The sequence below is a fragment of the Cyanistes caeruleus genome, chromosome 1 (genome assembly GCF_971803275.1).
Source record: "Cyanistes caeruleus chromosome 1, bCyaCae1.hap1.1, whole genome shotgun sequence".
Taxonomy (NCBI): domain Eukaryota; kingdom Metazoa; phylum Chordata; class Aves; order Passeriformes; family Paridae; genus Cyanistes; species Cyanistes caeruleus.
Genome location: NC_141701.1, coordinates 47586274 through 47702612, shown reverse-complemented (window position 1 = coordinate 47702612; position 116339 = coordinate 47586274). Strand labels below are relative to the sequence as shown.

The following is a 116339-nucleotide window of genomic DNA, read 5'->3' as shown; positions in this document are numbered from 1 at the left end:
GAAGGCTTCTAAATGCATATCCACTCATTTGACTGAAAAGTGGCATTGGGTGTTGATGATTAGAGAAAGCCTTTGAGTCATACAAACCCAGTAGTTTAATGACTTGATCAACAATCAAGAGAGATTGAATACCTGAAAAACATCCAGACACAAAGGTTGATGAGGTTTATGTAGTCTTGGGCTACCATCTATCCTGTGTTGGTTACTCATGGGAATATTAATAAGGTCAGGCACATGTGACATGCCACAGGCAAACTGAAACAAAACATGTACTGAGAGGGGCTGAGGGGTTTGGGTTTTTTACTGTGTAAACATGTTGCTGCATTGACAACAGCAGTAATGTTAATAACTTCCTTCTGTTTCTGGTTCTGGTGTTGGGTTTTTTTAAGTCTTTAAAAGGTTGTCCTTTGGCCTACAACGCATTTTGCAAAGCTGATAAAGAAAAGGCCCTATTCTGCTCATATTAGAACCACTTCCAAGTGATTGAGTCATTGCAAATTGTGCATGTGTGAAAAAAACGAGGTGGTCACTATGGTGTTTTGAACACTTGCTGCATTTTTTTTCAGAGAGTCCACATTCCCAGAGAGAGTTCCTGTTTGCAATATGCTCTCTTCTCTCCAAGTGCTTCATAAAACAATTGCATCAACCCATTAGTAATGGATTATAGATTAAGCAGAAACGAAAGGGCACAGGACTGTTCTTTTATATTGTCTCCCAATTTATTTTGTTTAAGCAATAGGTAATAATTGACAGGAGCAATTGAGGAGTCACAGGTTGATTTGCTTTTATCACTAGAAGGCTGCACTATGCTCATGTTATCTCTTGTGTATGGAGATGGTTCCATGATCATTTGGGGTTTGGGACAGAATCATTATGTTCTTACCAACTTTCCAATGGACAGTTGCAAGCTGGTCCCACTGCAGTTCTCTGTAGGCCCACTCTTGGAATGGATTTCAATGAGCAGCACTTCTGACGAGGGGCAAAGTTTTGACTTTTAACCTCAGAAGTTTAAATTCAAGGTTCTGTTTGATTACATTCTTTTAATGTTTGTTTAGCTTTAGTATTCATCTAACAAAGTGGGAAAAATACCTTTGTGTCAGCATAAACTATCTTGGGATACTTAAAAAGTGTGAAGTCCATGCATAAAACATCTGAAAAGTTTTCCATTAACACAAGTATCCAGTGTTGGTGATATTTATTATCAGTAAGGGAATGGGGAAAAAAAAAGTGCATTTGAAAAATTCAGTTCAGCATTTCTCAAGACTTCCTCATGTTTATTATTTATTTGTCTTTTCTTAAAATATGAATGAAGTCAGTGAAAATGCTCTGTGTTGGAGGCTTTTCAAATTTCAGATGGAAAAAGCCAGGCTATGTTTGTGTTTGTACTCTTGGTGCTCATGAAAAAATCAATAATTGTGTCATTAGGAATGGCTGCTTCTGTTGTCCCTTTCTTAAGCTTTGCTGCTGGTACTATTTTCTTCATATTCCCCTGCATCCATATCTTTTTCTTCCATGGTTCTTCTCTTCACTCCCTCAAGAAGTATTTCTCAGCCCTTCCTGGTGGTAAAATTGGAAGGAACAAAGGATTAAAAAGTAATTATTTGGGACATATATTGGTGGACGAGAAACTCAACATGGCCTGGCAATTGCTTGCAGCCCAGAAGGCCAACAGCATCCTGGACAGCGTCAAAAGGAGTGTAGCTGGCAGTGAAGGGAGGTGATTCTCCCCCTCTGCTTTGTCCTTTTGAGAACCCAGCTCTAGAGTCCTCAGCACAGGAAAGATGTGGACCTGTTGGAGGGCCACAGAAATGATCAAAGGGGTGGAGCACCTCTCCTCTGAAGACAGACTGAGAGAGCAAGAGTTGTTCGTCCTGCAGAAGACAAGGCCCTGGGGACACTTAAGCAGCCTTTGAGTACTTAAAGGAGGGCTGCAAGATAGATGGAGAGGGACTTCTTACAAGGGCTTGTAGTGGTAGGACAAGGGGGGATGGCTTTAAACTGGATGACAGTAGATTCAGAGATTTCAGAGAAGTTGTGGATGTCCAATCTCTGGAGTGTTCAAGGCCAGGGTGGGTGAGGCTTTGAGCAACCTGGTCTAGTAGAAGGTGTTCCAGCATATGGCAGGGGGCTTGGAACTAAATGTTATTTATGGTCCCTTCCAACCCAGACCATTCTATGATTCTATGATAATTTGATTTACCTTCTTCCCTTAACTATGTTTTCTTCAAGTAAATGTATTTCAATCAGCAGGCATAGCAGGTATTGTTTTATTCTCCGGGTGACTGAAGATACCTTCAACGGCTGCTGCAACAAGAAGACTGTTCAATATTTGTCTCCCTCAGGATGACTTTTGCAGGATCTGATCTGCATGAAATCAGTTCTCTGCCTTCGACTACAGCTGGCAAACTGCTAAATAGAAAATCATGGTTAATAGAGGATCAGAACCATTTGACTCATCATTGTAAAAACAATAAAATTTAGTATTTAAGTAATAGTGAAAACTTTGTTTTGACTCACTTAAAATATTCACAGAAGAGTTAAAATGAAGGATAGAATTCTGTGATATATATAACTGAGTGTAATTCTCAGAATTGTGAATTAATTTAAAATTGTGTTTTTCAGAAATCAGAGATACAGGGCATGCTGAAAACTGTGAATATGAAACAGTAAAGTATAAAATTTGGAAGTGAGAAACTATACTGAAGACATTTGTCTTATCATTTTTTTTTCATTAAAGATATTAACATAAGCTGCTACAGAACTTGGGGAATTTTTGAAAGAGTACAGTAGAGCTGGATGTTGAATCCACATTAAATTTCTTCCTGTCTTCAAGGAAGATTTATTGCAGTAAAGCATTCTCAGTTTTATTTGCCTGTTTTAAATTTTTCATAATCACTTCAACAAGAATAAAAGAATAAATAGTTGTATTTCACACAAAAAACCAAAATACCTTAGAATGCTTTATAATAATGATAACACCTCCCTCCCCAGTGAAATAACTGCCGTATACATTTGGTAAACTCTTTTTCTATGTACATCAGCAGTATTGTCCCAGCTGAGTTCAGTGGAGTCAGAAATAAACTCAATGAATCTTTGTCCTTTAGGCAATTTGTCAGATTTTCTTTAGCATGTTAAGAGTGAAATTTTTTTATAAGAATTATATACAAATTTAAATGAAATGTATATTTTAAATGTTTACTTTATGCAAAGCGTTTTGTCATGTTAAGCACCAGATTTTTTAATTTACAAAAAAAAACTCTAGCCATGTTTTTGATAAATACAGATTTCAATAAGTCTGTCAGAGTGTACTGCAAATATTACTTGTTAGAATTTAGGATTACATGATGTTATGATTGGAACAATTTTCTTATGACAAAACATAGAAAATGGAGTTGCTCAATGCTTGTTACTATTTTGGAGGATTGTTAAAATTAAACAGAGGTGTCTTTTGGTACTGAAGCCATCTTTCAGGCATTACTTAGTGAATATTGAATGCCTTTGTAATACAAGACAAACCTGTACTTGACACAGGACACTGTATGCACACGATTGGCCCCATTAATTGCAATAAAAATTACCATTCACATAAAGCAGGAATATTCTTAAAATATCTTGATGACTTGTGGAGATATAGTTTATTTTCCTATCAGTCTAAAAATATGACCTAGCTGGTTCTGATTACATCTTAGAATTTCAAGTACATAAGTACTTTCTTTACAATCTCTGCAATCAGGAAATTTAATACCAGGAAGAAATTAATCCCTCCTTGCAAAGCATCACCTAATTTAAAAATCATCTATGAATTAAACAACACTATTTGTCTAAACCCTTGGAAATATCAGGTAAGTATACATTTTTGAGTCCTCTAAGGTGTGCTAAGTAGGAGAATTTTTATAGATATGCAAACATCAGTATTGTAGTGTGTATGCCCTAGATTGCTACATAATTTTTAGTTACTTTATCTTTGAATATTTAAAACATCAGGATTAACTTCACAGGTTTCTTGTTTTCTCACCACTCAAAAGAGTTCAGCACAGTAAAACTTAAAACCTTTACCAAGTAAGAAGATTCAAGGATGCTCATTATTATTATCCTAAAACACTTTTTTCAACATATTGAGGTTTTTAGCTACATACAGAAAAAAAAAAAAAATCTTTTTTAGCAGATCTCCATATGAGTGCTTCTATTTCACAGCAGGAAAATTAAATAATGTATTTTTATTCTGTTCTCTGCTCAGCTGTTTTTCTTTTCTAGAAAAGGAGATAAAACTCCTTAGAAAAAAAATCCAGTGTTACGGACATTGTGGGTTAATACATCTGTTGTAATTAACAGTTTCATAGAGGATGCCACTAGTATGGTGAAAACCAAGCCCACAAAAACAATTTACTCTGGTGCATGACAACTTGCTCACCATCTGACATTAAAAGTACTTTAATCTGCAGAAACTAGGGAAAAAACAAATGCCAATTATTCGTGACATTTCTGAAAATTGAGGAAGAAAATTGGGTTGTGCTGGGGTAAAGAATCTGGTAAATAAAGTGGAGGAAGTAGAATGTGACAAGTTAAGAACACGGGTGAGTTTTGGCATTAATGAGAGATGTGTCACGGCCACGCGATGGCAGCAGAGGCTGCGGAATTAGGGTTGTTTTTAACACTAAACCACGGATAAACAGGATGTGCCCTGAAGTTCCTAACTGCTACTTCGGGTTCTAGAAAATATACATTATGTATAAGTGGTATGTTCATCAGGCCAGAAGTTTCTGTGGAGTGGAATTACATAGTATTCATTTAAAAAAACCCACAAAACCAAAACCAAACTAAACCAAACCAAAACAAAACCAAAAAGCCCAACAAAACCGAAAAAAACCAAACCAAACAAAAAAACCTCCAAAAAAACTAAACAAACAAAACAACAACAAAACCCACCATGTTTGAGGCTTTTTTTTTTTTTTCAGTAAGACAGTATTTTTTATCTTATTTGCCAGTATTTCTGTCTTCCTCAGTTACTTAAGTTACAGAGAAGAATAGGCCTATTTTGTTAAAAGCAAGACAGTTGCTTCCTTATTCCCAGGTTCTTTTCCCAGTACTTTTGTCCACAGGAAAGAACTGTGGTACAAAATCCCTTTTGGGGAAAACTAATTTTGGAGAAAATTAAAGTCTACAACTCTTTCAGTTTTCAAGAGGAGGACTAAAAAACTGTGCCTGCTCTAAAACAGTCTTGAACTAAGGAAGCAGAACTTTTTGCCTCAGATCAGTATAAATTAATAAGCTCTACCTCTGTAATTTAAAAAGAAAACTACAATGTTCTCATTATATCCAAACTAGATGTTCTTTCTGAAATCATACACAGCTATTTATATGTATCCTTCATATGACAAGTTCTAAGAAGTCAGGTTTGTGCAAGATAGTAAACAAAACCTCATCATTCCAGAAGTTAAAAATTATCTTCCCAAGAAGTTGAGATTTTTTTCTTCTGAAATGTATAAAAGCAAGTCTTTAATATAGAATTCTTTCCTGGAAAAGGCACAGTCCCTTTTCTGTGTTCCAGATAGCACCGTTCGCTTTCTGTGGTCTGTTTCCATTATGTGTTCCAGATACTACACTACAAGTTCAGCTTTAATCAAACAAGACAGTCCAGAGAAACCTCCATCAAAGCCTCTCTTCAATCCAGGCAAATACTTCCATTAGAATTTCCTGCTGGAGCATGACATTTTGCAGATCTGAAAGGCAACCAGGCAGAGTTTAGACAAGTAGCTTTCTGGATGGCTTTGATGGACCGGAGCATGGGCTGAACATTCTCCAAAGTCCTGTTTCCTGTGACTATGAGAGTTGTCTTGAGAGTTGCCCTACCCTTCAGAAGGGTGGCAGCTGCTCTTAGGAAAAGTCACTCTTATAAAAGTGTTTGTTTTCCAATGAAACCAATGAGTCTACAGGGTATGCACAGACCAGAGGTCTTCTCTCTTGGCCCCTGACTGGATTGCTCCAATATGGCAGGAAGTGGTGAGGAAGACCATAATCATCAGCTGGGAGATTGATTCAGCAATATGCATAATTTTGGGTAGCCAGAAGAAAACTCATTCACTAGCTCATTTTGTGCAGCCAGACTCCTGCACTGGATGAATGAGTCTTTGCAATTAGCGTGAGTTTGCCTAAAGCACTGTGGATTCCCTTCCTCTGGGCTGTGATTCAGCTGCTCTGTCAGGACTACCTGAGGTGTTCAAAGCAAGCACTGTCTCACAGGGCCAGCAACACCATAAATAAGCCTTTTGCAGATGAGCCTTGCTTGCTCCTGATGCAGCAATTGAAGGTGTTACTGCTCTGCCAGTCTTAATAGTGCAAAAACCCCCACAGTCCCATTCCTCTACTGGTCCTAGGTTTGAGGGGGGTTGTCAGTATAATTTTTAGATTGTAGACCTGAAAAGCAAAGAAATAAATTGTCTGATAACTCCAGTAGTGAGGGTTTAGATGGCATTTTCCCCCACAATCTGAGGACTGATAGATTAAATTACCTGGAGTGTGAGCACATGGATTCACAAAAGACAGTCCTGTTTTACCAATCTGGTATCTTTTTATGATACAGTCATACATCTAATGGCTGAAGGAAGGACAGTGAACACAGTTTTTTCTGTAGGAAAGCAAGGCTTTCTCCTTTTGGACAAGTTATCCAAACATGGGATGAGCTGGTTCACAGTGCTGGTGAAGAACTGGCTGAAGGACAGGACTCATGGGGTTGTGGTGATGGGGTCACATCTGGCTGGTTACTGGTCACCATCAGTGCTCCTCAGGGCTCAATCCTCTTCGCTTCCCTTCTCTTCTGTAGAATGGCTGTTCTGTGCAATTAGGGGCAAATGCCAGTTCAGGAGATATGAGAAGGTCTCAGCACACATCAGGAGAAGACAACAGTCTTATTGAGGGACCAGAGATTTGTTAGAGACAACTGAAAATCTGCATGCATTTATTCTGTGTACAACAGACATCCAAGGAGCTAACTCCTTCTGCCTCACTAAAGGCCTTAAGCTAACAGGGGTTTTTCAGCTGAAAAATTAATATGAGTTCTTTCCCTAAGGTGTTACTGTGGCTAGTTTCCCAGTTTCTAAAGAAAATGTTGACACATATATCAAAATGTGGTATCTGTCACTTTTCTTGTCAAAATATGTTAATTGGACACAACTTCCTATAGAATCTCTATCTTGTTTATACTTTTGCTTGTTTTATTTCTAATCTTAGATCAGCTTCTTTTCAAAACTCAAAGCTCTCTTTTTCCTTTCTCCCATTACATTCTGATTCTTTTATCTACACCCTTCTGTGAGTCTCCAATAGTCTTCCAGTCCTTACTCAGAATTAGATTCTCTTGCTTATTATTCTAGCACTAATGCTGTTGAATATTCTTGTGGCTGATACCAAAAAAAATCAAGATAGGACCACTAACTGTCCAACATAACTTGAAAATCTTTCCCCAAAGCTATATCTTTTTTCTATGCCCTGCTGTCACTTGTTAAATCTCCATCTGAAAACAGTATTTACTGCTTATTTTGAAGGCTAATTCAAATAAAAGATTAAAGAGCTAAAAATATTTTTTCATTACTAGTTGGTTAAACAGGTCCACAGAATGTGGAATATAATGTATGATTCAAAGAGATAATACAATAAAAATATTTGGGATTCTGGAAAACTGAATCATGTAGCCAATAACGATTTTGCACCTTCCACAACTATATGTGGCCATATAGGAGTAGAAATGATAGGAGATTAGAGTGCAGAAATTAGTCATGTAGTCATTGGCAAGTGAATGTATCAGATCAGTCTATCCAGCCTTTCTTTTCTACCACACAAATAAAGTTGTACAAGTCTCTGTATTTTGAGCTGGTAAAGAACACACTGTCAGCTGTTGAGGGAGCAGTCATATTCAGTCCAATACATACTGGGTTCCAGTTATTACTTATGTGTCCAAGACACCTCTGAAATGATCCAGGCATCTTTAGAGGTTCTGTTTTTTTCAAGTAAATCATCTGATAGAAAAATCAGATGAGTGGGAGGAGAGGCAGAGGTTATTGTGATAGACAGAGCATGAGTTGTCAGAAGGATTATGGGGAGAGGAGCTCCAGGATAATATCTACCCACAGGCATAGCTGCTGAACTGCAGAAGCAGTAGAATATCTTAAGGTGTGTAATTTAGGATATAGCCTTTGTGGAAAAATTAATGTACGGGATGAACGTCTCAGATTGTCTCCAAGAGAACTAATTCTGATGTCAGACTTGATCAGTTATTTCTGGCATACCTTTCCTGACTAAAAAAAGCCTTTTTTATCTAACTGTACCAGAGAGTAATAGAAAAACATGCTCTGGGTTATCCTTAGGCATGTGCAAACCTTATACTTGTCCATAACTATCAAAGCAGGAAAAAGTGAAATGAGGCAGATGGGCAAATTATTCCAACAAGAGCCCAGCTAGATAATTTGATATACCAAGAAACCTCCAGAATTTCTGTGAAAATCTGACATGTACAAATGTAATAAGTACAAGCTGTGGGTAGCTTTTGTATAAGGAGAAGCATCTGCTATAAAACCCACACTGCCTGGCAACTGTGTGGTATCTGACGGGCTTTGAGGTTTCCACTGCAGGAGCAGAAATTGGATACTGCTTGGGATTGCCTATTGTCAGGGCAAAATGTCATGTTCGAGGTAACATTCTTTGGCCTTAGCAGGGGTTAAGAAGGAATAAATTATGTGAGGAATGTGGTGGCCTGGTGGTTACATGTTCCTATTATTCTGCTGAGTTATGCCTTTTGTAAAAAACTACACAAAAGAAGTCAGGAGATGACCTCACAGACTCATCTAGCTGTACTAATAACCACAAAGGTGGAAGGAAGCACAGAAACAGTAAAAATACCCAGAACATAAGGTAGCTGGGCTGCCTTTTTTCAGCCATATCCCTGTTGACTAAGAAATAGTTTTCTTTTGTCTGGTTCAGACTTGTCTATCCTTTAGGACAGATGCTTTTAAAAAGGTGACCAAAAAAAAAAAAAAAAAGAAAAAAAAAAAAAAAGGAGAGATAAAAATAATGGAGGGGCCATTTTTGAAATAAAGGATTATATTGTATAAAAGATTAGCAAGGATGTGTGGAGTTAATGGAAATCTTTGAGTGTCTTGAGAGTGCTAACAAAGAGGGTAGTTTATGAAGAATTGCATTGCAGGTATTGGCTCAAAGTTTGCAGGTACATCCCCCGTGAAGGATCCTCCGAGGTGGGAAGGGCAGGGGGAGGTACTGATTCCTCCCTTTGGCAGACCTGAACATCAACTTCAAACGCTCCTGGGTACAAAAGAACGGCACCACCAACCTCACCTCGGTAGTATGCAAGCCTCACATCCACAATTTGAAAAGAAAATGGGATGTGAGGACACAAAAGTAAATCGAAAATGAGAAAACCACTACACAGGTTTCAGGTTTAGAATCGTAGAACTGTAGATTCATAAAATGTCCCGTCCTTGGAAGTGTTCAAGGTTGCGTTGGATGGATGTTTGAGCAACCTGGTCTATTGGAAGGTGTGGCAGGGGGGGTTGGAACCATATGATCATCAAGGACCCTTCCAGCCCAAACCATTCAAAAATTCTATGGTTTACCTAAGGTAGGTCGCTACAATTGAATTGATAATCCCTCTGACACTGAAGCACAGGCGACAGGAACAACTTGTGGATGGAGAAGGAGGGGGCGGTTCGAGAAGCGCGGCCGAGGAGCGGCTCCCGCCGCTGCCACCACACCATCACCTCAGGGCCGGCCGGGGCGGCGCCACAGCCCTCGGCGGCAGGACGCCGCGATTTCAGAAGGAATGGCCAGGCTGGCGACATGGAGAAGCCTCCGGCAGCGCTGCCGGCAGCGACTAACAACCCCGGTTCGCTCCTCGGCTCCCTGCCCTTCCCTCGGGCGCAGCCCCGGGGCCGGGCCGGGGCAGGGCGAGCGGGGCAGTACCCGCCGCGGCTCCGCAGGGGGCGCTCGAGCGACGCTCCCGCCGCCGCGCCCGCGCATGCGCAGCGCGGCGGGGCGGGGGCGACCCCGCCGGTCTCCCTGGAGCCGCCGCCGTCGCGGCCGCAGGTCCCGGATGTAGCGGCGGGAGCGGGGCTGGCGGTGGGAGCGGGCGGGGGGCGCCGCTGGGGCCGGGGAATGGGCGTGTAAGGAGCAGGGAAGGAAGGAAGGGAACGAGCGAGCGAAGGAGGAGAAGAGCCGGACGGAGATTCCCGCCCGGCGCCCGAGGTAGCCGCCCCCATCGGGGTCCCCCTCCGCCGCCTGCGGGCTGCGCGCCCCCTCCATCCGCCTCAGGGCGCCACCGCCGGGATGAGCAGCTCGCGGAACAACCGGGTGATGGTGGAAGGAGTCGGGGCCCGGGTGGTCCGCGGCCCGGACTGGAAGTGGGGGAAGCAGGATGGCGGCGAGGGCCATGTGGGCACCGTGCGCAGCTTCGAGAGCCCCGAGGAGGTGGTCGTGGTGTGGGACAACGGCACCGCCGCCAACTACCGCTGCTCCGGGGCCTACGACCTCCGCATCCTCGACAGCGCGCCCACCGGTGAGCGGGGAGGGAATGGAGGCTCCTCCACCCCCACGGCGGTGGGTCCGGGGGCAGCACCCCGGGGTGCTGGGGGGTCCCGTCCTGGGGAGCGGATTGCGCCCTTCCTTCTCCTTTTAGAGGTGCGCCTTTGCCTTGGATTTGGGCGGGGGGGAGTCAGGCACCCTCCCCCTCCCCGCGTGGTGTGTGTCTGTGCGCGTCCGTGTGTCTGTGTGTGCACACGCAAACTTGGGACAAATGTACAGCGCGGGGCCGCGGCCACAGAAGTTGTCCCGGGACTGCTAAATTGGGGTTGACAAAGCAAAAGTGATCTGCCACAGACTGCAGGTTCCTCTTGTGCTGGGCAGGAGGTGGAGAGTGGAAGCCGAGAGGGTGATACACCAAGGTTTGGGTTTGCTTTCACACCCCGATCCCCACCTTTTGAATTTATATTTCAGAACAATTTTGTAAAATAGTGTCAGTTATCCTTGAATCACTAGTATAGGGATAATTGCAGAGGAGATGTACTACCTTTTTACTAAAGGTTACACTAAGTGGTTGAAATACTGTGGTTTTGTGCCTGTAATCTGCATGTTGCCTTTTATCTGTATTGCCAAAGCTACTGTAAAATAGTAAAGGTACTGGGAGGAAAAAAGTGCATGGGTTCATTCTTTTAATTACTTGGCTGCTTGATATTTGTGCTTTAAATCCAGTCATTTTGGACAATGGAATTTGATCTGGACAGATATTATGCGGCAGTGTTACTGTTGCAAACACTGCAGGGAAATGTTCATTTTAGCACCTGTTTTTACAGTGAAAACTCACACAGAAAAATATAAATTTTGTTAAGTTTATTCAGAAATATCGTGAGGTGGCTTTTGAGCCAGTTAGGATTGCCTCAGTAATGAGATGTTTGCACTGATTTGTTGAGGCACTTGAGCTTTACTCTTTTGTAATGTGTCTTTCACTTATGATGGAGAGACCATCTTTGTGCCACCTATGTGTAGTGTTACAGCAAGGAAAATTATAGCAGTAGATTGAAGCTAAAAGATCTGAGGAGACAGAATCATGGAATTCATTCCGACTAATTAAAAACACGTTAAAACCACGAAAAGAACCCCAAATATTGCATGGTTATCCTTTGAGATGGATTTAATTTTTCAGTGGCTGGGTACGTTCCTCTCAGTTGGCATGATGATGATATTTTTTTTGAAAATCCTTTTGCATTGGGCTTTTAAAGCAAGAAAGGGGAGTCTTTCAAGTTGTGCTTGTGTTGCAGATGTTTATGCTTAGAAACTTTCACCGGTGTTTGATGTCCTGTAGAAACCAGTGGGACTGCTTCTGCTTAGAACTGAAGCGTATGCATAAATGTTGCATATGAGCCTCAAATACTTATTGTTCTGGCCCCGCCTGACGTATTTGCAAGCAGATGGTGTCCTCTTAACTGTATCTGGAAGCCCAGGCTTAATACTCAGTTTTGAAACTGTCATAGTTTTATTCCTGTTTTTTTGCTTTATTCCTTCTGAATTTTCGTTTCTGTTCATATTTTTGTATTCGAATTTTAACTTCTGTTTCAGATAAAACTGTGTACACTGTGTCACACACATTGCTGTTGTCACACTTAGCAAAATGGTGTCTCTTCCTGAGGTTTCTGGTGAGCATCATCCTCATGGAACTGTTGCGTGGATGTACTTAGGGTTGCATTTTGCTAGAGGAAATTTACGTTTCAGGTCTTTATTCCCTGGAGATAGGAAGAGTAAAAATCTGTAAAGTAGTTGTAACAAAAGGGTAAAGTTAATAGAGTTAAGGTGCTGTCAGTTTGGACTGAAATCCTGGGTTTACTGCTGATTCACTTTGTAGTCTTGTCTAAATCACTTCCCTTCTTTACTTTTTGGTAATACTTTGTTTTTTCTCTATAGTGGTGACTGTCCATTGTTTAGAGTAAGGGAGTATGACTTTGGATGATCGTTTGATACTTCTCTAGGGACATTAATGTAAGTGGGATTAGGTGACAGGAATTTATTGTTGTAATATTGATGATGTTGTTGAGCAAGGAAATGTTAAAAGGCATGGGGTGGCTTTTTGTTTGATGATACTAAGTGGAGTGTGTGTCATGGCTTTTACAGTTTAAAATGAAAAAAGTTCTCTGGTTCATGGATTTCCAGTCACAATATGATTGTAAGTTTATAGTGAAAATAAATATAAAAATACAGTAGTAAAAATAAAAATTGGTTATTGCTGGGAGTTTGTTCTGTTATGTATTCAAAACCAGTCTTGATTATAGGTTCTTAGAAGTAGTGCTGGCAGCCAGAGTTACTGTGTTGAGTTTGAGGCCTGTGCAGCTGGGAACAGTAGTTCAGTAGGTTCCTTCAGAAACTTACTGTGTTATAGAAGTAATGTTTGAAGTTCATTCTATTATTTTTTATTTTTTATTTTTTTTAAATGGCAAATTGAGTTTGGTTTGTGTATGTGCATATATATGTGTATGCCAGAACTATGCTTCATAGACTTAAAAAATACACTGTTCTTGTCTTTCAGTGGTTGTAGGCTATTACCAGCATTGTGACACTGTTAACATCTTAGAAAACTTGAATAGCCTTAGTGCTAAGATACTAGGATGGTCTTCTTAAAATGAAAACTCATTTACATGAGTAAGAAGAATGTCTTATAAATACTTTGCTCCAGATGTAGTCACCTGGGTCATGAGGGACTTGTGATACGAAGTTTGGGATTGTTTTGGTTATGTCTACCAGGCTTGCTGTATTAGCTGTCCTTTGGTGTGATCATATTTACATTGCCCTAGATTGCTTTAAGTGAGACAGGGCACTTGAGAGGGATTGGTAAAGCAAACATTTGAAAAGAATCAAAATTTCACATAGAAGTGAAACTTAAGTAGGTCCTGTGTAGGTGGCTTCTCAGTGGAACAAGTGGTCAGATGTGATGCATCAGTAGTGCAGTGTGGTTGTTCAATTACTTGCAAATCTGTTTTTTCTGTGAAGTAGCCTTTTGCCAGGATCTACAAGTCTTGAGTGTCCCCCTTTTTTGGTAGTGTTGTGGAAAAGAAACAGAAAGGAGTAGTTTTCTGAGTTGCTGAAGAGAAGCAGGAAAGTTGTAATCCAAGCTTTTTATTTAGTAAGGAAGGCAGCCTTTTACCTGAGGTAAAGGCCAGACAAGTAGCATGTTTGTAGAGAAAAATCTGGCTGTATTCACATAATAGTCATGAACATTACAGAAACTTTTTCTGTTTATTCTCTTTTTGAAGATTTGCTTTCTATAAAGCTTAGAATTCATTTGTCATTCATTTCCTTTCTTATACAGTTGGTTCAGAGTAACAATTATTTTTTTCCTGCCAAAAATGTTTACCAAATTGTGTTTGAATGAGGGGAGGTGGTGGAGGGGATCAGGAAATAGAAATCTTGATACAGAATTATCCCCCAGCTGGAGTGTGCAGCAGTGCAGTCTGGAAAGCATTGTGTGCTGTATTCTGGTAATATTGAAAATCTAGGTGTTACCTGTGGAAGATGAGTGGCTTTCTGTACTTGTATTAATAGGTTTTTGTACCTCAAAAGTGGCATAATTGATCATGAAGTCAGCTATGTTAAAACATTTTAAAAGACAGAGCACTTATGATTTATCCTGCATATTTATTTGTTCTTGCTTTTAGAACATCAAGTGTAATATATGGCAAATTGTCTTAGTCAAGATTTTTTTAGTGGCTACTTGTAAATATTTACAGGAGCCCTCACAAATTAAAAAAAAAAAAAATAATAGCTTCCTGATAATACACTATCCTGAGTAGTGATATTTGGGAGGCCTGTTTTTTTTTAAATAAACGTGTTCTTTTTTCTTCCTGCCCTTCCCCTTGTCTCCTACACTATAATCCTCTCCCTTCCTGTGTATCTTGTGATTCCCTTACCAGATAGGACACATGCTTTAGCAAGTCTGGCATTTTGCATCTATAATAATAATAGTTGGTCAGTTGGCTACTTCCAAATGGTGTATTTAGTAGAAGAGTTATGTTTGTGGGAACACTGGTTGGAGTTTTCATGCAGATTTTCAGAATCTAACTGGTTATCTCTAAGAATTCTTTGTTTTCAATTTACCTGGAGTCTGGCTGTAGTGTAAAAATAGTCTGGAGTGAAGGAATAGGAAGAACAAAATACTGTTACTGCTTTTTAAGTCAGTGTGTATACAAACCAATTTTTTAAGTTGTTTACAGAGTCCCATACCTGATGGTAGTATTGTCATGATATGCACGGATTTTGGTTCATTACAGTTGAGTAGAGAGTAACGACTCCATTGGAAACCAGATTTTGTTTGTTCTGAGAAGGGAAATAACTATTGGTGTCTTCTGTGTTTAGCAGTGAGTGTTGTGGATACCTTTTGTACATCTGATTTTACTGTTAAAATCCCTTTATTGGACAGCTGTAGATTACCACCTAATTATCTTCAGTACAAAAGAACTATTTGTAACAAATTCAAATAGCAATTTGAGCAACACTGCTTTTATTTCCTTTCGCAGCTGTAAGAGTGAGCATGGGTTTCAAAAACTTGTGAAAGGCTGTAAAATTGATGTATAAATGAGTAGACAGGAATGGTAGGCTAGGTAATCCAGAGAGGATTTGGGAAGAGATGAGAAAATTGAAGATAACCATGACATTAAGGTGAAAAACTAATATGAAATTCAAATAGTAAAAAGCATTAATGACAAGTGGACATCAGGAATATTGGATTTTGTGGTCTACTAAAGGTGAATGTACATAAGGAAATGGCCGCTATTTAAAAGTCATTAGGCATGGTGAAAGTACGCTTCTCATTACCTGGTTTGTTTTGGTTTTTAAAGTGTATATGTCACAACACCTGTTTAATTTTGAAATACCCTGATTCTAGGAAATTTTGAAGAATATTTAGAAGTTTTGTTTTTTTTTGTTAGTCTCAGTTTAGAGAGCTAAAGCGCTCTTTTGGTGCACAGCTGGTCAGCTATAGTGCTGCTGTTTGAATTTTGAAGTTTTTATGGCACTTTAATTTATTCCAATAGTTTAATGAATGCATTCTTTCCTAATATAATATAAACTTTGTAACATTTGTGTTTCTCAAGCTTTCTTAAACACCCTTCCTTTTGAAGACAGATTATGTGACAGATTTTGCTTTTGGGGCAGGGTTTTAGTTTGGCTCCAGAGCCTACACTTGATGCGGTCTCCTGGTTGTTCTTACATACTGTGCTTTGATTTTACATAATGGATGGTTTTGAAGTGCATAAAGTAAAAGTAAAAATTTTTTTGGTAGAAGTAAATTGAAATACATGATCTCGATGCTGATGAGCCTTCAGTCCGCTGGGATAGAACTAAACTAGTTTGAAACACTGCACATAGTATCTCCTTCCCTCCCCCTGAGTATGTGTAGTGACACCGTCAGGTCCTCAGTGCTGAGTTTTGGTGTGTGGATGGTTAACCAGCATATGGACACCTCGGTGATGCACGTTGTCCCCGTGCCACCCATAGAATGCCACAGAGGAGCAGGAATCCTCACTGCAGCCCATGGGGGAGCCCATGCTTAAAGAGTGTTTTCCTGAAGGGGTAAAGTTTGTGGAGAGGACCAATAATGGGGTAGGGGAACAGTATAAGGAGCTGTTACAGGCTGACCCTCCATTCCCCATCTACATGAAAAAGGTTGCCAAGCACTGGGACAGGCTGCTCAGAGGAGTGGTTGAATAACCATTTAGAAGTATTTAGAAGATGTGTAGGCACCACGGTGCTTAGGGATGTGATGTTGGCAGTGTTAGGTTGGATGGTCTTAAGGGCCTTTTCCAACCAAAAAGACTGTGAGTTTAATCTACCCTGGGAAAAAGCAGGGAGATAGAGGAGTTTGGAATGAAGGAATGCAGTTGTCTCTGTGAAGAAGGTGAAGTATAGGGAGAAGGTGTTTTAGTTTTTGTTTTCCTCACCATTCTCTCTTTTTTTTTAATTAGCTATACATTTTCCCCAAATCAAATCTCTTTTGCCTGTGATGGTGAATAATTTAACTTTTAGCTTGACCTAAGCTGTTTCATTTTGTTTTCACTCTTTGTCCTGTTGAAGAGGGAGAGTGAGAGACTGATTGGGAGGACACCTAACAGCCAGGCAAGGTCAACCAACCACCCTTGTGTACCTATAATATCTAATCAAACTTTAATTCTTCCAGTAATCTTTAACATGTATCATTGATCTAATTTTTTTTGTATTATGACCATGAGTAAGAGTTTAGTATCACATTATGTGATCAGTAGTAGCACCTTCTTTTACCTTTTTTTTTAGCATTGGAAGTTCAAGGTCTCTTAGTCCACTGTGACCAGAAGCTTACAAATCTGCTTCTTCCTCCAGATCTCTGGTGCAGTGGTTAGACATTGTGTAAGAGGATTACTTGCCTACTCCTGCCTTCCAGTTCTTTGTTTCTCATGGCAGTAGTGTTGTGCACCTCGAAGAATGAGGCTGGGAAATCAGTTCAGCTGAATATTTTTCCTCCTGGCTGTTTTCCAGCCTGGTATGTTTCTTGGTGCAGTTTGCATCTCAGCTCTGCAAAAGCCTTTTGCTCACATAATGTAAAGAATGGAGTAGCATGGTCAGGTGAAGCATGCGCTGAAGTGGCTGTTGCTGCTGGAATCATGTGTCAGGGAATGGATGAAGAAAGGCCATATCTATCAGGATGTTGTTTAGGGATCTGTGAGATACAGGTATGTCCCTTTAGAAAAGACACTTCAACTACAGGCATGCACTCTTCTGTTTTTTAAGTCCAAGATGCTATGGTCAGTAAAATTACTTGAGTCAAATATCTTTGTACAATGTTTTTCTTAATCTTTGATAAAGAAATTTTGCTGAGTTTTGCATAGCTGCTTTTGCCTTACTGTCAAGAAGTGTTTAGTTTTAAGTTTATAGTGAGATGACCTATTCTGTATCAAGTGATTCCTGATTATACCTCTTTTGTCCTTTTTCCTGGTGTTGGGTCAAGTGAAAGAATCCTACAGCATCCAATTCCTTCCCAGAAGTTCAACAGACATTAAATAATATAATCAAAAAATGTGTAACTTCTGTGTGAAGTGCCAATTTAGAAATCAGTTAGAAATAAAACAAAAACAAATACTACCTCTCAACCCCAAGTATATATATATAGTTATATACTATATATATAGTCTAACTATAGTTATATACTATAACTAGTTAGACTTTTTAAACAAGGTGACAAAAACACTAACAAGGTATTTCAGTGCTCTTATTGCAGCCACTTTTGAAGACTTTGGCTTTGAAACAAGAAAAAAAAAAAGAGTAAAATGCTTCAATACTATCCCTAGAGCAACTGTAGTCCTACTGAGAGTAAAGGGAAGGGCTACAAATGTGTTGCAGAGTTTTAAGGGCGTCTGTTACAGGAAGAGAATGAGGGATCTATCTGCTGGTGCTTAGTCTGGGGAAGAGAAGGCTCAGGGAGATCTTAAGGGTGTATATAAATACCTGATGAATGTTCTAAAGAGGATGGAGCCAGGCTCTTTTCAGCGGTGTCAAGTGACAGGGCAAGAGGCAACGAGCACAAATTGAAGTACAGGAATTTCCGCTGAAACAGAAGAAACATTTTTGTTCTAGGGATGCTTGAACACTGGAATATGCTGAGTTGTGGAGTCTGTTCTTGGTGGTGCTCAAAACCTGACTGGATATGATCCTGGGCATACAGCTCTCGCATACCCTGCTTTGAGCAGTGGTTGTTGGAACAGAGAATTTCCAAATGTTACTTCCAACCTTGGCTATTATATGTTTCTGTGAAATGATCAAATATGAAGGCATTTCCTTCAGTTTTGCCTTTTCAACTGTTGATTTTTCTTTGCTACAGATGGTTCAGCTGTTGGGTGTAAGTGACTAATAGTGATTTTATAGTGAATTTGGCAGTCATTTCTGAAAGCATCCCTTCTGGAGGGGGCAGAATCCATTCTTTTTCCTCACTTAATTTCAGACTGATCTGGGTTTTTTTTTAAGGGGAAGTGACTGGGAAACTTCTGTGATACTTTAGTTTCTTAGTGCTCATTTCTGTCTAGTGCTACAGACTGAATGCTAGTGCTTCTCTCTTCTATTGCTCAATTTTTTCCAAACAGCAGCAGAATTTGATTTTTTTTTTTAAATAAACTTGAGGCTGTTCACTCTATTCAGAATGGGTCGATGAAAATTTTGTGACATCATTTTCACTCTGCTGTAGCTTGGCAGAGCTGTAAGACTAAAGTCATACGAAGTGGATCAGTTTTTGTGGAAGGCTTGTGAGAGCCCATGCTGGTGAGTTACATCTGGTCTGTCTCTGACACATTCTTTTTAAAAACAAAATCAGAATAACAGTAAAATGCTTCAAAAATGGGAACAGATTTTCATCAAGCTAATGGCATCTCTCCAAGAGAGCTTAATTCTTTTCCTGTATAAAAAAGAATAGAGACAAACACTTACATTTTCCAGTGTACAAAATGTGTAAGTCAAACCAGTAATTTTCAAGCTGTCAGACACAGTGGAGCACAGTAGCCTTTGTGATAGAATGTGTGTTGATAGCTGTACTCTAGAGATAAAATTCTAGATTGCCCTGTGTATTTTGATAAACGTTTCTTATTCTTCAACTTTTAGTGAAAAGATTTCTCATTTTCTTTTTCTCCTTTGTATAGATGGAAGGAAGCAGACATAGCCTTCTCAGCTTTTTAAGCTTTGAGAATATAGAATATTTCAGGAGCAAACTGACAACTGGAGATACAAGGCAAAGTCCTCTATCTTTTCCCCTCAGTGATATAGGCTGATAGGGTATAAGCAGCAGCTTTTCTTTATTGTTGACTTTCTAGTATATGGTTTCAAATTATAATGGTGTGCATCAGAAGTCTGTGTAGCAATGCAGCAAAGATTTTAGGTTTGTTTGTTTTTTTGGTTTCCCTCTCACAGGTATCAAGCATGATGGGACTATGTGTGATACTTGTCGACAGCAGCCTATCATTGGTATCCGATGGAAGTGTGCTGAATGCACAAATTATGACTTGTGCACAGTTTGCTATCACGGGGACAAGCATCACTTGAGGCATCGTTTTTACAGAATTACTACACCGGGAAGTGAAAGGTAAAACCTAACTTACTCCTTCTGAAATCAAGTAGGAACAGGTATTTGTGGTGAACTTTTAAACTGAATATTTGGTTACTGAAATTTGGGTTAGGTAAGAGAGTGGCTCAAGGTTAGATTCTGTTTCTGGGAGGAGGATAACTAGCATAAGTCTTTGGATCTTGGAAAACCTGGAAACTTTAGGAAGAATGTAGTACAGGAAAAAGGATATGATTATTCAGTTTTGCTTAATCTCCTTGAGGCTTTCCTAGTTTTTGTGTTATCATATAGCAGCTTTAAAACAAAGGCAATTACCTTTACATTATGTGTTATCATAAAAAGATTTGTTAATGAATTCTGAATATGAAGGTTTAATTAGGTTCAATAGTGGTGTGGACAGACTGAGGGAATATACCTTCCTTGAAGGTTATGGAAAACAGAATGATCTGGGAATAAAAACTTGGACTTGAACTGTTTAAACTGCTCACTACAGGAAGCAGAGAAAAGATGCTATGCAGGGTTGTTCTACCCTTGCCTTGGTTTTCATGTTCTTAAACACCTGTTATCACCTTTCAGTGGAGAACTCTGAAAAAAATTGCATTTAGTGTGTGCTTGCATAGGTGTTCTTGACTTTAAATAATTTGTCTCAGTCCAAAGCCCCTCTCTGTTATGATTTATCTACCAGATAAGTGAGAGCAGTGATACTTGCCTGCTGCTAAATAGTTGGAGAGCCACAGAAAAACACTGCGTAAAGGCTAGACACTGTGGTGTCACCTCTGTGATGTTTCCTGAATGTTCTTTCATGAAATCATCAAAATATTTTCTTTTTCGATATGGTACTCATTTGAATGTGACGTGTGAGACAACATCTATATCTTCTTCTTGGAGAAGTTAGATTTACAAGGATTTTGTAAATTAGTGGTGTGCTTTAAACAGTTCTTTCACGGTTCAGGGAAGTGGCTGGAGCACACAACCTGAGGTCTCAAATTGTGTCTTATAGGGTCTGTGTTTAAGTTTTAACTGTGGCTCAGATGGCCAAGTCAGTGGGTTATTCAAAATGTAAGAATTTTTTTTTTTTTTTTTTTTTTTTTTTTAGCTTTAGGTACCAAATAGGTATCATAAACTTATTCTCAATTGGAATGTTGAATACAGAACAAGATTTAGAAGCTGGACTTAGAAATGCTGGCTTAGTGTAGTTAAAGTAGAATAGGTGACAAAATACATATGTTCTCTATTTCTTTTTTTTTGAAGTCTTGTTTCTTTGAGAATGCTTGCCAGGCTTTCTTTTCTTTCGTAGGTTGACGTTTCCTTTGTAGTTTTAAGAGGTTGGTTATGGTGAATACAGCACAAGTTTTAGTTTTGAAGATCGATTGTACACTGTGTAATATTGCTGGAAATTTTTTGCATCTTGTCACTTTCTTCCTTTCTTTGTTTACTCTCACTGAGCTCTTATCTAGAAGGCAGCTTCTTCTGCCAAGGAGCTGTATCTATTGGATCAAGCTTAGCTGAGAAAAAAATGATGGAAGTTAACTGTTTTAGGGCGGAGAAAATAGCAAAACAGTGCTGTTGAATTTGAGGAATGTCTCACAGGAAAATGGCAAAAGACATGTAAGAACGTTTTGATGAAGGGAAGCATATGCTCTTACTATTTTATTTTTGAGTTTGGGATATCATATGGGTAGCATGATGAAGTAATGTGTGTAGGTTTGTGTCTCAGTTTTCTAGGTGTTGGGAACTTTTTAAGAAGTTTCTCTAAACAAGATTACCTTGTGTTTTCAATAACTTTAATTTTTCTCAGGGAAAAAAAGTGGTCAGTATTTTCACATTCTCTTTGCATTGATTGTAACAGTTGAACTTTTCCCTTGTGTGCCATCTGCTGGATGTTAAAAGTTAGCAGGAGGCTGAGAAATTTCCTGAAGTGGTCAGGAAACATTCTGAATGTCAGCTGAAAAATTCTTTTGTCTGGCAACGTTCCTGGCATGAAGTAAGAAGTCTCGTTGCATGAAAATTGGTGGCTTTTGAGATGATGATTTCTAGTTAAACAATCGTATACTGTTCTGTTTAGGCTTATCTACTTCAGTCCTGTTGAAGTCAGAAGGAAAAGAAGAGTTTGCTTAAAAAAAAATGCATAATATGACTGAAAAAATGGATGCTACTATATTGACTTAAATTTGCCAAGAGATGCAATAAAAAGCAAGTAGAAAAACTGAGGGAGGGGGGGAAAAGAGATGCTCTAAATAGCATAATTCTAAATAAAAGTGACAGGGCAGTTGTGGGACAGAAGTATTGGCTCAGAGTGCATCTAAGAGAAACTGAAATATGTTTATATGGCTCTGCATGTACTTTAATGATCTTAATATAAATACAGATCTATATGCAAGCATTTACAAGATGAATGCTCCTACTAGGAAGTCTGGAGAAAAATTGTTAAAATTAAAAAACTAATTATGAATATTCAATAAATCGGATGTTGGAAGAGTGCGGGTTTTTGTCTTGTGTGCTGCTTGTGTGATTCATGCACTGAAATCTGCAGTTGTGGGTTGTTTTTGTATTAAGATGCTCTCCTTCCCATCCCCAAAGATTTGTTTTGGACTTCCTTTATTATCTTGACATTTGTGGGTTCTTCTTTTAATAACTTCAGGGTATTGTTGGAGTCTCGACGTAAATCAAAGAAAATTACAGCAAGAGGAATCTTTGCAGGTGCCAGGGTGGTGCGAGGAGTTGACTGGCAATGGGAAGATCAAGATGGTGGCAATGGGCGTAGAGGAAAGGTAAAAATAAAACTGGTTTAAATAAAAAGCTGCACCTTTTTGTTCATGTGATGGACTCAGTGGCCTTTTAATTGTAGAGCAAAAATACAATCCTGAAAGCTACTATTTTAATTGGCTGGGCATTTTTAAATCTTATTTTGTAATTCTTAAGTGTTTAGAAAGAGGAGGGTGTGTCTACCATAGCCAGTATTTTACATTTTAGTACATCTTAATTTGCATTTTTTTACAATATCAGCACAGAATCGTTTTAATTACGAATTTTTTGTCATGGCTGTCTGCTTATGGTTGACTTGTAGCAACATTAAGATCTTGAGCTTATTTCAGTATTGCTAGAGAGCTGGTATAAAAACAGAGCTATCAGGAGTAACCCTGTCTAGTAATCACTGCATTCTGTAGTCTTACTGCTTGTGGGCCAGCACATTTGTGTATCTCTTGCTCTTGGTTTTCAGCGCTGGTACCCTCGGGTTTTGTTTTTCACCTAATGATTATAGGGACTTCTCCAGTTTAAAATTAAAAATCTTCACAAGTTTTGGGTGTGGATATTATGTTACTGGCTTAGGACAATATAGGAGTGCTTTTGATGCAGTGCTATAGTGAAAATATTTGTATTTATTGAAAATTATACGGAATGATAAGTTACTAATCATAACCCTTGCATATTTTCCTTTTACAACTTCCATTTACCTTGAGAACTAATGAAAGTTTGATATCAGTATGAACATACAACAGGCATTGTAAAATATACTGTTACTTTTACCACCAGATTTGAGAACTGGATGCCCTTATGTCTTGGTGACCTGGTCTTTGTTGAATTTATTTTTAATACACTTAAACAGCATTTAAAGGAGAGTGAAAAGTTCCTGAATATGATATTTAGCCTATTTTTTATTCTTGTTCAGATTATTTTATATCCTAGACATTTATGGAAGCCTTAGGACTTCTGGGGATTTAATTTTGAATTTTGCTGAAAGGCAAAGTTTAAATCTCTTAAAGCAAGATATATATAAATGCGACTTTTTTCATCTCAATTATTTACCTCTTCCCATGTCAAGATACAGTGAAATCTCTGAAACTTCACAAAATGAATCTTATCCTGCATGGTCTGCTTTGTGTACTAAATTTGTATTAGGGTGATTGTTTGCCTATACATCTGAAAATATGTGTGTGTGTATATATATATATATATACATACGTATATATATATATATACATACATATATATATATACACATACACTAAATTAGATTTTGCATATATAAATTCATATAAATATTTTTAAATGAGGAAAAGTACATCATATATGGAAGAAACACTGTTTAAATAAATATAAATAAGAGTGAAAGCAAATTCTGGAAACTGATTTTTTTTTTTCCTTTTTTTAAATAATGGCAGTGTTTTCAGAATTTGGTGCATGGTCTCCTGATTTCAGAAATGTCAGCAAAAGACATTTTCACTCTCCTTTTGTACTGTTAAACATAATGGCTCTGCAAATAAAACTTTGTCTCTTAACAGTGCACAGCCAGCAGGCTAATGCAAGTTAAACCAGACATATTGAAACAATTAGAAAAAATTTTGTCTTGTTTGTCTTAGAATCTGCTTCTGGTAAGAACATTTCAGAGCAGTTCAGATTTTGTTCTCTGCTTGTGTAGTTAGATAACCTCCAAATATACTAAAGAAAAATAGGCCTATGAAGTATATATTCAGACTTCTACCTTAACACACCTAGGGAACACTTGCATAAAGCAGAAAACAGCTTCAGAAAATTTTATCAGGTTTAGTAAAGCTGCAATATCATTAATTATTTTGAAGAAATGAATAAGTTCAAATTGAGCTTCTGAGTCTTTGCTCTAGGAACCATTTTCTTATTTTCACAACTGAATAGGTAACTGAAATCCAAGATTGGAGTGCGTCGAGTCCACATAGCGCAGCATATGTTCTTTGGGACAATGGTGCTAAAAACCTTTACAGAGTTGGCTTTGAAGGCATGGTAAGTATAAAAGAATACAAAGGGTAAAATGCATGAAGGGGGAAGGGTAGTAAGAATAACTTGTGCTTTATGGTCCTGCTTTTGTAATATGCTTTGTCAGTTTGCATGCTGGTAGTCAGGTCATTGTGAATCCAGCTGTAAGGGTCATGCATATGTATTAGTAAGAAAGTCTGATCTGGGAATTTATTTAATGTGAATAACTAGAAGTTAAGAGCTGCTTCCTGCCACAGTAAATATTTGCATCACACACATTTATCTTTCTGTGCTACTGTTGTGTTTAAATTAAAATTCAGAAAAGACTGGCAAGCGTAGTTACAAACTTTTTAAAAAATCCCGTTCTTCAACTCCTGAACTCTTCAGCAGAGTTCAAAATTTGGTGTGATTACTGCAAGATCTGCAATTTTTAAATTACTGTCAACACTTGGAGTGCTATTGAGAGCAATTTTCTTTTTGCAAATGGAAAGGTGTTGAATTAAATTACGACCTTAATTTGCTTTAGTGGTAAATTTTTCTGTTTCCTTTTGAAGCTTCTCCAGCAACTTCTTTAGCTTTAGAGAGAAAATGGGTCAGACTCTAGCCTAAGTGCCTTCTGTTGCTTGGTTTTCTTATCCTAATGTGGGTCAAGGAAAGGTTACTTTGATTATCAACTGCTTAAAACATTTTAATTAGCATTTTCTCTGCATGATTTTTGTTTGATTGTGCAGAGGGAAATCATGTTAATTTAACATTGAAGTGTCATTTTGTCAGATGTGTAACAGTATAAAATGTTAGACAATGACCAGTTACTTTTTTGAATGTAAACTATTTGACCTTATATAGCCTCACTTCAAGTTTATTTTTATACTTAAAATGAAATAAATACCACTTTTGTGGTAAATACAATAGTGTTACTTTTAAAAAGAATAAACTAATTTAGTGCAGGTCAGCTTTTCTGATGCATTAAGATCCTAGAGATAAAATATGAATCAGTATTAAATCATGTGCTTCATGGTGTCCTCTAGTTTTAAGGAAAATTCTTTATATACTGGCAAAAATGAATGTGTGTTGTATTTTGTAGTATAACATTAAATTAATGTTTGGTATCTTCCTTCTTGTGATACATGGGAAAGAAAGAGTTATAAGATCTGGATAGAACAGGATACAGATCAGCTGATTTTTTTTGTTGTTGTGTCTGTTATGACTTCAGTTGCTATGTTAAAATTTTTGATCTATGTAGTAAAAGTGCTGTGGAATCATTGAAGATTCCTTCAGGAAAAAAGTATATTTGAGATAAGTTATATTCTGCTTTGAAACAGTTATTCCCTTAAAAAAATATATATTATTATTAAATCAACTACATTCTGTTTCCAAACTTTTGTCACCTCTGAAAGTGTTAAATATTTCTAGAAAACTCCATTAAATACTGCAGCTATAAATTTGACAGGGTGATGGTGACCTTTCGCACAAGTTTTGTAGAAATGCAAATATTTGGTCAATTAAAAAAAAGAATCCCGTTAAACTGTGTGTGAGAGTACATACAAAGATGTTGTATTTAGGAAAATAGAGAAAATATATGTACATGTGGACATACAGAAAGGATAATTTGAGGCTGTGTAAGTAGTGCTTACCTGATTGTAATCCATTCTTACACTAATTGTATCTTTGGTGTTCTGATCAAATGCAATTTTCACTTCAGACAGAATGGATTCTTGGATATCTATGGGAGTCATTTGAATGTAATGCTTAATTTTATAACTGATTAATAATTTGTTAAGTGTACAATTCATTATTATTCTTTACAACTATTTGTGTGCTGTTACATAAAGCTAAGACTGCCAGGAAGTTCACATAAAGTTGGGGCAAACCTGTTTTGGTACTTGGAAATTGGTTTTAAAGGTCCAAAAAATGTGGAATCAACAATACTCAAGAGTGTGTACCCATGTAAATACAGCTGGGAAGAGACCCTGACTTGCAAATGGATAACACTTGACTCTAATGCTAATGTAGCTGATTAAAGAAACACAGCTCATTATTGTAAGTCAGTGTTCTTGTTTGATAGCTGATAGGCGGCATCTGGTCCTCAAAATTAATCTATCTGGCCTGCCAGCCTCGGGGGGGATGAGGTTTGGCTGGTGGGGTAGCAGGTGCTGTCTGAAAACATGCATTTATTTGTGGTCAGATACTTGGAGGTTTTATTTGTGTTTGCTGTGTTTACTGTTTATATATGAAGTGGCTGAGAAGTGCATCTTGCCTTTTTTTTTTTTTTTTTTGTGAAGTCTGACATTTAAATCTGGGAGTTTCTGTTGCCACAGGCCACAAATTCCCAAAATGTATGATGCTGTTAGATCAGATAAAATGTTAGCTACATCCTTAGTAAGAATGAACTACTGTTGGCTTATCCGGTTGGTTACTCTAATCACATTTCTTACCCATGTGTATTCAGAGTCCTGAGCCAAACTGAGCTGTTAACCACATAACCTGCTTTAAAAATGTTTGAACATATCCTTTAGAAATAGAGGTCATATGGAATTAATGGGAAGATTGTGATTTTGTTTTTGGGGCTTGTGTCTGGATTTTATTTCTTTGTATCACGTGAGCTGAGGATGTAAAGCTGGCAACTTCCCTTGGTTTTCAGTGGAAAATAGTTCCATCCACAGAAGTGTCCTAAATCAGTTTCATTATTTAGGAATATTTTTCTTTCAGAATTTCTTTGCTCTGTACCACTTGCCTTTTTTTTTGCTGCAATTAGCCTCTCCTTGTTTCTCGTTACGTAGGATTGTGCTTTCATGTGTGTAGCCTCTGAAAGAAGTATCTGTAGTTGTCACCATCATTGTCACAGTGATCTGTAAGTCATGGTATTGTCACACCATCTGTGTTGGTGTACTTTTTTTCCACAATTCCGAATAGTGAGTTCATAAGGGAAGTTGAGATTGTGTGCCTCTAGGTGATTGATAGTTAATGTCTTTTCATCAACTTTTATTTGGATACCCATGAAATTATTCTTTGAAATTGCTTTAGAGGATTTTAAGAATTGCTTGTTAACACTTTTCTTTTTAAATAAAAGCAATGTAGATTTCTTGGTATACTAGGCATTATATGTGAGTGTTACAAAATATACAGAAATATGCCTTCCACTGTAGTTAAAACTGTCAGATCTTAATGTCAGTCAGATCATCAGTCCTCTAGTCATTTATCTTGTCACCACAACAATTAAAATAAGATACTTAGGAAGGAACAACAAGAATATTTTCTTAGTTTAGTGTCCTTCTGTTTCTTTTCAGTGCTGACCATAATTGTTTTTAAAAAACAAATTCAAGAATTTTTGGACACCTTTATGCAAGCAGGAGGTGTTTTTTAATACATTACCTGTAGTATAAGTTAGATGTCAATAAGAAAACTTAGGTGGTCAGTTGTTTTTGAATCCAGAGAGGAAGGAGATATTTATATTTACCTTGTGCATTTATTTGCATTTGTCAGTAGATTGTTTTGCTTCTTTTTGATGTAGTTACATTTCTCCTGTCCTCTCAACCAAGTTTTCATCTTTCTGTGTTGTGAAGAAAAATATTTCCATTAAGCAGAAATGTACCTATTGATCATATTGCAATTTTATTTAAAGGATTAACTGACAAGGAAGACTGTATCTTCCTTTATGAAAAAAAGTTACACATGCAAAGCTTTTTTTAAGTGCTTATAATAAATAGTAAGATTACAAACCATTCACTCAGGATTTGCCTGAGATCTGGTTTCCTCTGTAAGAAATTGTTACTGCTGTTTCTGTGTCTCACACTTTGTCATTTGAGTCACTTTCTCTACTATCTTCTACCTTCTCCATTTATTACTTCACTTTTCCCAGCTTCTTAAAGCTGAGAAGGATTTGAGTTCATGAAATTTGAAATAATGGTATTTCTTATAAACTTTTAGCTAAAACTTAAGGATTTATCCAGTCTCTTCTTGCCTTAATCTGGTGACAAAGCAGCATGCACTGAATTTTTTCCATTTGCCTCTGAAGGGCTGATTTCCTTGCCAAAAGCTGCTGTAAGTTTGAAGAGTTACAGTGACCTTTACTGTATGTATTCATTGCTACCTTAAAAAATGGCAGCTGTGGCACTATTCCTGCTGGTGTATCTGTAAGATCAGTATTAATTTCTCCCCTGGTATTTGCTGCTGATGTTAGGTTCTGTAACAGTGCATCTGGATCAAACATTGCTTTTTTTTCTCAGCAGCACCACTAGTTTTCTTATCAAGTCTGTAGACCCTCCCTCCCTGTTTTTGATGGATGGCATTCCATATTGATCGGAATAACTTGATAGTTATTTCTGTAGTCAGCTGCTCCTTCAGCTTTGTTTTCCTTCTCAAGGTCGGGGATAATGGTGCTTTTACACCATCTGCCAGCACTGATGGCCTTGCTCTACATTTTCTAATTCTGCGCAGTTTTATGAAGATGACATTGCTGCTGTTTATTTTATTGGTGTAATTGGATGGTATGTCAAAGTAAAGTGTTACATTTACTGTATTTCCCATTTGACTGGGCATATTGTGAGATCTCTATGTAATACAGTCACATACTGCTGGAATGAAGATTTTTGGTAAGTTAAAGTGTGGATGCTAGAAGACTGAAGTTCTTCATTGTAGGCAAAAACCAATTACTGCCCATTGGTCATGTGCATCAGCTGTTAGTACTGACCTGGTAGTTGTGCTTTACAGTGTCTGATTCCTTAAGTTCTCACTGATTGCCTGCTTAACTGGGCTTTTTGTCTCTAATTGTACAGAAATTCTACAAAATCTATAGCTTATTTTTCTCTTTTTTGTAAGAATACTATTTGGGGTTTATCAAACAATTTCTCCATCAAGTCGTTGTGGAAAAGCTGATTTGTTTCTCTTTACCAGATATTTACATTACACCCAGCCTCACAGTTGTTACTTCTTTTTCTGGTGGTGTCACTGTGAGTCTAAAACTTGTATTCTAACATCCCTTGTTTTGGTACTTTCCTTCGTACACTAGCACATCTCATCTCCAAACAATCTGCTATTTTGATTGATTTTGAAGTCTCAGGGTGACTCATAACTTTTAGAAATCCCAGTGGGGTTCTCTATAGTGCGAAGCCTGGTGCATCCAGGCACCATCCATGTGTGTTTTTGCTCCGTGTGCACTAGGGGGGCCTCTTGCCATGCAGTCCTCAGAGTAGGGTGACCAGGAGCTTACCATCATCCCTGATTTTTTACTTAAATTACTTGAGCAGGACAAAGCTTATTTTCCTTTTCTGATAAGTAGAACAGCCGAGTGCTAGAAGGAAAATCGTAGTTGCTTACCCAGTTTTTGTGGCACTGAAGTACAACTAAGTACAGTTTTCTGTCTTAAAACTCCAGAATCTTGTTTGGGTTTGGTTATATTTTAAAGGCATTTGCAGGCCTTTATCATGTCGATAGTGCTATTCTTAGTATTGCTGTTTGCCCGGTTGCTGAAGGCACTCTGCTTATATGCAGTATATAAGTTTCTTTTGTACTACCTTAGCATCTGTCAGTGTCTCATCTTTCTGTATGTTTTGGGTACTCCATTATTTTGTTGAAGGCTTCTGGGAAAAAAAAAAAAAAAAGACGTTCTCTTGCTTTTCTGCAATATCAGAACTTGATCAGACTCTTGTTTTATTCTTTAGCAATAAAACATTGACTACATCATGTAAGAGAAAGGAAGACAGTTGTGAAGCTGAGGTTGGATGCCAAGCTACCACTTAGTTTTTCAACCAAACATATCATTATACTCCAGAAATAAACTGTGTGCAGGGCATAGGCAGGGCGAGATACAAGTGCAAGTTTCTGAGTGTTTTTTTTTCTATAAAATTGGTGATACTGTAACAGGCTTCCTAGTAATGTCAGCTGTAAAATAGTAATTAGGTTTTAATGAACATTTTGTTTCTTCTGCTAGGTTTTAGCCGACTGCTCAGCATTAACACTTTCTGTAACACAAGCCATTTTTCATCCTGATTTTGCCTGGCAGGGAGGAGAGCTTTTGAACTCTCATGCACTCTATTCTTAGTGTTCTGAAGAATGTGACAGCAGCTCTTGCATGTGCACCCCTCCTTGTCTCCTTCACAGACAGCTGGTTGTTGCCTGACACGGAGGACTTGTATTCAGTGGGTGAGACCCAGTGCTCCCGGGCACATTCAATGTCCCTCATTCGGGGATTGAATGAGTTTGCCATCTGGGATGGTCCGCACAGCCCTTTTGTCTGCGGCAGGGCTAAACCCAGCACCTGCCCACCGGGTGGCAGCATCCTGTCGCAGGCCTTCTGCTGCCGCGCTGAGCAAGCTCTTGCTCTGGTTTCTCTGGGGATTTGAAGAGCGGCTGAAATCTCATTGTTTTCCTTTGGCTGTCTTCATCATTTTTCCAAAGTGGTGGTACATTCTTCGTAGATCAGGACATACACTGAATTTTGTATTGTTTCTTACTGCTTACCAGTTGCCAAGGGTGGTGTTGTGCTCATCAGAGCCTTGATGATTTGAAAGAGTTCAGAGTTTTCATTTTAATCCTTTTGCAGGAGGACAGTCTGTTAGTAAATCTCGGGCATGAGTGAAAGAATTGTTCAAGTATTTGTTCAGTTGTGGTTAATTATATCATTACCACCACCTGTCCTGCACTTCCTCCCCCATGCCATAGAATATTCTGACACATTTTACAGTTTCTGATCTCCTTCCTAATTTACTTTGCACACAAAAATGCCCTTTGTTTAGTTAGAATCATTTCATAAGGATCAATGGCAGATGATAGCTATTTGGAATTAAGCATTGCACAGGGAAAAAAAACTAAAGGAAGGGAGAATTATAGAAAATCCTCTGGCTTTATGAACAGGAGTTGGTTACCACACTTGAAATTTCTATTTCTCATAATATGAAACAGTTTTATGAAGGATGAGCTTTAGAACTTTTCTCTTTAAAAAGAACATTTTTAGCTCAGTGTAGTATTTTGTTGGCTTTTTTGAAGTAATACTCTTCTGCATATTCTTAATTGAAAAGTTTTCATTTTATAGAATCTGAGTGACAAGTTTTCTTCAAGTTAAACATGGATCTGTCAAAAAGTGTTGGGAAGAGTGGGCAGCACTGGCAGGCATTAAATGATGTTTCCTTGCTTGTGTTCAAAGAATTATTTTTTTAAAGGAAAAATAAGTTATTAGAACAATGCAAAGGTGCTTTGTGTTAATTCCTGTTTATGAACTAAAAATTTATCATCCTTTATAGCCTCTTATATTTGTAAAGGTTATTAAAGTCTTGAGAATGTCACGGCTGATAGATTGGAAAGTATTTGAGATTGTGTGCGTAATGGAATGTGTTTTTTGTACACATAATTTTCAGTCTTTCTTAATTAAATATTTCAGTTCTAGTTTCACTGACCTGGAGACTCAGTCACTGAGGACTAAAGTTGTCTCAATCTCTCTCCGTAGTCTGACCTGAAATGTGTTCAAGATGCAAAAGGAGGCTCTTTCTACAGAGACCATTGTCCTGTGTTAGGTAAGTTGAAGATGAAGTAAATTTATGTTGATTTGTATTAATTTTACTCACTCTGGATTTCCATTTCCTTTTTAAATGTCATCCAAAAGGACTGTCCTTACTAGTGAAATGTGAATAGTGTAATTTCTATGCACTAATGATAAACTGTCATGCTTTTCTAAATTGCGTTTGCTGTCAGTGTGCCAAGGGGATGGCAAGGGAATTTTTAAGTGTTCATTAAGTTACAAATTGTGTTGTGTATCCTGTGCACTATATTTCTAAAGAGCCAAACGTAGCTGCTCATTCTTACAGAACTGGCTTAAATATTAAGAGATCTAATAAATCTAACTCCTTGCACAAAAACACTGTTGTTTTATTGACACCAGAGCTTTTATGTGTCCAGTTGTCTAACACCATAGTTTCTAAGATCCCAGTTAGAGCCCATAGTGGAATTTGTCACAAGTATTTAGCATTTGCCAGTGTCACTGATACTTGCCTTGAAAACTCAAAAAGAAGCATAAAATTCTGTTGCCAGAGGTTCCAAAGTTTATTTGTTGGCCACTACTGTTGTGGAGGCATTGGTGTGGAATCACCATCCCTGAAGTGTTGAAAACATGTAGATAGGGTACTTGGAACAGGGTTCAATGGTGAACATGTGATGGTGCTAGGTTGGTGGTCAGACTTGAAAATCTCAAAGGTCTTTTCCAACTGTAACAATTCTGTGAGTCTCAGAAATTCTGTTCTTTAAATTGCCTGGAAAATTAGTATGATGATGTAAATTTTTTTTTTTTCTTGCTCCCTTTCAGGTGAGCAAAATGGTAACAGAAACCCTGGTGGGCTGCAAATAGGTGACCTTGTAAACATTGACCTCGACTTGGAAATTGTGCAGTCTTTACAGCATGGTCATGGAGGATGGACTGATGGCATGTTTGAAACTTTAACAACAACTGGAACAGTCTGTGGCATCGATGAGGACCATGACATTGTAGTACAATATCCAAGTGGCAACAGGTTTGTTCTGTAGCCTTCATTGTTGCTTCTAACAAACGTCCCTTGCCTTCAGTGCTTGTGATTGCTTGGTGCCAGAAGCTTTCTCTTCTCCTTTTGTGTCAGCATATTAAGATTTCCTTCTAGCTGAGTAATGAGGACTTAACTTTGAGGATGCTTTAGTGGGAGTAGAAATTTTGCTGCCTCTCTCACGTGGTAAAAATTTGAGTCCAAAATAAGAAATTATGTTCTAGACTATTTTATTTGCAAATTGTAGTGTTTTAAGCAGTAACTTCATTTTTAATAAAAAGCTATATATCCCATAGTTTCAAAGGCAAGGTAATTGCAATTCATTGTGGATTTTCAGGAAAATAGTTTAAGAGGACAGGTAACAAACTTTGAGGGGATCTTGTCTAAACTAGAGTCACCTTGGCATGATCTGTATCTAGTCTTATTCTTCAAAGGAATGTTTGTTTATGTAAATACAGACCAAGAATAGGAGGTGTTGGACAAGCCAGAACCACTCCGTGATAGTAGTTTAGGTTTGAATTTTGCTTAGCTGCATCCATGCTAACAAGGCTCAAACCTGGCTGTGCAGTCGGGTTTGAATCTGATACGGCCACATGGCTTTCTGTTCTCTTGCTCTCAAGTGTTAGGCTTATCTTTAAGAAGTTGCTGATGAATATCATTTCAGTTGTATATGGAGTTTGACCTGTTCAGTTTGTCCAAAAAAAATTAACAGTATATTGTTCATTCAGGATTTCCCTCAAGATGTTTGTTAATATTGCAAAGTAATGCAAACAAAGCTGTTTCCCCAGTTAAAGGGATGCAAATGGCTTTTCTTCTGGCAGTCATGTCAGCAAAGTCAGTGGCAGGAGCTGCTTTGTCTTGTGGTCTCCTCCCTGACAAAACAGCTAAATGTCTCTAAATCAGTGAAATTTATACTACCAATAGGATAATTTGATTGAAAAATGAGGTATGTCTGGGACATCCATTTAATTGAAAAGTATTGTTATAACTTAATATTGTATCTTTTGATCTGGGGGAGAGGCCAAAATTCTGTTTTCTTCCCATGCTGTTTCCTGACAGTTCAATCCTTGTGAGACAACTTGGATGTGCTGCTTTTCAACCAGTTATTTCCCGTCTCTGGAAAAATAAAGCAACAGTATAGCTACTTTCGGGACTTTAACATTGCTGTCAGCTTGCTTCCCCTTAGGCAGGATATTTCTTAATTGCCTTTACAAATGTATATCTCTAAAGATTATCCTTGAAATTAATTAATGAGCCACAATTAATGAATTAATGAGCCACAGGCAAGTTTATGGACAAAAAATGAGTAACAGCAAATACAGTACCCATAGTTTCCAGTCACAGAAAGTTTGTAGGTGTACAAGCAGAAGTTTACCCAACAGATATTTTTTAAACATATATTTCACTTGGTGTGTTCAATATCTACTCTAAATGATTCATTCTTTAGGTGGACATTTAATCCAGCTGTTCTCACCAAGGCCAATGTTGTTCGAAGTGGAGATGCTGCTCAAGGTGCAGAAGGAGGAACCTCTCAGTTCCAAGTGGGTGATCTTGTTCAAGTATGTTATGACCTGGAGAGAATCAAGCTTCTTCAGAGAGGTCATGGAGAGTGGGCTGAAGCAATGCTTCCGGTGAGTAGCTGTGTGTTTGCATTCATAGAATGGTAAAGCTTGTACAGTATTTCTGATTATTATTGGTAATATACCTGTAAGCTGCAGGAGTCTAAAAGGGATTTTCTTCTAAGTTTTCGTCAAATGCAGTGTAGTACTTGTTCAGGTGTAGCAGTTTATTTAGCCTAATGAAACCTATCTAAAGGTGGTAGTGATTGTACTGCTAAATAATGGACTTCATAAAATTTGTATAATACTAAAAATAAAATATTTAGAAATCTGAATGTTTTAATTGCATTTGATGTTTTCTTGAATCCAGACTTTAGGTAAAGTTGGTCGGGTTCAGCAGATCTATTCAGACAGTGACTTAAAGGTAGAGGTTTGTGGGACATCTTGGACCTATAATCCAGCAGCTGTCTCAAAGGTGGCATCAGCAGGATCTGCTATAAGTAATGCATCTGGTGGTAAGTTTGAAGAATAACCAGTAATATAATAACCAGTATGGCAAGTAATTGTGTTAATTAAAAAAATGTTACTAGGTACTAATACATCGTTTGTATGCAAGGTTAATAATAGACTTGGAGTTTAGGTAATTGAAGTTGTACTTAAGAAAGACAAGGAAAAAAGCTTGGGGTCAATATGGAGATGTTGTTATATTGATCAGGTGCTTCTGTTTGGTCACAGTGCAGGGGTGACTTTGGAGGTCCGCTCTAAGGACTTCAGAGTGGTTGGAAGGGACGTAAGATTGAAATAGGGACTAAGGCATGAAGAGAACGTCACTGGCAGTAACAAGCAGGCTCCTTGTTTAATAGGTGGTTTAAGATAGCAGGCATAGGTGAAGGATCTGTTGCAGGTGGTTATTATAACTCAGGATATTTATTTCTTTAAAATTTTTGTCTTAAAATTTAGACAGACATCCTGTAATTACAGTGGGATTTTTTGGTGTCTATGTAATCACACTACAGTTTTGTTGAACATGCTGTCATTCATATAATAACAAGGCAGAAAGACTGTCCAGCATGTTTTGTGTTATGTTGGCAGTTTCATAGGTCAATTGAAACTAGAATTTTCCCTCTTTTTAGTCATAGCTAGTTGTTCTTTCCTCTTCACATATTTGCTTTAATGCCAAGAAAACTTTCTACATAGTTTCCTAGATTGTTTCCTAAGGAGGCATAGATACAGTGAGTTTTCTCCATAAAGATCTGAGTATAGTGGCCATAAAACTATCTAGAAGAGTAATACAACTTAGTGTTTCAAATGACAGAAGACAGGCTATACCTGATGTTAGAAAGTCTATTATAGGAGTACATAAGTTCATGTTTTTATGTTGTCCCACCTTTTTGTATTTTGCGGAAGAAAAGCTATTTGTGGTTCAACCATCTTTCTTCTGAAGTGTCTCATGTGGCAGTCTCCACTGTGTCAGGGGTACTGGAGTGCAGCTCTTATTTCAAACTCAGTAACTTTACAGCTGCTATTTTATGATCGTTAGTGTATTACTATGTACATGGCCTTAGAAACACAACAAATGTAGCTGGGTTTTTTTTTTTCTGTTCTTGTGCAATTAGGATTGTAATCTTAGTTGTCCTTTGGTTAACAATTACAGAGAGATTGTCCCAGCTATTGAAAAAACTATTTGAAACACAAGAATCTGGAGATCTCAATGAAGAACTGGTTAAAGCTGCTGCCAATGGAGACGTTGCTAAAGTGGAAGACTTGCTAAAGAGGCCAGATGTAGATGTAAGTGTTCTGTTTTGGGAGTGTCTCGTTTGGGGGGTCTCTAGTAATAAAGGAAGTGCAGCTGTTCTGAATAGTTCTTGCCAGTTTGTAGTGTGTCTTCTGAGAAGTAGTACAGCTACTTCCAGTGTCTCTCCTCTCATTTGTTGTCCTATGAAATGTGTGTGAGCTGTGTGAACACAGAGCTGTACGTACTTTCTTGCTGGACAGATTTTGTATTCTTTTGTCTACCATGAATTAAGATACTTTTCAACCTCTGGCTGCCAGAGTTGGTGCAGAGATCCAAACGGTCACAATTACTGAGGAGTCTTCAAATTCTTTTTTTCAAGGGGGATAGAAGGAAGGAGGGTAGATTTTTCAGGATGTTTTTGCTGTTATTGTGAGTTTGTTTTGTTCTATTAACTCACAAGGTAGTTCATCTAATCTGTGCTCTATCAGATTCCTTTTACCAACTTGTCTAATAGTGAAAAGTCGAAAAGAAAATGCTTAGTAATTATAGGAGTTTGTTTAGGGAACATATTTTAAAGTTACAGACTTTTTCACTACAGCAGCTGTAATGCTTGCAGTTAAGAGTCTGAACTTCTTTGATTCTGAGCACTGATTTTTAGCTTAAGATTTTACAAAACACGGGTTCATACTCTCTCCTGTTGTTGCCATAAATTTGGCAAGGAAGTTATATGAATGTGGTAGTTTGACATTTAGGGAAAGCAGTAAGAACCACCCACAGAAGTCATTTCTTCGAGAGAAGCTGCTGGGAGCTTCTCCTCTGCCTGAGATAGTACTGAGATAGTACCATAGAGCAAAGGACTAAATCCTACATAGAGCAAAGGTATAAATCTGAGACTTGTTCTCAAAAATCTTGTTTTTTTGCAGGAGTCACCCAAAGATGAATGTTTTTAATCCAAGTATCATTAATGTCTTAATATTAGTTATGAATCCATTTCTTCCTTTTTCCTTCAGTCTAGATACTGTAGAAATGAAATAGACAAGACCTAGGAGATCTATATATGCTAAAAAGGCATCTTAAAATTGTTAATTTGAAACTATGTTACTTGTGCTGTTGCTTTAAGTTTTCTGCTGCTAAACAGCCTCACAGCAGGTGTGTGTGTGTGTGTGTCTTGAAATTCACCTGCAAGTGTTGACATTCCAGGTGAATGGGCAATGTGCTGGACACACAGCTATGCAGGCTGCAAGCCAGAATGGCCATGTCGACATTTTGAAGTTGCTTCTGAAACAGAATGTGGATGTAGAAGCAGAGGTAACATAAAAATTTCAAAATATGATTTGTGTATCCTTAAACTTTGTTACATGCATGACAATTCTATTCAACTTGCCTTTTTAAATGCCAGAGAGAGTGAAAAAATTGCTTTTATTGTGTACCTAAATTAGACTCCTACTAAATCCTATTGTAAAGGTTCAATATCTAATTCTTTAACACTTCTTGTTAAATGAAATGTAACAACTAACATAATAGAGCTATGTGAGCTATAATGCGATTAAGCCCCTTCTTTCTTTCCTTCCTTTGGTTTCATTTCAACAGTAGAATGGGAAAAAGATGTCAGATGCTGCACCTTCAGCTTCAAATGCTTGCCATGCTTCTAATATATACAAAGATCAGTTAGGAGAAATCTTTCAATTTGTAACTGAAACAAGGTGTTAAGCAGAAGGCAGTAGCAGTATCTTTGGGTGGAAACTGCCAGTTCTCCTTCCAGTTTTTCAGTGCCATTTTTTTAAACTTCACTGAAAACGGAAGGGTGTCTCTTGTTTAGTTTTTTTAGAATAATTGTTTGTAAAAGTTATCTATCAGCATACTGTGATATTTGCATTTTGAGTTGATTTTTACTCAATTATTTACACAGAATGCACTGATATTGCAACCATTTCTCGTTTTGTGAGGCACAAGAAGCATCTGTCAAATTTGATTTATTAAGAAGAAAAACTGAAGCCTAGTGGGATGCTGAGAAATTAATTGTGCACCCAGTTGTTGTTTGCATAACAAAAAAATAACTTCACATGCTTGGGCATCTAGCATTATATTATATTTGATATGCAGAAGTTATAGAATGTTAAAACATTAATGAGGCAATGTAATTCTTGAAATTAAAATTATTTTATATTTACAGATACACCATTAACTTATAATGCTTTTCATGCTAGATTCTAAAGATGGCTTAGATTGATGCAATACATGCTTGCTGTGGTCTGAGTTGTGTGAAGTAACTTCATGTTAGAGGTAGTGCTTTCACTGCAGTACAAAGCAAATACTGTTAAAATTAGACTGAACTGCTTTTTGTCTGTACTGTGGTGTTCAGAGCTGTCATGTTTTACTCTAGTAGTGGACTGAAGGGAGGGTTAGAGGCATTAAAGAGGTAGGTAGAAATACTACTTAAACAGTTTGAAGACAATACACCTGGTAATGTGCTAGCACTAGAATTATGAAAAAAATTCATGTTTGCTCAGGCTTCAGAAGTGCCATCACACTAGCATAAAAAAATTACCAGGGATTTTACTTGACTTTTAAAGCCGTCTTCACACATCTGTGGTGCTTAAGTGAAGGCGGTATTCCCACTTGATTATATAATTGCCTTGGTTATTATAATATTAATAATTTTCATAATATTTTTAGATTACTAGTTATATTTTTCAGACTTTAAAAATCTGTTTGTCAATATTTATATCTATATACACATATAGATAATGTTTATAAACATAATTATTTATAAAAATGCAAAAATTCAGAAGAGTCATCCCATTAAGCAAAGAGCAAAAATGTAATCCATTTAGTTCACTGTTGTGGTCAGAGGCATAGAAGCAATGGATAAAAATCCTTACTTTCCTTGCTTTATAGCTAAGTCAGACATTTTTACACTTTTCAGTCGTTACTGCAGAGTATATACGTTCATGATGATATTTTCTAGGCATATCCTGATTTTTGTCTCGTGTGTTTTTCTCTGATGTCTTCATGTAGACTACAAGTGGCCTCTGTTTAGTCAGAGAATAGTTGGTTATTGACATAGCTCAAAAAACCTGATGTAGATATTGCATAGTAAAAATATGTAGCTGCAGGCAGTAATGGTTGTCAGTTATATTAACAGTACTGACAATATTATACTGTTGGCATGTATAAAAATGTAGTGCTTTTAATATTTATGTTTATATCTAAATGTAAGTCTTAAGAACAGATGATTTATTAGTTGCTAGCTTTTTCTAGATGAATTATTGCTGTTGGGTAGGATTTAATTCCTGAGATGATTTGTTTTGATGCTGAGCTAAAAAAAGGCTTGCATGATCCTGGACCTCTGCTCATTTAAGTAGGAATTCTATACATTAAGACTTAATAAAATCAGGCTGTTGTTGAAATTGAAATATGGTAAAATGAAAACATTCAATAATTATATAGGGTTTCATCCATAAATGTCTTGGTGTACTTTTCAGACTGCAAATACGAAAAGACAGATTGCTATACCTCTGTGAAACCAAGTGCTCTGTAAATACAAGTCTTGAACCAGTTTAGGAGTATTGGCACACTCTTAATAAGATTTGCCTCATAATGATCCTTACAACCAGATGAAAAATACAGAGAGGAACCCCTTTCTGATCCTTTCCCCTTCCAAATGGCTTCTTTTGACTGTTCATTCATGTTAGGTGTGCCTGAGAAGGAATCCTGCTATCTGAGAAGGCAACTTTGTAGCATGAGTTGGTTTGGAAGGAATAAAAGTATCTTTTCAAAATCTGTTGACCATCTTGAAAACCATATCCATGTTTTCAAAAAGGTGCATTTGATAATTGGGGGATAAATCTTCTTCCGCCATTTTAAATGCTATAATTAGTCTCATTGTGCAAATACAGTTTATGCTAAAAGCTACTAATTTTTGAATTGGTTTAAAATATATTAGAAATTTGTTATAGAATAAAAAAAAACTTTACTTTTGAAAGATGTTGCCAAAGAAGCAAATTGATGAGAAGCTAGCTGAAGAGAGGCAGTGAGCCCTTGATCATTCATGATTTTATTTTACAGTTTTCAGTGTTTCTCTGTTTTCAAAATTCAGTCCTACAAATGCATGGTCATATAAACTATGCACAAATATTCAGAAACTATCTTACGGAAGTAATTTCATCATGTGTAACTTCCATTTTAGTTTTATCTTTTGTATACTGTTATTAATGCTGAAATGACTTGATTGATATTTTAAAATGTTTCATGTTGTACAGTCAACTTCTATGAGTGTTAAAATAGCCTAAACTGACAAATTTGACTTTCACATTTTAATTCTTAATTTGGGTGAAACTGAAACAAACTGAATCAGAGTTTTAACACTGTGAATCATCAACACAGAATCAGAACTTCTAGTTAATGTCAGCATCAGTCACAAATTTCCTTCGTAGAAGGTTTATTTAAGTGAAAACTAAGACACATAATAAATCCTAATAAATACTAATTGTATAAACAAGGAAATACTCGTGTTGCGCTGTGGTTTGAAATCTGTAACACTTGTCAGGTTACAGGAAGAACTACCCCAGGAGAGTAAGTGTTATACTGTTCCGGCATTGGATTTTGTGTGGGTTCTTTGGTTTGGGTTTTTTCTTGACAGTGGTTGTTTTGTAGTCAGAACCCAAATGAAGCCATTTGAGTTTGATGAGCAAACCACAAAAAGATTCAGGGCAATAGTTCTATATGTTGTAGAATATCATATGTTGTAGAACATGTGTGTTCATATATGAACTGATTCTTCATCCTCTATTGCTGCAGTTTGAGCAATTATTTAGTTAGGTATTTTAATGGTATCATGGTAGTTTATTTTTCTTATTACATCAAATATGGGCTGTTGTTAGTTGAAATAATCTTGTTTAAATGCAAAGGAAATGTGAAATATACCAGGTAAATGAATGTTTCCACTTTAGGACAAGGATGGAGACAGGGCTGTCCATCACGCAGCTTTCGGTGACGAGGGTGCTGTGATTGAGGTTTTGCACCGAGGCAGTGCAGATTTGAACGCTCGCAACAAGCGCAGGCAGACTCCACTCCATATTGCTGTCAACAAAGGTCATCTGCAAGTTGTCAAGACTTTACTGGACTTCGGCTGCCACCCCAGTCTCCAGGTAAAGTAAACTTTCAGTGTGGGATCACTTTTCAGCTACTGAATTGCATGATTTGCTGGAAGTAGGTGATGGAAAAACTATGGAAAATGGGATTGAAATGAACAGACATTGTAAAGTTGTCTGTCTCAACCTTTAACTCACCATGTGATCAACTGTAACCAAAATTCTATTAAGTCTGTTTGTTTCCTAGACAGTTAGATTGACACCTGTTTGTTCTAGACAGTTGATACTAATTGGTATTTTCACAGTCTGTAGTTATTTCTAATTGTTAACTTTCCTTCCTGATTAATTACTCCTATATCTAACCCACAACTCCGTCCTCCTTCTGCAAGCTACAGTTTAGCAGACTGGTGATACTGTGGAATGCTTTGTTAAAAGAAACCTTTTATTTCTTTTCCAAAGTTGATTTATCATTGACAGTACTATTTAGTCAGATTCATTTTCAAATATTCAGCTTTTTATCTAGAAAGCCCTCATGTGTAGGCTCTCAAGTACCATAATTTCACAGGGAATTTCATCTGTAATTGAATGTGATGGAAGCTTAAGTACAATGTCCTGTTTGGAAGGTAGTGTGGAGCTGTGCTATCCAATAAGCAGGTATCCACACTGCTGAATGCAGCTTCATCAACTGCATTAGTAAAACAAATGAGAATGGGTGAGTTTGAAGAGATTTGCATCAGAAAAAGCTGTAGTGGCCTGGGAAATCAAGATGTACAGTAATAAGATATTGCCTCCTTATTTTGCAATGCCAATAATCAGATTTTCTTGGAGCTGTATATCCACATAAAAGAAGATGAGCAAAATCTTCATTGAAATTAATTAGTGATTTTTTATTTATCTCCTTGTGCCTAACTTTTAAGGTGCTGCCTTGATCTTGCTGAGGTTGATCTGTTATATCCATCCAGATCCTGTTTAGTATTTGTACAGTATTATATGTAATAATTATTATGTAACAGTAGGTATTATAAGGAATCTGATGTGCTAACATCAGTTAAGGGTGACTGTAAATCGCATAGGAACATATAGGTAGCCAAAGTGGATTTTCTTAAGTTGAAATTACAGAATTTTGTTACTGTTGAAAAATCAGTAGAATGGTGCAAAGATACTCCATCTGGAAAATATAATTGCTATTGAAAGAAATGAACTTTCAGATTCAGCATGTGTGCTGAGGAACTGTGATGTGCAAATATGAGTAGGTGAATGATTTTGTCAATGAGAGCAGAGGGGAGTAAGTCTGAGGCATGACTGGAATTTAACTGGCCAGCAGTCTACTACTGTGGCCACTTCACAGTGCAAACAGAAACATATGTTAGTTTGTAAACTGGAAATTCAGGAAATATGATCAATTAAACCAAATAAAAGCTACATTATTTAGTTCTGGCAAATTGGCTCACACTGGTTCAAGTGTTTCCATATTCTGGCACTTTTTGTTTGGCAGATTTTGATTCTCACTGTACAAAAACAGAGATCTGTTTTCGTACTAATGTATTGCTAAAATGTTCAGTTTCTGTGTTAGTCAGCTTGCAGTTGAGTCAGTGTTGGTGGCAGAAGACTTCCTGACTTACATGGTGCAAGAATTTTACTTGAAGCATAAATCTGGAGATTTTGCCTATGTAGCTGCAAATTAGCTTAAGTAGATGTGTTTTCTTGCTGTTAGTCTAGGGCATTTCTCTTCAGTCCAGCCATTTGAGTTATTGAATAAGTAATGTACAAAATTCTTCTTTGGTAAAAAGTATTTTTTCCTTATTTGGGATATTTGAAAAATAAAACATCAAGCTAAAAGTTTAAATTTTTTACCTGTTCAATTGTGCAGTAAAGTATTATGTACCTTGTGTAATATAACCTTGTATTAGCCATAAAAAGTTAAAAGCTTAATTTTCCATTATGACATTGGCTTTTCCATCATGGAAAATTATATGCTTCAGTTGAAATAACAGATATGCCTGCTTTTGGTACCTGGACTGCATTTTATTTTGATTTGCCTGTGCTTTAATTTCACAGTGTAATTTTGGTATTGTCTTCTATATGGTTAACTGCTGGATGAACTTAGCATTTATTACTCAAAATTCCATTCCTCCTTCCACCTGGTTAGTCTTCCCTCTGTCACATTTTAGTTTTTGTTGCTGTCCTTTTACTCATAAATTGTAATTTGGGCATCAATGCCATCTGGATAAGAAGCATAGAGAAGTTATTATCTACCCCAGTGTCTTCAGTACTGTGGGATGCAAAGCGTAGTTTTGGCAGCAGTGTGACTGTAAAATGGTGGAGCTCAGGGTGGGGTTTCCCACTGAAGCATTTGCAAAACTGGAACAAGACGAGAAGAAGCAGCTTGCTCTGAACTCTGCAGTATAGCAACACTCGGGTCTGGAAGAGCTGTTTTGTGTTTGTGTAGTCAATTTTTTTAGTGATATTTTAGCATTTTTTTAATGTGGATGTATGCAAAAATTGACATAAGCTGTTTCTGGTTTTAGGATTCTGAAGGAGACACTCCACTTCACGATGCAATAAGTAAAAAGCGTGATGATATACTTGCTGTACTTTTAGAAGCTGGAGCAGATGTTACTATCACCAACAACAACGGGTTTAATGCTCTTCACCATGCTGCACTAAGAGGAAACCCGAGGTACAGATTCTTTTTAAAGATTATTTTTTATCATATGTAAAAGGAAAAGAAGTGCACATGAGGGTAGAACTGTGGTATTCTTTCAGAAGATCCGTAAATCTGCATGCAGTTGTATTTCCTAAATGTCGATGTTGCTTAGCTGTGCGTCTTTCTAATGCTGGAAGACCTTACTAGAATGAAGCTAGAAGTCTGCTCAGTTTAATGCTGTATTCAGGTAACTCCAAATTCCTAAGAAATTCCCTGTCATGGCTGTAAAATATTGCCAATAAAATTTTTGATAAATAAGTTAGATCTTGAAGATGGAATCTTTTATCCTTGACATAGGATAAAAATAGCAAATACTTCAACATTTCGTTTCTTGACTGTTTGAATTGATAAAGGAATTTGAGTTTTTTAGAAATACTTATTTCTGGATAATTGTTAAGTAAACCATACAGTTCTAAAGTACTCTTAGGGTTGTTGTATTAAATTGTATTTGTCAATATATGCAACAGTTAATTATATCTTAATAGAAGTATATCTAGAAGGAAGTTTGTATTTCAGCTATTATATAGCAGTTCAACTGTAAAAGTTCATTTTAATGCATAGTTTGTTTTATACTAGCTGCATTCTGTATGTGTGCATTCAATTTTCAGTTAAGATAGCTTTTGAAAACTACTGCATAGATAGAACTTTAAAGAAAAGTTGTGTTACTGTTTCCTTATTACACCATGGATAAATGGTATTTTTCAAAGCTGTCATACTAACAAGACTTCAATAATACTTTATCCTGGGGTGGAGTTTTCAGTATAGTTTACACAAAAGAAGAAATGTGTGTGTTTGCTACTAAATTCAGCTTTTCATTTGAGAGAAGTTGGAAAAATAAGGCTCTAAATTTGTGTAAATTCCACCTATTATTAATATATAGGATTAAAATCTAGGTTAGTCCCTTAGAACATAGCTATCAAGACTGATAGTTAAAAAGTAAACATAATTAATTATCTATGTTTGTGGAATGGAATAATTTCACAAAGTAAAAGTGGTGGTTGGAAGTATTGATAGGATAAATAAAAGTTTACCATTTTCTACAGTACTTATAAAAGGTCTTTAAGAGAACATGTCAAGGACCAAGTGAAGGGAGCGTATTTTTGGCATTCAGTAGACAATTCTTTCGAGTCTGACTTGGTAACTTCTTTCTTTAAAGTGAATTCTTCCTACTTATGTAACAGCATTAGCCAGGAGCACTGTTTCCTGTCTGTTACCTAGGTGTGGAATATTTTTGGTTAGGTTTTTCCTGCAGTGCTTTTCCTCAGCTCTTGTGGTAGTTGGTTTGTGTGACCATAATCTCAAGGTGAGATGCAGGGATCTCATGGGGAAAAGATCTTTTTCATAGGCATGTGCTGGAGATTTTTTGGTGGGTGAATGTTTTAGGAGTGACAGACCATTCCTTTGATGGAGGGATCCAAGTTGTAGTTCAGACTGGGTCAGTTTGACAGTTGGTAGAATGTGAGGTATTGTGTAGTTTTAACCAGAATCCTCCCTCCTTTACAAATTTTTTCTTGGAAGTATTGGAAAATGTTTCCAGTATTAGCGATTTGAATGCTGTGTGGGTTCCTCCCATACATGGGGTTTCACTTAAATCTAAAACAGATATTTAATTTTCTTTTTTGGTTGCAGTTCCATCTGAGCACTGCTCAAGCATGCAGAAAAGGAATTTTGTCTCCCATCACAGAAGGAGTAGTTTCATCTAAAATATCTAATGCGCACAGAATTAGATATTTTACCTATCAGCCTGGGAAGAAATGGTTGAAAATGAAACCAGTATAAATGTTTCGATTTCTCCCCCTGTCCAAAGGTGATCGTAATAGTTTCATTCATCAAAGAGTCGAGTTTTATATTCTTCAAGACTTCAGTGATTCTCATCTCTTTTATTGCTGATCTTGTAATTCTGCCACTTGCCTCTTTCTGAATGAAACTAAAGTTTCTGTATTTGCTACTTTGTTTTTCTAATCTGATATAGAACAATGATTATTACTGATCTGTTAAATGCACTAAGTGCATTAAAACACGGTTAAATATAACCCCTCATCTTTAGCTTGTTGCTGCTGTGGGTCACAAACAGTGCATAATAGGTTGTGCTTGAAACCTCAAAGACCTATCTTTCCTCATCTAAGCTTCCCTGCTCCACCTAAACTGGAGTTTTTGTAGCTTCAGGATGTGGTGCCTTGTATTAATACTAAATTCCCCTAATATTCAAATACCTAGATATATTATGTAATTTTTATATTATTTTATAAAAGTTATGCATGTATTTATAGTATATAAATGTGGATGCATTTGTGTGCATAGCTAGAATTGTTAGAAATGTGCTATGTATGCAAGAATTAATAAAGTTCACATACATCTTCCTTGGTGAGGATAATTAAATGAATGTGGTAAGTGCATGGGTACCACAATAAATGGAGGTGGATTTCTATAGTATTTTTTTTAGTTGGTGTTAAATAGGTATTTGGAACCAATTTCATTTTCAGAGGAAAACCTCTTGTTTCTTGAGTTCTGACCTGTATAAATAATAGGGAGATAAATATCCCAAGAAAAAACTTAAAAATTGTGCTGAGAAGAGCATTCCAAAGTTTTAAATTTTTCATATGAAAACAAATGCATTCTATTTTAAATGTTTTAATATTGTATAAATATAATAAGAAAGATAGTGATTAATGTCAAATAGCTTAGCTTTTCTCAGCACTTTATCTTCCATGGTAGTTTGGCTTTGTTTTCCATGTCAAGGTACAGTGTGTTTCTGAGAGCATCCTATTCTTAGTAGAATATTTCTCCTTTTCATGTTTTGCTTCTCTTTGTACCTTGTGAATTGGTACAGAGAACTTTCGGGTTTTGTGCTGATGTATAATGTTGAAATGTAGAATGGATGTTAGTTTATGCTGTAGGTAGCTTTAAACTTGTGCATGGGAAATAGAGCTAAAAATTTTTTTAAATTAAGTGTGGGGAAGTTAAACTTTCATTTAATACATGGATCTTGTTCGTGATTTTTAACTGAGTCAGTCATATTAAAAGTGCATTTATTTTGGACTTGTTTCAAAAGTGAGCCTCAAAGCTTGGCAGTCTTTGCCTCTTTAGTGTTAATGAGATTTTTTTCAGACAGAAAAAAGGAGAGTAAAATTTGAAAATACTGTACAGATTGGTTATTTTTGCCATGTTATCATCTCTTGCTTATGTTTGATCTATTCGCATACCTGTGACTTCAGATTTTTGAGCTGAAGACATGACTGTGAAGTGTAGGCGTATTTTATATCCGTTGCCCCAGTTAGTTTTAGATTTGCATTGTATCTTGTGAAGAGAGCTTTATTCACTCTGCAGCTAGCATCTTAAATAGAGGCTGCTCTTGGAGCTGACCTGACTTCACACACGTGTATGATTAGTTCTTCAGAGCAATAAATTCTGCTGGACTTTAAATCAAAAAAATCGAAGTCCTGGAGTAAGATACAGATTTCACGTATTGCTCTCCAATAGCAAGAAGTATTATCATCTTTATGTTCATAAACTGGCAAGGAGGACATTGTGGTTTAAAATAGAATTGTAATTTTTCCCCATGGTTTTCTTATTATTTGGGAGATACCCATTTGTTTTTAGATTTGCAGATGGTTTGAACGTGTTGGCAGTGAAGTTTCTAACTGTAGCAATTTAATTGTGAGGTGGTGTTTCTCACTTTTAAGTAGTGTTAATGAGTGTCTTCAGGAGGTGTCTGCAGGACTCACAGGCTGTTTTGTCATGGAGGTCCTCAGAGAGACAAGTTCTGAGGTTATGGGAGTGGTACAATTATTTTTTACACCAGTCAAAGTGGTTTTTTTTGCTTTTGTATTTGCAGTTCTGACAGTAAGTGTAGGTTAAGCTTAGTTGAAACTGAGTGCAAAGAGAGCCTGTTTTTAAAACCTCTTATTAAAGTATTATGTCAGAAAAGGCTTTGGAGAATACTTTTGTTCAAGTTGATTTGGAGGAAGAATATAGTCTCTGTGAGCAGACCTATTATTAGATGGTAGATTAGCCTGTAGCTGTTGAGGTCAGTGACAAATATATTATCTCTAAATAGTAAATAATGTGCCCGACAGATACAAAATGGCAAATACAGTTCCTGCCCTGTGGAGTTTCCTTCCTTGTGCAATGAAAAAAAAGGGGACAGGGGTGCCCAGAGAGTAAACCTGCCCTGCCAGTACTGTTCATGATTATTTCCTTTTGGGCTTTGGGTTTTTTTGGTCAGTTCTGCTAGAAAGGGCACCAGACTTGAAGAATACAAGAGACAATATATTATTGGGAAACATTTATTTCATTGCTTACCTATCTTCTTTATAAATGTTGTGAAAGATGGTTTTCACTGCATATGGACAAAACATTAAATACCAGTAGCTATTTATTTACAAATACAAACTTGAAATTTTGGAATACAGAGTATACTACACTCCTGGTTACCTTCCATCTTCAGGCTGCCTAGAAGTAGAGCTGGACTGCAGAGAGGACTACATAATTGCTCTGAGCAGGTTTCGTGTCCAGTTTTAAAAACATGAGAAATCTTGTAGTGATCAATGCATAGCTACAGCTGGTTGAAGGGGACCAAATCCATTGAAGAGGTGATTTGGTTCCATTTTACCAGCTTTAGCAAAGCATTGGAGTGCAGGAAGCTTATAATTCAGTAACACATTTTAAAGCACATGAGCAGTGCACAAAGAACACAGGGGTTTCTTCTGTATTACACAGCTTATTTCTTGTCAATACAGATTTTTAACTCTTTCCTAATTTGGAGATTTTTAACTCTTTCCTAATTTGGAGATGGCACAATTAAAAGCTGCATACCAGAAAGGCCTGTACAGGTTTGTTCTGTCCTTGAGTATTTCCTTGAGGATCTTTGGATGAGTCTCAAATCAAATCATAGTTACTGTTTTAACTTTTTCCTGTCTAGTGTAATCAAGTTTTAAAATAGATTAGAAATTGTAGTCTTAAGTTTTTTATCATATAGGGCTCCCTTACTTCTTTTTGTTAAACTTTACTGGGGAAGAATGTTTCAGTTTCCTTGTCACCCTCTACCCTCCCTTCCCATCATTCATTTTCTGGCAGGTTCCCCTTTGCAGCTGCTTTTATGCTGTAGCTGGTTAGCACAAATATAAATGCCAAGTGCTTTCAATTCCATTGCTATATCTGTGGTTAGTATTAACTTTTTAGGAATGATTATATAATATAGCAGGATATATTTAATTTGTTTTACCCATATAGTATATGTAAAGCGATTTAATGCCAGAAAAATGCAGCTTCTAAAGATTTATCTGGGGTTGCATCTGATTTCTTCTAAACTAAGGTCCTTAATACAATTGTATGAGCTCACATAGCTTTTTATGTGTCATACTGAATTCCTTCTGAGCTTTGACTGCAGTGGAAAGTAGGGGACAACCTTAGTTCAAACCATTCCCTAGTAATGAGTATGTCAAGAATAGTCTGTTTGTTGCATAGTCTGATGATGGTGAGGAGATTTATGTAAATATATTCCCAAGACCATGTATCCTAATAGAAACGTAGCAGGTGTGTCACTTGGACTTAAACATCAAGATGGCTATAAAATGAGTTTCTATTTTTACCACTTATAGAGGAACTGTTTTACAGATACAGCTGCTCAAGTGTGTTTTTGGATGGCAATACAGTTTCATGTACTGGCCATATCGGGACAAAAAACGGCTGTGGAAAAAAAGCCGTGTAGCATTTGATAATGTCAGCATCTGTTATCCCTGTCAGTCACACAGTTGAAATGTTTGAGTTACAACTGTGTCAGCAGATGCCCAAAGTTCAACGTGTGCTCGGTTAAAATTGAACAGCTGATCTAAGTGATGGATGTGACATTTTAGAGTGACTGGGTATGTATTCTTAGAGATATGCTAACATGAACTAGCAGGAAGCAATGTCAACATATAATTTTAACTTTTGTATCACTCTGAACTGTCATTTTGTGTCAGAATAACATTGCAATGTTATACAAGGGACAACACAGTATGATAAATCATTGCCAAAAAACTTTAAGATAAATTAAAGCTGTTAAAAAATTTGTGTCCCATTATATAGTAGAAACTAAATCAATTGGTGCTGAGAACAGGAACTGTTCAGGAGAAGAAGAAAATGTTTAGCAATAACCCCTCAGTGAAACTGTTAGTTATACCAAATTGCTTCTGTGAGCATGATCAAGTTTAGTAGTCTTGCTGTATTCAGAAAAGCTACTGTAATTTGATTTGTTTCCCACTACAAATGAGGTTTTAATTTAGATGTTAAGATACTGTAGCCTTCGTGTCAAAATATCTACTCGTAAGAGAAAGAGCTTTAAAACAAATATTGAAACATTGCTTTCTTAAGCAGGTAAGATAATATTTCTTTTTGTATGTATGTTAATATGTTGTGTCAGTTGTTAAAAATACCAGGCTACGTATATTATTAGCTGTTTGAGAATTATGTATTTAAAAATAAGTTCTCCGTCTAAAAATCATGTGTTGCCTTTGCTTATTTTCTTGTTTGTTTTGGTTTGTTGGTTTTTTCCCCCTCACATACATCTTTAGTAAGCAAAGGGCTACAGTTAGAATCTTTAATCTGGGCCAAATGTGCCTACTTATCATGGACATATCCTATTCAATAACTGCTTTTAGAAGGCTGCTGTCACGAATAGAAATGTCTGGATTGATGAGTGGGGAGTTCTTTCGTCTTGCTTTTTCCTTGTTCCCGAATTTGATGTTGAGTATCTTTACTTAGGGATGGTATGCAGCAGTTTATTTTAATTAATAGCACTTTTAGAACTTGAAACTATTGAGGAACTATTTCTCATGTAGTTCTAAAATTTTCTGAATGCTACAGTGTCTTTTTTATGGCTAATTTTCTTAAATTTGGATTTAAAATAAATCCAGCTTATTTGAAAATAGTATTTAAGATAACTTACCTTTTAGGCTGTTGTTGTCATTTGTGTTTTCATTTAGGAATCTGTCAATAGCTTTAATCCGCTGACTAGCAACTCTGGCCTAGAAATCTCTGTATTGTCACTTTCTGTGCATAAACCTGACACTGCACTTTGTATCGAAGAGCTCAGTGAGCATAATAAGTGCTGATTTGGATAAAATTCTAACTTAAGTCTTATTTATACTCAGTTATTTGAGCTATCATTTTCTGTAGATCACACCTGTAGTTCCTTAGCTGTTAATACTCGTCTCAGTTGCAACCTGTGGTTTAAATGTTCTATGGTAGATAGAAATTTAAGTACTACTATCTGAAGTACACAGAACAGGCTGTGATTGCTAGAACAGTGGCTTGTTTTTATGAGATGCATTTTGATAGCTAGGCTTTTAAGTTTAGTTTAAGATCTATGAAGTGAGGAGTACTGGTAATGATGAATTTTGCAGCTATGCTGCAGTCTTAATTGGTGCATGTTAAGGTTTCATTTCCAGCCTTGCTTTGAATTCTGTTTGTAACTAATATTCTACTTATCAGCTGTTAACAGTAATTCCTACCCATTTTTTATAGTCACTTAATTTAATGTTTTGTGATTTGTTACTAACAAGTATGAGTTATTTTGGCAATACCAGCTGACCCTTAGCAAGCCAGTTTGTCACATGAATGTCATTCAGACAAGAGGGAAACCTGTTTATTCCAGCAGCTGTTTAGTTTCCTCTTACTGGTCGTTCCTTGCCTGCCAAAAATACATACTTCTTTACATTCCATAGCATTGTATGTTCATATGGGTACATAAAGAAGTATGTGCTCTGAGCAGGTACTCACAGAGTTGCTTGACTGCCTGTCAGATGAACCTGAAAAGTATTTTGCTGCTTTTTCTTGCTGTCTTTAGGTAAAACTGGCTGACAGTTCTTTGGAAGGACAACAGTTCTGATAAACTGATGGTAGAAAATAAACTTACTATGCTAACTGAACTGCAATGCAATTTACCTGCACAGTGTCTTAAAGCTGGACATAGTTCACTGTTTTGGGATGGCACTGATGTTAGAAGTGCTTTTCCATATTTTTGCAGCCTCTTGCTCTTCTAAGTGACCATGTTTAAGTAGAGAGTTGAATCGCTGGTAGGTTTGCAATGTCTTTTCTTAGAATTTGTAGTTGTAGTCCACTGTAAAAACTTCAGCTTTCTCCCAGGTCTTCTTGCAGATTTTCATGCTGGGATACAGTTTGCATCTAGTGTCCTGAAGGGAAGCATAGACTGATCTAAAATAGCAGTTACAAACTTATTTTCTTACCCCAAATCCCATTTCTATGCTTTTTGTATCCTGTCCATTATTCTGCAAACTCTGTGTAGGGTTTACACTTATTTACACTGTATTTCAGAGTGGTTTAAAAAACAAAATGAAAAATACAGCAAAACAAAAACACAAAAAGCCCAACCCAAACACAAAAGCACATGTCACCAGCAATCCGGCTTATCGTAAAAATGATGACATTGAATTAAAAGAACAACCTCTAACTGCTGTGACAGGATTTGGATTGTTAGGCCAAAGGTCACATTTGAAAGCTAATACCTATTCACCACTTCTGCAAGCAGCTTTTCTCATTTTAAAAAACTGGCACTCACCTCCTTCAGTCAAAGTCTTGTCCACCCTTGAAATATTTATGACAGCTAAAATAATTAACTAAAAAAATTACCCCACACCAAACAAAAAACCTCATAGAAACAAAGCCCAAGTTTAACCCTGTTTCGTAAGATTTCGTGCGACTTGGTTTGGAACAGTGGTTAAATATTTGATGTGCAGTACAGCTTTGACTTCTGAGGGACTGTTGGATATAGCTTATGCTTGCTTAATATGTATTTCAGGAGTTGATTTGGGTTACAGTAAAGAGTAACCTTTGTCTCTATAGCATTAGAAGGTAAACTTAAATAAACTTAACAATTAGTAACTGTAATAGTTGTAAGGAAAGCTGAGAGCAGAGGAAGTAAGAATTTCTGCAGCTCATGACAAAAACCTAGTGCAGCTGATAGAGAGCAAATCAGAGTGTAGCAGTAGCTAGCACAGTAGTACAAGGAGAATCAGCAATGCAGCATTAGAATCACAGCAGTCACATTCTAGTTTTTAAGTAGGCTGTTTTCATGTACGTCTGATATAAAGCACCTTGAAAATTTTGCCTAGACCTATTTGAGAACTCAGCATTGCACTACCACACTGTTTATTAGGTTTTCTTTTTCAAGTTTGTACATTTTTAGTTGTGCATAGGAATATAAGAATATATTTCACTGAAATGATCAACCAGTTAATGGCATTGCAGTTTATTAGTTTATCTTCTTTAAAAAGAATTCTGTCTACTAAGCAAGTTGGGATTTGGTTTTTTTGGTTTCTGCTTTTTTTTTTTTTTTCTTTTTTTTTTTTTCCTATGAAATTTGGACTAACAGTTGTTTTCTTTCAACCTGCTCTTTACACTACAAATGCTTGGTACTTTAGCACACTCAAAATTAAGCTTTTCTCAGAGTAGAGGGATTAATACAACAATTTAAAAAACAGTCTAGTAAATAAGATATACATGCAGAAAGTCATAGGCATCCTTTAAACGTGCAGAATAATGCAGGTCTCCTGATGTTCTGTTACCTGTAAGCTTAGTATCATGCAGCATTTGCAGTTGGAAGAGAGGTAATGACCTAGAGACACATCAGCAGCAGCCATCTCATCCTGAGTGCTCTCACTCTATTCGCTGAATCAGCTCTTCGTTACATGGGAGGGGGAGGCAAGGGGGGGCGAATGTCGGTGCATACAGTACCTCACCACCTTAAATAGATAAAACTTACAAGAAAAAAAAAATGCATGAAGATGGGTGCCTGATTGGCACCTTCTTCCTTTCTTTTGAATGCTGAAATATGGATGATGTTGTATAGAAATTATACCTTATGTCTGCTGGACTGAGAGTTAAGACTCCAAGAATAGATGCTATGAAGCCAAGGGAAGGTGAACTTAGCCCACTGTCAGATGAAGATAATCACAGGCAAAAAGAAAAACAAAAACCCAACAAAAGACCAAAACCAAGCCCCCAAAAGTTGGAGTTGCTTCCAAAAAAAAAAAAAATTAGAAAAAGGCACCAAAAAAATAGCGATCGTCTCCCCCCTCCCCTGGCAAATATTGGTTTCTTCTAGTTCCTTAGATATTGCACTGCATCTTTTCTTGCTTGAGGTTATGTTTCCAGGCTTAGCTGTAGGCAGGTCTGTGTTGAAGCTACTTTCCATCTTCAGAGGTCAAGTCAGCTCGCGAGGTCAGGGCTCCCGCACACACACTACAGAAGTCACCAACCGTATTTCCCACTTAGAGGGCACGAGCAAAACTGTTACGGCTTTATAGGCAGCTAAGCATTTGAAACATGCACTCCCAGGCAAACAGGCTCTCTTGTGCCTCTCTCTTCCCTGACCATATTTAGTCAACCATTGCAAAAAATAGTCTCTCAGCTGTCGATTGTCGATCCGGCAGCGAAGGGAGCCTCTATCCAGCTCTCTGCCTATTGATTGTGCAGCCTGCACTTCCACCGCCGCTTAGCCATTTGTCCCCAGGTTTTTTTAGCACTGCCAAATAAAGCTCTCTCTCATGTTTCCAGTTAGATTTCCCAGGTTTTCACTGAGCTTGCGCTGCTACTAGTAAACCCTGATGAGGCTGTCACTATACTTAGAAACGTTTGGGGCGGGGGGGTGGGGGGTGGGGGGGGAGGAGTGGGAGAGGGAAAAAAAAAAGGCAACCCTGCTAGTAACAAGGCAGGGACTTCACGCCGATATAGAACAATAAATATCCTGCGCTGCCATAGCAGGTTGTGTAACCTGGTTTCTTGATCACTGAAAAATGCCGTGACTAACGTGTCGATTAACCCAAGGTCTGAGCGGCCTTAGTCTAAGTTTTCAATTGCAAATCATACAGTTATTTCATAAATAAGAAGTCGGTGCCCATTTGCAGCCCTGCATTTCCGTATTCAAATCAAGTTAGAAATTATTTAGAAAAACTTTAATTAGTACATTCATATCATTCCATACCATTGTTTAATAATGCCGTAGTATTTTGTTTGTAATACTTATCCATAGAATTGCATCTAGAGAAAATAAACGCTTGTGTAAATTAGTTGCTATTGTTCTTTAAAAAAACTGAAGAAAAGATTAAAAAAAGAAATCAAGGGAGCAGCTCATTGTGTTAATCTTTCATGTTTACAAAGTCGGCTCATGGCAAGCCTAATAACTGCACATTCAAAATATGAAGAGGGATTTTCATATTTATGGGGAGTAAATGCAATGTTGTCATTAAAAAAGAATAACTGAAATTTAGGCATTAGTCAGGAACCCAAATACTTCAAGATTCTCTGTATTTTGCAAAGAAAAGAATCTTTGCTTGGGAGCAAGAAGGATGGAAAAGGTGAAAATACCTCAATCTAAAATGAAACAAACTTACTAAATCAAAATACCATTTGATTAATATTGATGTAATTAGTAGTTAAAGAGTTTAGTGTGGTAGGGTAGAGAGTGAATTGCAAAGTCCTAAGCAGATCAGTATCTTGGATTTATACTTCCCTTGCTGCTTCTTTTTGTGTTGATTTTATCCTGTGCTTGGTAACTGTTTACTCTCTAACTTCTGTTGCTTTCTGGTAGAAGTCACATTTTTTTCTTTTCTATTTGATTTCATAATTATTCGCTGAAGACAAAGCTGTTGTGCAATACATTCTTGTGAATTCTGTGTAAATGTATATACTTCATTGTTTCTTTGGTTATATGTAGAAATTGATTTTTCAAAACCAAGAGATGCTTGAAAATCTGAGAGGTAAAAATAAGGAATCAGCTTGCCTATTTAAACTTTTACTAACTAGGCCATTGGTCAGATGTGAAATACTAAACTCTTAATTTCAAGGTACAGTGTGCTCAGTAGTACCAGTCTAAGGTATTAATCACTTCCTGTTGCTTGTTCCTGAGAGATAGATACTTCCTTCTTCATTCTTTTAGTGGTTCTCTCTGTACTGCACAGCAAGTATGGTGTGAATCAGATCAGGGAGCTGATTTGGCTTGAAGTTCTCTGCTGACGTGCACTTACGATAGTATGGTTGCCAAAAATAGTACTGTCCTGCTCCTGTATTACTTGTTGCACTATGTTGGTACAAATGTTTCTCTGGCTTCACAGTGAGCAGGCTTGAAGTACTATTCCATATGAGAAATAATCCAACAGAAGAGGATGACCTTTCAGATGGTGTGTTGGGAGCACTTTTTGTAGGAGCTTTTTTTGAGCAGAGGTGGTAGTCAAGAGAACAAGAAACACTTCAGTAAAATACGCTTTTTCTTCTGTCGTGTTGGAAAATGCATGTCAGACTACACAGTCTTAAAAGAAAACTTTGCCATGGAAGCTGCCTTTAAATCTGAACTGTTTCTTCAACTATTTGAGGCTCTAACAGAAGGCAGGTGAACAGGTTCAGCTGAGCCAGGTTGGGAGCCTGGAGAGGAGTTTGTGGGGGTGGGAGGTGGTGTGTATTTGGAGAATACTTCAAGCTGGGATTACTGTAAAATACATTATGAAACCATGTCACACTGAGACAGTGAAAACCTGAGTTGAGGGAGGAGAATGGCATGAAAGTAGAAAAACCTGTAATAAAAAGTGCAGTGAATCATTACAACCTCTGGTGATAGGATTGCTGATAAATTTATGCTGATCTAAGACTTTGCTTCTGGAAGGGGCGGTCTGCCCTCCCCGCAGCTCTGGCTTTGTCATTTCCTTACTCCTATTGCTTCTAGTGATCATGGAAGTTGGCGGGGTAGGTTGGATTATCTCATTGATCTGTCTGAAAGCAAACTTGCCAAATCAGGAGTCTGGCAGGTTGTTTCACTTGCTAGAAAATGATGTGTCTGTAGAGCAAACATAATGCAGGAACTGAAGTGCAGGGGAAAAAAGTGGGATTGTATCTTTCAGTAGCAATTGAAGTTAAATGTGCGTATACAGATTGTGAAGTAGCCTTTCTAATTTTCTCTGCCAAAGTATTTGTTTGTAAAAAACCTTAACAAACAATCCCTGAAAGGCCAAACAAACCAGCCCCACCCCACCACTATCCCACAAACCCTCAACCTTCTTAATTTACTTCTGCATTCAAATTTACATTATGCATTCAAATTTCCATTGGTGGCAGAGAATCTCTAGTTTTTGTTCATGTATTTTTAAACAGGGTGCAAGGTTGCTTTTGCAGTTAAGACTGCTAAATCTGGAATTGCTTTTATACAATGAGATGCTGGCTTCATCTTGTTCACAAATACTTTTATCTTTTTTCCATATAAATCTATACTTAAATGTTGTATTCTCTGACAATACTGATGAGCATCAGCAAAAGTTCCATGAGCAAAGTACTGCATGAAACCCAACATTTTTATAAGTAGGTTGGTTATGAATAATATACCATATGCTAACTTTTCATCGTAAGAACAGTTTTATTTTCTGTATGTTTAATGTTGATAAACATTAAACATTTGATGTTGAAACAAGTGCTCTGTGTGGCTAAAAGTGAATTAGTGTATTGTTCACATCTGTGACATATCTTACATTGCAAATACACAATTCACACTGCTGAATCTGAATTTCCATGGCAAGAGTTTGAATGAGATGATCTGTACTGTCTCTTCCAACCCAAATGATTCTGTGATCCTGTATGCATTAAGCTGTGGTTCCAGACTCTCTAAAAATCTGTATTTAAAAAGAAAAAAAAGAAAGTATTACTCATGTGGCAGGGTCAAATAAAGATGCATGTAACAGCAGCATTTTCTGTTACTCTTCTGCATCTCAAACTAAATGTAGTGCCATATTAGTGGATGTTCCTTTGACGAAATCACTTGTAACTGTTGCAGCTGTTGAAAGTCTGTCATTTTATGGGGATGAATTCTTTTGGGCAGTATAAGTCAGTGTACCTCCAACAGCTGCACCTGGGGAAGCTGCAGATACCTCCATCTCAGCCCCCTATACGCACCTGAGCTTTCCTTTTTGACTGAGCACATGTTTAGCTCCTTGAAAAGAAGCAATGGTTTACTTATCCCTGTTGAAGCTTTACAGATAACTCCCTCAAAAATTCTCACTGAAGTTTTTCTCTTGTTGTTCCATTAGAAATTTTCAGAGGTTGTAAATGGTCATCCAATGCAAAAAGGCCCAAAACTTCATGAGCTTCCTGCCAAGCTGAAAATACTGCAGACCAGCAAATGCCAAAGCTTGCCTGTAACAAATTTTTTTATTGGTGATGCTTCAGTAATAATGTATGGATAGCATAGTCATGGCGTAAGTTCAGTGTTTCAATAAAGAGTTTTAAGCATTGCATCAATAATCTTTGCAGCTCCTCAGACAGCCATGTAATCTGTTACAGTTGAATACACTAAAGATGATAGCTTGAGAAGTTTTCTGTAGTTGTTTTCACGATCAGGGTTACTAATAGATTTGCTGATTTCTTGATCTTTTCAATACAACTGCAGTGAAAGCAGTCTGTAGTTCATTTAATGTATACAAGATAAAAGCGAGTTGTCACATCTATGTGGTGTATACAGGGCAATACAACCCAGGTTCTTCTGTAACACTTCATGGGGAAGAGTGAATCAAGAATTACTGTGTAATTGGCAAAATTAATTCTCTAATGTGACTTTGTATGATGTATGCCTATTCCAGTGAGTGCTGCTCTGAATGGTAGCCACTTAGCTGTCAAAATTTTGGCAGTAGCTCTAGAAAATCCTGTAAAAATTGAAAGAAACTACCTCTCATCTAATGAGGAGGAGGATGCAGCCACTGAGCGGAATTTACCATTGTAGCATTTTAATATCTTGCAGAATTTTAAGGTGTCATTCCATGAAACAGTCCTTCTATCTTCCTGTCCCATAATATAGCATGGCCTGGAAGAGATATATAGTCTTTATCTGAATAAAAAGAAACAGCTGAGTTCCTGGCCCTTTGATGATTTGCTGTGATCAGTAAGATGAAAATCTATTCCACACAGAAGCCATTTATTTGTTTTGGTGGTCCTTCTGTTTTTCCAGTAAGACCAATGCATCTTAAAAGCATCCAAAAATGTAGCAGGCATCTCATTTCTCTGAAAGCAAGATACCTCCAAATATTTTTTAGTCAAACTTCAGATAAAAATTATTCTGGTATAAGACAGCAAACTAAAGATTTGAAAGAGGATATGGTAAGGATAACACACAGATACTAAGATGAGTGATTTTCTTCACAGCATACAAAATACTGAGTCAGTTGGTTTCTTATTTGTGTTTCAAAGATGAGGTGTATTAAAGAAATGTCAGTAGTATTTCTGAACTACATTTACATATTGAGACATCTGATGAAGTGTGTCAATGTACTTTAAATTTTATTTATCTGTGGAGTTGGCAATTTTCTTATTTCCTTACTGAAGAAAAGAATATAAAATATCATTGGGTTGTTTAGGACAGTTTATTGTTTAGTGACTAGAGCTACTTTGGAGACAGGTTGGCTGTAATTGAAGTGTTGATGCACTTCCATAGTATTCTTCAAGTTGTAGTTGCAGTTTTAAGATTTTTTTTAATATTTCTTTTAAGGCTATTGTTGCTTCACCTTTTCCTGGTCACTCAGTCATATTGCTTCTGTCAGTCATAGGGAATTTTTAGGAATTCTTTATTGTGTTTTTAGACTATCCATAGTAGATACCCTAGAGCTTTATGGGGTCTTAAGAAGCACTGAGCCTGGCAGGTGAAGATAAAGAGCTTATATGACATGATGCTCTGTGGGCAGCCACTATAGAAGGCTTGTTGTGCTGTTGGCACTCTGTATCAGCCCAGCATTCTGAAGAGCTGGTGTGGTGGTGTGCCCAGATACCAAGCACAAACCATAGTGCTCCAGACATGCTCCCTCCCTAAAGCGGCTTAACACAGTTCTGATAGTGCCAAGATTTGAAAATATGGCATCATTGCATTACAAAATAGATTGTGTTTATCAGTGCAACTGATACTGGTTTATTGTGCCACATTTCATAAAGCTTTGGTAACTTGAATTTTACTAAATTATATAATTAATTTTGAAAAATCCTGCATAAGTGAATCTCTCAAAGAATTAATGTTACCATTATTTTTTTCTGAAGTATTCTAGTCTTTTCTTCCTAGTGCATTTGAGAGCTGTAGAAGGTGTTATGAGCAGAAGCTGAGTAATGGCTCACAATGAGCAATGTACAATCTGTTATGTGTTGTTGTTTTATATTGCTGTGTTGTAAGTGATTTGGACTGTGAGGAAGAAAGAACCTTTCTGCCAGGAAAACAAAAAAATCTTGAGAGACTGAGAATGCCTTCTGTCCACTCTGAGGAGGACAAACATCCAGAACATCTTGGCTATGGATGTTCCATGTAGCAGCTGGTTTTCTGTGGGTTTGTATGATCCTGTGACCTGAAAACTGGTTAGTTGTGATTCCTTTGGGCACTCGATTCTGGGGGCAAAAAAGTGTCACTTAATACACCATTCTGGCAGCTGCAGCATAAGTGTGAAACCAGGGGTTTATGTTGTGCACTCAGTAGCAGGAAAACATGGAGATGCTTATTAAGCAAGGTGTCTTACAGGAGCATCTGAGCAGTGTGTAGGAGGGAGCGCACTTCCTTATTGGTACAGTAGTCTACCTCACAGACTTCTCTGCTTTCAAAGAGGGCTCATTATGGTGAGCTCTGCTCAGACACTGCTTTTAGTTTTTTTGATAGGAGACTGGTTGGTTTGTCCTAAAAGAGAGCTTAGGAGTGAATAGCACTTCACCTCAGTGTGAATGTTCAAGGCAACAGATGGTTGGAATTAACTGGGAGCTCAGTTATTACTTGACAGGGCAATCATTCATACCTTTGGAGGGTATTTTTGAGTATAAGCTGAGAGGTTCAATTTATGAGGCTATCTCTGAGGATTATTGAGATTGCACATTTTTGATACCAGAACTCTAATGAAAAACTTTCATTTAATTCAGAAACATTCTCTGCCTTGCAAGGCAGTGTGTGACTGAACGATTCCACTTGCATTAGCAAGTATTACTTGTGTTTTAAAAGTTTGAATTTTGTCCAGAAGTTCTGTTTCTCCTGTAGATAGCATGTTCCATCAACAGTAGGGAAACATCAGATGACAGGTTTCTTGGCACAGGATTGTAGCGGTTTCTGATTTTGTGTTTGTCTTTAAGGAACTGTCATAAGGGAGCTGCATATGCTGTTGATAAAGATAAGACAATAAGGGGTTTATGTTTGGTAACGTATGTATTCCAAAAGCTAAGCGAAGACATGTAAGCTTAAGAAAACTGTTTCTCAGAGAATACAAGATTGAGCAATTTGTATATCTAGCATTGTGTTGTTAATACCCTTAACTCTTTCAGTCTAACTTTTTCGGTCTTTGGACTTCATGGATTTTACTCGGCTTTAATACTTGTAGTAATCGAGTTGCTTTTCCCCACCCTACCCCCTGACTACCAGGCACTGCCATGGTGTTTATATTCAACCATTATATGTTAAGAAAATATCCTACTAGTACTCACTTCACAGTTTCAGCATTTATTTTGTCTGTGCTTAAGAGATCTTGCTCCATTTTCTTTCTCAGAAACGAAATTTTAATTGTTACAGCACATGGCATCAATTTATAAAGTGATGATTTTAAAGAAATCTAATGTAGTGGAACTTGGTCATTAAATACTTAAGTAAAGATTTTAAGGGAGAAAATTATTTTGTCTACATTTCAGAATTTGTTTGAATACGTCTTTAATGTAATTTTTACTGCTAGGTAGCATTCTTCTGAAAAACAAACCTGATCCTCACACTGTTCCAGGCATTGTGTGGTTTGTTTGTGTGCTTTAACTAGAAGAAAGTGAACATTAAATTATTCTGCTTTGGAACTGTTGGTATAGCTTTTCACCCACTTTTTCTGTTTGAAAAGAAGATGAAAATTATTTTAGCCACTACTACGTAGTTCTGAGAATTGATGTTGTCCTACTGTTGTCATTCAGCATATGTTGTAGGGGTGTTTATGCCATCTCTGTATTTTTTGTAGCGCAATGCGTGTGTTGTTGTCCAAGTTACCACGACCGTGGATTGTTGATGAGAAAAAAGATGATGGTTACACTGCCTTACATCTGGCAGCTCTCAATAATCATGTGGAAGTGGCTGAACTTCTGGTGCATCAGGTAGGACTCTTTTCTCAGGAGAATTTAAATGTCATGCTTTGGTTAACCTGATGTGAAATTAATTTGGTTAATCTGATGTGAAAATAGTTGGCTGCTTTACGCCTGCAGTTGCAATGTGGAAACAGTGGAGCAGGAAAGGACGTGTTGAGCTCTAAAGGTCAGACTTGCCTTTGAGATTGTTGCAATGGCCTAATGGTGCAGAGGGACTGAAAAATCTGATACCTAGTTTCACTCAACAGATTAACATCTATACTTAGAATAATTGAAGTGTTTAATAACTTCTCTTCTCAAATCCTCTAACTTGGAATTGTATTCAGGGTGATAGTGTCCTAATGGACTGCCTTGCCTATAGATGAGTTGGTGGGATGATAATGTTCTAATGCTTTGAATATCTTGCAGGGCAATGCTAACCTGGATATCCAGAATGTTAACCAGCAAACTGCTCTTCATCTTGCTGTTGAACGACAGCATACACAAATTGTTAGGGTAAGTATCTTATTTACAGTAAGCCATATGGTTAATGGCATTTGACTAAAGCTGATGGCAGCTGTTAAAATATGAATACTTCATGAACATTAAAAAAATTATTTGACAACATATAGTCACTGCATGTTTGTTTGATGGATTTTGTTTAATTCAGAAGCCTGCCAACTTGCACAGAAGGTCAGTCAGCAATATGAACGCCACTTGAGGCATGCTAAATTTTTGTACATGTACATTATGGTTTCTTCTATGTGCTTGCCAATTCCACCATCCTTTCTTGTTTAGTCAGGAAGAATGTGTTCAGCTGTTACTTGTTTGAATCTTGTGGTGCTGTAAGAGAACCTTCAAATAGCATTTCTGATGTCTTTTGCTGTATGAGTAATTATTCTTCCTCATTGCTTTGCAAATTGTAACATGAAACATCTTTATATGACCTTAACTACTTTCAGTCTCTGTTTAGCATTCCCTGCTCTTAGCTTGGCAGACCTATAAGCAGATAACAATAGTAAAAGGTGAAAGAAATGTTACCCTGGTTTTTTGCTCATGGGGTTACAAAAGTTAAACTTAACAAACCTTTGTTACTAGCACAGGAAGTGTGAGTCTGGCATAGCTTGCTGTTTCTGGCCTGTGTGCACTGTGAATCAGGACCTGTGTGGCTGAGTGTTTGCCTTGCCCACTGTGGGCTTTTGAGGCTCAGACAGAGCACTCACTGCTATCAGAGTGGATACATCAACCTGACCTTGGCCTTTGGTGTAATTTTTTTGTCTTTGTAGAGTCATTTTGTATGAAAAACTGTCTCTTATTCAGGCGTACACAGAATTTCCCCCACTATGCAGATCTGCGTTCTTTCAAGTGTTATTTTACCATAAGGTTTCTCCCTCTCTGAGGGCTGATGGGTGTGATCCCATTACAGTGAAACATGTGATATGGCCCTATATCTGGAACTGCTTGCTACCAGAAGAATGGTTTCCTAGAGTCAGTGCCACTTGCATCCTGCAAGGTATTTGCAGCTGTTTGGTGAACTCTTGTGGCCTTCTGGAATTCACACAGTACCTGGGAATACAATATTAATGTAGCAGATGAGCAGGAAGGTAGGCACATAGAAGAGCTAGCGTGTGTATTTGACTGACATGCTTATATCTGAGAATGTTTAAATGAATGACCCTGTAGAGTATCCATTTTTCAGAGGTGGATTAACTTTAAGAAGTCCTAAAATAGCTCATGCAGACATGCAAAGAACATGTTGGCTCCATATTTCAAAATTAATTCCTATTGGATACCTTCCAGGGCTGGGTTTGTACCCTCAGGCATTTGTGGAATAGTGGTCAAAGGTAGCAGGGTTCTTTTAAAAGTCCTACTGCCATGACAAAGGGCAGTGGTTTGCCTTTTTTTAATTATTATTTTTAAACTTCTGCAAAGATTCTGAAATTCTGTGGTAGTCAAGGATTCCAGGAGAAACTCTAAGCAGTAAAGAGCTGACACTTTGGCAGACACAAGATATGAATATGAGAAAAGAAATTGGGCTAGAGTAAGTCCATTTAGAGAGTGTAAGTAGTTGAGACTAGACTGTGTCAACTATTGACTGGTTTTCTTGGTTTCATTTGTGGAAGAAATGACTGGGGAAAATGGTAAGCTGCAAATAATTATAGTAAGATACTTCCTTGGAAATTAGGCTTTGAACTCCTTTTAAGCTATTTTCCTTTTAGCCAGTTCTGCAGTCTGAGGTTCTTTGGTTCTGAGAAACTGAGCTCCTTGCAAGCATGTGAATTCTAAAGAGGGAGATCACTCTTTGTGTATTCCTGTTTTTAGATTATGCCTTTTGTCTCTGCTGCTGATCCCAGTTTTGCAGAGTAGCAGAAGCTCAAAAACTGAAGTTAAAACCTCAACTGCTGCCTGCAGGTTTCTGAATGGTGACAGTGACAGGGTTTAATTTTCAGGGACAGTTAGTATTATTTTGTCAGCATGTATTGATTGATTTGTTCAACAGCATATTTAACGAAGTTCTGGTGGCTTGAATTATGGAAGGGCTGTATGCAAAGGCCATAGGAATAGGAGGGCCTGTGCAGCCTTGTGCTTGTTTTGTGTCATGTGAACAGGAACGGGTGTCTAAAATTAGCTTTAGAGACAAGTCTTATGGTTCATTACTTTCCAAAGTGTTCTGAGAGAGGTTTTAATAGTGTCATTGGTTTTTATGTCTTCTCCTGAATTAGGGTAAACTGAAGTACATGCTTAACTACTTTGCTAATGCGAAGACACTGTAAATTAAGTTTTAAAGTTCAGCATGGTGTGAAAGTGGTGATTTTTGAGGTCATTGAAATCTAATAGTTAAGAATATATACCTATCTTAAGTATTGCACATACTGCTGTAATATATTACATTGTTTGTAGGCTGTCTTACAAGAATTAAAGGCTAAGGAAGTAGAAAGAATTCCCTAAAATTGTATCTTTCGTAGCACTCAGAGCCCAGGCAGGCATTAGCCTTCTGCTGAAATAAGCTTGATGCTTGAGACAGATAAATGCTTTGGTTGAGGGCTGAGCTCCAGGTATGGAAAATAAATTTAAATTAATTCAGCTGTGAATTGTAGCAAGATAGGAAGTAGCCCGTTTGAGCCTCCTAGAGAATCCTAAACTATAATTCTATGGAACTATTTCTAAAAGGAATAAATAGGGAGGTGTTTTGTTTGTTTTTTCCTTAATGTGGGTTCTCTCTTTCCAGCTCTTAGTCCGTGCAGGTGCTAAATTGGATATTCAGGATAAAGATGGGGATACTCCCCTGCATGAAGCCCTGAGACACCACACCCTGTCGCAGCTCCGCCAACTCCAAGACATGCAAGATGTGGGCAAGGTAGATACTGCTTGGGAGCCATCAAAGAACACAGTAAATAAAACACATTTATTTATTTATTCTCTTTTTCCCTCTGTATAAGTGTCTCTTTGTCTAGTTCTGTACTGTTGGACTGGTTTTTGGCAGCATGAGTTTATATAGACATTCTGCATTAAATTGTAGTGCAGGCACAAATCATATTGTTGTATGTGACTTTTCGTGTGCAGCCATTGCCTTTTTTGAATAAAAAGAGGGTTATGTAGCTCAAAAAATATTTTTACAAATTTCTCTTCTATAGTGAACACGTATGGCTGCCAAAAAAATCAAAGTTTAGCTCTTTTGAAAAAAGAATTAAACTGTATTACAGTACAGAATAAGACTGAAATAGTTTTCTGTGATTCAGCATCTTGCATGTTTTCATAGCTTTAATTGCCTAGTTGCTTCTATACCTTTCTAAAAGTATGTTCTGCTAGAACAAGGCATTCATAATTTTGTATGTTTATTGATATGTGTATTTTTGACAGAGTTCATTTCAGAAATTGTGCTGTAGTAAGGAAATAGTTTAAAAGCCTCCAGATAATAAAAATGTTCTACTGAAAAAAAAAACTCTCACACCCAGAAATCTGTGTGAACCCTTTATGAAAGGTGACTTTATAGTTTGCCTGAGAAACAAAGGAGAAATATAATTATGGAGCAATTCAGATTGAGAAAAATAAACTTTTTTTTTTTTTTTTGGTATTAAAGATGCACAACATACTGATGGATCAGATCTGCTAAACCATTAGTTACCAGTATAATTTTTTTCTAATTTCAACTGTGGGTTAAAATAAGAAATTTTTGTTGTTGTTGTTCTTGCATTTCATTTAGAAAAGACAAATACACCAACTTTATGAATAAGTCTTTGTTCAAAACAATAATTCCACTGTAAAAAAAAATTTTTCAGATTGGTTACTTAAGCTCACTGAAGTACACTGGAATAAGCTTTGAAAGAGATTTGAAGTATGACTAGCATGTATAGAGAAAACGCATGTGTCCTTTGAAATGAGACAAGAAGAGCGGTTACAGCTCAGTTGTTTCCGTGATCTGAAATGGACTCTGTGAGAGCTGTCTGGAATACTTTGTGTTCATGTGTTTAACTGTGGAATGAATGGAGATTTTTTTTCCTCAGATACAGCATTTCATAAATTGGTTTCTCTGCCCAGTTTTATTAATGGCATCCACAATGAAACTAGAGTTGTGTATTGAGTTTTGAGGGTTTTAACAGAAGAAGTGGGGTTTTTTTCCCCATCACCCTTTAACTTTCTCATTGGGGGGATTTTACATATTAGAGAATTAAGTTTTATTTCTAGTTTTATTTGACAAGTGTCCTTGGTTTAAACCAAAAGTGTAATTTTAAAAAAAAATTCCATGGAAATAAAGAGCAGGCAAAAGATAGCATGAGAAGCAAAGAAAAAAAATTCCCTCATCATTGTATCTCTGATCACCTAAAAATGTTTTAAAGTTTTAAAAAAAGTATGATCAACCAATACTTCCTCTCCTTTCTCAGCATGATCAAACTATTGGTCATTTGTTTGCGCTTTGTTTAGCTGCAGAGAAAATTTTTACCAAACTAACAAATTTGGGAGGTTTAAGTGGTGTGGAGAAGATAAGTTCTGTCGGAGATGAAAACTTGCTTTTTTTCGTTTTATGTGAAATGTAAAAGATGGAGTAAATATAGCTGAAAATGCTTTACGATGATCAGCAAATCAAACCAAATCAAACTGGGGTTTTTTTTGTGAAAAACAGTAAATAAGAACAATACTTGTACCTATGTAGCTTTATTTAAATGGCGGTAAGGTCAAAAATCTATAAACTAGACTTTACCATTAAACAGTTTTAAATATTAAGCTGCCTTTGACTCAAAATTGAATATCAACAAAGACAGAATTGAAGCTGTGAAAAAATGTGCAGGCATCTGGACCTTTAAAGCTACCCAAGGACACATTGGTAATTTGTCTTGTTTGGAATTGCAAATACAAGTGATAGATAATAGAAGATAAATCGGATTAATAATTTAGCCTGGGAATCAGTAAGGCTTTCTTTTTGTAAATGTGGTTACTTAAATTGAAGGTTTGTTTAGGGAGATTTTTTTATTATTCTTCATTAATTCCTTTAAAGGTGGGAAGTGTGTCAGATTTCATTAGGCTAAGTGATAGCAACACATCTCTGTAAGTACTTAGTATTTTAGAGCTCATTTTTGCTTGGCTCTATTTTAATTAATTTTGGACTGCTGTCTTGGAGATTCCAACCTACTGAGGCCTGTAGGGTGCCTCTTTGGTACTTGAACAAATAATTATTTCTATTTTTGTTTTAGTAATAAACTGAAAAGTTTCATCTGCAGGATTTTAGAGCTTTTCCATACTGATCAAGTTGGTTGGACAGCAACTCACTGAAATTGTATGATTTGTTACTTTTTACTTTGACCACTGTTTAAAATATGAAACAATACATTTTACTGATTATCATTAATTTACTTCATAAATGGAACTAAATGGAATGAATTCTTTAATAATTTTTTTTTTTTAGTAGTTCCTTGTGATTGCAAACGTTACGCCTGTTGGAACAGGCTCCCCAGGGAAGTGGTCACAGCGCCAAGCCTGCCAGAGTTCAAGAAGCTTTTGGACAATGATCTCAGGCACCTGGTGCAAATCCTAGGGCTGTCCTCTGCAGGGGCAGGAGTTGAACTTGATGATCCTTGTGAATTCCTTCTAACTCAGGATATTCTATTTTACATCTAAAACAATTTTTGTCAGGTTTCTTAGGTTGGTTTTTTGATAGGCTATTTAAAATGGATGTAGTTAACAATCTTGATAGTACACAAAGCCCTAGTCATTTTAGGTACCACTCTGAAAAACATTTTTGTGCTCAGGTGCTATGAGAAGTGAACCCCATTTCTTTAAATCATTTTCAAGTTTTCCATCCAGCATATTGTTGTGATTGTGCTGCTGGGAGGAGAAATTTTCTGAAGTATAGTCTCTACCACCACAAAAATGTCATTTGAATTACTTGATTACAGATGCACTGTTCTGGCCTAGAGTACACATTTATTTATCCTAAATAAATGTAATATTCCCAGGGTCATTCTGTGTAATTTATTTTAATATAAGTGTCTTTCTGACCTTTAAAATGCTTTTAATGGATGCCACTGCCTAAATCCTAACTTAAAAGAAAGAAACTAATGGGAAAGTGTTTACTGCTTCAAAGGTAGCTTACTAGTTACAATTACTTAGATTATATTTATACAGTTTTCATGGATTAAATTGAGAGTAGTGAATTGGCTGGGACTGGACTGTGTTGATGTGTTTGAGGGTTAGCCCCCTCCAGAGATAATTTGCTGCAGCCATACTGGGCACTAAGACATCATAATGGAGAATATTTTGTGCCTGTGCTGTTTTGTGGTATTCTCATTCTTTGTGCCTGAAAAGTTGCATGCTTATTGAGAAATGTCATAGAATACAATGTTGTCCTGGTGTTTTCAAATTGTTCAGCCTGCCAGAGGCATTTTAGAACCTAGGGTTTTTGTGACCAGTGTAGATGACCATTCCATGATGACACTGCCAACCCTGGAGCACATCAGTTTCACTGGGTGTTGTGCTGTCTTAATGTTGGCTGGATTAGTAGTACGGTCCAAAGTACCAGGGCTGAAGCTGAGTGAAATCTCTGTTTTGCTTCAGCCAATGCTGTAATTGAAGTGCAGAAAAATGGCCTCAATTGATAAATTAAAATTTTCTGTTATCTGAACACCATGAAACAATTCGTTTCCATAACTTCCTGATTTTCGTGGTATAAAGCCTTTGCAGCTCTACTGTTCTTACCTAATCATGAGTAAGAATGCAGGAGGAGTATCTGAATTCATTGTGACCTTCAGTAGTCTTGTAGCCTCAGTGATACATATTGATAAAAGAACTTCTAATTTAAAAAAAATGTACAGACTGAGGTTTAAAAAAATGCTTCCTTAAGCAACTGGATTTCCTTGAGTTGGAGCTGCCCTAGCTTTGCCAAAGCTCTTGCTTTGAATAAAGTGTAGTGTAGTTTGCTGAGGGATTCTTAGTGATGCCAACAGTTCTGTGTTATACTTAAAGCATTTTATCTGACTGAACTTTAATACAAAAAAGATTTTGGGAGCAAGCCATCTGCTCTGGAGTAGGGGACTGCTCCTTGCTGGGCTGTGGTGGCGAGCCTTCCTAGTGTTTCTAGCTGACCCTGTGAAGCAGTAACATGAGGATATGTAACAGCTGTAAAAGGGCAAAGTAGCATTATGTGATTAGACGTGTGTGTGTTTTAATCCATCCAGGCTGAGACTGAAACTGAGTTAATTTGTTGGGCAGGTACTTACTTGCTGGACAAAAAGTAGATGTGCATTCATTTCCCTGCTCAACTGTTTTCAGTCCAGGTGTGGTGGTAGCATTTTGTCTGAACTTAGCAATTTGAGTATATACTGAAGCGTGTTCTGAATATACCCACTGGAACTTTGCCCTTTACAGTGCTTACATAGAAGGACAGCCACTTCACATGTGAGTGTAGGTGTGCAGGGGATTGAGTGCTTCAGTAGCTGAACAATTCCTTGCTGAATTTAGTTCCCTAGAGGAAAACTGAATATAGCTGACTCAAAATGAAGCAATTGTTTTGATTTTAGTTCTAGAGATGTTTCCTTGGGCTTACATGTTTATGCATATATGTGCATGTGCACAAATCAAGTAGCTTTCCTTTAGCCAGATGATTCTTAACTGTTTAGAGAATCTTTCTTGTTTACGTATTTGTTTTCTTTTAGTTAATAATGGGTCTTGGCACTCAAGGAGCAGAGAAGAAGAGTGCTGCATCTATTGCCTGCTTCCTGGCAGCCAACGGGGCTGACCTCGGCATTCGTAACAAGAAGGGTCAGTCCCCTCTTGATCTCTGCCCTGATCCAAGTCTCTGTAAAGCATTGGCTAAATGTCACAAAGAAAAAGTCAGGTTTGTATATTCATAAAATACATAGTTTCCAAATCTCTGCTTTCCACAGATTAACTGATTTATTTAAAATGTCGAGCTTTTAATTAGCAATAGTTAATGAAAACATACGAATCTGGGGGTCTGGTGGGGTTTTTTGTATGTGTTTTTTGGGTTTTTTTTTCCTTTTAATTCTTTGGGTTTTTATGGTACACTGAATGCTATTCACAAATACATTAATTGAAATTTACCCGAGTCTTAGAGGACTTCCATGCATATTAGTATGGGAGAGGGGAGAATGAGAAGGTGATAGTCTTCAGGTGGAGGTTAGTAGAACTTCACAAGAGGGTTTGGGAGAAAATCCCTGGAAGAGTAAATAACAAAGCGTTGCAAACAGGTCAGCCTGGGAAGTTGTGAAATCTCTGTCCAGACAACTTTTAATGACTGAAATGGGCAAAGCCCAGTATAAACTGATACAAATTCAGTGTTGATGCTGCTTTGTGAAGATCACCTCTCAACTCACTGAGTATCTGTTAATCTGAACAACGGTATGTTTCCGTGTAAAGAGAGCGAGGGGGTGGGTTTAGGAATTATGGTTTCAGTGAAATATCATGTTATCAGGGCCGTGCAGTATCAGATGATTCACCTTGTCCTAGTTATGTTCCACTGCTGTTGCTGCAAATGATTCTTATCCTTAATTCCTGTGTGGAAATCAAAACCGTACTTTTAAAATGTGACAAAGAGAGGCTGTTTTTATTGATGTTGCCCTGGTGAGGAGTAAGATTCTTCCTTTCGGAGTCAGTGTGTCTGTGTGTGTGTGTAAGGCTGGGCTCGCACGCCCTCTGCGGGCAGCGCAGCGCGGGGCTCCGGCCCGGTGTGCGGCACTGCCGGCCGTGGGACGGGCGAGGCCCAGGGGCTGCGTGTGCCCATCAGAATCACAGGGCACGTCTCTGCTACTAAAGCAAGCTCTTAGGACGAGGGGAAGGGACTTTTTATTCACGACAGAATATCCTGACTTGTGTGTCCTGTTTCTATACAGTGCCTTCTCCGAGTGTGCGACCTTGCAGTCCATTGTCAGCTGTAATTCTTGGAAAAAGCAGTTCAGATTGCTTATGGTCATACATTGATGCCTGAGTGCATTGGAGTATATAAGTGGCCAGTTGATGTGTATTTTAAATTGAGTGGGTGTTTTTTTATTCTTATATGTTTGACTGCAAGGTTTCTTTGTAGTGGCCAGGTTGGTTCCCGAAGTCCGTCTATGATCAACAATGATTCTGAAACCTTAGAAGAATGCATGGTGTGTTCAGACATGAAGAGAGATACTCTGTTTGGCCCATGTGGCCACATTGCCACGTGTTCTTTGTGCTCACCACGAGTGAAAAAATGCCTCATCTGTAAAGAACAAGTTCAGTCTAGAACAAAGGTAAAAGCCTCTGAAATTTATTTTTTCTTTTATAATGGAAAAGTAAAAGAAAAAAAGGAAAAAAGAGAGGTTAAAGAAATATATATCTTCTTTTATGTGGTATTATGCCTTACACATGTCTCACTGGATGGAATTAATTTTGCATCATAATGATAACTTGCTCTTTTCTGTTTGCCTGTCATACCTACCTCTCCCCCGCCTTGCAATGTCTTTATTGTTCAGGTCCTCAGAGTTCCTAATACAGTCACCTGAGGATGCTTTATTGAAATAGACTATTTCCCCCTACCATGGTATCTTTTCTTCATGTTAAGATAAATTGCTGCTTTTTCTGAAGTATAATTTCCCTCAGTAATACTGAGTTCTTCTATTCCTTAGGGCTGCTTGAAAGATGATTTGCCTGTAAACTGAGTTAATATGTGCTTGTTTGTGTAGTTAATAATTATTTTCAGCTTTCACCTTCTTTTTCTATGGAAAGACGTTCATTATGTATTTCTTTTCATTACGTTGTCTTTTTCCTTCAGAGAATCAACCGGTCATGCCCTATTTTGGAAACCAAGGTTTCTCAAATGGTTACTCCCAAATAGTTTTGACTATATGGGTACATCCTCTTGCTTTTCTGTTTTATTTTTTCCTTGTAATCACTAAGACTAGTTCTGGTTTCTTTTAGCTGTTAAAAAGAGAAATCATGTTCTGCGCTTGGATTTATGTTTGGTTTTGGATTGGCTTTGGGCTTTTTTTTTGTTTGGTTGGGTTTTTTTAGGAAACCAAACTGGTTTTGTTTTTTTTTTTTTACTTTCTCCAAACATATTTGATTGGTCTGCTTCTATGGTATGTTGTTTTTCCCTCCATCTCAGAGTAAGTATAAGAATTGTAAATATAAAGTTGCACTGGTTTTTCTATTCACTCTCTTATTCTTCTTATACTATTCACTGTACTGCATTGTGTATGTTCAAAAGCCAAATGTTAATATAGTGGGGAGCTTCTTTTCTCTAGATTTTCTTCATAGTCAATTAAAGGGTTCTGCCACTGGGTGATTTGGAGCAGCAAAGTGAGGGTTCTGCCCCTACTCATCCATCTGAAGAAGCTAATCTAAGGAAATCAGCTTTCCCAGGTGAAAGCTAAGCTTTGTGGATAACCTTGCTTTGATTTCTTTTGCTGAATTAATTTGAGAGATTGGAATATCTGGTCAATACTTCTTGTACTGTATATACTTCTACTTATTTTACTTTTCTGTATAAAAACTTGCAGTAGTATCTGCAAGGCTAAGAAATGATTGAATCAGGACAACAGTTCTATCAACTGGAAGAGTTGGCCTAGGCCTGTATAAATGGAATTGTATGTGATAACTATGACCATACTGCATATGCCCCATCCCTGGAAGTGTTTAAGGCCGGGTTTGATGTGGCCATCAGTAATCTGGTCTAGTGGAAGGTGTCCCTGCCCATGACAAGGGCTGGAACTCGAGAATCTTTAAGGTCCTTTTCAATCCATTTGATGATTCCATGATATATACAGCTCTCACTTAAAAGGACTTGAGAAACCCTGATGCAGAACATTTCTGTAAAAGTACCTTTTAAGTGAATTTCATCGGATCATAGAATGTTGGAAGGGGCCTTTGAAATCAGTTATGTAAACTGACATAGAATGCAATGCAGTGAGCACGGACATCTTCAATGAGATTAGGTTGCTCAGATCCCTGTCCAGCCTGACCTTGAATGTTTCCAGGGATGGATCATCTACCACCACTCTGGGTAACCTGTTTCAGTGTTTCATGACCTTCATCACAAAAAATTTATTTCTTATGTCTAGTCCAAATTGGCTTTCTTTTAGTCTAGAACTATTACTCCCTGTACTATTGCAGCAGGCCCAGCATAAAAGTTTGTTCCCATCATTCTTAAAAGGCACTTTTAATTACAGAAAGGCTGTAATAATGTCTTCTTGGAGACCTCTTCTCCAGGCTGATCAACCCTGATTTAAGTATCTGTGATGGAATAAAGAAGGAGAAAAGAAAAAAGAAAAATAAATTTATGCTGTCCTAACTGCTTCTCTGTTCCTGTCATTGTACTGAATGTATAAAAATTGCCAGCAAATATCTGTTATTAGAAGTTAGCGTGATAACTCATTTAAGTTGCATATTGATATGCTGAATTAGTTAAAAACCCCACTAGATGGAGATTCTTGAAGCCCACATGCCTTGCAAAGTAGTGTAGAGAGCAGGAGATACTTTGCTCACATGTATATGTTGTTCTTAACAGATTGAAGAATGCGTAGTATGTTCAGACAAAAAGGCAGCGGTGCTCTTCCAGCCATGTGGTCATATGTGTGCCTGTGAGAGTAAGTAACTTTACAAAATCTCTTTTTGAAATACTCATGAAACAGAATGCTTTTAATCCCATTACTAAAAGGTCATCAGTAATCTGATTTCAGGTTCAGTTTACTTGGTGTGATTGTCAGAATTTTGGCATTATTTGTCATGGTGATAATAATTGGGAGACAAAGTGGAGAATTTCAAAAATTTAGAAAGCGTGTGTGCTTTCATCTGAATTATGTGAGTAGGCTTTCTCATATTATAGAAGCAAGCCTACTACAGTATTGTGAGCACTTTGGAAGTAATTAGAATTAGTTTTGTTGTTTTGTTGCAGCTTTTTGAAAGCATTCAGATATACAGATGGTGTTTTAAAAAAATATTATAAATAAGTACTTACTCTGCTTTATTATTAATCTACAGATTTTCACAAGGGCTCTATTTTCCCCCAAAAGTCACATCATATATCTTTGTGAAGGGCACCAGTTATGGTTCATTTTGATTTATCCTATGTAGTGAAAAAATACATAGGAGATCTCCAGATTTTTTTTTTTGGTTTTGAGTATATATGGATGAGAATGCAGCTATCACCTTGTCTCCAGACATTTCAGGGCTTTGTTGAAGGGTCATTTCCCTATAGAAGAACAGTCCTTATTGATGCGCATCTACATAAGAGGGGAGGTAATAATTTCCATGAGTAACTGCTTACTTGGACTTGCTGAAAAAGTCTGGTTTCTTCCTCTGTTGTGGCTGAGGCAGCTGATGTCGAATCACTGATTATAGTTAGCCTGATCTGGCCTCTTTCAGTGTCTGCAGTTGAAAGATGATGAAAGAAGGTTTTTTGAATTGTTTCCCAGGAAAGAAGACAACAAAAAGATTCATTACTGTGGTGAAGGATTTCAGCAGCGCAGTACATGTTACCAAGTCTAAGCTGTAACAAGGACAGCAAAAGGATTAAAGCTGTAGATGTTTTCTTTCCCAGTTTTTTTTCTGGACATCTTGTTCAAGCAGGACAAGAGAGTCTTGGAGTTTGTGTATTTTATAGGATTCACTCTCTTGATTCATAGTAGCCTTTTAGCATTTATGTGACAGTAACTTGCCTTCAGTAGAAAAATTACGGCCCTCTTTCTAGAATTATATCAAAAAATGTAGGTTTACTTGTAGGGGTAAAGACCTGCACCTCTTTGCCCCTGGAGCATTGGGACCGTTTGTGAGATCCTGTGTTCTAAAGAAAAAAACAGATAGCCAGGACTTTCTTGGAAGTTCTGGTCTCAAATGTCTGATTACCTTTTAACTTCTGTAACTCTTGTGGACTAGACATCCATTTGGAGAAAGAGGAACTTATTCACTTGAAGTATCTTAAAAGGAGATAGAGAATAGATTTACTTTGAATCACAAACAGGACATTGTTTAGGTGTGATTTGAAGAAAATTATGTGAAGATAAACTCAAGTAGTTCTTTGTATTATAAGCATCTGTTGAGTCATTGCTGTATACTCTGAATAAACAAACTCATGGATAGAAAAAAAGAAAAATGAAATGGGAAGATTCAGAGTTGATTTATTTCTCTGTTCCCTCAGATTGTGCAAGCTTGATGAAGAAGTGTGTACAGTGTCGGGCAGTGGTTGAGCGAAGAGTGCCTTTCATAATGTGCTGCGGAGGGAAAGGTACAGAAGATACCAGTGATGATATTTGTGAGTGACTCCAGAGCCCATACTCTCTCATGTTCCTCCACCAACTTATTCTCATTCTCTTAAATGATCTAAATATTTCTCTTCTCTCTGAAGAAAAGTTTAATGCAAACAGTGTTAACCCAGGTATCCCTTTGCCGTTTGCACGACTTTCTGCATCGGTAGCAGCAAACTTGGTAACACCACCAGTCATTACGCTGGAGAGTTGCTTCCAGCATTCAGAGTAATACCCAAAATATGTGTCATGACTTGTCCACTTACTAATGCCTTAAGAGGTAAAAGCTGAAGATAGTCTGAGATGGGGCAAATGAGCAAAGAATTTATATTTTTTTACCTCTGGTACTCTGGAGGAATGGTAAGTATTTTGCATCTAGGTACAAGCAACTTTCCTGAGAGAATGTCCAGTTTTACATCTCCTTCTTTGACTGGTTTTTAAACTATTTGTGACTTACTTGAGTAATTTTTATGAATTATTTGTATTTCCTCTGTGTGTATATATGTGGTATACAGCATTTTGTTTGAGTTTATGGGAATTGGAATATTAATTTATTCTTCTCTTTATGTTCTGAAATAGATAAATATAAGAATAGTAATTAAAATCAGGTTTTCAATACTCACACTGGAAATTTAAGACTTGACAATTTTTTTTCATATAGTAATATTGCTTTCCAGATCAGACAAATACAGGAATATTAATCTGAGCTTCTTCAAATTTTGAACAAACTATTTCCAAGACACTTGGGCAATTTTGACCACCAAATAGAATCATCTCTATAGATGAAAAAGTCATTTCAGTGTGAAGGAATTTGGCTTTTTTTTTTTTCTTTAAATATGTGCAAAAATATTTATGTCAATAAGAATTCTGAGAACATGAAGGGGCATCATTATTATGGAAATAATTGTCAAAGAAGTGTTGCCACTAAACTCAAAGAAACTCTTTTGTTGAGCTGCAGTGATGGTGTAGTGAATTGAATTAGATTATCAAAAGATGGTTGATTAACTTTTTCAGGTAATCGAAAAATTGTTGCTGTGACACTGGAAATAATTATTCCTGATTCATTAGATTGCTGCATAATCAAGTATCTTTATTTTCTTTTAATGTTACAGCAAGTGGAAACATTCCAGTTTTGCAGAAGGACAAAGACAACACTAATGTCAATGCGGATGTACAGAAGCTGCAGCAACAGTTGCAAGACATCAAGGAACAGGTAAAGGTGCTGGATAAAAATTGTAAGGACCACTAAGTGCCGCAACCACTTGATTGAAAAAGCTAATGCATCCTCTATTATTTAAAACAAAATATCATTGAAGTGCATAATGTCTTAAACTTTAGTTAAAAGATCAATTTTTTTTGTGGCTTTATGTCCTAGATGTACAGTTTAAAAGAAAAAAATCAAGTGGCCATGTTTGATAATCCATCTATTAGAGCATGTGTATTGATGTGGCTAAATAAGTGTGCTCTGCCCAGTCAGTACATTCTCTGACTGTTTAGCTCACCTGAATGTGTAGTTACAGCAGAAGCTGTTTTCACAGAAAAGTCATAAAAGTAGATCATCTTCACTGTTCTGTGTCTATCTTAATCTTGACTTGTCTGTTCATTAACTGCCTTGGAACAGTGGCTGACAGTTACCTGTCTTACAAAGGGTATAGTGAACACACTCTCCAAAAACTTCAAAAAACTGTGTGGCTGCAAGGTTAAAACTTGGAAAGTATTATACATGTAATTCAAATATTTGGAATTTAAATTAAGGTTTATCTTTGTAATTAGGTATAGTCTTACCAGATCTTTCAGCAGTAAGAGCTCTGGAGCATCTGGCTAATGAATGAGCTTACTCTCTTAGAGCCCTGACAGTGTGGCTTTTTGCTTCCATGTGTCTAACACAGTTGGAATAAACTTTTTAAGGATACAGGAAACTGAGGTGTTCTAGCTTGCCCTTTCCTCTAGTAGGCTTAAAGCAGTCCATAATACTTCAGTGATAGCAGCATCACATCTAGTCCTGGTAGTTGTGGATTCAGCTGTTCATGTGCATGAAAGCCAGGGCTAGAATGGTTAGATTGCTGGTTTTAGGGCCTGTGTTTCTAAATGCCTTAAATTTGAGATCTGACATGGTCAAATAAATGTCTGTGAAGAGCTGTTCCTGTCATATGGTGACTGGAACAGCACCCCAGTAACAGAAATTCAAAACAGTTTCCCATGTAGTTTTTACCTGTAAAGAACATGCAGACTGAATATTGTGATTTGAAAATGCATGTCTGTCTTACCCAGAAACTCCAAATGTTACTGTCATCTCTAATGTCTTGCATCCACTGTTTAGCTTCTGCTTTACATTTTAGCATTGAATGGAAAGAATAAGGTTATTGTTTTGGCTTTTGAAATGATACCTGCAAAAGATGCCAGATGCATGCTTAAATGCATGTAGTCTGTATTCTTCAGATATATTTTTTCAGGGTACTTTAGGAGTTACGGAAAATTAGAGTTCTGTTTGGGTATGCTGATATTCTTATGTAGGCACATGAGAAGAAAACTGCTTTATGTTACAGTTTGTCTTCTTGATTAGATGTGATCTCAGGGGGTTTTTTTGTCAGTTTTCCTTAGGTGCTATTTTATTCTCTATGATGTTATCTAACGTTTGGGATTTTGCCTGCCAGCAGAATTTACCAGAATTGTTCAGTGCCTCTGACTAGAAAGAGATGGTTCTGGTCATTCCTTGTGTGCCTTTTGGCTCAAAACTCTTGTGTTTTCTTTACTGTCTTTTGTGCTTAGTCTTATGACAGGGCAAGTTGTATCATACTTGTGAATAGCAAGTCGGATTTGATTAAAATTGATCATCTCATCTTTTAAATTTGTGGTTGAAGTTATGCCCAGCATTCCGCTATAATTGTGTTATCTTTTGATTTGTGCTGTAACAGTTCAGTCTTTGTGTTCAGTTTTGGTTTTTTTTTCTACTTAAAATTAATTTGTTCTCTTTCAGCAGGTATAAGCCTTTGTTTCAACTCATACCTTCAATGATAATCTAATATGTTAGTGCAGCAAGCTTTTAAAACTATTTCTGGTGCCAAGCAGAAGTGATGCTGATGTCAACAGAGTCTCCCACATCTGATGACCACACCATTCTTCAGGGATTCCCTGAATGTGAACCCTTTTGACTGTAATTGCAATACCTTCACTCCATTTCATACCTAGTCATCATCATCTGTCTAATATCTTACGTATGTTCCTTCACCATACTTACATCACTGTCTTCTTCCTTAAAAATAAATTTATTTTGTCACTGTGCACCTATATATTGTTGTTAAAACTGGTTTTAATAGTGAGGAATTGATACTTCGAGCAGTTTAAAACACCTTGTTAGTGAAAAAAAGTTTGAGTAGCAAACCTAGTTTTACTTAAGGTGCAATGAGCACTTTCCCAGAGTACTTACCTGAAGAAGTAATTCTCATATAGAACAGGCATAAAGTGGCTTTTTAAACTATTTGTTTTCCTTCAAACAATGAAAGTCAAATGTTTCAGGCAGATAAAAAGTGGGATTTCATGTGGAGGATGTTCCAATAGATAGTACAGTAGTTACAGATACTCCTTATTTTCTACTTCCCAAATGGGGCATAAGGCTTGCAGTGAACTTTCACTGTAAAAGAACATGTAAGATGGTGGTTAAGTAAGGAATTCTCCTTCAGAGTTGTATAAAACTCAGTTATGTGGGCTTGTATTCCACTGGGAAACTGCTGAACTAATTGAGAAAAGCCTGTCGGAAGAGAATTATGTAGCAAACAGGAAGCTTATTATTCTGTCAGCTGAGTCTTCCTACTGTGTGAAGTAACTTAAGTGTTAAGGTAGTATCATGTTAAGAAATTAAATAGCTAATATATTTTATATACTCTGCTTTTGTACTAAGCAAGAGAAATAGGGGTATTTTCTAATACTATGTATCTATGAATTGAGAATGTTGTGAGTTCTGTCCTTTATTGAATGAAACAGTTCAAAGTAATGGTGTTTCAAGAGATTTTAGTTTTTTATTATTTCTGTGTCCCTTAATGAATGTTTTCATTTTTAAATGATTATGTAGCATTTGGAGAGAAGCATACCCTTGTAACTTCAGTAATTCTGACATTATATTTAGACACAAAAGCAAATAATTAGCTAAAACATAGAATAAAGGCTACACATTAGGGATTTCCTAAAGATGAGTGTTTACTTTCTCAGTCCTTTGTGAAAGATGATCATGCCAGTGCTGTCAAGTTATAGACACTTACCACACAGCTAATGTGTATTCATTACATTGGAAATAGCTGTTTCACTGATAGCTGAAGTCTGTGAGTTACTGAAGGAAGAATACTCTAAAGGTTCCATTGATGTGTGGGATGAGAAGAGGATGACTTAGTGTGAATGGAAAAATGAGCAGGACTGACTTACAGGCAGTCTTCTATAAATTTTAGTTGGAGAATGTTTTATTACAGTATTGCAGAAATTCTGGCAAAGCTGGAGCACAGCCCCCTTCAGGGCTTTTTTTAAACATAAATTGACTTAAGGCTTTACCTGAAAGTTTTATTTTTCTGCTAGCCCATTACACTAGTATCTTGGAGATTAAAATAGTAATTTGGCTGGATTCCATGCCAATTTCAACTCTTAAGCAGAATATGGTGATTTTTTTTCCTCTTCAATTAAGCTGCCTACTGTAAGAAGTAATACCTATTGATTTCATAAAAAATGTGCCTTAGTGTTTTTCTGAATAGGGTACCTTGGTATGGATTCTCTCTCATGTGATGAACAAATTGAGGTAAAACCCCCATGGTGAATGCAAAAGCAAGTCATAGGTGCAAGTTGGTGATAAAATGAATTTGTATTTGAAATATGAGCCTTGTCAGTATTTCATGTTATGTATGAGATCAACCTTTATAATTGTTGGATGAATGTAGTATATCTCAGCTATGAAGATATCTTAGATTTGATTTAATCTGATCTATAGAATGGTTTTAACAAATTTCATCTGTTGTAACATCTGTTCATTTACTAACATTTGATAAACTGTTATAAATGAAATCCTAATATGGCTGCAATATGTTTATGGTGAAGGAACATGCCTTATGAAAACTTCAATTTCTGCACATGACAGAAGGTGAAGGATATTGTTCCTTAGTGCTTGGTACAAAATGAATTTTGCTGGTGAACAGCTTTGGGCACTGACTATCACTTCATATTCAGCAATTAAAACTGATTTTAAAAGTTTGCTGTGCTGCTCTTATGAGTGAAGGTTATGGATTTGCTAAACCATTCTTCATTTGAAACTTGAGGTGTTCTTTTGGTTGAAAATCTAGATAACTTTCACAAATAAAGTACTAAATTTTTACATATATTGATTATGCAACATTTTTATTCCTTCTGTGGGTGCTTGGTGTTTACAGGTAAGTATATGAAGGGCTAGATAGCCTGAGAAGAAATTTGTAAATCATTACCAAGCATTGAATGCATCAAGCTATTTATGTTTTGTTCCCTGGAAGATTACATGATGTAAAGGAGAATGTTTCTGAACAGTGTTTTGATGTTGCAAACTTGTGTAATGATATCAAAAATATGATGTCAGCCTACTACTGGATTGCCTTAATTAAACTAATTATATTTAGAAAAAAATCCATGTAGTAGTTTATATCACGATGGAGTAGGAAAAGCCCATATATTTTAAGTCAACGTGGTATAAAAATGGAATTAAAAAAAAGCCCAATGTAGCTTAGTGGCTATGGCAATGCTATGCTTAGGATGACATACTGTCAAATTTCAGCAATTTATATGTTGCATATTTAGTACTGTGTAACTACAACCACTGACTATGTAACCTGTCAAAATCTTTTCCAGACTATGTGTCCTGTCTGTTTGGACCGCCTGAAGAACATGATCTTTCTGTGCGGCCATGGAACGTGTCAGCTTTGTGGAGACCGAATGAGCGAGTGCCCCATATGCCGCAAGGCAATTGAACGGAGGATCCTTTTGTATTGAACAGGAGCCAGTGTCTTTGCTAGGTTGTGAAAGAGTAAGGACATGTTGATGGTTTACACCTCTGTAAGTTTAAAAGGCAGTGAAGGGTTCTGGCGAAAACATTTCTAATACTGTAGCACAGATTTGTTACATAGACATTGTTTAAAGACTGTGAACACACCAAATAAAAGAAACAGTATTTGAACAGTCAGCTTGTAGCTTTACTCTTAAAAAGCATCTAAGCCTAATGCTAATTTAAAGCAGTCTTTTTTTCATTTTGTTTCTGTCTTCTTCTTCCCCTTAAAGTTTAAAGGGACAATCTTACTTTGCTTTTGTTCATGTGTATCATGTACGTATCAGATGTCAAGTGATGTAAGGGAATTTTTTTTTTATATTGTCAGTTACTACCAAACATAAATATTTAGGTGTTGTTTTTTTTTTCTTGCTTTATGCTTTTCTGGAGAGTGTTGACATTTCCTGTGACAGTTCTGATTCACAGTAATTTCTGTCTTGAAATACACAGTCATTAAAAGTCAATACAGAATATATACACAGTAGTAATAAACATACTGTGGCCATAAGGTCACACCTCAGAACACAATGTTAATGTAGTTCTGACTTTATCATGCCCTTTGTTCCTGAGGATGGGTTGTGTAGGAAACAGTAAAGAGAAAAATCTGTTTTAGAAGCATTATGTTTCCAACCTGCACTTTAGTCTAACCAGTTTCAAGCTAAATACTTAAGTAGTGAGCTTCATTATTCTGCTAATTACTTGACTTTGCATGGAATTGCTTTTAACTTGAGTGGAAAGGAGAACATTTGAGCAGTGGGTCAGCTATCCCTTTTAGATGAGTGAATTTGATCTGTTGGGTAGACAACACATACATGTGGAGCCATTTAAAAATTGTGGGTCTGTGAATTTGGAAAAAACAGATGTTGCAAAATTTCCTTCCTTTTAAAGTGAGTTTTATTGTCTCCACATAAAGTGTCAACAGCAAAAGAGAATATCAAAGTGAGGAACTTATTTATGAGCATTACTGAGTAATACTGCAAGTGAAGGTATTGCTGTCAGAACAGTGAATTTTGTGAGCTGTGCCTAGTTGAGCTGAATTTGGCTGAAAGAGTTTGTTGTCGCTGATGTGATAAAGAGCTATTCCTCCTGACTCCCAAAATGCTACTGTTAGGGATGGCAAATTGTTAACATTTTGAAAACAAATGCATCCTTTCATCGTTTTTGGTGGTAGAAAATACTCTGATTTAAGCATCTGTAGCTTATAAGGAATCTATGCTTATTCCTAAGTGATTCAACAGTTTTCTGAGTGCATAGCTCATGTAGCCCTTTGCCATTGTGCAGACTTCATTTGGACATGCTCTTGCAGAACATTAAAGAAATCCATGCTGGAGTCACTTAGGTGCCTTACTTGCAGCTAAGATGAATTAATCATTGAATTCTCATTGTATATGTCTAAAATATGGACAAAAGGATGGTTCAGGGAAAGATCCAAGTAAGGATAAAGATATAATTGTGGTCTTTTCAGATAAATCAATCTGTCTTCTGAAACTTACATTGATATGCCTGAACTGTGCAAATATTGGCAAATATCTCAGAAGACTGTTACTAATAACCTGTAAAGACAGACAAACCTTTAAGCAATAAGATTTAAACACTGAATAAAGTTTTCCAGGAAACAAGTACAGTGATACTTTCTTGTAATTTCCAGTGATTGGAAAAGTGTATGTAGAGTGGCTTTTAACACCATGAAGTAATGTAATATACAGCCTTACAAAAGCTGTCTTTAATCCTCATCCAACATTCCAAATGTTCCTCATGATTTTCAATGTTTTTTCACTGGACACAATCACAGTCTGGAGTCACTGTAGTAGTCTGGTTTATTTTGTATACTAGTGATCATCTGTTCTCAGATAATCTGCATTTGTATTCTTAACCAAATGAAGCAGCCTTCCCTTTTTTTGATTCTTAGTTCCTATTCTAAAATACCAGAATTTTTCAAGGAGTTTTGGAAAATTTTTGATGTAGGACCTGTTTTCAGTTCAGCATTTTGGTATCTCCACTTAAACTCTGCGTGCATCTGAGCGTTCATGGCAATTTTAATTTGGCCAATATGCATGTCACTAAGGTTTTTGGATTTTTGGGGGGTTTTTGTTATGTTGTTTTTTTGGGTTTTTTTTTGGTAGCATGTTTGACAGCTGCACTTCCTGTAGCAGGCTTGAGTTTCTTGTCAGGTTTCCCCTGGAAATACTTCTACAATAGGATGTGCCATTTGATAATCTATTCTGAGTTTTAGCCTGTCATGCATCAGATTTGTACCTTGATTCCTCTGTTTCTGGCAGACGTATTTTGTCCTCTTAATTCTTCAAGAGGCCCTCTGCAAACTTGTCTGCACAGGTGCAGGATGGATCTCTTCTTGATAACACAACTGAAAACTGAACCTCAATATAGCAAGTTTGCATTTTCCTAATCATTTTTTGCTTGAACAAGCCAGAATTACTCAAAAGTGTTCTGTCTTAGCATGGGTTGAGTAATTCAGCTGAGTTAGAACAGATGTGAAGCATCCTGGGTACCCTCAATACTTGAATACCATCACATCCTATGGAAATGGAGACAGTGACTGAAGGTATCGCTGTAGGAGCAGCTTTAGTGTCCTGTGCTGCAATCACAGCAGATGTTTGTGACTGCATAGGAGTTTGTGTTTGGACTCATTCAGCAATGTTGTGTGCCAGTTGAAACTGAAGTCAGCTTGATGCTATTTCAGTGCCAAGAAAAACAACTGAATTAGAAGAACTAGGAAAGCTGACCAAGATACTTGAATTATTTATATAGGTCTCTTACTGACAGAGGAAGAGCTGTATCTTGTCTGGAGATGGCGATACAGTTTGCCTTTCAAAAAACTTAATTAGGAAAAATGTTGCAAATCTGGTATCATTTGTGGAAATAAATATTTATATTCAGACTCTCTCTTTGCATTCACATGTAGAAGGTGAACTTGGTGTTGTTGAGGAACCCAGTAAGTTCATTCACTTTACTCTTTTGTTATCTGTGCAGTGTGCACAGAGTGCAAATGTTTAATTGGATAGCACTATTTGAAGGATGAGGAGTTCACTTGAAAGCCAAAGGGGATCATAACAAGTAGTAGAGTTAAGGAAATATCACTGTTCATCTGTCTTCAGCAAAAGATTAAAGTCTAAATTTCACCTGAGCAAAGTAAAAATTAGAAAAATCAGTAAGGCATTTATCTCTAATTTATTGAAAATTGTAGAATGTAAGGGTTGTAAGGTTTGTTATATCTATTTCCCAGCATTTAATAGCAATTTTAAAATTAAATGGAATGAAATACCTTCATTTGTTTCTTGAAACAACTAACATGTATTGTTCAGTGTGAGGTATGCTGAGATGTTAAAGTATACTTTTCCATTCATTAAGAGACATAAACAGTCATATCACTCACTACACAGTAATTTTAAGTGTAAAGGCAGCCTAAGAGGTTAACAGAATAAACTTAATAGTTGTAGATTGTTGACTTTTCTATAATTACCTTTGACTTTTCTTTCCCCTCAAAACTTGTATCATCACTTTTGTGGCCCAAGCTTATATGGCACTTCTCAAAATCTGGGCTGCTATTACCTACTTTCCATTTGTTGCATTACTGTGTATTTCTGTGTTGGGGTTTGGACAAATCCCTTTTCCCTGAAGTGGATAATAGAAACTTCACTGGTGAGATAGCAAACAAGTTACTTTGTAAATGTCAAAGTTTGATTAGAAGGTGGTGTTCTTAACTTTGGCTGGGTGAGAATATAGCAGTTTTGCACAAGTACTTGTGCCTTGTTAGTATAGTCTTACAATTGGTAGTTTAGCTTCTTTTAAAGACGTGAAATGGTCTTTTAAAAATAATTAAGTACTTATTGTGTAGATATTTTCTAGAGATGAAGGTTTATGTATGTGTAATTATCTTTAGCAGTATTAACTGCAGTTAGTAAAAACACTAAATTGTTTGAAGAAGCTGCTTTCAGCTAGTGATCTGAGCTTCCTCTACAAAACTAATTGTCAAATTTAATTTTACTCTTCCAGTAGCAGCTGGTGAACCGAAGAGCCTATCCTGTTCTTTGTGCTGCATGGGTCAAGTTTTCACTTAATAAAACCAAACCCCAACAACACTACAGTCTAACCTTTAGCAGTGCTACCTCCTTTCTGTCAAAGTGCTGAATTCTTCTCTAGTTGTTTGTTGTCTTTGGGAAGGGATGGGGAACGCATCAGTTTTCTTTTGCTTCAGTTTTGATGTCTGAATACATTGCGGAGGTTTTTTTACTTTATAAAATTACTGTGTAAATTGCTTACAATAGCAGTGTGTGATTTGCCACAAAGTACATTGTATACCTGTGCATAAGTTGCTGGAATTCATACTGTTGTCTTTTTCTGCATTTCATAACTTGTTTGTGTTGACAAAGCTAAACTGTTGTCTGCAGAAGCTTTAGTATGTGCCATTTTTATAGCTAAGCCTGTGGTAAATACGCAAGTTCTGACTCAGGGCTTTTTAACAACTTAAACACATTCACAATATTCTTCAGCACATCTTGGAGAATACTAGAGATTTAATGACTGTACAGTGCCTTGATAGAACTATTGAATGGGCAGCAGCCATAGGGTCTTCACAGAATGCAAGTATCTTTTCAATCCAGTTAATGAGTTGATGTTAATATAATATAGTTTTAATGCCCTTGCCATGGATTTATATACTTGTATATACTTTCTGTAAAGGAAAATAGGCAAATTTAGATATTGTTAAGCTTTCTGAAAGCTTTTAATTGTTGCACTGGTCATGAGGATCTGAAGGGCATAATACTCAAATTCACAGAAGCAGCTTTTGTGTCAAAGACGGCTGAGAAAATTTTCTGTATGTGGCGTTTTTAGTGTGAGGGAGAGGTCATTGTATAACATGCAAAAGTACCTGCTTTACTCTGATCTAGTAAATCTTTTGTAAGTGAGAGAATTACCAACAACAAGTCAGTGTGTTTGCATGCCATTTCATTGTTAGAAAACTTCGTGTCATTTTGAGCTTCTAGGAAATACTTATTTTGTCCCAACATTAGTGTCTTTATGAATGCAAACTATTTATGTTAGGAAACAGGTTTTTCTGAATCGCAATGAACATTTTTGCTTTTGTTAAAACTAAGTTTGTATTTTCTGTAAACTGTAGATTTCGACATGACTGTTTATTGGAGAAATTTAAGGTTGCCTGTGTGAATGTAGTGTATTTCTGTATGCAGATAGCATTATATAATTGCTTACTTTAAAACTGCTTAGCAAAGTCTAAGCTTTTCAAAGGAAATGCTGATGTACTGTATGGTTAGTAAAACTTGTCATATATGATGTATACTGACTTTTTCAAGAGATTTGTTTTAAAAGTATAGTTGGACTGAATTACTGATTTTTTGCACACAACATTGGAAATGGGGTGGTGGCTCATTTGTCTTCCTCCTTCTTAGTTGTAATGATGTTAGATGTCACCGTGGAATTAGAAAATTGTATACCTGAAAAAATATTTACAAACTTGGTTACTTGTTGGCATACTATTTTTAAAAGTGCACCAGACTTTATTGAGAAATTTTGCAGTCCAAAGTTCTAAAAAACCTGGTTCTTTTATAATATGTTCCTGAAGAATGAGTTTGTGGAAGCATCAGAAGTATTTTGTGCCTTTGAATCTCCAAGGTACTCAAACATTGTTAAAGCAGCACAGTAAAGTTTGAAGGGTGGATTATGTTGTAACAGAAAGGTTGATTTAAAATTATTTTTGGATTATGTGCACATTTTTCTGTAAATATGCAGTTCATAGTACTGTTCTACTGACCAGAGTTGCTGTTAAGTATATGTTAGACTCTGTGTTTACTTGTAATTGAATGGCCTTTACAGATCTGGCTACGTGAATGTGATCGTTAAGACATCTCCTGCCAGATACAGTAACTTCCATATTCTGAGACAACAGATGCTGCATCATAGTTTGTACTTTTAGGATTCAATTTAATGGATGCATTTGTTAAAAAAAAGTCTATGTAATCAAAGGCAACAAAACAAACCAGACTTATATGGCTTAGTGTTTTTATTTGTCCTAGTGTACAGGTGAAAAAAAGGAACTGACAGAATAAAAAGTTTGTTGCTCTCTTTCTCAGTTTCTTTTCATTTTTCAAGTTTCTTCAGCCTTGGTTTATATAACAGGTCTGTATGAAAACAGTGTTCTCAAATACTTTTGAAAAAACTTTATTTTGAAATAATTGATGCAAATTGTTGAAATACATTTGAAATAGCCTCTTGTTCTTTGCTTTGGGATTTACAAGCTGTTCACATATTTCTCCTTATGTGTTCATTGAATGTGGTGGGAGCGCTGCTGGAATTGGTTCAAGGCTTCGTCTCTGTGATTGCAGTGGTTTCAGCCCCTGCTGTTGATTGCAGTGGAAGCTTCAGGTTTTGCTAGTGTTTGGTATTGATGGGTTTGGATTTTGAGAAGGCTGTTTCATACTGTGCAATATGAATAATTATAATAATTTTATAATATAAATACTGTGTTATGAAATTAATTTCTGTATAGTACACTTTGCTGTTCTAAGTCATTCCAGCTATATCCCATATACAGTCATCTGTTTTTGATGAGAGCGGTGAAAGTGCATGGAGATGTCCTTCGGATTTGACATGAATCAAATGCAGAGGGTGGTGGTTCTTTATGGGTGTACTCTGTTTCATTTAGGGAGTAAAGATTAGTGGTAGTATTGGGATAAAAAGCATTAGCCTTCCTTTTCAGACTTGGTTTTCCACCATAAGGAAAGGAAACATAAGTTGTCAGGAATAAAATTGTTGTAGTTCTTATACTTCGTGCAGCCCTTATCATGACAGTGACATGCACTGGAAAACTTTGGCTTTCAAGAAGGAGTCATACTGACTTTCCTTGATATTTACAAGAAGGTTTTGGCTGAAAAACACTTCAGGGTTTTAAATAGTTTGTTCCCTTTTCAGCAGAGTAGTATGTTCTTGCTTTCCAGGAGATAGTAAGGTTGGAGTTTTTTGCAGTCTTTAGCTAGTGATGGATTAAAATAGTTTAAATTACATTAAAAATTGAGAACCGTGCCAACTGCCAGTGTGTAAGTTTTGGTCTTCAATAATGCAAGTCTTTAAGTTATGGGAAAGTCATTGCAGTATCTACTACAATTAGGATTTATTGATGCTTATGTGGCTGCCCTAGAGAAGCTAATAAACCTAAATTTCTGTAAAATTGCCTGAAATTGTGCAAATACACTTGTGAGACAATAGTGACCTCTTGCAGCCCTAACTCTGTTTCACTGAATTTTCATTAGAAATAAATCTGTGGGAGGTAAGGAGATAAACTTAATTCTGAGCCGATTTCCCCACTGACGCGTCTGCATCCTGAAATGTGTGAGTATTTCTCCCACAAGGGGTCAGTAGCACCCTCCATTTCACACAAGTTTTTATTACAATATAAGCAGAAAGCAAACAAGGGATAAGGATAATGATGATTGCATTAATATGTGGGTGGACCAGACCTTACTTGTCTCCTTCTTCAAGCAGGCTAAGTATAATTAGGTTATTTGCTGACTTCAGTAAGCACCATATTCTGTCCTCTGACTCTCATGTGACATGAACATTGCTACTATTGATTAGGGCAAAGTTCCAGTGGAGTGTTTGCCTTTAGCTCTAGTTGAAAGTATTCATTTAGTCAAGCTTTTTTTCAAAAGCATGCAGTTGGAGCAGATAAACTATATGAAAGAGCTTGTCCAGTGGGCAGGGGAAAAGAATTCTTGTATGAGTGTCCCACATGTTCTTAATGATAACCACAGTCTCCCTAGATGGCTAGAGCTGATTAATGTTTTCCACTTTATAGTAACACAGCTTATAGTTAAATATGCTTTGAAGCCTATCGGGCTGCTCAGTGGAAGGAATGTCCAGCTTCTCAAGGCTTCTCTGAGTATGTAAGTTACTTGGAGGCCAGAAATTTGAAGTAACTCATAATCTTTCTCCCAAGAGGCTGAACAGACCAGAGAGCTATTCCTTCAACAAAAATTTCCATCCCTTGTAGCAAAGTCATGTTTCACAAATAGGGATCTTGAGATAGTCAGTGTCACTCAGGCACAGGTTCTTATGTGTGTTGAATTTAACAAGGGGCCTTACTTTTGTGTTTGCAACTTATTTTCTCTGTCACATCTGTTGTGGGTTGTATTTCATGTCCTCAGTGCTTCTGTCTCCTCTGCTGAAATCCTCCATTTCAATTCTTTCTTTGTCTGTATTTTTAATAGCAGAACTGTGTCCCTTCTTTCATGGTATGTCCCTTCTGAATGTTGTCCTCCTATTTTCTTTTTCACTTGAGGTTGGCATAAGCATATTGGGTCCTGTCCTTGTGTCCCTAACTCCGCACTGAATTTCTTGTACTGACAGGAGGAATTCCTGAATTTGGTCTTGGCATAATTTCACATTAATTTATTGACATCCCTTATTTCTCTCCATTGGTGGCATAAGAAAGGGATTTTGTATACCATCTGAGGAAAGGATAAGGGGCACTTCTGATCTCAACCGTATAAGGAAATTCAGAAACAAGTAAATGTTTCAAGGTTGTTTAGCTTTAGTGGTGTCTTTTTGTCCTATAGACCACCTGTAATTTTCATTCTTACTGTATTGTGGTTTTTGGTGACAGCTTAAGGGTTTCTTTTCAAAGAAACTGTACAGACAACTTGAAGAGAGAAACTTCTGTCTAGAGTGTCTTGTGCACTTATGTTGCCTGGAGGAAGTTCACTAGGATTGCTTGCAAAGAGAAGGGTTCTGGTTTTGGACTTCTTGCTGCCTTCATAAAGAATTAGGAAAAGAATTCCATCTCTTTGAATAAAGTAAGTCTGAAACCACATTCTAAGTAATACTTTTCTGCTAAAATTTCATAACCCCTACTGTGTATATACCTTAACAGTAGTAAGGTATCGTGATCTTCTCTGTGAAAGCTATATAAACTAAATAGCAGTTACATAACATTTATTTCCCAATGGCCATAGATTGTTGGCTTTAAATAGAATACTACTGTTCCTCTCTGCTTCTGTGATGAGACCTGTAAAATAAAGATTACTTCAGGGCTATCCAGACAAGGCAGTTTTTCCTAATAGAGGCCCTAGTTAAGCTGTTTGTGGTACAGCTGCATCATGCTCAAGTTTTATGTCTATTTTTCTGATTTATAGCACATGGCACTTAAAACACCTAATTTATATTGATCTTCGGTTTTGGTCAGGTGATTCTGATTCTGTGTAAGGCTGAGGAAGTCTTCAAATTGTCCTCTGAAATGACATTCTCACACCATTTAATGTAGACAATATGGTATGGAAGCACCACACTTTTTTGTTGAGATAGAAAAGTGTGCTAGAGTAAGGGCATGGGGGAACCTAAAGCTGAAATACAGTCATAGACCTAGTCCTCCTGGACTTTACGAGGTGAGAAACTCAGATGGCAAATTTGATAGAAGAATAATCTACTAAAATTGAGTTTTAAATTCTTCTGTACCCTCCCTGGAGGAGGATATTTTGAGTCCTGCTGTAACCCTGCTATATGCTTCATGTCCCACCATCTTGGACAGGTCCTTCCACACCAAATCTCCCTGGAGGAATATGTCTTATACTGAAACTATTCCACCCATGGAGAAGGAAGGCATGGGAGTTACAAGCCAGTCTCTGGTGCAGAAGTGGATCTGCTGTTCTATTTAACACAGCTCTCTTCCCATGACACACACAAAGGATGTAAAGGAGTAAGTGATCTTGACTAGGATTTTCTGTGTGCTGTGGCTGTCTGCACCCAGGCAGCAACATAAAGGAGCTGCTGCAAATCAACTGCTCAGTAATGAGCTGTGTGAGGTGCTTGCCCTGCAGCAAGCAGAAGTTGGGAGCCACTTACGCTTTTAAAGTGTTGCAACCAAGTAGGGTTGAGTGGGCCAAGCCCTCTGGGCATCTACTTATCCTGAGCTGACATTGCTTTATTGGTAAGTGGCATAGAAGTAAAATAGATTTGAAAAGCCTATCTTTATTAACAAGATTGGGATACCAGACATGTAATTTTAGGCTTTATCTGCTGTGCTGAATCAAACAGTGACACCGAGATTTGGCAAGCAGTTGTTGAGCACTCCAGGAAAGGTTAGCCATTGGCTTTTGTAGGAGTTTCTCAGCTTTGAGGGCATAGTCAAATAGTCCTCAGGGAAGAAAAAAAGCAACTAGCAGGAGTGGTTCAGAAGAGAGTTATCATTTTTTTTTTTTTTTTTTTGGTTGGTTGGTTGGCTTTTGGTTTGTTTTGGTTTTTCTCTTGGCCTCTCCTGGATGGCAACTATGCCTGTTTTTTTGATTCTCTTGCCAATTTTCATTTAGCCAAAAATGCTGCAATAATTGCTACTTGCTATCTGGATTTGCCAAAATCAAACATATATCCCATATGTCTGTTTCACTTGTCCTGACTATCATACTGCCTCTCCACAGAACATCCTTCCAAGGATATGAGTGTGCACTTGTGGGGTTATAGGAGAGCTAGTGTTATCCTCTGTAACTTTCCAGGACAAGGAAAGGAACTCAATGATTTGGTCTGCTCTTTTTCTTTCTGACTATCTTCCGTTATCAAATGTTAAGATGCCTTTTTTTTCATGTGGCATTTAATTTTGACAGGAAGTCAATGGGGGTATCATTGCTGTGCCTGGAATTCTTGGATTTGGCCTGTCCTTTCCTACAAAATTAGGCCTGTTAGCCTAAGATTGGTTGTTTTATGAGGTACAGGTATTGAAACACTAAGCTAGCCAGCTCTGCTCATAGGAATATTAATAGAGATGGCCTGGAGCTGGCAGGTTTTTCTAGGGAAGATAAGGAAGGGCTTAGCACATCCTAGGTTAAGCTCTTCCTTGTCACAGCGGAATGCTAAATGCCGTGTGACCTGCAGAGTCTGAAGGGTAGATGTAGATTAAGGCATCTCCATGGCACAGTGCTGTGTCCATAGGAGCTAGCAGTGAGAGCAAAAGCGCACTGCATCCATGATAGCATAATATTTTTCATGGGTTGGTACATCTGGCTTTTCTGGAAGGGTGGGTAGGCTGAGATGAGGTCAGTAGGTACCCTAGGGAGCATTGAGCATTGGGTGGTGCTTAATTAATTCTTAGCCCAAAACTCTGGAACAAGTTTGCTTGTGTGTCTGTGGATTGGCTGTCAATGAATTAGAAACAAGAGAATCTATAAGGCACCAGCTTTCCATGTTTGTGTGAAAAGTGTCTTTCCCTGTGCTTTATTAATTTGCTTCCTCCTGGTATGGAAAGAATGAAGGAAGCTAACAAGCCTAGCTTGTTTTGCTGCAAACTGTGTATATGCAGCATTGAACATCTCCTTAGATAGCTTTGAATGTGGACAGGCAAAAAAAAAAACAGGGGAGAGGGGGAGGACAGAGAGGTCTTTAATGAAGTGTTATGTTATTGATGGAATTTCTAATCCAGAGAATTGCCTGCCTTGGAGCTGTGGGCAGTGTTACCCACAGTTACTGCTTGCTTGTGCATAGTTCATTTTTGTTTTATTGTTCAGGAAAGATAAAGTGGTGTCTCTGCTAAACTTGGTGACTGGCTGGGAAGAGCAGCCTGATTCTGCTGAGCACAGCTGCCAAAACTGGAGTAAGCCAAGGGAGAAGGGTTCTTTTGTCAGGGACAGAAATGTGGTCTAATGCAGCTTTCTTATCAAAGGGAAGGATTTTTCACTTCAGGAGGAAGTTTGGCTGGAAGGCATTGGATAATTTTTTTATTTTTTTTCAGCTCTGGGGGAAGTCCTGTATAAATGTGTTTTCCATGAATGTAATAGTTCTGCTTCTGACTCTCTGGAGAGAACATTAGCACTGTATATGCGGGAAATAACACAAGGGTGACTAAAATATTTTTAATCTGAGTAAGTCAGCAAACACACCTTGCGTGCTGACAGCCAGGAGCTATTTGCTCTTGGCTCATGCCATGGAGCAGGCAAAAAGCAGGTCTCTTTTTTTTCTAATTTTTTATTCTAAGTATTTCTGAAATTTCCCTTGATCTTGATCTGTTCCAAACCATCATGTTGCAGTTAAATTAAAACTCAGCCTTTTTTTCTGGTAAATACCTTGTGTAACAGGAGTGATTTGTTTGTGTTTCAGCTTAAACTTGAATAGTTTTGTTTAAACATTAAGAACTTAGGTATATATATTACAGAGAATTTTCTCTAATACAGTTGAAGAAACAAGTTATCCTCTTAACTGAGGCCATTAGGTTATGATTTGTTAGATTTGGTTTCCATGGTTTTCCTGTGAGTCTTTACATAAGTCACTTAGTTTTGTGTTTCCTCTCTTTCTTAAGTGTGAAATGAGAAATTGCTGCTATGGGGGTAAGAAAAGAAATCTGCTGGTGTATGCAGGGAATCCTACAACAGCCTTAATGAGTTCCTGAGTAGGTCAGATGCCTCCCCTGCCAGCCAGTCACACAGTGGTGTACCAGCTCAGTTCAGAGTTTTCCTGATGAAAACTGAAACCAGGTGCTAGTACTACTTCAATCTTGCCACAGAGAAAATAGGCATATACCTTCCACCACCCAAGCAGTGGGAGTTACTAATTAACTAGTAATTATATACAAATATGTATTTTATTATACTTAACAAGTAACTGTTAATCATTATTTCCTTATTAAAGCTGTTAATGAGAAAGAGCTGTATTCAATACAGGGTACTGAGTTATAACTTTAAGTGAACTGACAAAATGCCAGCTTTTGAATGGCAGCGTTTTTCTGAGGTTCTGTCTCTGTGATCTTCTCGATGCACTGAAGCATTTTTAAAAGTGCTCCCTGGAACTCCACCTCCCATAGCCAGTGGGTGTCACTGCAAGCACTGCAGTGAGGGAAGAACGATTTTTGGGGAGAATGAATAAAAGTTCAAGTCTATGTTGTATTTTCTTTAAGTTAGAAATAATTGCAGAAGTACAATTAAATCCTAATTTACTAACTTGGCCATTTGCATAGGTGTTTCTTGGAGGTGCTTACAGGTTTGAAATAGTTATTTTAAAAAAAAAATAAAGTATTCTAGATGGCCAAGGCCAATCTGATAGAAGTCACGTCACTGGCAACTTCCATAGCCATGCTGGCCCCAAATGCCAACTCGCTTCCTAGTGCTGAATGTTCTGCACCTCCTAGATTATGGTGGTTTAGAAAAACCTCAACAACAAAACAACCAAAAACAAACACCGAAGAACCCCCCAAAAGCCTTTCCTTGAATTCTTTAAAACCACTTACACGAAATTCTTGGTGTTTGCAGATGTGAGTGCTGAAGGTCACTGTGACTCAAAGCACCCATCTTCCCCAGAGAGCTGGCCATCCCCAAAGCCAGACGAGCCCTGATGCAGGTGCTCTTCCAAGGCAGTGCTGGGGGAAGACATGGTTGTACTACCATCCTGGGCAGCCCTCAGCCCTGTTCCTCCCAGCATGGCACGGCCCAGGCAGCCATGCAGGCTCTGGACTGTTCACAGCACGGTGGGAAGGGCGGCCTCTTCACCAAGGGCCTCCCTCGCACAGGTCGTTGCTAAGGCCCGCGTTGTCTCTGCCTGTGTTATCGTGAGGATGACAGTTTAAACAGGCCTTATCACTGTGTATTCAATCAAGGTTTATGAGGGCTGATAAAGATGTCACCTAGTTGCTTTGTGTGTTCATTAAAACCCTATTCCCCAGTAGGACTTCGCTGTGTTACGTTTATTTTCTTTCTTTGCTGAATTTTAGGTATCTTCTGAAGAAAGAGGTGTGTGTTAGAAGGAAAGGTATAATGCTTATTTGAATACCCCAAATATTTCTGCGGGGAAGAATTTAAAAAGCCCAAAGCCCAAATTTAGTAGCTTGGTTGACACAACCCTATCTGTATTTAATATCTTATATCGTCATAATTGCTTATTTAATAGCTCAGTAAAGTTTTCCTAAACGTAGCCTATGCAGGGCAGTAAAGTGACTTGTGTGCACTTCACTGCTCTGTTGTGTTGGTGCTGAAGGTGGCTTGGGAGGGCCTTGGTGTTACTTGGTGTTACTTGTTAGGATGTTGTAGGTTGAGTTCCCATTGAGACTTTTCCTGATGGATGGAGACTGCATATTTCCAGCACAGAAATGTAAGCCTTGTTCACTTATTGTTCTGGTTGTATGTCAAAGCTAAAGAAATGGTTGCAATAAATAGGCAGTCATGTAAAATGCATCCATAATTTTCAGGTCATCTGTCTGTGAACAGTAACAGAAAGTAGGCAAAGATTAAGTCTGTCTTGTCCTGTAAACTTCTTCATTTCAAGATTTTTTATTTTTTTTTCCTCAATCCATGTCCTCCTAGCTAAAATTTAAAATAAATACATTGTCTTAATTGTATCTGATGTTATGTCCAATTCTGCCAGTCTTCAGAAAAATCTTATTTCTACAGTGAGCAAAAGTTGCTCAATTGCATTTTTGTTGGTTAAGTAAAATTTGTTTTAAAACAAAACATATACAAAACTATAATGAAATATGATTAGTTGCAGCTGCTTGCTGTGTTATAAAAGAGAAAAATGTTAGGGGACTCTATTGGATAAAAAGATTTGAAAATATGTAACAGACTCAAGACTCTAGTTCAGGCACAAATCAACTGAGATTAAACGTGTGTTTAGGCTCTTTTTAAAAATGGGAAGAAACTGAATATTCAAGTGATCCCGTAGATCTCCAGGTCATAGTAAATCCCTGTTATTTACACTTTAGCATATTGGCTCTCTGCATCCTCTAAACTTTGTGAATACTAATGGCTGTTGGCATTTCAGAAATGATTCTTTCACTTTGTTTACAGTTTTGCTGCCGCTGGCGAGCATTGGTCTATCAAAGGCTTTAATGCTGTGCATGTGCATTTCATAATAGAATGTTATTCTATGAGGATAATAACACTTACTAGAGATCAGTAATAAAATGAAAAACAGAGCCTCTCCACCATCACTTGTTAACACTTCTAATGACTGTTTGCCTATTAACACTAATTGGTTATATGCTTCCATTTTAGCCCTGTGCAGGCTGGCATAAGCATGAGGCACTCATCTATGTGCAGTACTTATGAATAGCTGTGCTGGCCTACTGATCTCTGCAATAAAAATTACTGTACCATGATCTGGGTCTGCATTTTTTTAAAATGTTTTGTACCAGAACCACTTGTTGACCTCTGCCTCATTAATTCACTATCTGTTTTCCTTTAAACAGTAGTCACAGTATTCTCTAGAATACTTGCCTGGTACGCTGGGTGTCCATTTAGCCTTGACCATGGAATACTCTGTGGTCATCCAGAATTTTTTGAAGCTTGCCTTAAAACTAGAATGTGTTGTTAAACCTTTGTTTGACTTAAAACAGTTGACTGTGGGCACTCTAAAATCATAATTGATTTGCCTTTTGATGTTCCTGAAGCTGAAATAGAAAGTATCATGACAGCAGTCAGTAGCTGGGTTGAGGAAACTCCTTTGCTCAGTGAGCAGGGTGAGGAAGGGGAATATGAAGCATGGTATTGAAAGGTACCTTTGGAAGCTGAAGTCTCACCCCAGACACATGTGCTAATGTGATAAATTGCCAGAACAAGGTTGCCATTCAAAAGCTTGTCTGTATATTGATTATTATATTATTATATCTGATATGATTGGTAAATATTGATTTCTGTTTCCTCATTTCAATCCAGAAAACTCATGACAACAGAATATTAGGCGGAAAATCTGGGGTAATTCAGTATATTAAGATAAAGTGGATCAAATATTAACAATACCAAGAGATCCCTGGTCTGTTTCTCATCTGAATGGGAAAGCATTCTCAGTGCAGAGTAATTGGCTTTTCCCTTCTATTCCTTTTGGATGAGGCAATATATTCAGTTGTATCCACACAGTGCTCATTTCAGCCATGCCTCATGGTAGTTCACCTATACTATTCAACCTTAAACATTGAGCTGAACAAAAATTACACTTCAGTACAGTTCTTGGCATCAGCAGGTATCTTCACAGATCTTAGGCTGGTATCACCGGCCTTTGGAGGAGTGTCAGGAAGCATCAGAGAGTCACAGTCACGTCTCTGCTCCCATACTGAGAAGGGAATCTTGGTAAATCGGGAGCAGGAGAGGGCCCTGTTATGGGAAGAGTCATGAATAATTGTGTTTGCCAGTGCTACCACCTTCCCAGAGCAGGCTGCTGCCACGTGAAGGGAGGTGGTGTGCGCAGTGCCGATAAAGGACGGCGACGGTGCCAGCGGCTTTGCTGCGGTGTGTTGTGCTGTAGCCATAGCACCTGATGATTGACGAGTGTCTGTGGGCTGGTGCTGTGCTGAGGGATGATTAGCTAGTTATTGCTAACAGCCACGCTAGTCCAGTCTAAAAGAGGACTGAGGCCTCTGCAGGTCTGTTGAGAAGACATGCTCTCAAGTTGAGGCATCCTTGTGTAGGCCAATGTTTACAGACACCTGAGCACTCACCAGCGGTCAGCCTGGTTAATCCCGCTCCTATGGAGAGGTCAGTAGCTCCATGCATGGAGAGATTGCCAGCCCTTGTCCATGAGGATGTGGTAATTGATTTTTCTCAGCTGAGTAAAAAGAGCAAGAAGTCCTCTCCATGTGTCATCCTGGAGCAATTGCTTACAACATCACATGATTTGTTCTGTTGTGCCCACCAGCATTACTCAGGGACATACAGTGAATGTATGTTTAGGAAATAGGCTTGTTTCTTCTGGAGGTACGTTTCATTTATCTTCAAAGCAGGCCTCAAAGGCTAATGATTTAAAACCATTACTCTAGGGAGCAGAATGGCTAAATCCAATCAAAGAGTTTATCCCACAGGTATTTGTGTACCTCCCTCAAATTCATGGAAATGTCGATAGCACTGATGTATTAACCAGAACCTTCATTTTTTCTAATTAGTGAAATTACAATGCAGGCCAGCCACAAAGTTTCGTTGTTGTAACATTCACCCACCTTCCCTGTAATGTTGCTTCTACTTGTGCTAATCTAAATGTAAATTGTAAGCCCTGTGGGACAGGGTCTGTTGCTAAATTCTCTCCCTTCCTTTTTTGTGTACTTAATTTTATTTTATTTTACGTTTGCACATGATCCTCAGGGCAGAGTATCTGTTGCTTGCCTTAAGTGCTCCTTGATGATTCCTAAATTCATGTCTTTAATCGAGTCCACTCGTGGCCTTCCTTTTTGACCATCAATCAGAGTATCTGCAATAAGCCAGCAGCACAGAACGTATTTTAAGATCTTAACAGCTCCCACTGGAGCCTCCTCATTTCCCCCTTGACCAGGAAAAATGAATTGCCTGTGTGCGATGCTTGATCAACAAGCTAGAATTGTTTGGAAAAAGAAAACTAAATGGATGTGAGGAAGGAGTTATAAAAAGCCAGAGAACACCCTGTGGTTTCTTTTCCCTCTCTCACAAATGGGGATCCTGCTCCTGCACAGCTGTGGTGGTGGAGCCTGAGCTGGGAGAAGGCTTTGGGATGTGTAGGCCCCCAGCCACAGAGGGGGTTTACGGGTCAAAATCAATACCTGTATGTTAGTCCATATAAATAAATCATACGCCTGTAAAATACATGCTGTAGTTTGCTGCTGGGTCCTGAGGGAGCGGGAAAATAATTTAGCACAGCTGGATGCTTGTTCGTCTTCCAAACTGTTTTTATGGTCTAAAAGAATAGCTTCCTAAATCGCCGTCTGATGGAAAAGCGGGGTGTGGGGCCGCTCCAGAGTGCAAATGCACTGGCGTCACTTTAATTAAAAATCTGCTCTCTCACTCACCTTCCAAAACACCCCTGCTCCCTCTAACGAAGGAATTTTTACCTAATCCGAGTGAGCAGCTGTTGTCTGCCAAATGGCCAGTCTGTGCTCCTGGCGGAGCTGGCTGGCCGAGCAGCGTTCCCCCTCTCCCGTGCTGCGGACGGCTCTGTGTGAAACCTCTTCCCTCAACTTGAACTCCAGCGAGGAGTCCCTGCGGCTCCTGGAGCCTGAACCAGTCCTTGCAGCAATAAAGGCTCGCTTACAAGGCTCCCAAAGGCTCTGTAAGCTCCCAACACAACTGGAGTTGAGGACCCATTGGAGATGTTGGGATGCCAAGAAATGATGTTGGATGCTAACCTCTGTGCTTAATGGACCAAGTAATTTCTTCACTACCCTTGTCAGTGAAGAAAACAGGCTTTTGTGAGCCCAGTGGAAGCTATACGAATTATTTGAGGGGCTTTGAAGACCTCGAGTGTGGAATCAGTGCAAATTACAGAGGTGCTTCATTGCTTTGGTGCCTGCAATCCATGTGAGGGAAGAACCTGGCACAGGTTTCCATGTCCTTAGAAACTGGTGAATGGGCTGTAAATATCTTTGCATTCAGCTCAGGTCTCCGAGGAAAAGTGGGAAGCCAATTCTGGTGTTTGATCTGCATGGCTGGCAGCACCCAGCAGTTGCTCTCAGCTGAAAGACGGAGGAATGCCTGCCGGCCCAACAAAGTGCTGTGTGAGCAGCAGCAGTGCCAAAGTTTTGGGTTCTCCTCGATTTCTGGTCTATAAAATGCTCTGGTAAGTTCTGTCAATGGGGAGTTGGAAGGAAATGGTGTGGTCCGCGGTACATGGAGAACGTGGGCCCTTGTCAGATATATGCCCCCTTTTAAAAATGCAAATTGATAAATAAACACAGAAACAATAGGGCTGTGCTAATCCTTTTACAAAGGGTAAATTGCTAATCTAACTCCCCAGCCAGGATGACTGCTTCACCTTAACAATAGCTGCATTTATACCTTATGTTTTACTTGTAAACTGACATGTAGTGAATTGGAAAGGGTTTCAGCTCACCTGCTTGCTGGGGGAGGGCGGCTAATCCTTTCATGCCCTTCACACTCTGTGAGCAATGCTGCCATTTGCTGAAGCAAAAAGGCCAGCCAAATTTTCAGCCAGTTTAGACTTGGTTGTGCTTGTGCTCTAACAATGCTGCCAGTGTCTCCAGTGAGGGCAGAGAGAAAGGTCTATTCATGTCTTCACGTAGTGAGTACCCGAGGGCCTGATCTTCAAAGGCACTGGGCACCCCCAAGAAAGGATGCTGAGCTCCCTGACGTTCAGTGACCCCGGTTCTCCTCACTTTGCAGGCATGTTGAGTCCTTGTTAATGGATATTGGCAGCAGGGAGTGTGTGTGCCCATCTTCAGTAGCCTGCTCCTGGCTGATGAGGCCATCGTGGAAAACCAGCTGGAAAGGAGAAGGGTCTGAGCACCCTGGTCCCCAGCCTTGCAGTGATAGGGGACTGGGAGCTTGAAACATGTCTGGTGGAGTGGTGCCAATGAATTGATTGGAATGTGTGTGTCTTTGCCTTGCCTGGCATTCATGTAGATTTTATAAATTTAACAGAATTGCTTGTGGTCATGTCAGATAAATCCTGCCTTGCAGTTCTGTCTTCAGCTGCTGCAGCTTCTTCTTTTCTATGATTTGGGTTTGTTTCGTTTCCTTCTATATTAGTCTCCAGCATAAGATTTGATCCAAAGAGATGGAAATAAGGTTTTTCTTGCTGTATTTGTTCAGTAAGGTGTCTACAAACCCATAAGCCTGTTAAGGGAATGAAGGAAACATGGGCAATTTATAGCTGTAAAGTCACAGTCACAAATTCAGGGCAATTTGATTCAAAATGAGCATTGAATGAAATATTTTGGTAGACAAGAGACCTATGGGGTTCTCTCTTCCATGTAACCAGCTTTATATGAACATAAAAGAGGAAAATCAGGATGATTTCTGTTTTTCTATTCCTGGAGGAAATACACTTGTAATCTCCCAGTGTCACGTGAGATTAACATCAACATGTGTTTTTCCCAAGAGAAATCATATCAGGCATCTGGCAAAGCAGTTCATGTCACTTGCATTTAAGGGATTCTTTAGAGAGGGAGGCAGAAGCAGTCGTGGACCAAACATGCCAGAAAGGCTGTGTGAAAGACTTGGAGAATCTTGGTTTGGCATTGCTGGTCTGAGATCTTCTCCTCACTGCCAGGAGAGGAGTGTTAATGCAGCATCAACTCCAAGGAGAGTCTGGCCAATTAAGCGATGCTGCAGCAGATTAAATTAAAGACTGTGGGAAAGGGATTATTAGAATTTAAAACCTACTAGCTCACAGAGACCTGAAAGTTTCTTTTTTTTTTTTTTTCTTAATATGGACTTTTACCACAGCTAGCTCGAATTGAGAGTGCCTGTTTCTTTTGCTTTGGTTAATGAAGGCAGAGCTAGCACATGTAACACCAATGGAAGAGTTAGAGGAAAAGTTTTTTCATCTCCATTTTGGAGATGAAAGCTAAAGAAGAACCCACATATTAAATTATTGGTCATAATTTTTATTTGAACTCTGACTCAAAACTATTTACATTGAGAATTCAATGTGCGGTTAACAAATTTAAGTGACTTACCCGGTAAAAAGAAATCATATATTTGAGCACGTTTTCTTGGCAGAGTTTCCTTAAATTAGAAAGTTGCATTAATATTTTCACCAAGTGTCAGTGTAGGAGTATGCTGATGACCTGGAATTGGGGAGCTTTTTACTTAAAGAGTGGAATTTGGATCTCTACAAAGAGAATGGAATAATCACATAGCAGAAGAGGTGTGAAATGTAATGCTGCAGAAGATAAGATCTCATAGCATTTAGGGGGAAATAATATACATTTTGGCAGTGAATGGGAGCCGGAGGGTTCAGAGAAGGTGAAAACCAGAGTGCTGTACAGAGTCACAGGAAGTGTAAGTTGGATGCAGTGTCAGTACAACCCTTTCCAGAGGCTTGTACATTGTAGCCACACGGCTGAGCCAGGTGCTGAAGAGAGACCTCGTGCGAAATGCTGTGTATGGCTCTGGGCAGCTGCCTTTGTAGAAAGAACTGGAAAAAGGAATCAGATCATGCTGAAAGTAGGTGCAGCACCAAGCTAGAGCAACCAGGAGGCTGGAAACCCTGTCTTGTGAGAGGGCAAACCAGCTTCACTCAGAAGCCACAGAATGGGAAAGATGCAGAGAAGAGGAACTGGAACTGAAGGCAGTGACCATAAGGAGTATGCATGAGTATAAAACAGTAGAGAAAACAATTAAGTGTAGATTTAAGAATATAGGCTGCAGGTTTGAGAGGAGATTCCCACAGTTTGAGCTGTGATATTCTGAATGAGCCTTCCAAGATTAGAAAACCTGATGAGTGTGTGTTTAGCATGTGCATTATTAGATTGGCAAAGACAGATGATCAAGCCAGCAACAGGGAGGGAGGGCAATATTCATTATAATACTGGCCTGGTTTGAGGGATCCTTAGGAAAGAAGGGCAGGGACAGTCTTCAGCCAAATAAACTGTGCTGTAAAGACAGAAAAGTTGCAGAGGCTTTAGATCAAATTACACTGTCCTAGGTCTTGTCTTCTCTGCCAGTACAATGGTATTAGGCATCTCAGAATAAATGTATTCACTTTTGCTAGATGGTCACTGCTAAACGTGGTGGTGGAGAAGAGACTTATGTGGATGTGAAAAGTGATGAAGGAAGGCAGTGGATTCTCTTTTTATACTATTTTACACCCACCCACCCACCCCCACACAGATACATACATTGTTTACGTGGCAAGCCTCGAAGGAAGATATTCCTGCTTCAGCATGCTGCCTTAGATTTCTTGTAGCCATCCTTGCTTGTGGTAGACAGGGGCAGGAAGGAGCTCTTAGAGTTAATGAGAGCAGCAGTCCCTGTACAGTCTCTTGGCAGGTGTAAATCTCTGTGTGGAGTAAGGTGACCAAGCAGTGTTTGAGCACAAGCTTCCAGCTCTGAGACTTCCAATCTACTCAGCTAAGCCCCCTTTGAGTCTGGAAGCACAACTGTGTTGCAACCTGCTGTGAGACACTCAAGACTCTTGTTTAAAAAGCAACTGGACAAAGGTCAAACCCAGAAAGGGAGAAAAAAAATCCCAACAACAAGAAACTAAAACCTGTGGGAACAATCATGGAAGGAGAGGAAGGAAGAATGTTTCCTGGAAAATAAAGAACCTCACTGAACTTTAAATCTAGCCCAGACACCCAGAGGCGGCCCAGTAAAGTTGGAAAAGATTAATCTGGCAAAAACAGGGAAGGAAAAGAAGTTAAAATCCTGGAGGAGTGAATGATAACAAGTTTCTCTTGTATCGTGGTCCTTTCATATCCTGACTGTACTGCACAGAGGGATGTTTTATGCATCCCTGTGCTCAGGCTGCTTTGTTTCTAGATAGAGGAGAGAGGGGAAATGGGTACAGGAAGATAGTGTCATGTTCTGAATCATCCAGAAGAGGAGGAATGTCACTTTGGATGCTCAGCTCAAAGCAGCCTACAATATGCTGCACAGGAGAACCCCCTCTGCGGTCCTAAGCACACACTGTGCAAGAGCTAAAAGCAATCACAAGAGAATTTTAATGCCATATTAAATGTTGATTCATGTGTGGCTGGAGCCACAGTGACCTGGAGGGCTGGTGCTTGATCCAGCACCGAAGAGATAAATTGATCTGTAACTTAATGCCAGTTTCCATGCATGGCAAAAGTCATCTGATAGGGAGCAGTGGTGGAGGGTGTGACTTGGAGCTGGAGCCAGGAGCCTTGTCCTCCTGCAGTGGGTGTGCACCTGGCAGGCTGAGTCACTGGTGCCTTTGGGAACAGCCCTCTGCACAGGAATGTTATCATCACCTCCCTTGCCAAAGCAGACCCCGGCAGCATCACTGCTCACTTGCTGCCCAGATTCAGGTGCATCGTGTTCAGTTTCTTGCACTTGAGAAAGGAGCAGCTGAAGGGTTTTAGCAAGGAATTGCTCCCAGTCTTGTCCACACCAATGGTAAACAGCTTTTCCCCTGCTCACAAATGGCATCCAAAAAGACTATCCTATTGCCTTTTTCTACTGTTATCGTTTGGTTTTGATCACTCAAAAAAAAAAAATAAAAGGACTATTTTTTAGGAAATAGATGGAATTTTAAATATATATCAGATGTTTAGGCCAGATACTTATTAAGTCAATGAATCATTCACAATTGAGAAATATTTGCTGTCTCCACATGTTACTGACATGGGGAGTGCTTTTTTTACGGAGCATATGGAGGAACAAGTCATTCTCTGAGAAAGGGAGTGAACTGAATCAGATTTTCATCAGCTTTCACTGGAGGAGAGTCTCTGAGCTCCGGCTGTTCCATGAGTGAACCATGCTGCTTTCTCTGGGTCTTGCTCTGTCTCTCTTCCCTCCAACTTGTTCTTCCCTTTTATGCAGTTGTCTGTTTTTCTCAGGCTTTGTTGAAATTAAGTTTGTGAAATTTGGTTTGCCCAAGGTTTGATTCTATAGGATGCTGAACTAAATGCAAATTGGCTTAAATCTTGCAGCCAATATGTGATCACTTATACAAATAAAGGGAGTTGTCTTGAAGTGTGCGAACATTGATGAAAATTGGGGCATCTGTGTCATCTCCTCACCAGCAACATATTTTTGTGAGTATCCAATAATCATTGCCTGCCTTGTTTTCCCCTAACTCTGAATCAAGAACAGCATCTACAGAAGCTGCAAGCTGTATTATAAATTACCTTCAGGGAGAAGTTGTTCTTATAGTCCTAGCCAGGGCTGCAGAAAAAAAGAACAGTTACGAAAAGCTGCAGATAGTGGTATTTTCCACAAATTAATGTTGGCTATTGAAAAGGTAAAAAGTCTTAAAATAAAGCACGTGTGGGGTTTAATGGGCTATCCACATAAGTTTTAAATGCCATCATTCCCATGAGAGGCAAATAGAGCTATGTGCTGCATGCTGGATGAATTATCGTTATATTTCTTTATTTCTAATGAACCTGTTGATGGGTACTGTGTGTGTATATATATGATGTATATGTGTATATTGTATATATAGATGGTTGTATATTGATGGGCTTTGGAAGTCATCAGGCCCTGCTCTATTGTGTCACCTACCTAACTGAAATTAGCTATAAGGTTTTGGCCAAAATATGTGTCTGAATCATCAAGAATCCAACAGCGTTTAAGACTCTGGCAGGGAAGAGAGGAACAAGTGTCACTTTTATCTAGCTTGTTTATTTAGTTCTGTGTGTAGTTCCTTGATGCTCTTTGAGCAGTAGGTCATATAACTGTTTCCCCAAAGCTATCTGTCTAACAGGAAATCATGAAAGCATTAGGCATGTGCCAGCTGAAAATCCCCTTGCTGAAACACTGTAGATTTTGCTGTATTTCTGCAGTATTTGCTACCTTTTCTCTGAGGTCATGCATGAAGAAACCTCCCAGACTGGAGCTGAACCAGAAAGGAGAAGCTAGACAATGTGGCAGAGTTGACGTTTTGAAAACTATTTCCACTTATTTAAACAAATCTATTACCTGTTTGAATACCTGGAAGTACTCCAGGACTTCAGCAGTTTATAATTTTCTCTTGTCTAGTTCCCCTGGTTTATTTTCCCAGGCCTAGTAGCTGCTGTCTCAAAATGTTCTCACTAAGTTGGCAGAGAGGTCCCTGTTTTCATACTGTCTTCATCCCTGCAATTGCAGGACTTGGTATTGCAGTGCTGCTGCATTTGGCCTCCATCCTAAAAGCTTAATAATGTTCAAGATTCAGATCCTCAGGGTAGCAACAGAGGCTCTAGGCTGGTGGTGAGCAGTGGTAAGGTTCCTTGCCTTGAGGGAAGGATTTAAAACCTGACTGCAGTGGGTGCCAGTCAGCACAAGGATCTGCAGGAGCTGGGCTGCCTTTCCTGGGACATGGGATAAGGAGCTGTTCGAGGGGTCTCAGAACAGATAAAATAATAAAAGATAATAATAATAATTAATAATAATAAAAAACAGATTTCAGAATAGATAAAACCCAAGGCTTTTCTTAAGCAGCGCCTGGGCAGACTAAGGCTTTGGTCACAGGGGGAAATGCCAAGGCATGTGGTTCTTAGAAGGATTTAAAAGCAGCTTGATCTATACACACAAGTGCTCTGTGGCATGAGCAGCAGTATTGGTCTAATGTGTTAAAAAAAATAACAAACCACTGCAGGGCTGACAGTCCCCCTTCCTTCAGTCTATAAACCAATTTCTTGTTGTATTTTTAATTCCTCTCTTCTCTCAGTAAAAAGTGATCTTGTTGGCCAGGTGCAATGTCAGAAAGTAGTCCCTGTCAAGCAAAGGCATTGGACAGTTTCCTTGGGACTTTATTAAATAATGGAGTACCACAGCAAAATATGACAGAAGTCCAGCATTACTGACCGCAAATAAATAAAACACCACGGGGAAAAACTCCAGTTATTTTGCACACAAATCTCTGGTCCTTGAAGAGGCTGGGGGAAGGGAAATTTAGTTCCTTTCATAATGTTAACCAGACCTGCTTCCTAGTCAGAGCTGAGCTTGTGATTTTCTCTGTTTGGAGCACTTTTCCTGAAAGTGGGAAGTAGGGATCCATCTGCACGGGTCTAATTTGCAAGAGGTCTAATTTGGAGCAGCTCAGGAAACACCTTCCTTCCACTCTTCAGTATATAAGGTTTGCTCTGTCTTTCCCTTTGCTCACGTGCTCTCTATACTTGTCATACCTTCAGAGCAAAGCTTAGCATCAGAATCCTCCACTCTGTCTTTTCCAGTGTGTCTGGATTAATGAAATTATTTTTGACAGGCTTTCATGCTCAAGTCACCTTACTAGTGATATCTCTCATATCCTCTACCTGGTGAGAATGGCTTTGTCACTTTTAGTTTTCTTGGCTTTTTAGGATTTTTTTGTGTTCAAGGAAGGAATCAAGTGTGTGTGGGCAGATGTTTCCAAAGAAGCCAGTGGATTGGAGTAGCTCTTCAGTAAGAGACCAGAGTAGGCATTTTTCAACAGATTATTCAGCTGCATACATGGTGGGGACAGAGGTGCTTCAATGGACTCTGGTGAAATTTAAGAAACTGAATCACCACCTGCTTTTGAATGAAGAACTGTAGGAGAATGGCTGAATTGTACTGTTGGAAGTGCTGATTCCCACTCTGCCTTCACCTCTATCTCAGACTCATTTCTGGTGCTTTTTGTGCCTATATATATTATATAATTTGTGTTTCTGTGTTTGCAACTTGCGGTGACAGAAGAAGACCCATATGTGCCTCAGGGACTCTTTCTTATTGTGCCTTAGCTTGTCATTGCTCATCTCAGCATGTTCTTTCATCTAGTTTCTGTGTATGAGGAGACACATTCCTGCAGAGGAACATCTTCCTCTGCAGATTGAGCCGTGCCTGTGAGATGGGCACTCGTCACCCATCACTCAGTTTGAACACAGCTCCATTCGGGTGATATTGGCAGACCAATACAGCTGTTTTCTTTCCATTGATCATAGCTGGATCTCTCAATATGATGCTATAATCCCAATCTCATTCATGCTTCTGATGTGCTTGCTTGCCCCACTTTGCTAGTCCCTGATTTCACAGTCCTTGAAGAATGGTAATCACCATTTGTCACTGTAAATGTAGCTCTCGTGGATCCATGTTCCTTGATGTCCATCTGTATTCTTGCTCTTTATTTAGGATAAAATGTCCTTTATCTCATGCCCTTGCCCACATCAGAGGCCGAAAGAAGTGGCTTGATGCATGAGATGTGTCAAAGGAATTAACTGCATGCAAAATAGACGGAGACCTTACAGCTTAACCAAAAAATAGTTATTGGCAATCAGAGTTCTATCTTCCTGCTTGGAATTCCATTCCCTTTCCTTTCTAAGCCACTTGGCTATGGCTCTTGATCTTCCCTTCCTCATCAGTCACTGTTGAGCCCATAAAGAAATTGTTTTCTGTTTGAAAACCACTTTTATTGGCATTTTCTTTTGAATAGTATGTAGAAAATTAGTCAGTCATGTGTGAGGGAGAAAAGCTAACATCCCTGGTAACCAAGCAGTTGAATGCTCTGTATACCTAGGCAAGCAGGCTGTAGAAGCTGCAATTAACCACCTCTAACTGTACAGTAACTTCAAATTTTCAGCTTTGATGGCCACTCGTTGGTGTTTGCAGAGCATTCCTATGGCATATGGTAACTCTTAGCACAGCACAGACCTTCAGGAGTAAGTGCAAAACCTCTGTCATTCCTGTATGGGGCATATGGTTAATATTAGAGAATGGTTTAGCTCTTGTTTGTTTGTTTCTTTTTGCTTTGAGTACATCTGAGTCCATCAGTTCCCACTCAGTATCACCTCTAGGGCTGCTTGAAAGACTATGTCGATGCTAAAATATGAAGCATCTCTTTTGCAAGACAGTCACAGAGAGGCACAAAGTAATCCTGAGGTGACTCGAGTGACATGACACAGCTGACAAGAGATGAGACCAGGAACAGGACCCAGAAGACCTCGGCTGTGTTGCCTTTCTCACCCACTATGTCCCAGGGTGGATTGTTATTTTACAGATGTTTGTGAAACATCTGCATGCATAAAAGAACAAATCATAAAACAGTTGTAGTTTTCTGCTTTTCTTTTCTGTCAGAAACATTGTTTTAGGACCAAGGAAAAGCGACAGAAAGATTTGTTAAGCAACTTCCCACAAGAAATATAAATCTCCTGAGAAAATAATGCAGCTTCTTCATTCTATCTGATTTCTGAAAGGCTTTCTTCCCCTGTAGGACAGTATATGCTTGGTGTCCCAACATATTCCCGAGGAGAAATGCTGTGCTGGGCAGGCGGCAGAGCCCAGCTGGGATCCTGGCAGAGCATGAGAAGGGGGGTAAAAGACAGTGGGTGTCCTAGCTGGCTTTCTAGTGTTTGGACACTGACACTTCTTTTCCTGCAGCTTAAAAGAGAAAAGAGCAGCTGTAGGAGCAGTTAAGGTTCTCTCTCATATCCTCAGCCTTGAAGGAATGTGTTGCCATAACTGTGCCTCCCTATTTAAATTGTTGTCGGGCAACATAGATGGCAGTCAGTGGTGTCTGCTCCACTCAGAGTGTCTCAGAGAATCTCTTAGAGAATGTCTCTGAGAGAATCTCTCCTCAGAATGTCTCTGCAGGGGCAGAGACAGGCCTGTATCTCAATCAAAGCACTTTCCCCATCAAAGCTTGTTGTATCGGAGCAGCCTCTTTTTGTCAGCAGCTGGAGCCAACAGGGATGTTCTGAGTTGGAAGAGCTCATGTTCTGCTGCTGCTGTCCTGCTTCAAGAACCCAGCAACCTCTGGGGCCGGGGAGGTGGCAGCAACCTGTCCACCTGATTGTGCTCTGAAATGCAATTTATCTGCTCAAATACTTGGGCAGGACTTTCTGTCTGCATGTCTCTTGGATCCTTGGGAGCACTGGTGACCTAATGCCATTCCCAATGTGTGGAATTCCCACAGACCTGACACAAGTGGGAGCTCTGGGCACCTCAGACAGCCAAGCCACATGCTTTCGAAATTATGCTCCCAAATGGCCAATAACCCAGATTTAAAAGCCTCTTTTGAAAAATCTCAATTCTAACAACACTCCACACAGTTACAGTGAACCAGCTGGAAAGTCACCCTGCTCAGTGGTGTCTGAAAACAGGTGGTTGCTTGAGCAGAGGAAAAGTCAATCCCTTCAATCCACGATAATTTAAGCATTGAAAAATCAATGACTTTTGAAAACACATGTCAAAAAATGTTTCATGCAGGGGTGTCAGTTCTTCAAGTGTAGATTGAAGAACTTTTGGGAGAGGAACTACAAAAATCAGGCCATCTTTTTTCCCTCTCCTCCCCTCCAGCATCTGTTTAGGTTAGGATAAAAGCTGAGTCCAGCTTACCTTTTCTGGGACATTCTTCTGTGAAGACAGATATGAGAGAGGGGTAAATAATGGAAAAGTACATAATCTGAGAGATTGCTGAAGGGGCTGAGGTGTGGGGACTTGAAAGAAGACAAACTGTCACTGACTGATGAATTTTTTTGTAATTTCTAAGTCATGGGGAACACAAAGGTTTTTGTGATTGTGACTGCACTAATTTAAAACATTAATATGAAAGGTTAAAAAAGTGGTGCCTAAAAAAAAACTACTCCAGATCTATAGCTGAACATTTAAGTAGAGAGGCTTCTGGACTCTGTGGCAGAAGACCCCTTTGCTACAGTGCATTTAGTGGAATTTTGCTGGACTTTTGCAAAAGCTTTGAGCATCCAGCAGCTACTGTTGAAGTCCCACTTAAAATATATTTCCATTTCCTTAAAGTGCTGAATTATGGACTTGAAAACCCAACTCTAGGCACCATTTTTCTCTGTGTGAATGATCTGGTTACAAGTATAATATAATAAATTGTAATAAAATAGATTTATGGCTTTTTTTCCTTTTTTGCTAGTGAATAGATGGAAAAAATCAGATTTTTTTGGTTTTTATGCTTCTCAGTCAGTAGGGATTGTACTGGGAATTGTGCTAGGAGCTCTTGCCTCCCAAACTATTCTTTGAACAAGGCTCTTTTGCCTCAACAGGCTGAGCTGGTGGGCCCTCTCAAGCATGGGCACTTCTGGTTCTGAGCACGCACCAGGGCTGCACAGGAGCCTGGTGCTCTGTGCCAGTAGGAAGTGGTAATGAACCACCCCAGCCCTCTGAGATGAAGGACAAGTTTTAAATCTCCCTCCTCACATCCTCTTCTTTTAAGTTTTCAGCGTTTCCCATCCCAACTGTGCCTGGAGCTCCTCAGCTTTGCCCGCAATGAATACCATTTGAGAAAAAAAAAAAAAAAAAAGACAAAATGCAGAAAAAAAAAAAATCCCACGGCCATGGCAGATCTGTGAAATCTTAAAGCAAGTTTTCTGACAGCAAAAATTCTGCAATTTCGGCAAGCGGCTTTGGTCCCTCTGGTTGGAGAGCCATGCTGTGCTATTTCTGATTAATACCAAGTAGAGGGGTGAGTCACCCAATAGGTACCAAAATGCTGCTTCTCCCAATGCATCCCCCACTCCCCGCTTTCTCCTGCCTGCCACTTTGTCCCACCTTTTGTCACCATCTGTACATGGTTAGCTGGAGAATGTTTATTATATAATTTAGTTAACTTTCGAGCTTCGAGCCTGCCCGTTTGATGTGCCCTCCTGTTAATGCAAAGCACACCATTACTAGTTAATGATCATGAACTGTCATCACAGTCACTTTGAAAAGGTGACAGTGATGAATGGAGCCAGTGGCTCCCAGGGAGGTTGATCACTGAATGGACAGTAAAGTTTATTTAAGCTCTGGCCTGATAATGGCTCTGCATATTTCAGATGGGTTGTTTCCACTCAGTTCTGGGATAGCAGACATTCCCGAAATGATGCGTGCTGCTGCCGCCCCTGCCCCCTGCATTCTGCTATTTTATGGTAAGAGAAAGTCTCCCCCTGCTTTTGCATCTGCTGCCCTAACTGCTTCTTGGTCCACACTGCAGTTCTCTAGCCAAAAGAGAGGAAACCCTCCAAGGCCAAAATTCCCTCCAAGTTTTGACGAAAGGAAAAGCCCCTCTTGGAGCTGTTTCCTGAGTGAATGCCCACAGCTGCTCCACAGGCTGGGGAAGGGGCTCACACTCCCATTTAATTTCCCAGGGCTTTTCTAGCACGATTGCGGCCGCTTCCCTGGCGTGAGGCTGTGGGGATGGGACTGAAAATAAAATCTGCCTCTCACTGGGTGATCCTAATGGGGGCTGGCAGCCAGCACTGGCAGGCCTTGGAGCTGGGAATCAACCCGGTGCTTTCAGGTTGGGAGGTTCGAGGTCCCAAGATAAACAAATCTTCTGGTGAGAGTGACCAGCGTTAGGTCAGGCTAAGGGTCGCCCGAAGGTCACGCCGCCCTGCGGCTTGGATATTTTGGTTGTGTATTTACCTTCCCAAAATGCATGGTGCGCTGGAAGGCTCGCTGCTCCGGGTCGTGGAGCTGGGATCCATCTGCCAGTCGGTCCTGGGAGGGGACATCCCTGGGATGAGCAGGGAGATTGGTGGTGTGGCTGGAGAGAGGGCCTTGGGGTAGGTAAAGTGTCTAAGAGCAGGCTGAAGGTGCACGGGGTGATTTATGTCAGTATAACCTCTTGGCTTTCGTTTTAATATATGCTGTGTGAGAAACACTGGGGGTAAAAAACAGACACTGTTTTCTCAAGCTGTGTAAAACCTGGATCTTCATCACCAGACAGGCTGGCAGATTGCACTGCCAGAGACTCACACAGGCAGCAAGCAGTCTGGCTTAAGGAGCTGGAGACTCTTGTAAGCCTCAAGAAACAGAGAAAAAATCCAAGACACTCTTCATTTCTCTCTTCCTGGCTTTTGAATCTTTGGAAGACCTGTCTGTCAAGGTTTGCTGTGCAGCCAGGAATGCTAGAAATGTTTTTTTGGTTTCTTTTCCTAAGGTAAGAAAGTAAAGATATTTGTTTTAAAAACCCTGATAAAAGTTTCAGGGAAGTTCATAATACAGGACCATTCATTGTCAGAAGGATGAGAAGGAGCCTGTCATCTAGCAGTAGCTTCTAGATGACCTGCTGGTACATAGGATTTCTCTGGCATTATCAAAACCAGGAGGTGTCTCAGCTGCATGAGAAAATCATATCAATTTACGTAAGGAATGGTTTATCTACAGTCCAAACCGTACCAGGCTTTGCTGTCAAAGCAAGCTAAGGACACTGCCACAAGGGAGACACTTAACCAGCCTGTTTATAAACTGGCATGGCTTTTCCTGGTAGACAAGTCTATAAACCATTTGCTGGTATCTCAAATGGCAAGTTATCATGCACGTTTAGGGGATAACAATGGGCTTTGGGGAATAATAAATCAATGGGTGGAATTAATAACCGCTTTCATTGTCCAAATAAATGCTTTACGTGAGCCGCAGCAAGGGAGGCAAATTACTGTCCCGAAGTTCTGAGGTTTGTGGGCGATGGCAGGGAGCTGCTGGTGGCAGGGAGCTGCTGGTGGCAGGGAGCTGCTGGTGGCAGGGGGCTGTCAGGCCCAGGCAGAGTGGGTATTTGCTGCAGAGCGGAGCGCTGTCCGTGGCAGAAGGAGCTCGCTGCCGGTGCAGGGCAGGGGCGAGGCGGGAGGCCGAGCATCATGGGGAGCGCCGGGATCCGCGCCGGGAGCCGCCTTCCCCCGGCCTTCCCAGCGCAGGGACAGCCGTGGGGGACAGCCGCTCTCGCCTCCCCGCTGCCTCTCCCGCCCCACGCCCCGCGGGGAGGTGGCTGTCCTTATAAATTTGGCTTGAGACGTTTTAGCCGAGCGTCTGCAAACATTTAGACACAGAGCTGCTGCTGTTAACTGCCAGCCCATTGTCTGCCGGTGACACTTTTCTCTGAAAGTCACTTACCAGGGGGCGAATGTTGATTGAGCAAATGAGCACAAAGCGCTGAAGCCGCTGGCTGCGAATTGTGCTGCTGTTAGTTTAAACAACTGCAAGAGAAATGCCATTATCCGGGTGAGTCCAGGGAGCCGGGTGGAATATTCACAGCGAGAAAACTTGCCGGCAGTGACTAGCACAGAGAGATGGATGGAGTGTTTGGCCTTGATTGACGTGTCACCCTGGGTCTAGCTTATTGTACCCACACTCCACTCCTTCCAGAGGGATGGAATCCGAGGCTTCTCCCTCACTCTCTCTCTCCAGCAGAATTGAACCTGTGCTCCCTCTTACTGGCACAGCCCAGCCAAACCACGCACAGCTGTGGATCTGCTCCAGTCCCAGCCTGGTCACTCCCAGCCCTCCGTGTTCTGCCTGATCATTCCCCTCTCTGTTCTGTGGGTTGGTTTTTACCTTCTGTGGTTGGTGTGCAGGCCAGCACAGCTGGCTGGTCAGAGGAGCTTGCTGGGCTCTTGCAGAGCTGGAGCTCCAGCTCAAATGTGGCTGGGGACAGGGCATTCCCTTACCGGTGTGTCAACACCAAAAATCTGTCTTCGAGCTGGGGATCAAAGGGTCTCTCCTCCAAGCAGAGCACTCAGTGAATCCCTCTGGCTGATAGAAGGGCCTTGGGAATGCCACGCATGGCACAGGAAGCAGGTAAGAGGAGGAAGGGAAGTCTCCAGGGTCTGACTCACTACACCATTAGCATTACAGGCGTCATGTAAGAGCAGCTCCACCTTGGCTGTGTTTGCCACATCCTCTTCCCAAGGCCTTTTCCAGCCTCTGCCACCACACTCACTGCCATGTGTGCAGCATCATCCTTGGGCATAGAAGTCTGTCCCCACCAGGGGTACAGACATGACTCAGAGAGAATGGCAGTGCCTGGACTGGGAGAACTCTTTGGCTGACAAAGTGGAAGAGAGGAATGAAAGCCCTGAGCATTCCAAAGGGTGGGGAAACAGCGAACCCAAAGACAGATGCGGGTGTTGTCTGATCCAACAACAGAGAAATGAACATTTAAGAGAGATGAAACACCTGATACATTAACAATTGTGCTAAATGGGACCTGGTCTGATTATCGGGGCTGGGTAATCTGTGAGTGTGAGGCTCGAAGCTAGATTGAGGTGAGTAAAATATGTTATTCAGATTATTTTCTCACTTGAATTTGCTCAGGAGATAGGGGATCTTCCTGCTTTGCAGCCCAATGGGAGTAGCAGTGTAGGGTGCCTGGTGTCTGAATTTCACTAGGGAACAGGATATTTGATTATTAGAGGCAGACATTGGTCGCTGATGGTATTAGTGCTCTTTTTCCCAAGCTGGTATGAATGCAGTAAAGCAAATACAGTATAAAAGTGAAAGTCTTCAGTGCTTCCCAGCTGGAGGAAGCCCCATCAGTTGGGCTTGCTGTGAGAGGAATGTACCATCCCACTGCTTGTAGCTCCATACCAGCAGTAACAGGAGCTGCTGAGCTCCTTGTGGAGGCAAGAAGTGAATGGTAATTCTAGCAAAGTAAGGTCTAGCCACCAAGACCCTCAAGGCCTGGTTTTAATTAATTTCTCCCACCACACTCCTTGCTCTGCCATCCACAGACCCACACCAAAGCCGGATTTTCAGTGAGCACTCAGAGTACTGGTGTAAGGGGGCCAGAAATATCTTTGTCTTCCTCTTCATGGGTGCTGTTGTGCAGCCTCAACTTCCATGCAGAGCAGGTTTGCTCACCGGGTGGGGTGGGGAAAAGAAATTCTCCATTCTGGGATAACAGATGTCACCAGGGACACCTCGCAAGTCCCCTGGGGTGAGGCAGGGAGACTGCCATTTGTTCCAGCAGCACAGTTTAGCCACAGGCCACAGCCTGCTGAGGCCTCATGTGAGTCCAGGTAAAACACTGCTGCTTTTTAACACCTCCCTGCCAAGTGTCAGTGCTAGCCCTGAAACCAGGAGGTTGCCATTCTTCAAGGGTGTGTGCTGCCCCTCTGAGCCCAGTTCCTCCCATGGCATGGTTCCAGTGCCCAGCTGGTGGGAGGGTCTCTGACCCTCTGCCTTGCACCAAAGCACTTTACCAGACTAAGCTGAACTTTCCAGCACCTTGTCTCCTATGGCTGCTACAATGATGGATCAGGGCAGCAGAGCCTGCGTGAGTGGGAGTGATGGTCTGTGTGCTTTGGCTGGTGGCTCTGGACATAGAAAGCATCAGTAAAGGGCAGCTCAGGGAGCCTCCAGACTGGGCTGTCACCCACATACAAAGAATCAAAAAAAGGAAAGAGGATTCCATGTCATTGGCCACACCTATGTCAATAAATTGAATTAGGCCAGGATGTAGCTGTTCTGTGTCACTGAATGGTTAGCACAAGTACCTGCATG

At 38.6% G+C, this 116339-nt stretch overlaps 1 protein-coding gene and 5 long non-coding RNA genes across 14 annotated transcripts; 1 reads left to right on the top strand and 5 right to left on the bottom strand.

Moving 5' to 3' along the window:
- Window positions 1–700: 700 nt before the first annotated feature.
- Window positions 701–9988, bottom strand: LOC147655483 (uncharacterized). Of its 2 annotated transcripts, none has more exons than XR_015287354.1 (3): window positions 9621–9988; window positions 2201–2406; window positions 701–1557 (listed from the first exon to the last, which is right to left on the bottom strand). It is a non-coding gene; the product is annotated as an uncharacterized LOC147655483 (long non-coding RNA). The 2 variants fall into 2 exon arrangements; XR_015287353.1 differs by having other exon boundaries at window positions 2201–2409; window positions 9621–9968.
- Window positions 9989–10027: 39 nt separating this feature from the next.
- Window positions 10028–87899, top strand: MIB1 (MIB E3 ubiquitin protein ligase 1). Of its 8 annotated transcripts, none has more exons than XM_086890449.1 (22): window positions 10028–10558; window positions 19468–19639; window positions 22260–22389; window positions 24272–24376; window positions 31791–31857; window positions 32643–32847; window positions 34301–34484; window positions 34783–34927; window positions 36067–36200; window positions 37348–37455; window positions 41100–41297; window positions 43769–43920; window positions 61929–62061; window positions 62461–62547; window positions 65261–65422; window positions 70179–70360; window positions 71567–71759; window positions 74015–74093; window positions 75644–75730; window positions 76862–76962; window positions 81603–81777; window positions 85810–87899. In XM_086890449.1, the coding sequence occupies exons 1-21, from the start codon at window positions 10330–10332 to the stop codon at window positions 81741–81743; spliced, it is 2994 nt and encodes a 997-aa protein (XP_086746575.1). In that variant the 5' UTR covers window positions 10028–10329; the 3' UTR covers window positions 81744–81777; window positions 85810–87899. The 8 variants fall into 8 exon arrangements, with proteins under 8 accessions (XP_086746575.1, XP_023777022.1, XP_086746584.1 ...); XM_086890458.1 differs by having other exon boundaries at window positions 10036–10558; window positions 65261–65389; window positions 75644–75757; XM_023921253.2 differs by having other exon boundaries at window positions 10036–10558; window positions 75644–75757.
- LOC111924941 (uncharacterized) lies at window positions 48218–54574 on the bottom strand. The gene is made up of 3 exons (XR_002861941.2): window positions 53807–54574; window positions 53514–53705; window positions 48218–52121 (listed from the first exon to the last, which is right to left on the bottom strand). It is a non-coding gene; the product is annotated as an uncharacterized LOC111924941 (long non-coding RNA).
- On the bottom strand, window positions 73653–74874 carry LOC147655482 (uncharacterized). Its single transcript, XR_015287270.1, has 2 exons — window positions 74774–74874; window positions 73653–73740 (listed from the first exon to the last, which is right to left on the bottom strand). It is a non-coding gene; the product is annotated as an uncharacterized LOC147655482 (long non-coding RNA).
- LOC111924942 (uncharacterized) lies at window positions 87821–95358 on the bottom strand. Its single transcript, XR_002861942.2, has 2 exons — window positions 95033–95358; window positions 87821–90835 (listed from the first exon to the last, which is right to left on the bottom strand). It is a non-coding gene; the product is annotated as an uncharacterized LOC111924942 (long non-coding RNA).
- Window positions 95359–108944: 13586 nt separating this feature from the next.
- Window positions 108945–114243, bottom strand: LOC147655481 (uncharacterized). Its single transcript, XR_015287241.1, has 2 exons — window positions 113952–114243; window positions 108945–112999 (listed from the first exon to the last, which is right to left on the bottom strand). It is a non-coding gene; the product is annotated as an uncharacterized LOC147655481 (long non-coding RNA).
- Between the last annotated feature and the right edge of the window lie 2096 nt (window positions 114244–116339).

Coding starts and splice junctions, on each gene's coding strand:
- MIB1 (XM_023921253.2), top strand. CDS start 10,330: ATGAGCAGCTCGCGGAACAACCGGGTGATGGTGGAAGGAGTCGGGGCC. Junction 34,485..34,782: donor GGGCTGAAGCAATGCTTCCG/GTGAGTAGCTGT, acceptor TCTTGAATCCAG/ACTTTAGGTAAAGTTGGTCG. Junction 70,361..71,566: donor TGTCACAAAGAAAAAGTCAG/GTTTGTATATTC, acceptor GTTTCTTTGTAG/TGGCCAGGTTGGTTCCCGAA.